The sequence below is a fragment of the Phycodurus eques genome, chromosome 1 (assembly GCF_024500275.1).
Source record: "Phycodurus eques isolate BA_2022a chromosome 1, UOR_Pequ_1.1, whole genome shotgun sequence".
NCBI lineage: Eukaryota > Metazoa > Chordata > Actinopteri > Syngnathiformes > Syngnathidae > Phycodurus > Phycodurus eques.
The window spans coordinates 29237980-29382158 of NC_084525.1; the positions used below are offsets into that span (position 1 = coordinate 29237980).

General features: G+C 42.5%; 3 protein-coding genes across 12 annotated transcripts in view; all 3 read left to right on the forward strand.

The window, feature by feature from the left end:
• Window positions 1–18920: 18920 nt before the first annotated feature.
• oprl1 (opiate receptor-like 1) lies at window positions 18921–85528 on the forward strand. Its single transcript, XM_061686348.1, has 7 exons — window positions 18921–18955; window positions 19081–19148; window positions 34513–34773; window positions 61159–61246; window positions 65036–65218; window positions 67202–67292; window positions 84228–85528. The coding sequence occupies exons 3-7, from the start codon at window positions 34565–34567 to the stop codon at window positions 84770–84772; spliced, it is 1116 nt and encodes a 371-aa protein (XP_061542332.1). The 5' UTR covers window positions 18921–18955; window positions 19081–19148; window positions 34513–34564; the 3' UTR covers window positions 84773–85528.
• A 16858-nt stretch (window positions 85529–102386) lies between these two features.
• Window positions 102387–118619, forward strand: LOC133413976 (Ig-like V-type domain-containing protein FAM187A). 3 transcript variants are annotated; one of them, XM_061699083.1, is made up of 6 exons: window positions 102426–102476; window positions 103308–103515; window positions 103912–104189; window positions 105388–105750; window positions 117720–117961; window positions 118324–118619. In XM_061699083.1, exons 2-6 carry the CDS (start codon window positions 103345–103347, stop codon window positions 118548–118550), a joined length of 1281 nt encoding a protein of 426 aa, XP_061555067.1. In that variant the 5' UTR covers window positions 102426–102476; window positions 103308–103344; the 3' UTR covers window positions 118551–118619. The 3 variants fall into 3 exon arrangements, with proteins under 3 accessions (XP_061554973.1, XP_061555067.1, XP_061555155.1); XM_061699171.1 differs by having other exon boundaries at window positions 102453–102476; window positions 103301–103515; XM_061698989.1 differs by having other exon boundaries at window positions 102387–103515.
• A 21663-nt stretch (window positions 118620–140282) lies between these two features.
• Window positions 140283–144179, forward strand: part of rgs19 (regulator of G protein signaling 19) — a 69177-nt gene continuing 65280 nt past the window's right edge. For 6 of the 8 annotated variants that reach the window (XM_061686374.1, XM_061686382.1, XM_061686391.1 and 3 more), the window contains exon 1: window positions 140283–140515. In XM_061686374.1, the coding sequence (XP_061542358.1) occupies window positions 140459–140515 (57 nt within the window). In that variant the 5' untranslated portion in view covers window positions 140283–140458. The remainder of the gene's footprint in view (window positions 140516–144179) is intronic. The other 2 variants (XM_061686411.1, XM_061686419.1) reach the window with 2 other exon arrangements.

Consider the following 144179-nt stretch of genomic DNA (forward strand, 5'->3'; position numbering starts at 1 on the left):
TAAAATTCTCCATAAAATTTAAATTCAGGAAAAAAACCTATTCATTTCTAAAGTACCGGCACGGTGGACGACTGGTTAGAGCGTCAGCCTCACACTTTTGAGGACCCGGGTTCAATCCCCGGCCCCGACTGTGTGGAGTTTGCATGTTCTCCCCGTGCCTGCGTGGGTTTTCTCCGGGCACTCCGGTTTCCTCCCACATCCCAAAAACATGCATAAATTGGAGACTCTAAATTGCCCGTAGGTGTGACTGTGAGTGTGAATGGTTGTCTGTTTGTATGTGCCCTGCGATTGGCTGGCAACCAGTTGAGGGTGTACCCCGCCTCCTGCCCGATGACAGCTGGGATAGGCTCCAGCACGTCCGCGACCCTAGTGAGGAGAAGCGGCTCAGAAAATGGATGGATGGATGGATGGATGGATGGATTTCTAAAGTACACTACCTATTCTATTGCCCACACTGCTCTAATCCCAAGTAATGTTCCATTTGAACCATTTAAATTGCATTTTTAGGGGAAGTGACTTTGTTTGAAACAGGAGTGTCATTAGGTTTTATATAGGGGGGGTGTTTGTATATTTATAGCCTATCTATATATTTATAAGCTATTCTGTTGGCATATTCACTTATTTAGATGTATTGTTGTGCAATTAAGGAAGTCTGTCTTGTGTAAAAAAAAAAAAAAAAAAAAAAAAAAAAGAGACAAGAATAAATGTAACGGTGGTTATTCATCCATCAGTAGAAACCTCAACGTATATAACATATTTACGTGGAATATATATAAAGTCAATTCAAACAATGAAATATATTAATAACCATTTACAATAAACATTTATTATATATACAGTACTTTAGTATCATATACATAGTATTAAACTATATTCTTAAGAAATAAAACATCTGTACATTCGGTAGAAATCAATAAAAATCTTCGGTCACTGTTATCATTACCGTATGGTAGCACTTCCTCATTTGCTTCCTGACTTTGCTGTGATTGGTCAATATGTTGATATCGAACAAAACATCTCCACAGTCGGTCGGCCTAATGTATTGGAGGGGAATAATTTGCCAAGTCACTCAGCTGTAAATAGTGAAGAGTTGGCGCGCCTGGTACATGTTGGAAATGTTGGGGAAATATTTAGTGGGAGCTTAAGAATATTTTAGGCTCAAACACAGGCCTAATGATGCCACTGGTTTGAAACGTCACGGTAATTTTGACGCACAGACCTAGAGAACCCCTCAGAATTTGGCCCTGTATGAGCTTATTGTTAGATTTTTTTTTAACTGAAACTTGTCAGCCAATAGGAGAAGGGGTTTCTGGAGTAACAAAGAAAACGAAAGGGTCGAGGATATAGTCTTTGTTGAGAAATAATTAAATTATACTCTTTTACTCTAATTTGAAGGTGTTTTTGACCAGATTTTTCGATTGGCATTATCATAGAATAACATACACTAAAAATGGACAAAAAAAAACGCAATTCTTCCGAACCCATGTGCTAATTTTTAAAATTCTTGATAAGTTATATCAGGCATGGTGGGAAAATTGGTTAGCACATCTGCTTCCCTGTTCTGAGGACCCGGGTTCAAATCCGGCCTCGCCTGTATGGAGTTTGCATGTTCTACCCGTACCTGTGTGGGTTTTCTTCAGGTACTCCATTTTAACTCCCACATCCAGAAAACATGTATGTTAGGTTGACTGAGGACTCTAAATTGCCCGTAGGTCTGAATGTGACTGTGAATGGTTGTTTCTTTCTTTTTTCTTTTTTTTGTCCTGTTCGGCTGTTAGGTCAAGCAGAATGGAAAATCTGTATCCCTTTCATGCCGGAACAGTTTTATTGTGTCACAGTGGAGTTTTTACTGTACCGCTGTGGTATTATAATTGAGGTTTAATGAGAATCAGACTTGATCAGTCGAACAGAACAAAGTTTCTAGAAGGGAGAGAAAAACAAAGACAAAAGACAAATCACTATTTGTAAACAGGAGAGAAATAAATCATTACATTATCTACAACAATGAAACATTAAATATGAGTGTTGCATGGGGCTGTAGTGCTACACCCTGTGAGGGAAGGACAGGACAAGTTAGAACAGGACAAGCACAGGAGAAGAAGCATGCAGGACTAGGGTCATGAACCCGACTGTGCAACTGAAGTGTGGTGGCATTATGTGAATTATAAAAGTCCATGGGACGAGAGTATAAGTGAGAGGATACACATGCGATTTGCATATTCATGAGTTATTTGTCGCAGTAAGTGCGTTACCCCACACCCAGTGAAAGAGTCCTAGGGGTGTGTGTCTGCGGATACATGCAAGTGAATTGATAGCGTTTTACATGCACAAAGACTGACAGAAGTGTCCTGTAATTGCTGTGGCCGCACCGCGGGGGCTGAGGACCCCACCCAATCAATCGAGGGGCGGGATCAGGCCCAGCGGTCCACCCGAGAGCAGCCCGGCGGACGGGACACGTCCCACACCGAGGGACCCAGGGCGGTCCGCCGGCCCCACTGAGGCGCTCCGACAACTGGCCACCCGGTGGGGACCGCAGGGACCCAATGCTACCCCCACCCCAGCATACCCCCACACCCAACCCACCACCACACACGCACCGCCAAAAAATATATACAGTGAATGGTGTGAGTGTGTGCTAAGCGAGTGATTGAGAGGCATGGCTCCTGCAGGTCGGGCCCATTAGGCCGGACAACCACTGACGAAGAGGGCCATCCCTCCCAGACCCGTATGGTTGTTTCTATGTGCCCTGCGATTGGCTGGCGACCAGTTCAGGGTGTACACTGCCTCTCGCCCGAAGATAGCTGGGATAGGCTGCAGCACCCCCACGAGCCTAGTGAGGATAAGTGGTACAGGAAATGAATTGATGGATGGAAGTTCTAACAATATTTTGACAGACTGTCAGTTTGGTGAAATTTTGTCACGTTGCTACTAACAATTCCACACAGAGCAGATTTCTTCATTGATGAATTTTAGCATGTTTAATCAGTTAGAATTGAAGAATTTCAAATGTGGCCCTTGCATCTCTTGATTTTTCTGTATGTGGCCCTCAGAGGAAACAGTTTGATACATCACTAAATTGTTGTGAACTCACCCTTATTGATAATGAGTGACAAACAAGCAGAGTTATGGACCCTTCTCATAGATACAGCTGACTCTTCCACCTACATTGCATTCTTCTTCTTCTAATTGTTCACATATTGCCACTCTAACCATGTTGTAGTGAGCAGCCAGCACCCTTTCTTTCCTTTCCCTTTCTGTTGCAGTCATTAGCAACGTATGTTACCAGTCTCCTCGGGCAAATTTACACTTCCCCTTCCCAAAAATGGCCAGACGAAAGATGAAAAACCGCTAACTTCCAAGACAGGTGGCAGCCAGATTATCTGTTCACGAAAGTCAAAGACAGACCTGTTTGTCGTGTGCGGAGCAACGTGGGTGCCACGAAGAATATGACATAATTCAATTAATGTATTTTTTAATGCCCTTTATCAACTGCTAGGCAGGGACTTAATAGTTTGAGGTTTGGATTTTTATTGAAGGAAATTCTTATTTTTTGGGTTGTTCTGTTGTTGGCCTTTGAAAAAAGATTTACATCAAAAAAGAAAGGTAGTTGGAGATAGATAAATAGAAGATGGAGAGACAGAAGAATACATGTTATCTATTTAAATACAAAACAACAAACAAATACCACTGATGTCTTTTATCGCAAATTTTATTTCTCATGTGTTTACAATATTAAAGTTTATTTATTCCAGATTTAGTGTTTAAGCAACATTTAAGTTTGTTGTCATATGATAAACTTTAACGCTACATTTGTGGAGAGAAGGGAAACATGCCCATTCGCAGTGATTTTTCATTAAATATTGAGTTTGGCCCACGACGTTGTCCCAATTTTTTATTTTGGCCCACCGTGAATTTGAGTTTGACACCCCTGCTGTAGAGGAAGAAATACAACATGGAAGTTCACTGAGATGCAAGTGAGTTGTAAAAAGACATACATTTTAATGGCCTGGGAAAGAAACACTACATGGCGTTATATGTTTTTATTGCACTAGTAAGTGTTCAACTACATTGCCACATTTTGAAGACTTAAATGACAAGCAGAAATGTGCAATAATGTGATTTAAAGTCACACTGGGATTGAATGAATCGTTTGGATGAAAGGACCTCAAACAGCTGAGCTCTTCGTGCTCATTTGCGTCTTTGTGTTGAAACGGAGTGCATGGATTATCTTTTTTTTAAAAGATGTGTAATTTTGCGTGATTATGATGTCTGAAAAAGCACTTTGTCACTTCACACTACAACACCGCCTCCAAATGTGGCTGGCAAACAGGTGGTGGTGTCTCACTTTGGAGGCTTCATGCTCATTTAAGGATGTGTCCCGAGCTGGAGTGGCACTCATTTTCATCCCTGGAGTTTCATAACTAAGACCAGCCCACTTCTACGTTCGCCAGTGCACTGGAGAACCTGTCCAAAGTATCATAGTCTTGCACTGAGTGTATCCTGATTTAAAAAAGAATAACCTAAGCAAACTATATGGGGATTCCAACTATATATATATATATGTGTGTGTGTGTGTGTGTGGCGGCACGGTGGCCATGTTCTCCCCGTGCTTGTGTGGGTTTTCTCCGGGCACTCCGGTTTACTCCCACATCCCAAAAACATGCATGAATTGGAGACTCTAAATTGCCCGTAGGTGTGAATGTGAGTGCGGATGGTTGTTTGTTTGTATGTGCCCTGCAATTGGCTGGCAACCAGTTCAGGGTGTACCCCGCCTCCTGCACAATGATAGCTGGGATAGGCTCCAGCACGCCCGCGACCCTAGTGAGGAGAAGCGGCTCAGAAAATGGATGGATGGCTATACAGAGAGAGAGAGATCTCCATCTTTTATTTTAATACATGTAAACTTTACATAATAATGCTATTGACACGGCTTCAAATATAAAGATATGTGGTTACATCATGTGTCTAGCAAGCTCTCTGCTCCTTAAAAAAAAATTATGTTTCTTGTTTTGGGTTAATGGCGATGAGCTAAGGAGACAATTTACATCAGTGTGTCTCTGGCACAGCTTTATGGTGCATATTTCTCTCTCATGAATTATTCATACACACTAGCCAACATAAGTCACTGCAGTGGGATGCGTTGACTCGGGCGTCTCGGCTGGGAGGGCTCTGGCAACTGCGGTGGTCTTATTATAAGCTTTCCATGCTCACAAAATGGTCCTCCATTGGCCAAAATGGAATGCCCCATGAAATGGTGTCTCTTGTTATAGCTTCTTTACGTTCATCAAGTTTGCTTTAATATTTAATAAGTCCCTGTAAAGCGAAAATAAAAATGTCTTATAATTTGACACACCTTATAGAAGAGTGTTGTTAACAAGTCTGCCAAATTTTAATTCATAAAAAATTGCCAAGTAATACAGTATATAATGAGGGGCGGCACGGTGTTCACGTGGTTAGCAGATCCGCCTCACAGTTCTGAGGACACGGGTTCAAATCCGGCCTCGCCTGTGCGGAGTTTGCATGTTCTCCTCGTGCCTGTGTGGGTTTTCTCCGGGTAATTCCGGGTTCCTCCCACATCCCAAAAACATGCGTGGTAGGTTAATTGAAGACTCTAAATTGCCCGTAGGTGTGAATGTGAGTGCTAATGGTTGTTTGTTTATAATGTGCCCTGTGATTGGCTGGCGACAAGGTGAAGGGTGTACCCTGCCTCTCGCCCAAAGTCAGCTGAGATGGGCACCCGCACACCCATGACCCTAATGAGGAAAATAAGTTTTGGATCATGAATTTTGACTCTTTAGCCTTATAAAAAATAAAATGGTGGTAGCCTGGCAGGTGCGTGTGGACTCCCTTTTACCATGAGTTTGAATGTGATTGGTTACTCCTGAACACAGGCACATGCCAGTTATAAGAGGGAGTGCGCCCTTGTGCAACCAGATTTATTTGATTACTATTATTATTATTTTATATAAATTGTATTTAACAAAGTAAAAGACCAGTCGAGACAGAGCATTTTTTTTGCAGTGGTGACCTGAACAAGATTATTTCAGATTATTTTCACCTCCCCTCTCAAAAAGATTTGGAGGGAAAAAAAATCAAAAATCAAAAATCTATTTGGAGGAATATTTACTTTTACTTGAGTCATATTATTCTAAAGTAGCAGTGCTCCTACTTGAATACAATATTTGGCAACTCTACCCACCTCTGGTTACTCATTGCAAGGATAGAGGGTAAGGAACCTCACTGCGTTCTTTGATCTGACTTTCGCATTTGATTTACATATAAAAGAGGTAACACGTACGTGCTTTTTCCATCCATCCAAATTGCGAAGATCAGACCAATCCACTCAGTGAAAGATGCAGAGACCCAAATTCATGTTTTAATATAGTAAAGAGCAAATAAATGGGAAAATTGGGGGGGGGGGGGACAACAACCAAAAAGAAAATAATTCCAGCTCAAACAGTGATGTCCCTGTTGAATAAGATGATGTATCAAAGAGAACTCCGAGGATAAGTCCAACAGGAAACACAGATCTGTCCGTAAGTGACTCTGTCATTGTCTATTTTTCAACTAAACACAGGACTGTTCGTTACTTGGCATGGCTGAGAAAGTTGATGCTGATCATATAAGCATGCAATTTCTCAGAAAAATATGGGGAAAACGCAAAAGCGTGGAAGAAACCCATGTTTGTAAGGATTCCAATTCGGAACTGATTTAAAACTGCCTGAAATTATATGACGATGATGTCTGAGAACTGCTGTGTTTTTGTTAAAGTAAAAAGGTATTCTGCCATGGTCTGGGCCATCCAAGCATCTTAGCACTTTCACTGGCTCTAGGACTCTGTGTCTATGAACATTCATCATTACAAGTCCTGACAGGCTCTAATTGCCCATGGATAATATTTTAAGGTTTTCAAGCTCATTCACGCTGGAAAGGACCGTTCACTTGAAGATCAGATTGGAATCATCTTTATTGGCCAATTATGTCAAAAAAAAAAAAAAAAAAAAAAAAAAACACACTCACAAGGAATTGGTCTCCGGTAGTTGGAGCCACTATGGCAAAATATACAATCAGTACTTAAAAACACAAGTACGGCATGTCATTGAGCAATGAAATGGTAGCAATAATGTGGTAATGCTGATACAATGACAACTGTGCTAATGATGCAGTCATCAACCAATTTAAAGCAATTCAACATGACTAATAGTGCGATAATCTGGTACAGTGACAATTGTGCAAATGGTGCAGAGAGATCTCAAATACGTAAGTGGCCAGTGGTAATCAACAACAGATATGCAAATAATGCAGTGACAAAGCTACAACAGTGAGTACAGTATTAATTGTGGTAGTGTCCCGACAAATGTGCAAAATTGGCAGCATCTTACAACGAAACTGTAAGTCAACTGTTTAGGAGGTTAATGGAAAGAGGGAAGAAGCTGTTGGAATGTCTGCTGGTTAGTGTGCATTGTTCCATAGTACCTACCTGAGGGAAAGCGCTGGAAAAGGTGGAAGGTGGATGAACAGGTGGTCACTGGGAGTGTCATGTAGATCGACAGAATACGGTGGCTGTTTGGCTAATACTTCTTGTCTCGTCCAGCTAGTGCTTTTCTAGTAAGGATTCCAGCTCTTCTTGAGCTTGGTTCTTGACTTTGCATCTCTGAACTATAGTCGATTTGTTTTGTTCTTTCTCAACCTCTGACGGTCCCTTTGATGATTGAATTGATCTGAGCACAATATTGTATTTTTTTTTAACATCACTGTGTTTGATAATCCTACCTTACTTGGTCTTCTCATTCGCCATTCTTTTCTTTTCTGCCCCTCCTGTCCTCTTTCTGCCTTACTATTTTCCCAAATGATGTCTGAAAAAAGCAACTACACAACAACTCAGTTAATTAGTAGCATTATCAGCGGTGGGTAATGTTGTATTAGTGGCCTGGCCTCTGTTAGGATTAAAACTAGGTTGAGAGTTCCAGAAGAAAATGTTCTCCTGCTGGAGTTTTGATTTTTAAAACTATGTTAATGCATATAATTTCTAAAGGCTATTTAAATGTGTCTAGTAAGATGAGATAACCTAAGCAATTTGCAAGTAGGTACAGTAATAACAGTAGCATCAGCAGTAGGCTAATAGATGCAGTCCAAGAATAGCCTAACTTCACAAAAATGAGGAAACATTGATTGTAAATTAGCTAGCTAACATCAGTCAACAATTCATCATATCTCTGCTTTCAATGTCCTGCGTTCAATTGAGACAAGATAATTCACTTTGCAACTCATGGTGATGAATAGAAAGAAGGTAGTTACTGCCGACAAATAATTTTACTTTGTGCAGAAACGACTACGCTCCGACTTATTTATTTATTTTTCCATCCAGGAAAAAATACTGCAGTCATGACCTTGGTGTCCTCAATGGTAATTGCGGCCATGATTGTGAAGAAACATCCTGAATTACAGGTACTCCGATTTCCTCCCACATCCAAAAAAACCCCTTTAAATTGTGACTGGTTAGCACATCTGCCTCACAGTTCTGAGGACCGGGGTTCAAATCCCGGTCCCGCCAGTGTGGAGTTTGCATGTTCTCCCCGTACCTGCGTGGGTTTTCTCCGGGTACTCCGGTTTCCTCCCACGTCTCTAAAACAAGTGTGGTAGGTTAATTGAAGACTCTAAATTGCCCATAGGTGTGAATGTGAGTGCGAATGGTTGTTGGTTTTTATGTGCCCTGCGATTGGCTGGCGACCAGTTCAGGGTGTACCCTGCTTCTCACCGAGAATCAGCTGGGATAGGCTCCAGCACACCCACGACCCTGGTGAGGATAAGCGGTATGGAAATGGATGGAGGCATGGCTGGTGACCAGTCCAAGGGTTAAATAAGTGTCTCCAATGACAAAACTAGACTTGATTAAACATTATTACTATACACTCACCACACATGCAAGTGCCGAAGGAGCCGAAAACACATTGGACTCACCGAGGTCGGAGAAAATGAACGTCTCTTTCACGCTAATTGGACTCCTTCATTCTGCCTGTGGGCTTCCATGGATCATCACAGTGTGTTTCACATACGATACAAGCAGAAGATTACAATACACTAAATGCTGGCCTTTTGGTATTTTCAATAATGCCAAAAATGAGAAACCAAATGGGAATGGGGAAAGTTTGGCTCTCATACAAATGCATGGACTCATAACTGAAGCAGCCTAAAGCTGGTGCCTGGTGAGGCGGGCAAATAGCGGCCTGATTGCGGTGCTCAGCTTCAATCAGCAGTGAGGCATAGGATGCAGCTGGATTCTGAATCACGAAGAGCACAACTCCAACGGCTGTTTGACAAGCTACGACACCATCTCTCTGATATTTGTAGCTCTTTTTAACCATTTCAACTCATGTGTGGCTGCCCAGACTCAACTGACTTCGCTGTTTACAAAAGCGCTTTAATATACAGTGCGTGGGAGACTAAATTGTTTCTGATATTCACAAGAACACCTTTGTTAGGTTTTCCTAGTTGTAAAGGTAACGGTACTTTATTCTTTCGTGTATTTAAACCTGGTTGCACACATACCAATAATTTCGGCCCAATGGCGCCCTTCTGATCTAAGTCAGCAAAGGCCCGATTATCAAATGTCTCTGAAGATATGCTGCGTAATTATCCTGTGGTGTGGAATGCGTTAAAAGTGACGTTTCCGCCATGATTTGCTCAGAAACAATGGTAAATATTGAATTTTGGTCTATATTTGCGATGGAAAATCCTTATGTGTGGTCAACACAGAGGACGGCCAAGCCATGGAGTCATCATCATTGAGGAAGAATCACTCTTAACACATCACACACCACAGGATAATTTGTCACGATAATCTTTAGATACATCTGATTTTCAGGCCCTCACCGCTTTTAATCAGAAGAGGGGAATCAGGCTCAAAATTGGCCCAGTTATCGTTTTGTGTGCAACGGGCTTAAGTTGCCTCAAATGTTTACAAAACACCTATGTTAGGTTGGGTGAAGGCAAAAGATTCCTTAGTTTACATAAATATAGGTTTATTGAAGAATAAATTGTTACGAAACCAAAAAGGCAAGATTTGTTCAAGACTCTTATTGAATGCCTGTTTGCTAACATAGCAGCAGACAGCCTACAACCACACACATTATTCACATTAAAACAGTACTGGACACATTTATATTCGTTTGTCTCACTCGTGCCTTTCCTCCCACCCGAGGGCATCACTTACCACTTGGCTCCAACTCACGGCAGGCACTCTACACGCAGAATGACTGACTTGAGCCAACATTTAAGCTTAAATGTCCTTTTGCTCTTTCATCTAAAATGTTCCAATGTTCGTTCATCATTGCTGACGTCACAATCGCCAATCACCAGGCCCACACTCAGATTTAGAGAAATTACAATATGTATTAGTCTCACATGACCTAACATAGCCACTTAAAGCTGGCCTATCAATAAATATAGCAAACATGTTTTGTCACTTTATCAAATTGTTTTCTCAAGTCGTCAAGGAATGGGGACTCGTGCCCCAGCTGGGAAGGTGTTTTAGCCACGCCCCAAAAATGTGAAACACAGAAGCAGTGGAAAACAATTCAATAATATATCTCCACATTTCAGTACTACAAAGTTCTATATTTTCAGGTTTTCACCTATGTATTTAGTAACAAATCTATAAATTGACTTTACAGGGTCTTCAATGTGATCTATAGCCTGTTAAACGTGCAAATAAAAATAACTGAAATAATGCTGTTACACACCCTCTCATCACTCTTGTTGTACATGTTGTTTGAAGCTGTTAGTAGATGAGAGAGAGAAGCAAGGTTGAAGCCTCCATCGACCAGTAGGAGGGCGCTGGCATCATTGATGTCGCTATCACAGAGTGCATGCAACTGTAGTTTTCTCACAGTCAATATTTCGACCGTTGGCGAGTAACACATACATCTCTCATTTCACTTTACTTCATTTAAGTGCAAACTCTAATCCCTCTCCATATCTCGTCTGGCACTCATTCGGCTCCACATTGGGACAAAGCTCTTCTCGGTCACCGCTCCTTGCAGTCATGGCATCGTAGACAAGCGGTGAAAGTCTAAGAATGCCAACAATTTCTACTCAATAAAAAAATGGGGCTGTTATAAACATGTTGCTGGTGAAAGCGAGACACAACAACACCAATAGTCTCCGCAAAAGAATATCATGGCCGCAAACGCTGAAAAAAGCCCACAATGGGTTGATACAATGCAAAATCAACATTAAATGACAAAAAATGGTGGGAAAAAATAATTAATGAGAAAATTAGCTGAGCTGTTGCAACAGGTAATTGCTCTTTAAAAAATATATTTAATCCGAATACTTGATTATTTGATAGAATTCTCAGAAGAATACGATTACTAAAATATTTTATCGCCGCAGACCTAATTGCAGCATGACTGAATGCATTTCTCATTTCTGACAGGTCTGTTTAATGTCACTTCCAAATAAAGTGAGAGAAAATAAACATAGCATATTGCATAATTTTTCATAGAATAACTGTAAACGGTGGCACGGTGGGCGACTGGTTAGAGCATCTGCCTCACAGTTCTGAGGACCGTGGTTCAATCCCCGGCCCCGCCTGTGTGGAGTTTGCATGTTCTCCCCGTGCCTGCGTGGGTTTTCTCCGGGCACTCCGGTTTCCTCCCACATCCCAAAAACATGTATTAATTTAAGACTCTAAATTGTCCGTAGGTGTGAATGTGAGTGCGAATGGTTGTTTGTTTGATTGTGCCCTGCGATTGGCTGGCAACCAGTTCAGGGTGTACCCCGCTTCCTGCCCGATGGTAGCTGGGATAGGCTCCAGCACGCCCGCGACCCTAGTGAGGAGAAGCGGCTCAGAAAATGGATGGATGGATGGATAACGGAAAATGTACTCTTTGGTGGTATATTGTTATCGTGATAGAAAATGGCCCATATCTTCATAGATTTTTTTCCATGGAAAACACGAGATCGGCCCTCGTCTGTCATTGCCTTTCATCGCCGATCACAAAAAACGATCACCTGAAGAGAATATGTGCAGGCTGGGCAATTAATCCAAATTTGAACGTTCTTTAAGATGTTTATTGATATTCCAGTTAGAGTTTACTGTAAAACCAAGCGCACAACAAAAATAATGACTCTCATTTTACATTAAAATAAAATACATTGTTTTAGAAATCGCCAGTTTATGCTAATAGTTACTGGAAAACCCTATTGACGGACTAGCTAATATTAGCATTTAATCACGGGAGGGATTTACCTTCAAATATTGAATATTCACACACCAACGACACATACAGACAGTTAATATAACAATAATATATCGAAGACGCGGTCATATTTTCTTCCTAATCTGTGATAAATGAATTTATTTAAATTGGAGTACAACTTTCTTCTTTGGCTCTTTTTTTGTTTGTTTTTTTGGGTTTTTTTGCCCCGCTTACAGTAAACAAGACGCTCCATGCATGCACTGCACCACATTGCCCCTAAGAGGTCAAGGCACACACAGCAGATAGTCATTGACTGAATAAATAGACACTTTTGTCCTGACTGTGACATGAAATCAGACTAAACGTTTCTTGTTTTAGATCAATTGGGATTTAAAAAAAATAATACAAAATATTCAACACCGCTCATCCCTGTTAGGGTCATGGGGCACTGGACCCTATCTCAGCTGACTTCGGGTGAAAGGCGGACGAGACCCTTAACTGGTGACCAGTCAATCACAGGGCACATAGAGACACTGACAACCATCTGCACTCACATTCACACTGTCACTGAGTGGGAACTGAACCCATGCTGCCCACACCAAAGTCAGGCAAGTGTACCACTACACTATCAATGACCCTCCTTAAAGCCAAATGTATTTATTATCTATTTATTAGTATTTTTGAAATCGAATTAGGACAAAGTTCTATATTTCATTATTCTTGCTCTTGATTTCCTTTGTTTGTAGATGTAGTATTTTTCTTACTCAACGGTGTTTTTTCATCATCACATCATCCATCCATTCATTTTCAACACCGCTTATCCTGGTTAGGGTCGCGGGGCGCTGGAGCCTATCCCAGCTGACTTCGGGCGAAAGGCGGACTACACCCTGAACTGGTCGCCAGTCAGTCGCAGGGCACATATAGACATGGACAACCATTCGCACTTACATTCACAACGTCACTGAGTGGGAACTGAATCCACGCTGCCTGCACCAAAGTCAGGCGAGCGTACCACTACACCATCAGTGACCATCATCACATCATGTGTGCGTTTATTTGTTTTGTGTGTGTGTGTGTGTGTGTGTGTGTGTGTGTGTGTCTGTGGACCCTGCTTTTACTGTGGATAGTATTTTGTTATGCAATGTTTGTATGAAAAATGTCATATCAACAGATTGCTTTCAGAACCATTCTCATCATGGTAACTTGAACATTTGCATCTTTTAAATTGCTTTGCGTGCAAATAAAGGAAAGACGTCATATGTGGTTTTATCGAACTGTGAAAATTGTGACCTTCCCTTTGGGCTCACTTTGTGCCCAGCTTCCAACCTGCTTCAGTGTTACCATGGTGATGGACTGCAGGTTGATGAGCACTGAGGACAAACCAGAGAATGTGAACATGCTTTTTAATTTTCTTTAACCTCGACAGTGCTTGATCATACACGTTTGGACAGTTTTTTTCAGTGTGTATCTTATGTAAGATGCCTTTGAGCTTTTCTCTTATAAATTGCTTTTTTAAGCATAATTGTATGGGTTTATGGAACATAGTCTTTATGTTTCTCACATTTTACTGATACAAACTGTGAACACCACAGATTGTGGTTTGCATTGTGTGTTGTTAAAAAAATGATACAAATTAAATACAATTATATTGAATTGGATTAATGAGTACTGCTCTTGCTGGTTGTGGCAGTCATTATGTTATAGTACCATAAGTGCAGCGCGTAATACTGGTTCTAAGGTTCCTTTTTCATAACGTACAGTGAAACCACTCATGAGACATGCTGTACTATGTATGATAAATGATAAAATGCATCCCACTTATATCGCACTTTTCCAGGAATTAAAAGACACTTTATAATTTTATTTTATTTTTTTATTTTGCCCTGTTTGGCTCTTAGGAGAAGTAGAAAGGATGATCCTTATCCCTTTTATGCTGGAACAGTTTTACTGTGCCACAGTGGAGTTTTTAAGCTGCCACTGTGGTACTTTGTATTCTGATAGATTTTTCTAGAAAATGTAGTCAGACAGCAGACATTTTTAAATGGGAGCGACAGAAAAGACAAAAGAGAGAGTGACAAGATAACTAAATAATACTGTATAGGAAGACAACAAAAGATAGGACATCAGCTGGAAGAAAGATGAGTAAAGTAAATCATTATATGGCTAACGCAATGACACATAAGATTTTAGTGTTGTATGGGGCAGTAGTGCTACACCCTGTGAAGAAAAGACAGGACGCTATACAACAGGACTGGAAATAATAAGGACCCGGCAGTACGGCGGAAGTGTGGTGGGAGTGGGAGTTTAAATTCTAAACATTTATAGAAACAGAGTGCAAGTGAGGGGATACCCAGGAAGTTTGCATAGTTATGAGTTATTTATCGCAATGAGTCAGTGGCACCGCACCAAGCGAATAAGTCCCCGAGGTGAGTATCTGCGGACACATGCAAGTGAAGTGACACCGTCTCACATGCACACTAAGTTTCAGAAGTGACCAGTATTTGCTGCTGAGGACCCAATCCCACCCACCTGGCCCAGGAGCCCACCCGAGAGCAGCCCAATAGACGGGACACCACCCACACTGAGGGACCCAGGGCGGTCCACCGGGCCCACCGAGGCACCTCAAAACCAGTCGCAGGGGCCCAGAGCCAGCCCAGCCAACCACCCCTCCACCCGCCACCCCTGGCCACCCGGCGGGGAAACCACAGGGAGAGAGGACCGTCACACGCGGCCCTGCAGTAATGTACCCCGGAACCCCCTTACCCCACCTCATCCCATCACCCACCAGCAGCTGAAACGGGGAACCAAAACACACGGCAGTTGGCATCACCCCCAGCATCCATGGAACAAGAGCGAATCCATCACCAGCGTACGCCGGGAGTCCCGTCCAGTTATTAGTGAAGTGTGTTCTATGGAGCACTTCATATTGTATAAGCTGTAAATTTGCATCCTAAAGGTATTGTTACATATCTGCAGCCAGTAATTACAGTCAGCAGACATAGAAAGGTCTTCTTCCCATTTAGTTATTGGTAACTGCGTTGATTTTAACATGAGATTAATTTATAAACTTTTTTTTTCCTTTGTGGGAGAAGCTTCAGTATTTGCTTAACAAACTCGAGCGGTTAAAGCGTGCTGTGAAGTGTTGGGATTCTTTTTGTTATTGCTGTTTTTAATTTATTGTATGGACGGAAGTTTGCGCTTCTTATTGGAAATTCTTGGAACAATTCATCACGTGTCATAAATATATTATTGTTAAGTAGTTGTTGTAGGTGGTCAATTCCACATTGTTCCCATGTGTTAAAATAAAGGGATATGTTGTTAATTTCAAATTCTGGATTGTGCCAGATTGGGGAGAGCATACTGGAAGCTAATTAAGATTGCGTAGCTTCTAAACCTTTCCACCAAACCGTTAAGGTGGATGCGATTATTGGGTTCTTGAAACAGTTATGGCATTTGAGACTAATAAATAATAATAAATAAATAATAATAAATAAATGGGACTTTTGAGAGTTTGATGTTATTGCAGTCTGTCTGTTCCACTTCTAGCCAAGAATGATGCTCCTCATTGTGGTGCATCCATTTGATGAGGTATTGTAATTGGCTAGCAAAATAATAGTGTTTAAAGTTGGGAGCATTGAGGCCTCCCTCCTGTTTACTTTTCTGAAGAGTGGGTAAACTAATTCTGTTTTTCTTATTCTTTGAATAATATTTATGATGGCAGAATCTAAGGTAATGTGGTCTTAAATTGAATCATCAGATAAATAATTTATTTGTGGTAAGGTTTTCATTTTTACTGTAGCTATTCTACTCAGGAATGATATAGGAAAATTAGTCCAGCGTTTTAAGTCAGCTGAGCTTTTTTTTTCCAGAAGTGGTTTGTAATTTAGATTGGTTAGCTCTGTGAGTTTTGGTGAAATATTCGTAGTGACATACTTAATGTTTCCTATCGGAATGGAGTAATATGGGATTTTATCTGCAGTACTCCACGAGTTAGCTGTTATTGGGAGTCGATTTTATCCAAATGATAGAGTAAAAGACGCTTTATAATTGATAATTGCACTTTAGTCATTATTTTAGAGTCACACCCTAGTGGTGGTAAGCTGCTTGTTTAACCACAGCTGCCATGGGGCAGTCTGACAGAAACGTAGTTGCCATTTTGTGCCTATGGCCCCTCCAACTGAGGCAATGTGGGTTAAGTATCTTGCCCTCCGGTTGCAGAGCGTACACTTCCCCTCTGCACCACGCCGTATCCCTTAATAAATAAAATCACCATTTAAAAACTGTATTTCATGTTTCCTTGGGTTATCTTTGTCTGATATTTATATTTATTTGATGATCTTAATCATTAAGGAGGCGGGGGGGAGAATTTAAGAAGGCGGCAAATACTTTTTCATAGCACGTTATATCCATCCATCCATTCAGCCATCACATTTCTATACTGCTTATCCTGTTCAGCATCACCGGTGAGCTGGAGCCTATCCCAGATGAAAGACAATTCACTTTCACAGTCACACTGTCACTGAGTGAAAACTGAAAGTACAGTGAACCCCACTAAGGCTTTGTGATTATTTAATCTCAATTAATCATATTGTAATCGTATTTGTCCTAAAGAGCAACATGGTTTAATTTAAATCGATTTTAGTGGATGACGGAATCAAATAAGTGACACAGACCTTAGAAAAATGCATTCAATTGCATTTCAATACAAAACAGTCTTTGCCTTGAAATGGTTTCTGCGTGGCAGTTGAAAACTCGGATAATGTGACAGAGGGTTAAAGTGCATCAGTGGTATGAGAGCTCCTTTTCGCACAATTTTCACAAAATTATATATCAAGGCTTCCATCTTTTTTTAATTAAATGTGCCTCCCATCAGTTGTAGCAATGGTGTTTCATCCAATTCCTCCATTAGACCGCTGTCATTGTTGTCGTTTTTGTTGTTATCAATGTACCAGAAAATCATGCAATGACAAAGGCTCTGCATTGTTTGGAACACAACATGTGATTAATTAGGCATTCAATTGTTAAATTAAATTAATGTAATTAATTTGTTTGTAATTAATTAATCACAATTTTTTTTTAATTAATTAAAATCCAGCTATATCCATATACTGTATATCCAGAGAGAGATAGAGAGAGCAATAGAGAGATGATGATGATGATGAACCGCGATACACACTGTAAAAAAACAACCTATAAAATTTACCCCAAAAAATTTAGGGTAACAATTTGCAGCCATTTTAATTGGGTCAATTTAAACCACATATTTTTGGGTGAAGAATACATTAATTCAATAGCGATAAAATACCTACAAAACTTGGATAAAGTTAACCACACATTTCTGACTACATTTCAACCACAACACCTGAGTTGAGGTGGGGGCTTGTATACTTTGTGTTCCTCAACATCCATGTTCTCTCTTAGTATATTTATTCCATTATATATATATTTTTTTACAATGCAGCGGGGTTCATTGTCCTTTGTAATATAAAAATTGTATTCTTGTTTTATGAACACTTTGTGCTCACATCTTTTGTTGTCTTCCTATACAGTATTATTTAGTACTACATTTTGATTCTTGTAAAGTTAAATGATATTACAATGACTTTTTTTCCCTACTAAAATTATTACATTATGCTGGTTCCAGTAGTTTCACGAGTTTAATCTAGAAGTGTTATTACTTTTTTCTTTTCAGTACCTACACACAGGACTCTTTGGTACACTTCTGCTATACAGTTGTGCCATTCAGCTTAAGTGCATTTTTACAGTACTTTAACTGAAAATGTTGGTTTCTAGCTAAAATCTGTTCCATTCAATTTGACTGACAGAAAATTTCACTCCCCTTAAAACAGAATCAAGAATAATAGTCTTACATAGCATTTTCGCTGTGTGAGATGATGCGATGTCACACCAGGTTGACTTTGGATCCCTTTCTGCCATTTTTTTTTTTTTTTTTTTTTTCAGGTGGGTACTGGTAAATGTATTTTCTAGCTCTTATACAATAATTACTGATAGGATGGACAACTACTTTACAGGCTGCTTCTATATTTTGGAAGGAAACAGCAGAGAAGAAAAAAAAGCAGCAAAGATGGACAGAAGAAAGCAATGCGCAAGGAAGAGGACAATATGGTAGGCCGAAGAAAAAAAAAAGCAATCAATCAAAAAGGCACAAATGAGGAAAAGTATAGCAGCGACAGCGTTACAGTGGTTCGCACATCCGTCTCACAATCAAGGGTTGTGGGTTTGAATCCCGGCTTGGGACGCAAGAAAGCCAGTAATGAGGAAGAAATGAAAGAAAAAGGACAAAAGGGAAGACATTGATGAAGGAAAGAAAAAACTGAGAATGTAAATGAAAGTGGAAACGGGCAAAGACAAACGTCTGTGGTCTTTACAGTAAATCGTGTATTTACTTTGTGATTGTAAATTGTTTACTCAGTAAAACTTTTGATTGGGTCAAAGCACAATTGAAGGTTTGAATTCAAATCCTAGATCTCATTTGAGACCTACTAATGCATTGAGCTGCAGCCAATTATTTTTCGAATAGGGTCCAAAGCTTCATGTGTTTTTCAGTGTTTGTGAGCAGTCAGTCGAAATGGAGATGTTGAGCTTCCATCGATCTGTCAGAGAGGCGGGTGCATCTCTATCTCCTCCCTCGGTCTGACAAACCAAGCCCCCTCATCCCCGCCCCACCGGCCCACCGACCTCCTCCTCCCCCCTGCGGGTTTGCCACCCAGCCGACGCACCGCATCAGCGAGGTAAAGCCGTTCGTCCCTCCCCTTCCCACCTCCCTCTTCTTCATCCGCACCGGACCGACTGCTTTTGGACCAACTAGTCATTGCCCTTCTTCATCATCTTCTTGTTCTTCTGTTCTCCTGCGCAGGAGCGAGACGTTCGCAGCAGGACGCCGCAGTCAGGCGACAACTACTTGCGGTGGTCCGCAAAGCAAAGGTAGGACCGCGACCAGAACCGGGACCTAGACTAGAGTGGGCTTCACTCGATCCAGCCCGCCGCAGTGGAACGTGAGGATGCGCAGGTCATCGCGGGGAGGTGTTTAAGACATCTGCAGTACGTCGGCTTGTGTCGACGCGCCGTGCAGATGACGCGTCCGGTGTGCAAAAATGCGGCTGCAGTTTCCGCGGTGCAGAAGTGAGAGGGAGAGGGCTGCGATGTGTTGCTTACGTATGTAGACGTACTTATCAACACCTGTCTGGCTGGCTAGTTGGGCTGAGGTGACTTCTTCCACGCGTGTGCGTGATGCATTGTGGGGCTTTTGCTGTGATTTATTGACTCGAGCTGACCGCTTGCTCCTCGTTTGCATATGGCAACGACACGAAAGACGTTTCTAACGCGATGGGCTCACCTGCACACAAAATAACTAGAGGGGAAATGTGCAAAACACTCTACATTGTAAATGTTTTGCATTTAAAACATATATCAATCGTGTATTGTGTATTGCCAGGCCAGTCGTTGGCAATATCACTTTGTAAAGAAACACTGCACGCACACACCAAGTTAAAGTCCCTGTAAAGTGAACATGAAAATGACACAAAGCTGAAAAAAAGTCTCATGACTAAATGTGCCAAATTTGAATAAAAAAATCGCCTTGTCAAAGAATCGTGGAAAATAGAGCCCTCTCTCAGCTCTCGGATGTTGTGGGCGTGTCCACTGAAGGTGCTGATAGCACGCCCTGCTGGACTCGTACCTGTCACTCAAATACTGTACATAACTTCAATAAGTCACCTACTCACTCAGTTTTGTATAGTGTGTGTGTCCACATAATATAGTGGTCTAGTGGACTAGGAGGCTAGCTATCAAGCGGACCAGCAGCTGGGTTGTCTGGAATGACGGAGCTCATTACTTATATAGTTTGGAAGTGCCAGAAAGTCCAAGTGGGCTCTTGGGCTTGGTTTTAGCCATGCCTCAAAAATGTATACAATTAAAATGATGAAAAACAGTTTAATGCCTTGGGCTCGATTTTCTTGACCGGCATGAATCCAGCGCTGCAGGCGGCGTAAATCTGCGTGAAGGCGTGCTAGACCGGGTAATTTTGCAGACGGGCATTAGGCGGCGTATTTAAAGAAGGGTGGTCTGCGCCACCGTGGGCATGAAGATAGCTGACTTCAATCATGTCCAGTCAAATTAAAAGTAGTACATTCAGAGTCTCACATCTTTGTGCGGAAGAGGAGGATCCGTAATTGCAGCCATGCGTGCAATGTCACTGCTCTGAGCCGTTGTGGTAACAGACAAAGTGAGTGGGTACCCTTATTAAATACAGTATGAGCTGGTGATAACCGCTGGTGACTTGCATATGCCCGTGGCCCTCTTGTATCTCTCTCCACACCAGATCGTTCAAGTCCCCCCCCTCCATAGCTGCGCCAGCCGTGTGGGGGATATGATTGATGAGGAGGTTCAATGAATTGGTGTTTGATGCTCACATACAGTATGTATCTGAGTATGCAATATGTCTGTTATCCACCACACATGTCCATGGAGCTCACATATCTGTCTGCCTGCACCCTGATCAAATTCACCAAACCCCTTGGCAGAAACCCTGCCACCAAATTGTCACTCTGCCGACCACGTCAAAGGCACACCCACAATCAGGATACTCCAGTTTTTGTGCTCTGCTGCAGATGCGCCGTCTGTGCCGTCTACGATAGTAGAGCCCTATATCTCAACAATTCAGTCCTAAATTGTTCCTTTGCACGTTTTCAGCGCTTATCTTCAAGCTTATCTAATGTATTTAGAAAATAAATTCTGAAATCATTTTACAGTGTCTTTAAATGTAAACAAAAATGTAAAGTAGGCTGAATATAGGCTCTAAATCGGAATTGGGCTCCCCATCTTGTATTCACTGTCTTCACTCCTTGTTCTGAGCTTGTATTAGTAACAGTTTATTGTGAGCTACAACAAGCTACTGTGAGGTAGCAGTGGAAACAGAGGCTTTGTATGTGCGTGGGCGCATTTGTGTGTGTGTTCTTTATCATCAGTGTCATCGCACCCGGATAGTAACTATTTACCGTATTTTCACGACCATAAGGCGCACTTAAAAGTCTTCAATTTTCTCCAAAATGGACGGGGCGCCTTATAATGCGGCGTGCCTTATGTGTGCACCAAGTTCCGACATCTATAAATGTTGTTGTGTGATGAGCGCTCCGCTTGACTTTTTTATTTCTTCCCCATTGCCTGCCGACACGCTGCTTACACAGAGGAAAAGCGGACGTGGCTGAGGACAGGGGAGGGTGCGTGAAGTAGAACGCTAAAGCCACGCCCCCAGTAGGTATATAGCGCCGGGGTGTTTTTTTTGTTTTTTTGTTTTTATCTATTTATTTATTTTTTTACCGCTATACCGACTAGGAGCATTTTCGGGGTGTGCATTGTGCAAAACAACGTCGGTTTGGCTAAGGACCCGCGAAAATGTCACCTACGAAGAGACACGCTTACGAAGCACAGTTTAAACTGCAAGCTATCAGTTACGCGGAGGAACATGGGAATTGAGCAGCCGCGAGAGAATTCAAGATCGACGAATCCATGGTGCGCAAGTGGAGGAAGTAGGAAAACGACATTTGCCATGTCAAGAAGACGAAGCTGAGTTTCCGTGGATAAAAAAGATAAACAAAACGCGGAAACAAAGCGAGGTCGCCCGAGTTGGAAGACCAACTCGAGCAATGGATTAATGAGCAATGAACAGCCGGGAGAAGTGTCTCTACAGTAACCATTCGACTGAGGGCAATAACTCGGGGCTTGCCATCATTCCGGGAGGCTAAACGAACCGCTGGACTTCCGTGTAAACAGGGCGTTCTAAGTGAAGTGAGCGGTGTGGGAGCCATGGATGACAGATGGCGAACACAGCTGTACTAAGACGAGGAGGCCGTGCCGGGCGAGTTACTCCACAATTTGTGAATGGATTGTGGATGCTTGGGCTCAGTGTCTGCTTGCACTGTTGTTCGAGCTTTCGTAAAAGCCGCCATCATTTCTGAGGAGCCGCATGGCAACGCGACTGACTCGAACCTGGCGCGCTTGATTGAGAACTTGCCTAGCTGTTCATTTCGGATACAGAAGATGAGGACTTTGATGGATTTGTGGATGAGGATTGATAAAAAAAATAACGTGAGTACATTGTTAAATACTTCAAAAAAGTACAACCAAACTCAGTTTTACACCCGCTGCCTTTTTAAAAACATTGTTTTAGCGTGCATGCATGCTACTGTATGTTTTAAGTTAGCGTATCTTTTAGCATGCCTGCACCTAATACCCTGATACGGTGCACCTTATGTATGTGTTAAATACAGAAATAGACCCCGTAACTGAGACTGCGCCTTTTAATACAGTGCGCCCTATGGTCGTGAAAATACGGTATGTAACCAAAACCAAAGAAGACTAAACAGCTCGATGTTAATAATGCAATAAATGCACCTGATAGTGAAGAAAAAGAGTGGCTTTGTCCTCCTATTAGATGTCATAGAAGAGAAGGAAGCCTTAAATGGACACACACTTTGGAATGACTTGAATGTATATTCATCAACGCTCAGACACACACGCGTGCACACACACACACACATACACCCAGAGATTGAATCTGGAAAACAAAACACACTCAGACAGATTTATTGACGCACAGAGCATGTGCTGTATTCATCAGACAGATGCAGTCAGCCCCTCTTGGGCGCATATTCATTTAGGGAAGGTCGATTGCTTTGATTACATATTTTTTAGGCTGCTAGCTGAAAATTCTCCTTTTTAAAATTGTGCGTGGTAAAAAAGAGAAAATGGGATCAGTTTCGTAGAAGTATGTATATAGATATGTAAATGAAAAGTAAAGAAAAAGTGGAGCTGCATGGTGATGCACCATTTTTCAACTTTACGGTGCAAAACGATAGCACAAGTCAAAACAGGTACTGTAGGTAAATGTTTTTGTTTCAAAATATTTTAAAGCAAATCCAGTCCGCTCTAGTGTGTATTTCATTAGTGTGTGTGCCTGTGTGAGTGTGTGTGTGTGTGTGTGTGTATGTCAGTGAGTGTAGTTGGTGGTGGGGTGTTGCGCGCCAAAGGGGTGTCGCTCAGGGCGCCATTCAAACTAGGACCGCCACTGCATGTAATGTAGGTTGTGTAGTGGAACCTCCAGGGCCAGTGACAATATCTACCAGGAAGCTGGACAATCTCAAATTAAAGACAATATTTACCTAAAATAATGAAAAAATTGGGGTTGCGGCTGAGTTGGAGTTTATCTGCCACTCCCACTGTCATTGCTGTTTTCTACCAGCCACCAAGGATTTTTTTAACTGACTTTGCTGCCTACCTGTCTGTCTTCACTATCTCCTAACTTTATACTGCTGGGGGATTTTTATATTCACCTTGACATCTCCAATAACACAATTTCCAGCGAGTTCTCATCTGGTCTAAATCACTTTGCTCACTGCTTTTCCACTCATTGCAAAGGACACATCCTGGATCTAGTATGCTGTTCTGGTGTCACCTCAACCAACTTCAATTCCGACCCAATCCCCTTTTCAGACCACATACTAATATATTTTTCTACTAACTTAACCTTTTCCAAAATCAACCTCCCGCCTTGTCATCTCTTTTCACCAAATCAAGAACATCAGCCCGGAAACTCTCTCCACTTTTATCGACAGCTTTCCCAACACGGACTATTTCTCCACCCCTGATGAACTGGTTACTCACTACAATAATAATCTCCATTATCTCCTCAACACACTTGCTCCATTAACAAACAGATCTGTACCTTTCACCACCTTTGCACCCTGGTTCACTCCTGCACTGCAACAATTAAAATCCAAAGGTCGTCAACTCAAATGCCTCCATATGAAAACCGGCCTCCCTACACACAAGGACACTTACAGTCATCATTTTATCCAATGCAAAGACTGTTTAATTCAAGCCAACTCTACGTACTACACAACCCTAATCCATAAAATCCACGGCACTGTTTTCCCTGCGTGGCAATATTTCACACCCACTAGACTCCATTCCCTTTCACTTGTACTCATCTGTTTTCTGTAATTCCCTTATGCCATTTTACGATGCAAAAATCAAACAGATTCACCAGCAACTTCCTCCTCGTTTGCCTTTGTCCATGCTCACTGCTTCTCCCTGTCCCACCTGTCTACTCACTTTCAAGCTTTACTCTGTCTTCTGCCATGGACAGAAAAAACAAAAAACTTTCCTTCCATCTCTGGTGCTCCCATCACTAACATCATCCACTCATCTCCCTCTACTGGTATTTTCCCCACAGCATTCAAAACTGCAGCCATAACACCAATACAGAAAAAAAACAGGATGATATCCAAATATCTTCAATAACCTTCATCCCATCTCCAACCTCCCATTTCTCTCCAAAATGTTGGAAAAGACAGTCGCTTCCCACCTTCACTCCCATCTTACTATGACCAATACCGGTGTGGTTTCCACCCCCTCCATAGCACTGAAACAGCACTCATCAAGATCACCAACGACCTACTCCTGGCAGCTGACTCTGGCCTACTCACCATCCTCCTCCTCCTTGATCTTACTGCAGCTTTTGATATAATCTTTCACACGATCCTGCTGAACAGACTCCTCCACCTTGGCATTACACACACACCCCTCCCATCATTCAGTTCTTGACTGTCCGACTGCACCCAGTTTGTTCAAATGAAATCATTCAAATCCCATCTCTCGCTCGTTTCTTCTGGTGTCCCTCAGGTCTGTCTTGGGCCCGCTCCTCTTTATCACCTACATCCTACCTCTTGACTATATTTTCTGTAAATTCAACTTCCACTTTCACTGTTATGTACTATAGATGAAACTCAGCTCTACCTCAACACCAAACTCAACGCCACTCTTCCCCCGTCCTCCCATACTGACTGCTTCTTTCCAACCTTTTCCAACTCAACAGTGATAAAAACCAAAATCCTATTCAGAGGTGCCAAGTCCATACTAGCTAAAATTGACAGTTTTTACATTAGACTTGATAATTCCTCTGTTTTCCCCTGCCCTCAGGTTAAGCGTCTGGGTGTCATCCTGAACAGCAGACTCTTCTTTTCTTCCAAGCACACATAAACAACCTCACCCGGTCTGCATACTTTCACTTACAAAACATCAATCGCCTCCGTCCATCCCTCAGCCCCCACACTGCTGCTGTCCTTGTTCATAGCATCGTCACTTCCCGCCTGGATTATTGCAATTTATTTCTCTTTGGTCTCCCTCACAAGTCACTGCAAAAACTACAGCTTCTCCAGAACTCTGCTGCCTGTATTAAAAGGACCCCCGCACACACCACACCACTCCAGCCCTGCAACAACTCTACTTGCGTATCCAATATAAAATATTGATCTGCACCTTCAAGGCCATAGATAACCTCATCTCACCATGTCTTGCTGACCTCCTTCACATTGCCATACCCTCCCACTCTCTAAGTCTTTGTCCTCCATCCTTTTTCAAATCCAAACTCAAGACAGACCTGTTCCAGACTTCCTATTAACTATTAATTTGCCACAGTATTTTTACTTTATTTTAATTGATGTTTTATGTTCTGTTATTTTTATTGTATTCCTTGATTTCTTTTAACTATGTTTGTATTGTGACCTTGAGTACCCTGAAAGGTGCCTATAAATACAATTAATTATTATTATTATCTCAGCTGACTTTGGGCGAGAATCCATCCAAACTTGCATTCACACCTTTGGACAACTTCAATGAACCCAACATGAATGTTTTTAGAATGCGGTAGGTAATTTAAGACACATACAGGAAGTCTGGAGCCAATATTTTAATCTGGGACCTCTCAACTGAGAGGCAGATGAGCTAACCATTTGGTCAAATTCCAAATTGTTAAAACACTTGTCTGTTTGAATTTTGCGTTAAAACACTGCATATAGAAAACACAAAATAAAGAAAGACACCCCAAGCACTCAGGTTGCTATTACTCGACTGTGTGGCCACAGTAACGCAAATATTGTGACGAGTTGGAACATCACCATGGTTGCTTCAAATGCTTTAGACTGTCCTTGCCAGCCAAGCAGCATTTTGACTAAAAGGAACTCCTACAGCACCCACAGAGCAGTGGAACATTTCCAAACAAGAGCATTGGTTGAGCTAACAAAAGGACAGAGGCTTCTTAATTCCCTCCACTGATTAACTAAATTTTAGTCTCCCGGCACCGACTAAAATTTAAATATACAGGACAACCATCCTTTTTTCAACAGCGCTTGTCCTCATTAGCGTTGTGGCTGAGCTGGAGCCTAGTATGCTGACTTTTGGCGAGAGACAGGTACACCCTGACCTGGATTGGCTGCCAGCTAATTGCTGGGCACATACAGTATTGTATATCAGAAAAGTGAATATACCCCTTATAGTAATATTTTTATAGGACAACACTGAAAAAATGGCACTTTGCTACAAAGTAAAGTAGTCATTGTACAACCCCCCCCCCCCCCCCCCCCCCCCACACACACACCTCACCCCAGTGTTATGTGAATCATTAATGTTACAATGTCTCAGCTGTGAAGGTAGAGCAGTGTTGCATTTGGTATTATCGCTCTCACACTCTTATACTGGTCACTGGAAGTTCAATATGGCACCTCGTGGAAAAGAACTCTCTGACGATCAGAAAAATAAAATGCTGCTCTACATAAAAAAGGCTATAAGATTGCCAATATCCTGAAACTGAGCTGGAGTGGTCAAGACCATACAGTTTAACAGGACAAGTTCCGCTCAGAACAGCCCTTCCCACGGTCAACCAAATATGTTCAGTACATGTGCTAAGTGTTCTATCCAAAAGTCATCTTTGGAAAATACAAATGCCAGCTGCCAGCATTGCAGCTTGAAGGGGTGGGGGATCAACACCAATCACCGTGCAATGCATCAAATTAGTCTATATGGTTATCATCCCAAAAGGAAAAAAAATTATGCACAAGAAAACCACAAACATATTTTCTGAAGACAAGCAAACTATAGACATGGATAATGGGTACTATATCCTGATGTCTGATGAGACCAAGATAAACTTATTTGGTTCAAATGGTCTGTAGCATGTGTGGCAGCAACTGGGTGAGGAGTGCAAAGAAAAGTGTACCTTGCCCACAGTCAAACATAGTGATGGGAGTGTCACAGGCTGGGGCTGAATGAGGGTTGCCGGCACTAGGGTGCTACTGTTCTTCGAGGGAACCATTAATTGGGACATCCTCAAACCGAAGGTGGAGGGGCACAAAGTCTCTACACCCACCATCTCCATCATGTCGTTATTGAGGAGTGGAAGAAGATTCCAGTGGCAGCCTGTGAAGCCCTGGTGAACTATAGACCCTAGAGGGTTAAATTAGTGCTGGAAAATAATGGTAGCCACACAAAATATTGACACTTTGGGCACAATTTGGACGGTTTTGACACTAGTGGCTTTGTGTTGACTCATTTTAAGGGGACAGTAAATTTGCAAAGTCATATAAGCTGAACACTTACTATTTTAAATTGTAGCAAAGTGCCATTTCTTCAGTGTTGTCCCATGGAAGATATAATAAAATATTTACAAAAATGAGAGGGGTGTACTCACTTTTGTGACTTCAGTCAACCCAGCTCACATTCACACATGAGGACTTTAGAGTCAACAATTGACCCAACATGTTTGTTTTTGGAGTATGGGAAGAAACCAGAGTACCTTTAGAAAACCTAAGCAAGCACGGCAAGAACATGCAAATTCCACACAAGGGAGCCTAAGCCAAGATTCAATGCCGGGACCTCTCGACTGCGAGGCAGATGTGCTAACCACGATATCACCCTGCTGCCTAGGTACAGGAAATGCAGAAAATACTTCGTAGAACTTAAAAGGTATAAGCAAATCAGGCAACGTTGAGATTGTTATACAGTAGGTTTGTCATACAAATCAAAATCCAATCTTTTCTCAAAAAGAGGGTTCTCTTACAGTTGAAGGATGTGTCTTTTAGTGGATTACATTTGGATAGATACAACATGTTGGCATCTTCTGCATAATACAACACCAATTCCAATGAAGTTGGGACGTTGTGTTAAACATAAATAAACACAAAATACAATGATTTGCAAATCATGTTCAACCTGTATTTCATTAAATACACTACAAATACAAGCTATTTAATGTTCAAACTGATAAACTTGATTGTTTTTAGCAAATGATCATTAATTTCGAATTTTATGGCTGCAACACGTTCCAAAAAAAGCTGGGACAGGGTCATATTTACCACTGTGTTACATCATCTTTTCTTTTAACAACATTCAATAAACATTTGGGAAATGAGGATACTAATTGTTGAAGCTTTGTAGGTGGAATTCTTTCCCATTCTTGCTCAATGTACAGCTTCAGCTGTTCAACAGTCTGGGGTCTTTTTCATGGACGCCCCTGCTTATTTCAGCAAGACAATGCCTAACCACATTCTGCATGTTACAACAGCGTGGCTTCGTAGTAAAAGAGTGCGGGTACTAGACTGGCCTGCCTGCAGTCCAGAGCTGTCTCCCATTGAAAATGTGTGGCGCATTATGAAGCGTAAAATACGACAATGGAGACCCGGGACTGTTGAACAGCTGAAGCTGTACATCAAGCAAGAATGGGAAATAATTCTACCTACAAAGCTTCAACAATTAGTTACCTCAGTTCCCAAATGTTTATTGAATGTTGTTAAAAGAAAAGGTGATGTAACACAGTGGTAAACATGACCCTGTCCCAGCTTTTTGGAACGTGTTGCAGCCATAAATTCTAATTTAATGATTATTCCTAAAAACAATCAAGTTTATCAGTTTGAACATTAAATAGCTTGTCTTCGTAGTGTATTCAATTAAATATAGGTTGAACATGATTTGCAAATCATTGTATTCTGTTTTTATTTATGTTTAACACAACGTCCCAACTTCATTGGAATTGGGGTTGTATTAGGGATGGGCATTTGAGTGAACTTCCTTCCTCCAAATTTTGGATATATATCCGGTATATCCAGAACCTACTTCCAATCCATCCATCCATTTTCCGTATCGCTCATCCTCACTAGGGTCATGGGTGTACTGGAGCCTATCCCAGCTATCTTCGGGCGAGAGGCGGGGTACACCCTGAACTGGCAATTGCAGGTCACATATAAACAAACAACCATTCGCACTCACATTCACACCTACGGGCAATTTAGAGTCTTCAATTAACCTACCATGGGAGGAAATTGGAGTACCTGGGGAAAACCCACGCAGGCACGGGAAGAACATGCAAACTCCACACAGGCGAGGCCGGATTTGAACCCGTGTCCTCAGAACTGTGAGGCATATGTGCTAACCAGTATTCAATGTTCCGCCACCTACTTCCCTATTCGGCAAAATGGGTAAAAGCACTTCGTCCTCGCTTGGGTGAATGTTTTTATAACACAAGTCACCACCAACCAAAGATGACAATAGCCGATTTGTTCCTGTTCATATTGTACAGTATATCCATCCATCCATTTTCTGAGCCGCTTCTCCTCACTAGGGTCGCAGGGGTGCTGGAGCCTATCCCAGCTATCATCAGGCAGGAGGCGGGGTACACCCTGAACTGGTTGCTAGCCAATCGCAGGGCACATACAAACAAACAACCATTCGCATTCATATTCACACCTACGGGCAATTTAGAGTCTCCAATTCATACATGTTTTTGGGATGTGGGAGGAAACCGGAGTGCCCGGAGAAAACACACGCCGGCACGGGGAGAACATGCAAACTCCACGCAGACGGGGACGGGGATTGAACCCCGGTCCTCAGAACTGTGAGGCTGACGCTCCAACCAGTCGCCCACCGTGCCGCCCTGTACAGTATATCATACCATATTTGTATAAATAAATGACATAAATGTATCTAACTTTTGTCTGAAGATACCAGCCATAAAGATTTGTTTATCTGTTTTTTTTAATGAAAATCATGTCATCAATCCTAGTTATGCTCTTTAGCGTCACATACACAGGAAGTCAGCTATTCTGTTTTCTGAGTTTGGTCATCTGACGTTCCGCATATAGCGGATTAATCGACCAGTTGTTGTTTTTAATGCAATGAGAGACTCTCTCTCTGAACGTTCTGACCTCCTGTTTGAATGCCAGTATCGCTGTGAGCAAAATAATGCTTCCTGGACGGTTTGCGTCAGCATAGATGTGTATTTCCAATCACAGACATATTCTTCTTGCATGTATTGTTTTTTTTTTTGTTTTTGTTTTTTTACTAGCAATTAAAAAAATAAATAAAAAAATCATATAATAAGATAGTGTTGTAGCTTAAGGGTTTACGTGAAAGTATTTTCTGTGCATCTGCACATAAAGATGACAACTTTGTCAAAAGGAAACACATTAAAAACACTAATATACTTGTCAGGCCAGTATATGGAAACAGTACACACCTGCACACTATCCTTTTGACTACACTTCAACAATGAACATGTATTAGTTTAAAGTGTGACACCTTCTGCACAAGAGGGGAATGACTGTAATGAACACCTGTCATCATAAAAGGAACACATTGGGTTGCAGTAATGCACCCTAGTTTTCCACCTGCAGTGTCTGGATGTGGATTGAGTAGCAGTTTGGCGGGATGCAGAAAAGAAGGGTAGGTGAATTTGCGCATATATAGCTCCCATGTATTGAGGCTGGCAGTAACCGCGGGGATGCTGCAGCCGCAGTTACTGTTTTTGATGAATATTCATGCTCGAAGAGCGGGAGAGTGCAGGAGTCGGTTTTGTGGCGCCAATTTGAGGTATTGATGCAGCAGCTGATCCCGGAGAGCAAGCGCTATACAGTATAACCCCCAAATTTTCACGTTTCTTCATAACCAACCACTGCTGGTCCTGGTTTGAATGGCGCCTTGTGTGAGACTCCTCGATGGCGCCCCCCTAACCCCCATATCTTCCTCGACGGATGGCACAACCATAGTACTCCCTGTTTATGCCAAAGAAATACTGCTAGATTAGGTTGAACTTTATTTGAAATACAAATTAGCAACAAATAACAGCAAATTTTCCTCATTTTCCTCACATTGATGTACAGGTATCTAAACAACAGAGGGTATGAAATAATATACCATGTGTCTAAATCAGTTATTCTCAAAGTGTGGTATGAGAACCACAAGTGGTATGCGGGGTTGGTCTAGACTCTAAGTATCCGAAAGAATAACTAAATTCAATACCAATACAATTTACAACACTGAAAACATGAACTCAAACATATTACAATGAAGCTTATAACGATGCATCGAGCCTGTTTCAACTTTTTTAACCAAAACATAACTTTTTTTTCACTTTTAATGTACCGTACACTCCATTTTTTAAGTACAATTCAATTGTATAATACATTTAATCTTTAACAGTTTTTAAACATTTAAGTAGAATTTTATTTAACATTTATGTGCAAAACATTTTAATGGACTCATGAATCAAGTGCAGTTATTTGTTCTTAGTCAGTACTTCGTTACTTAGTAGTTAGTTATTTTCCTATCATTCAAATAAAATAATTAAAATCCATCCATCCATCCATCCATTTTCTACCGCTGATCGGAGGTCGGGTCGCGGGGGCAGTAGCTTTAGCAGGGAGGCCCAGACTTCCCTCTTCCCAGTCCCTTCATCCATCTCTTCCGGGGGGATCCCGCGGCGTTCCCAGGCCAGCCGAAAGACCGAGTCTCTCCAACGTGTCTCCTCCCGGTGGGATGTGCCTGGAATACCTTACCGGGGAGGCATCCGGGAGGCATCCGAATCAGATGCCCCACCCACCTCATCTGGCTCCTCTCGATGCGGAGTAGCAGCGGCTCTACTCTAAGATGACCGAGCTTCTCACGCTATCTCTAAGGGAGAGCCCGGACACCCGCGGAGGAAACTCGTTTCGGCCGCTTGTATCCGGGATCTTCTTCTTTCGGTCACGACCCACAGCTCGTGATCATAGGTGAGGGTAGGAACGTAGATCGACCGGTAAATCGAGAGCTTCGCCTTTCGGCTTAGTTCCTTCTTTACCACAACAACGGACCGATACAAAGTCTGCATCACTGCAGGCGCTGCACCGATCTGCCTGTCAATCTCCCGTTCCATTCTTCCCTCACTCGTGAACAAGACCCCAAGATACTTGAACTCCTCCAATTGGGGGAGGATCTCATCCCCAACCTGGAGAGGGCACGCCACCCTTTTCCGACAGAGGACCATGGTCTCAGATTTGGAGGTGCTGATTCTCATTCCAGTAGCTTCACACTCGGGTGCAAACTGCTCAAGTGAGAGTTGGAGATCACGGCTGATGAAGCCAACAGAACCACATCATCTTCAAAAAGCAGAGATGCAATACTCAGGCCACCAAACTGGACCCCCTCTACACCTGGGCTGCGCCTTGAAATTCTGTCCATAAAAGTTATGAACAGAATCGGTGACAAAGGGCAGCCTTGGTGGAGTCCAACCCTCACCGGAAACGAGTCCGACTTAGTGCCGGATATGCGGACCAAACTCTGACTCCGGTCGTACAGGGACGAACAGCCCGTATCAGAAGGTTCGGTACCCCATACTCCCGAAGCACCCCCAAGGGACACGGTCGAATGCCTGGTCCAAGTCCACATAACACATGTAGACTGGTTGGACGAACTCCCATGCACCGTCGAGGACCCTGCCGAGGGTGTAGAGCTGGTCCACTGTTCCACGGCCTGGACACAAACTACACTGCTCCTCCTGGATCTGAGATTCGACTTCCCGATGGACCCTCCTCTCCAGCACCCCTAAATAGACCTTACCAGGGAGGCTGAGGAGTGTGATCCCCCTGTAGTTGGAACACCCTCCGATCCCCCTTCTTAAAAAGGGGGACCACCACCCCAGTCTGCCAATCCAGAGGCACTGTCCCTGATGTTCACGCGATGTTGCAGAGGCGTGTCAACCAGGATAGCAACACAACATCCAGAGCCTTTAGGAACTCCGGGCGAATCTCATCCACCCCCGGGGCCTTGCCACCGAGGAGATTTTTAACAACCTCGGTGACCTCAACCCCAGAGATAGGAGAGCCCGCCTCAAAGAACCCAGACTCTGCTTCCTCATGGGAAGTGGAATCGGTGGAATTGAGGAGGTCTTCGAAGTATTCTCCCCACCGATTCACAAGGTCCCGAGTCAAAGTCAGCAGCGCCCCATCCCCACTATACACAGTGTTGATGGTGCACTGCTTGCCCCTCCTGAGGCGCCGGATGATGGACCAGAATTTCCTCGAAGCCGTCCAGAATTCTTTCTTCATGGCCTCACCGAACTCCTCCCTTACTCGGGTTTTTGCTTCAGCGACCACCAAAGCTGCATTCCGCTTGGCCAGCCGGCACCCATCAGCTGCCTCAGGAGTCCCACAGGCCAAAAAGACCCGATAGGACTCCTTCTTCAGCTTGACGGCATCCCTCACCGTTGGTATCCACCAACTGGTTTGGGGATTGCCGCCACGACAGGCACCGACCACCTTACGGCCACAGCTCCGGTCGGCCGCCTCAGCAATGGAGGCACGGAAGATGGTCCACTCGGACTCGATGTCCCCCGCCTCCCCCAGAACTTGAGCAAAGTTCTGTTGAAGGTGAGATGAGACTCCTTCTGACAGGGGATTCTGCAAGACGTTCCCAGCGGACCCTCACAATACGTTTGGGCCTGCCAAGTCGGACCGGCATCTTCCCCCACCATCGGATCCAACTCACAACCAGGTGGTGATCAGTAGACAGCTCCGCCCCTCTCTTCACCCGAGTGTCCAAGAAATGTGGCCACAAGTCCGATGACACGACCACAAAGTCGATCATCGAACTGCGACCTAGGGCGTCCTGGTGCCAAGTGCACGTGTGGACACCCTTCAGCCACAGCCCAGCTCACACTGCACCCGACCCCTATGGCCCCTCCCACAAGTTATGAGCTCATGGGAAGGGGGACCCACGTTACTCTTTCGGGCTGTGCCCGCCTTGGCCCCATTGGTGCAGGCCCGGCTACCAGGCGCTCGCCTTCGAGCCCCACCTCCAGGCCTGGCTTCAGAGGGGGGCCCCGGTGACCCGCGTCCGGGCAAGGGAAAACTGAGTCCATTGTTTGTCATCATCATAAGGTAGTCTTTGAGCCGTGCTTTGTCTGGTCCCTCACCTAGGACCTGTTTGCCAAGGGTGACCCTGCCTGGGGAATAAAGCCCCAGACAACTTAGCTCCTAGGATCATTGGGACACACAAACCCCTCCACCACAATAAGGTGATGGCTTCGAGTAGGGGAATAATTAAAATAATATTGATTATTTTATTATTTAATCATTAAAATAATCAATAATAAATAATAATAATAAAAAAAGCAAATAGGAATTCAAAGTCTTCTTTGTGTCCTCAGGTCAAATTGATGAATTAGTGGGCATTTCCTCACCCTGTGACCTCGCCCGGACATGGACTTCCCCGACCAGCTCCTGCTGGCCGAGCTGAGTCACTTGCAGCTCTACAACGACTCGCTTTTCCAGCACAATTTCAGCAGCGCCTACAACGAGACCGACGCCCTGCTGCCGACCGGAGTGAGGGTCACCATTGTAGTGGTTTACATGATCGTTTGTGTCATCGGCCTGGTGGGGAACTTCCTGGTCATGTATGTCATCATACGGTAAGAAAAACATTTTGTTGAACTGACTTTGTCAGTGTCAAAAGTTGTATAACTGAGAAACATCTGCTGTGGAGCAACACTATAAATATATAAAAATATAAAAATAAACACTTTCTGTAATGGTGAGATCACTGTTGCTATAGCAATGGTGAGTGGCCTGTTTTAAACAATATATTGGTCTCATGCGATCCAAACCTACGTACAAGCGATTTGATTACGTTTTATGCAGCAGATACACCGCAGCTGGGTGCTGGCGCTCCGGCCTCATATCAAACTGTCATTATTGTTACTTTCTCATTCCACAGCTCAAATTGAGGAACACATGGTTTTATTTTGGCGGCACATTGGCCGACTGGTTAGAGCGTCAGCCTCACAGTTCTGAGGACCCGGGTTCAATCCCCGGCCCCACCTGTGTGGAGTTTGCATGTTCTCCCCGTGCCTGCGTGGGTTTTCTCCGGGCACTCCGGTTTCCTATATATAGACAATATGCAAATAAATTTAGCATATGATTGCCAGCACTTGCTGAAAATCATCCAATTATTTTGAGTTCGTAACTACGACGGTCGCCGCTGTTTGTAATGCACTCCGTGTGCTCAAAGGTAGTTAACTAAGCTAGCTAGCTTTAAATAACAAACTATGGCGACGTGCGCTTGAGCCATCTCATTTTCCGGGTCACACTGAGAGCAAGCGAATCATCAGATTTACTTCACAGAAACAAGAATAATAAGAATGAATCACAGCCATAGTTTTCTATTGTGTCCAAATTATATAAACGTGTGATTTTTCAACACTGAAAACACTTTTTGCAGTCAAATTTGCACTGTAATAACCAAAAAGAACATTTTCATATTTGTCAAAACTTAAAATGTAACGTAGATAACGTTAATGAAAACTCACCCCCAGAAGAAACTGAAAAGTATTCCTGCAGACATCATTGCCTCCGATCAAATAAGACACAAGTGTCAAACTCAAGGCCCGGGGGCCAGATCCGGCCTGTGACATCACTTGATGTGGCCTGCGAAAGCAAATCATTTGTGAACTTCCATGATTGTAACTGATTGGCCGACTGTCGTATCACCACGCCCAGGCGCTGTGGCGAAGATTTCCCTCGCAAGCGTCCCAAAATCTAACACAAAGTTAAAGATTTTATGGCCCAAATTATTGTTAATTGAAACTTGGAGTGGCTTCTTCATGACTTCGACTTACACACTCTGCAAAAAAATTAAATCACAAATTTAAAAAAAAAAAAAGTTTTTTTTCTTTTTATGCGACTCGGGGACACATTTGTATGAGAAAGAAGAATTTTAGAAAAAGAAATGCATGAAGCACATGAGTGACATGAATCACCTTCACAGTAGTTATGTTTTTTTCACATTTCAATATTAACAATGGTTAATATACTATATTTCTGCACTTGCCTGACAGTGAAGAACCTTGTGCATTTTTTTCCACGTTTTCAAACATTTCCAAGGTGTCTTTTGTGGTTCATTTAGACAAAGGCTAAGGGATTACCGCGTATTTGACATCTGCTTGTAACACTCCACATGAAATTACTGTTTTGTGCTCTGCGGGGCCAATTGGCTTTTCTTATCATGATGAGAAGGGGTGGAGCTTGTGCATTGCAACGAGGCCAGAGTCTGAAGAGAAAAGGTGAGCAGAAAAAGAGAAGAGTAAGCCTTGCAGCCATTTTCACTAGTGGAGGCAGCACTTCAACACCAACTTCCAAATTACACTTGTCAATTAGCATGCGGGGCGGCACGGTGGACGACTGGTTAGAGCGTCAGCCTCACAGTTCTGAGGACCTGGGTTCAATCCCCGGCCCCGCCTGTGTGGAGTTTGCATGTTTTCCCCGTGCCTGCGTGGGTTTTCTCCGGGCACTCCGGTTTCCTCCCACATCCCAAAAACATGCATTAATTGGAGACTCTAAATTGCCCGTAGGTGTGAATGTGAGTGCGGATGGTTGTTCGTTTCTATGTGCCCTGCGATTGGCTGGCAAACAGTTCAGGGTGTACCCCGCCTCCTGCCCGATGACAGCTGGGATAGGCTCCAGCACGCCCGCGACCCTAGTGAGGAGAAGCGGTTCAGAAAATGTATGGAATTAGCATGCGGACCTGCGCATTTTGCTGCAGCAGACGCCCTGCCAAACAAGAAAAACAAAACAAAACATGGCTTTTGTGCTGTTGTTGGCTTCACCAAAATTTTCAGTGATAGGTTTATTTATTCCCTTCTTTTCAATTTCCATTAACACTTCCAATTCTGTCAATTCACTGCAAAAAAAAAAAAAACCACAAAAAAAAAAAAACGCAAAATCTTACCGAGTGAATTTATCTTATTTCTCGGGAAAACATCTTCCTGTGCTTATTCGAAGATAGTTTTGACTTTTTTCTCAATTTTCGGCGAGAACAAAATACTTGTTCCAAAGTACAGTATTTTATTTTACGAATCTTATCAAATCAATTCATATCTGTTCCACTGGCAGATTTGTGTCACTTACTTTAGGGACAAAATGTCTTCTCTGACAATCTCCCTATAGAACTAGTATGAATTGACTTGTTAAGATTCTAAAAATAAGAACGTGTATTTTAAAACAAGTCTTTTGGTCTTGCTGGAAATTTTGAAAAAAGTCAAAACTGTCTTAAAATAAGTACAGTAAGATGTTTTCACAAGTAATAAGTTAAATTCACTATTTTGCATTTTTGCAGTGTTCAGACTTAATTTTGCGCTTGCAGTCCTCTCCCAAATGTTCCATGGTGAAACCCTTTTACCACCACTTTTGCACCTGTTGCTAACAGAGTGTCCAATCTGAAATTTAGAGCCAACTATTTGTTATAATAGTAAATCAGGCCCAAAATGAGCTGTTGTCATGACAACAGTTATAGAAGAAACTGCAAAGGAATAGTCTGGTGATATGCTTAAAAATAGCCCTTTCGAGTTGACTGTTTTTATTTTGTAGTGAGCTCTGTCAAGTGCTAAAACCACTGTTAAGCCTCAAGTCTTCTTGTGTGCTGTTTCTCTAATTAGAGGACATGAGCAAAGAAAGCTGTGAAGTTCTAGGCAGAGGGTGCTCAATCATGATCTGAAACTTTAAGAATTATTATTTTTTTTACTCCAAATCAAAAGTTTAATAATGTCTGGTCTTACTCATGACCTTAGAAGGTCTCTTGTTTTAGCAGCATGAGATGTAGGAGATGGCAACCATAGACACTCGGAGGCGTGTCACGATGACTCAGCTGTGATAGAGGGAGGCGGCAACAGAGGGAGGCAGGAAAAAGTGAAAGGGTGATTCACTTTCATAGAAGCACCCAGAGAGGGGGCGGAATGCCAATAGAGATGATGTCATGCCTTGATAAATCCAAGAAATTTGGGATATTTTGTAAGGGAAGCAATCACACACCATAATGAGAAATTTCAAAATGGTTCTTTTCTTTCCTCTACTCCTCAGATCGGTCAACAGTTCCGTCCTTCCTTGTAATCCTAGTCACATGGCATATCCATCAGGGTGATTTGATTGCTAGGAGAAGGGTCCGGATTGTGCATTAAGTTACATCCAGTTGGGCATGATGTAAATCCATCACTCTTGTCGATCGCATAGAACTGGATCGATCAGATGTTCTTATCAGCGATTTTATGTCTCGAATCAAAGTTGAAACAAATAATTTTGCTAAATGGCAGCAAACAGCACAGGCAGAAATATTAAGCAGCCAAAATATGCCAAGCCCTGCGGCGAAAAGCGAAAATCTACGACTGATTGACGCCCCCCATAAAGATGTTTAGATGTTTGCCTATATTAATGCAGTAGATTAAACCGTAAATATATTGCAAACTACAATTCCAAAACCCTTTGATATCATTTAAATCTGATCTGACAGTATTACCCTTAAAAATAAATGCTTTACAGATTGTTTGATTGTAGAATAAAATGCCCATAATATACCAATTGCTTCTTTCCTATTAGCCGTTTTATTAACTTTTTGAATTTGTGATACATACTCTAATTTTTTAAAGTAGATATACACAAAAACAAATCTTTATCTTCAATATGGTGGGCACCTTACATTGAGCAGCAAATCGTTACCAGCCGTTAACTTCCACCACTGTCAGTAGCGATCTGGAACTTTCTTTATGTCATCTTGAGAATTTTAACACCCTGCTTTCTCCGGCATTAACCCCACAAGGAGCCTCGCCTGCCAGTTGGACCTCTTCTGGAACCTTTCGTAACGGTGGCCAATGTTAGCTACCCCTCCACTAACATGGCGCCTTAGGCCTGGATAAGACTCCAGGATTTTAGCCCCATTACTGGCCCAATTTGCTATTGTGGGCGATTTCCCAGATCGGGCCCGAGATATTTATTCGGGAATTATCAAAACTCCTTGACCCTACGACGGCAAAATTAAAAGGGTAACGTTTGATTTATATATATATATCCATCCATCCATTTCCTGTACCGCTTTATCCTCACAATGGTTGCGGGCGTGCTGGAGCCTATCCCAACTGTCTTTGGGTGAGAGGCGGGGTACACCCTTAACTGGTCGCCAGCCAATCGCAGGGCACATAGAAACAAACAACCATTCGTGCACACATCCACATCTAAGGGCAATTTAGAGTTTCCAATCAACCTACCATGCATGTTTTTGGGATGTGGGAGGAAACCGGAGTGCCCGGAGAAAACCCACGCAGGCACAGGGAGAACAAAATCCACGCGGGTGGGGCCGGGATTTGAACCCCGGTCTTCAGAACTGTGAGGCAGATGTGCTAACCAGTCGTTCACCGTGCCGCGATTTAGATATAAAGCTTCTGAGAATTCATCAACATCTTTGTCTTTTTGTATTTTTGTAATACCAGCGATGAACTGATATTAGAAAGAAAAAGTGTGATGATAACCCTAGAACAGGAAATTGAACTACAGTGTTCCCTCGCTATATCGGGGTTCACCTATTGCAGATTCAGTGCATTGCAGATTATTTTTCATCTTCATATTGCGCATAATTCACCATATAGTGGGATTTTGTGTGAATGCTGAAGTGTTTGTGGTAAAATAAATGCTTCATAGCCGAAAACATTAAAACTGTAAAAAACAAAGGGAAAAAAAATCATTAAAACGTATATTACAGGGAATTAAATACAGTTTATATTAATTTTATTTTAAATATAGTACTGTACAGTACTATGGTGCATTACTGTATGTTTAAGAGTTCAATAGGTGTTTAAGAGTATTGATCGTGTTTTTAAGAGTATGGTAGAGGTTTATAGGAGTCTGGGGGAGATTAATTAAAAGTCTGGAGATGTTCATAGAGCTTTAAAATTTGTATAAATAATAATTAAAAAAAAAACAAAAAAAACATGGTCACTTCTTCATGGATTTCACCTATCGCGGGGGTGTTCCGGACTGGGATTGCTGTAATCACAAGGTAGGAACGGGACACAGACATTTCTGTCCTGGCTGCTCATTACCAAAGCGACAATAAGCCAACATTATAATAAAAATAATAATAGAAGAGCATATTTTCTACATTTTTATGACAGCTAAGAATGTTAAAAAGCATGATGCATAAACATGAGTGCCTTCAGAAAGCCTCTCTTTCTACATCGACTACTCTCAGACTGATTAGACATCCACTGAGTCCACATTAAGCTTGAATCTTGAGTCGAAATCGCTATGTACAGTTGTGTTCAAAATAATAAGAGTATGATGGAAAAACATCAGTAAAGCTCAAAATTCATAAAATATTTTTTATTTCAATGTACTGGGAACATCCACACATTTTATACCCAATCAAATTTCAAATTACTTGAAATGAATGAATGAATTTTTTTTTTTTACAAACTCAAAAATTTAGTGAATGTACTGTAACATCTTTAGGATTTAGCATGTGCATCACGAAACTAGTACTGTATTTATTTGTCTAACGAGTGTTTCTGAGGACTGCTTCCCAATCTGTGTTGCATGGAATTGAACAAATTCTTGCCCTTCTGAGCGGGTATTCCAGGCCAGGATCATTTGACAGCATTTCACAATTCCTCTGCATTTCTATGTTTTTCTTCAGAAACAGAATTTCTGATGTCACCTCACAGTTTTTCTATCAGATTAAGGTTTTGGGATTGTGCTGGCCCCTCCATACCTCTGATTTTGTTAGTCTGGAACCAAAGATGCTGTTTGCTTACTGGTCTGTTTGGGGTCGTTGTCTTGATGAAAACCCACTTTAATGGCATTTCCTCTTTAGCCTAAGGCAACATGACCTCGTAAAGCATATTGATAAATGCAAAATGATCCATGATCCCTGTTATGACATAAATAGGCTCGACACCACAGCAAGAGAAACATCCCCAAATCGTAATGCTTGCATGACCATGCTTCACTTTTCTCAGACTGTCTTGTGGCTTGAATTCAGTGTTTGGGGTCATCTAAAAAAATTCTGTGGCCCATGTACCCAAAACAGAACAATCTTACTTCCATCAGTCCAAAAAAATGTAAGTTTTTCCATTTCGATTTAGGCCCTTAGATTTTTTCTTTGGTGAATTGTAATCTCTTCAGCACATCTATTTTAACAGAGGGACTTAAAAGGCACTTCTTGCTAATAGATTAGCTTTACACAGGTGTCTTAACTGTCACAGTAACTTCAGACCGTCTTCGATCACCCTGGAACTGATAGGCACAAGGTACAGAGACAACATTTTTGACAATGTGTTTGATACAATTCCGCTGTGTGATTTAGTAGCAAAAACTTCTTGGCTATTGGTCAAAATACATGGCATTAACAATTACTTTTTCATGAAGACATTGAAGCTGACCAGTTTTTCCTAGTGTTTGCTATAAATGTAACCATTGATTCTAATGAGGGCAGTGTAAAGCTCATTGATGACTACCTAACTATCACATGAGCAGAAAAAAAAATACCACAATGTCCTGAAGGTAGCCGAAGCCAACCACCGAGAGTATATTCTGTTGAACAATATACATTGGATACGTTTATAAACTCATATATTATTCGTTAATCGGTCAATTTTTAATTGCTATGTGGTGAAAATGTTATTACATACCTTTTGGGGTAGAATAAAACATTACAGGGCCATCTAAAAACAAATATCTGTTTTCAGTTCTGTTTTATTGTTTTTTGGCAATAAAGAAAAGAGGATCGCTGTTAGTAAATACCTAGAGTCATTCTCTTTAAAAAAACAAAGGCCAAGTCCAAAACCTTGGTGTTCTGATAGATTCCGACATAACTTTCAACAGTCATATCAAGTCAATTACTAAAACTGCCGTCTACCATCTGAAGAATGGGCATCCAGAGTGAAGGCTTGCATGTGTCAAGCAGACCAGGAGAAGCACATCCATGGTTATATCTCAAGTGGACTTGACTATTGTAATGGTCTTCTTACTGGACTAACTAAAAATAACTTATTCAGAATGCTGAAGCTCAGGTTCTGACCAGAACAAAAAGGTCAGAGCATATTACTCCAATTCTAAAATCTCTACACTGGCTCCCAGTCAGCTTTAGCATAGATTGTAAAGTTCTGCTTCTGGTCTACAAATCACTAAATGATTTAGGTCCTGAATACATGAATGAAACGCTAATGGAATATAAACCCAGTAGGGCTCTGACATCGACAGACTCAGGTCAAATAGTGGAGCACAGAGTCCAAAGCAAACATGTTGAAGCAGCTATTATGTTGCACACAAATGGAATAAGTTGCCAACAGAAGTGACGTCAGCCCCAAGTGTGCATGTTTTTAAGTCCAGGTTAAAAACTCTTCTTTTTTCCCATGCTTTTTAGAGCATTTCCACTTTTAAATGATATTTCTTGCACTGTATGCTGTTTTAATTGTATTTGTATTTGTTTCTCTTTGTTTTAAATGTTTATAAGCTGTTTTTTTCTTTGTTTTTAAATGTTTTTAATCATGTAAAGCACATTGAGTTACCTTGTGTATGAAATGCGCCATATAAATAAATTTGCTTTGCTTTGCTTAATTTTTATGGGGCAATTGATGCAGTTCGAGCCTGTAACAGATTGTTTCTATTTACATTTTTTCCAATAGGAATAATTGTTTTGAACAAATCAGTAATCAAGCAGTGTCTCAAAACAAACAAGATTCTCCAGGCTGGTGAAGTTTATAACCTTTCAAAATTATTGTTTTTGCAAATTCTTTTTTAGTGTTCCCCTCTACAGTCATGCTAACAGGTATGTTAGGCTGTAAAGCAAAGCAACTGGAGTTCTTATTTATAATGAGTCTAGATCAGCGCAGCATAAAGTGCAATTTCTCAGGAAGTGAGATAAAGTTGAAAAAAAAACGCTTATCCTCACTAGGGTCAAAATAAACCTGCCATGATCAATCTAAACCAAGTTGACTTTATCGGTGCTTGTTTCTTGCACATTGCAACCACTGCAAGCTGTGTCTCTCAGCTGGTATGTAGGGGGGAAAACAATTTGATCCCTCGTGTTTTGAAGCTCACGACAAAAAAATAAGGGCTATGAGGAAGGACTTGTAGAAGCATCTGTTTTCTCTTGCACCCTTCACAAAAGAAGGTGCAGCTCAGACAGGAATATAATCATAGTGAAGTGCGCAGCCGAAGGCCGAAGCTCATGCTGAAGCCTCTCTTTGAGTGGCCTTCAAGGCCTCCTGCCTGTTTCTATAACAATCCACACATACAATATCCGCAAGATACATCTTAAGACTTTAGCAGACCTCAATATCAGTTTGGGGATGCTCTCCAAATTAAAAAACATACTGTATGAAAAGAAAATTGTATAGGAGAGCGAAATCCAAAATATTTTTTTGCAAGAATACATTTAATGTGCCAGCACTAATCAAAACACAGTACTCTGATTAACACTGCGTTCATGGAAAAGGAAAAAAACAGAAAAAAAAATCATTTTTTTTGTTATATTATGGCAATATACGATACATCATAACACCAACTTGAATGACCCGAGAAATGCCATCAGCTAGGATCACGGCGTTAGCCGGCTAGATAAGTGGATCTGTCCGATGTGTAACTTGTCGGTGCTGAATACTTACTAACGCTGTCTGTTCTTGTAGTAAATAAAGTGGGCAGGAATGGCTGATATTGGTCCTATTCTCGCAAAGACTCTTCTTCCTTGAATAGTTGTCATTTTTGTTGTGGTGGGGGTTTCCCCCGACAGTGACGATATAAACAATATGAGTGAATACTGCCACTTAATGGTATAGTACATTCCTTGGTCCACACCGTACATGCAGCAAATATTGGTCTCTAGTTCTGTCGCTGACATCACACCAATACATGGCAGCGTATAGGTTTTGGTGATTTAAAAGGTGTGTTCTGTCAGAGTTAATCTGTAAATCTACAGATATTCTCAATTTAGCATGCACCGTGAAGAGACAAAAGAGACAAAAGAGACAAAACACAACCTGATCCAGGACTTTTCTCTTGCGGGAAGAGGAGAAGCAGTCGATCTCTCAGCGAGCTGGAATCTTCTAACATTTTCCTCCCCTCTGCCCTTTTTATTAAACTTGAGTAGGTGGTATCACATTTTATGACCTTCTGGAATGTGCATTGTAGAACTTTTCCACTGCTCTTGTTCCCAGTAAACAAGGGTGCTATCATCTTAATGCAGTTACAGCAACACTGTATTTCTATGCAATAATCTATAAAATGTTTCCATCATTTCCCTCCATCCATCCATCCATCTTCTGAGCTTCTTCTCCTCACTAGGGTCGCGGGCGTGCTGGAGCCTATCCCAGCTATCATCGGGCAGGAGGCGGGGTACACCCTGAACTGGTTGCCAGCCAATCGCAGGGCACATAGAAACAAACAACCATTCGCACTCACATTCACACCTACTGGGCAATTTAGAGTTGTCAATTAACCTACTATGCATGTTTTTGGGATGTGGGATTTGGGATGTGGGAGGAAACCGGAGTGCCTGGAGAAAACCCACCCAGGCACGGGGAGAACATGCAAACTCCACACAGGCGGGGCCGGGGATTGAACCCCGATCCTCATAACTGTGAGGCAGATGCTCCATGTCCCTCCTGTTTATCAAATAAAAATACATTACTCATCATACTGTCACATTTCACAATGATTTTCATCAGAATAATCATAACATGTATTTCATCATTGTTTATACTTTAACCTCCTGTCTCACAATCATATTGTTCTTCTTTCAACAAAGTCATATTCATCACTCAACATCAATCCGGTGACAGTGCCATGTACCATTTTGGACATCATTCTCTTAAGCACATTTTGTAGTTGGTCTGCAAGTTGTTGACTGTCAGCAGGCAACGGTGCAGGAGGGTTACCTCCCATTGGATTAAAATTGCCTCGTACTCTGCCCCAATCTATTGTGAGGGCAGTTTGCAATGATTGCTGTATTTCTTATACATTTAAGTCATATGTGCTAACCAGCTCTTGCATGTCACGGCACCACTCTTCTACATCTCGTTTGTAAGGTGTTAAGCTTTCCACCGCTTTTACACACTCTTCTTTTGACCAAGGTCTGTAAACAAGAATTGTTCTGCCTTCTCTGCCTCCTTCACCTTCATATGCAGGATTTGCCACTTCGATCATGGTGTACAGGTCCCCTTCAGTTAAATTTTGCAATTTGGAAGAGGAGTCTGGACTTAATACTCCACCCATCATTCTGCTCCAATTGCCCGCACCACCAGTTTTACTTCTTGTTTGTGTTAGTGTGGCTGGATGAGGCGGATACAGGCTTCTTGTTCACATTCTTGTTTACAGAAGGTGGAGGAGAGCCAGTATATGCTGGAGGCTTATCCTCCCCCGCAGGGTCAGATAAGAGAGGAGCAGAGGCCTCAGGTGCCCCTCCCTGTTGTCTGTGCCCCTGCAGCGTCTCATTGTCTTCATTTCTTCTCAACAATCTTTGTTTAGCGTCTAACTGAACTTTTTTCCGTTTTTGCACTTCTACTTCCCATCTAATAGCTGCTGCTATTTCTGTATCTAACTCCTCTTCAAAGTATTGATTTATTATTATTTTTTTCAATTCAGTGGTTTTTGGTATTGTAGATTTTCCATTAAAATTATATTTCATTTTTTTTTTTATATTTCACGTACTCAGGTTGAGCTTTCATACTTTTGTTTCATATACTTTTCATCTCCTGTGATCTCATCGTCACTCTGATTCTAACAACAACAATTGCCCATTTTCTAGTAACTATGACAATACTTGCAGCAAACAGAGTGAAAATCTCTCAATGGAGCAAGCTCAACCTTATCACGGGTTTCACTTGTTTTAGATTCACCTTTTGACTGCCAAAATATCAACGACTTGTCACCATTCACTTACTTCAACTGATCAGACAGCTTTAAGTTAACACCGTTCGGTTTCCAGCTGTCCCGCTGCTTCAGTGTTTGGTGACTCATTGCAGCCACTCACACAATCACTCAACCTCACACACATTATCGTACGTACCTAAAACGGGACTTTAACCCTGTTTTTGTATTGAGTGCTAGACTAAATCTCCACTCTTCTAGGCAGGGACTGGAACCCCTGTTCTAGGCACCTGAACAATACAACTCCACTCACGGCTTGCGTTTTCTACATGTCTCAATGGGCACTGTTAGTTCTGGATGCCGTCAATCCACGACCCTGGGGATGAAGCTGACGCAACCGGCCACGGAAAGTGGACTTCTTTTGCTGATTTCGTCTGGCTGTGCACCGTCTTCAGTCGCCGTCAGCAACACCCCCACGATCGCAGATACAATGATTGGCATCCGGCTCGGACCAAGGACCAAGTTTTATGTCAGAGTTAATCTGTAAATCTACAGATATTCTCAATTTAGCATGTACCGGAAAGAGACAAACGAGACAAAACACAACCTGAGCCAGGACCTTTTCTCCTGCGGCAAGAGGAGAAGCAGTCGATCTCTCAGCGAGCTGGAATCTTCTTACATTTGCCTCCCCTCTGCCCTTTTTATTAAACTTGAGTAGGTGGTATCACATTTTATGACCTTTTCAGGATCTGGTCTCTGAATGGAGGTGTGGGGGTTTATTTCCTTCTGGAATGTGCATTGTAGTACTTTTCCAAACTGCTCTTGTTCCCAGTGTACAATGGTGCTATCATAAGTTGCAGTTACAGCAACACTGTATTTTTATGCAACAATCTCCACAATCTTTCCATCATTTTCCCAGGGCAATTAGTTATTTACTGATTGCCCCAAAAACTATTATTAAATTATTGAAAATTTTCTTTTCTTGAGCAAAAAATACATAGAGAACTTGTTAGTGAAATATACAGTAGACCATCTAAATGCTATAGGCAAAAATGCAAATAAGGTAAACAAGGATCATGGAAGCAAACACAAAATTAATAAAGTCCAAAAATAAAAATTCAATGTAACAACAAAACACATGGAAACAAAACACTCAACACTAAGAAACATGACAGGACTAAGGAAACGTAACAGCTGACGAAAATGCACCAACCCAGTCCGAAAGCAGGGAACTAAACACAAGCAAACGGACGAGACAACGAGAAGCCCCTGGATAAGACGCGGGTAGCTGGAGGTAGCTGATTGGTCGACACCAGGGACAGGGCTGACGAGGGACATTGACAAGGGACCCCAGGAAAAACATGACATGATATAAAAACTAAATGTAATCCAAAAAAATGTCAACAAAAACACTGACCATGACAGATTCAGCTCCAGCCTTCCTTTGTGGCGTTAGAGTTCTCCCCGTGCCAGTGTAGGTTTTGTTGTGGCTCCTCCCACTTTCCCAAAACATCCATGTTAGGTTAATTGAAGAGTCTAAATTGTCCGTATGTGAGAATGTGAGAGTGAGTGGTTGTTTTGTCTGCTCTTCATAGTATGTGCCGAGCGTTTGACTATTGACCAGTCCGATGTGTTGCTCCTTGCCCAAAGTCACCCGGAATAGGCTCCAGCTCACCCAACGACTCTAATGAGGGCAAGCGCTTTAGAACATGGGAGGATAGATGCTCAAAGTAACATTTTAACATTCTTAGTGTAACTGTCATTCAATTGGTCCACAGTGCACCACCCATGCCCCTTTTCAACTGCTTCATACTTGCTTGCTTGGCACAGTTCTACTCACAATTTAGATAATATCAGTACTATGACAGTCACTGATGGTGTAGTGGTACACTCGCCTGACTTTGGCTGCAGGCAGCGTGCGTTCAGTTCCCACTCAGTGACGGTGTGAATGTGAGTGCGAATGGTTGTCCGTGTCTATATATGCCCTGTGACTGACTGGCGACCAGTTCAGGATGTAGTCCTGCCTTTCGCCCGAAGTCAGCTAGGATAGGCTCCAGCGTCCCGCGACCCTAACCAGGATAAGCGGTGTTGAAAAATGAAAAAATGAAGTACTATGACATACTATTTCTAGTACCTGACTAGCTGGGTTTCCAAGTTTTGCGTGATGAAAACCATTGCATTCAGTCATTGGTGTTTCATTGCAATATCAGAAATTACATTTTATTTCAAATGTAGCTATTTTACTTGTTGCATTGTTTGGCATAAATTGTGAATTTCTATGCAGTTTTCAGGCGTTCGTTGAAGCACTAAAAGGAAAGAAAGGATAACTTGAATGGAGAGGAGAAACCTTTCTTCTTGTTATTCTCCCATCCCTTATTATCTGATTTTTCTCTTTCATCATTGTGGCCCTGCTCATCTCCTAGTAGCCGGGAGCGTCAGCTAATGATCGCGATCAACACGCAGCACAAAGCTGCATTCAGTTGCATTAGGAAACTGATCAGCCATGCGCAACTCATTTGCATGTTTCATAATGGTGATGAAAACAAAGTGCGACAAATTAGATTTGATATTGTCAACTGGCTCCGACTGCACTGAAAATGGTAGCCTTTATCAGTGACGTCTGATTCCCCCCCCCCCCCCTCTGAAATATTGTTAACCTTTCAGGTAGTTGTTTACATTATGTGTGTATGTGAATGGAAAGACAGTTGCAATGCGACAAAGAACTAGAAATGAAAGAGCCTGTATCAATGTGAACATGACACAATTTAACTTGTTCAATTGAACTTTACAACTTCTTCTTCTTTTTTTTCTTCTTCGTCTTCATCATCTGCTTTTCCCATTAGGTGTCGCCAGAGCATGTCTTCCTTTTCCATCTTCCTGCATCCTCCTCTCTAACTTCAACTGGCCTATCTATCAACCTTCCCATTGGTCTTCCTCTCGATCTCTTACCTGGCAGCTCCATCCTTATCACCCTTCTACCAATATACTCACTATCTCTCCTCTGGACATGTTCAAACCATCCAAGTCTGCTCTCGCTAACTTTGTCTCCAAAATATCTAACCTCGGCTGTCCCTCCGATGAGGTCATTTCTAATCCTATCCAACCTGCCCACTCCCAGAGAGAATCTCAACATCTTAATGCCAATGTGTCTAAGCCACACATCGTGGCCTGCCCTCACCACTGTCTATGAACCTTCCCCTTTGTCTGAGCAGAGAATCTTCTATCACATAACACTTTCCTCCACTCGTTCCAACCTGCTTGGATCCCTCACCATTGTTTTATTGCATCTTTAATGCGATAATATGGCAACGTTGCGATGGGCTGGGCTACCCTACCTCTCGCCCAAAGTCAACTGGGATCGGCTCCAGCTTACCTGTGACCCCAAAAGGACAAGCATTATGGGAACTGGATGGCTGGATATGATGACATTTCGTCAGGTTTGACCCTGAGCATTTTAATAGTGACAAAACTACAGGAAGCATGGAATCAGATGAGACAGATGAACAACATCTTCTTTCCAATGTGTAAAAGAGAATAGTTTTTCTTACTGTAAAGTTTGCTGGTGTAGTGTGGACTGCCAGATCATTTAAGTTACCAAAAAAGGACAATTTAGCTCCAATTTTTCTTTATTAGCGTGTTCACAAACCCCTTACTTATTTGTCCCAGTGACAGGTGTGACACCACCTCCACAGTCTAAAAGAGCAAGTCAATAAAATATTATAACAAAAACACTTACAGAAATCACCAGTGAGCATCCGTACAGTAATTTTAATCAGGAAAACGAAAAGTCTAATCTTTCTGTCATTGCTTTCAATATCTTTTAGCAATCAGGGAGGCGCCGTCGGTGTGTGGGAGACATATCCACATTAGTCCCCTCCAAAAAGATGCGTTTGTTGTGTATGAGGCACCTTGTTTGTTCTCACTGGCAGGAGAGATTGGACCTGGTTGGGCACTCTCACATACACGCAAAGGGTGATGTTAACAATGTATGCAGTCCAGCCTTTTCTGGGGTTTTGAGCGCTATTTCCCTTAATAAAAGACTCAGGTGGTAAAACCAAGTCTGAAGGTTTTTCTATCGATTTTGTCGTGAAAGCGGTAGGAGCTCGGTGCCACTTCTTTTCAAACTAAATGTGCTGACTTCCCCGACCTCCATATTTGACTGAAGACCATCAAAAATGTTTGTTCAACCATCAATATCTGTTTAAAGAAGTAGTTTGGGTGACTGCATGTCTGATACCTCTGTATATATTTACCTTTTGAGACCCCACCTCAAATGATTTGAAAAACAAATCGGATTATACTGTACAGTAGAATGAATAACTAGAAATACATGCAGTCAAGCACAGATCTCTGTGGTCTGCATATCAACACAATTAATTACTGGAAAATGACTTGGAGTTTGTTCGATCACCAACCAGAATTCATTCATTGATTATCTAGCGCATATTCTGTTTAGGATCACGGGTGAGCTAGAGCGTATCCTAGCTGAGTCGGGACGAGAGGTGGGGTACTCCCTTGACAGGTTTCCAGTCAATCCAAGACCAACCAGAATTTTTTTAACAATATTTAAAATTACCTGATCGATATAATGTAAGTATCTATGAAGAGGCATAATCGTGTTGGCTTCACAATGTTGTGTTTAGATTTGTGTCGGAATTTCTACATTCACTCAAAATAAAAAAATATTACTGTAATGTACTATTTTCTTCTCGGTGTGCGCCAAGTACTAAAATTCAAAGTAGTCATAATTAATGTTGACTTCCATTTGTTTATTTATGTGGCTCTCAGCCACATTTTTGTTTGACATACGACTTCCTTTGCCCAGAACACCTTCAGGTTTGGCCTTGTAAGCTTCCAAGTTTGATGTACGTGCCACAGCTGGCCAAGGGCAACTTCACTCCTGTCATTTTGTTTTGGCTCATTTACTATCTGTGTTTATGTCCTGGCTCTACTCCTGTGTCCTCGCTCCTCCAGCGTCAAATCTTGTTCTTTGTTGAAATTCCGTAATAAATCTACTGCTTGGTGTTGACTTTGTCTGCCTTCGGGTCATCCTCCCTTCAACGAAACGCCAATTGTTATTAAGGTTGTAGTTCAGAGCTAAAATCACCTGCTTATCCAGTAATAAGGGATTATTTATCGATGTTATATGAAACCTTTGTACATTTTCATTTGCGTCATCAAAAGGCCTTATCGGACCTGTGCGGCTGCATCGAAAATGTCAGCAAGGTCAAATGAAGGGTGTCACACTGCAGACGTACCTGCAGCCGTCTTAATGGAGGGGCTTCAATAAATAAAAGGTGGTCACCCCCAGCTCCAGATAAAAGTTTCTAAAATAAATGGTCTACTCTTTCTTCTCTCTGGATACCAGCCTCAGTGAACAAAGCTTTTATAACATGCAACCAATTGTTAAATTGTTAAACGTTCAAAAGTCTGGTTGTTTTGTCTGTCTGAAAGGCACAGCCATAAATCTAGACATCATGCTTCTGATGTGCCAATTTGTTGGGAAGGCAGTGTGAGACCACTGTCGTGAAGAGTAAGAAAAATAAATAAAAAGAATAAAGATTAAATGGGCGGCCTCACAGTTCTGAGGGCCCGGGTTCAAATCTGCCCCCGCCTGTGTGGAGTTTGCATGTTCTCCCCGTGCCTTGCGTGGGTTTTCTCCGGGTACTCCGGTTTCCTCCCACATCCCAAAAACATGCATGATAGGTTATGCAGACTCTAAATTGCCCATGGGTGTGAATGTGAATGGTTGTTTGTTTCTATGTGCCCTTTGATTGGCTGGGGACAAGTTCAGGGTGTACTCCGCCTCTTGACCAGAGTCAGCAGGGATAGGCTCCAGCATGCCTGTGACCCTAGTGAGATGAAGTGGTATTGAAAATGAATGAATGATTAAATAAAATGATTTTAAATTTGAGTTCTCTGGTATGTACTTTATATTGATTTTCTTTTTTAATACAATAATGGCAACAAATTCCTAGTCAAAACTGCTGAATTCTCTTATTTCCTGTACAAATACAAAACTGCGGCAACAGTTTGAGGAAGGCACTTTCTTTTCCAGTATGACTGTGTCACGGCGCATAAAGCAAGGCTTATAAAGGTATGCTTGGGTGAGTTGGTTGTAGAAGAACAAGCCCCTCAAGCGCACTTGGGATGTAATGGAAATTGAGCAGATGGGCAAATATTCCCACACACACTGTAACATCTTGTCGAAACCCTTCCAAGAAGAGTCAAAGCAGTTACAGTTGTACAAGGGGGAGAATAACTTTTCACTTCCTGTCCAAATATTATTTTTTTTGTGTGTAGACTAGGTTGTTCACAGACACACAAAAGTACTCATATCCAATAGCAGTGTATATGTTAATCGACAATCTGGGCAATGTAACAAACAGCAAACTTACACTGGCCTTCAAGTCAAGTGTCCCTTGGCAAAATGTGGAAAAACAGTCGTCAAAGTGGGCTGAACAAGAACCATGTTGGAGGCGAGCTGAGAGACAAACACATTTTACCAGAGAAGGATGCTTTGATGGCCACTATCCTGTGACACAAAGGTCACATGTTCAATCACATCAACCCCTTTCCCCCTCGATGAGTCAATACCCCACGCCCCCCCACCCACCCACCCACCCACCCACACACACACACACTCACAAGGACACTTCCCCTTGGGGCACTCCATCTCTTCGCTAACTTGACGTAGACAGGGGCTCCTCTACCTCCTGGCAGGTGACAAGCGTCTCTGTGCTTGCCTCCGCAGGAGCTGATAGCTATTATGATTACAGTATGTGTGACATTATAGCCAGAAGACAGCCATCGAGTGTCATCAGGCCACTATCGCTGTCACCGCTTTCTTCCATTTGCTGGAGCTTTGAGTATTGCTGAAAAGTCTATCAAATGTTGTCATGTCAGCACCTACACACATGGATTTATATTGAAGTCATTAATGATTTACATGTGGCAGTGAGGACAGCTGCTGTATGGGAGCGAGGAAGAGACGTGACTAGGGGAGACAACATATTGTACAGTAGCAGCAAAACTATATTACTCGCTCATCTATGTTTTTTTTAATTCCAATTTGTCTTTCAATGACAATGTCATCATTCACAGAGACCTAACCAATTATTTGTACATCCATTCACTAGTCCTCAGTAGAGCTGCGGGTGAGCTCTAACCTATCTGAGCTGACTTTGGATTGGGTACACCCAGGACTGGTCACCAGCCAATCGCAGGGCATATTTGTCTTATGTTATAAACAAAAAAAATAAATAAAAAAAACTTTTAACACAGCAAAATCATTTTCAGTTTCCTGGTTACATCACACATTTGCATAGTCACTTTTTGCAAGACATACTTTATAGGGCGTCAACTGCCCGTAGACCAGTGAAATAATTGTCATACAACAGTCATAATGCAATTAATGTATATATCAGATAAATTACCTTTGTGTAGCTGCTACATGAATATCAGAGGTGTAATCGATTTACCCATATAGCAGGAATTGGTAAAGGGTGCATTAATCTTGGGCACAACTAGTGAATTGCCGAAAAGGCTGTTAACAAAATCAAAAGGGGGAAGAAAACTAGAAGAGAGCCAGGTTGAACTGAAGTGTGGAACAAAAACAGCAAAGTTCATTCTAAATATGTTGAATACTGTTAATATGTACAATACTACAACACAGAGTGGTGGAACGTGAATGGAGTCAGGTTGATGAAGGTCTGATGAATTTAGCACTTTAACAATTTGGACTGACTGTCATAGACCGCTTTCACATGTTCACATGCTTACGTTTCTCCACAATAATCTTTATTTTCTTACAGTTAATGTCAATGTGACAATGTTAAGCTCAGAGCCTCAGACTGCTGAATTTATTTTTGCTGTTCTATGTCTTGTACAAGTACTTTTTTCTTTTGTTCAAACAAGTAATTTCTTTTATTTGTTTTGTTTTACAAGTCATTTCTTTTTTGTTTGTTTGTTTTTAGGACTATTCTGTTTTTCCAGAAAAAAATATACAAAAGTAGATGAAGATGCTTTCTTTAATATTTTCTGCCATCTATAAATAATCGTGGAGGTTTTGATATGATCATTAGGAACCTTTCTAATGATGCTCATCCCGAACCTGGAGACAAATTTGAAGTAAGAGTCTACTGTCGGTGAGGGCCATAAACAAGACGACTGGCATTAGGCCATGTTCCTTGTTGCCGTTCGACCAGTCACGATATTCAACTGATTTGTGTCAATATTTTGCAATTCTAAATTATGTTTGTGCTGCGCAGCATTAAATGAAATTGCTGCAATTGGTGAGGAATGTGCTTTTTCTGTTCATGAAACGCTTCTAATGTGTGTGTGTCTGTGTGCGTGCGTGTGGGCCCGCCACTAATGATTCACACTAATACACTGAAGGCAGCCATGAGAGGTGCCAGCCATCTCATCAGAGATTTGGGTCTCAGTTTCATGTTCAAGGACACTTTGGAATGCCGACTGGAGGAACACTCAACACCAATTTTTATTTCTCTGTCTGTTGAGAAAATACAGGGGGTGAATAACCATTCAGTCATTTTTTTTCCTTTAGAAGGAATTCTTTCAGGTTACCCAGCAACAGCATTTCTAACAAGTTCAACAAGCTCAAACCTTCACCTGGGAAAAAGAAGATCACTAACATTATGAGAATGCATTTGACGCGAACAATTCAATCAAGTTTAAAAATTAGTGGATTCGAGTTGGGTGGCACGGTGGCCGACTGGTTAGAGCGTCAGCCTCACAGTTCTGAGGACCCGGGTTGAATCCCCGGTCCCGCCTGTGTGGAGTTTGCATGTTCTCCCCGTGCCTGCGTGGGTTTTCTCCGGGCACTCCGGTTTCCTCCCACATCCCAAAAACATGCATTGATTGGAGACTCTAAAGATTACCCGTAGGTGTGACTGTGAGTGCGAATGGTTGTTTGTTTGTATGTGCCCTGCGATTGGCTGGCAACCAGTTCAGGGTGTACCCCGCCTCCTGTCCGATGACAGCTGGGATAGGCTCCAGCATGCCCGCGACCCTAGTGAGGAGAAGCGGCTCAGAAAATGGATGGATGGATGGATGGATGGATGGATTCGAGTTGCTCGAAGTATGAGCAGACCAATCAGCATCCTTTGGAGAGATGGAGGCAGTAGTTACAGGGTGTGGCTGACATTTAGTCAATGCTAGAACTGTAACCAATGGCAACCCCCAAAGAAGAGATTAACGTGCATGCTTTCATCGCAACAGTTTAATCAAACACTGACAACAATTTATTTTTGTCTGTCAGCCAGTCAATTCGAACTCTGTCCTCAGAGGTTTTCATCTATGCATTTCCTTCTACTTAGCCAGGGTCAGGTCACTGGGGCAGTAACCTAAGCAGGGAATACCAGAATCCCATCTCTCAGCCACTTCGTCCGCTCTTGGGGGATCCCAAGGAATTCTTAGGCGTAGTGTCATGTACGAGTTTTGGTACTCATTTAGTTTCTTTTTTTTCAGTGCCTAGCCCTGGTGACACTTAGTATTCAGTCCTTGGGCTTGGTGGATGAGCGGAGCCTGCAGTGCACACCTGCTTGGCATTATGATGAGTTATGTTCTTAAGCGCCGCATAGATGGGAGCTAGCCGCCGGAATATTGTTGTTTGATGCCATTTGCCTGTTCGTTCATGTGTTTTTGCTTCCACCTTTTGCCTTGCACTTGTTTTCCCCCCCCTAAGTATTTCTGGCTTTTCTCGTTACTAGGATGATCTTTTCTTGTGTAGATTAGAAGTAGTTATTTTTTCTCTGTACAGTTCTCTGGACTCGTGTAATCCAGGAACTGCTTCCTTAGTTTGTTTATCTCTCCCTTGGTTTCCTGTTAATGTAGATCCCAAACCGTAACTCAACAATTTTCATCCAAAACCTTCATTTTTTCCCCTTGCACCGGTTGTGGTTGTGTTGATGTGAGACATGGGGAAGTACATGGCTCAGTTCGTTCGAGAAGCTGTCCTTGGTAATTGCCTACTATATTTTGCTCATTGAAATTCTGCAACTTCAAGCATTCAATTTTCATTATTGTCACCAGATAATCTGTACTGTAGAATGCACCTTTGCAGTGTTTTGATTAGCAATTATAATTGTTACATTGGAGAATTTGTTGTGTTAAAGAAAATAAAACAATCTTTAATTCCTCTTTTGCAGCGGTGTGTTTAAAATAAAAAAAAAAAAGAAGAAAAAAAAAAAAAAAAGAAAAGTTTATAACTCCTCTGACTATATTTTCCGTTCATGCTGTGACAAGCCAACACAGTGCTGGCTGTGGTATGTGAATAATTCAAAGTGATGATTAATATTTGAAAGCGAACAGCACGCCGGATGAAAGAGTCATCAGCTTGCATATTCCTTTCATCCTGGTTCCTCCCTCCATCTTTCATGGAGAAAAGATCGACTTGTGCAACTGAGGAACTTGTGATTGAGGAAGGTTTATACACCAATTGGACGACGGAATTGTGCCATGAACTTAAAAACACATCATCTGCAAAGAAAGTAAATTTATGGAGATGAAGGCAAAGTTATTCACTTGTAGCGCTGGTTTATTTGTACTGCACAGCATTCAGTTCACTGATGAATGTGAAGAAACAAAAACTTCTCTGCACATGTCACTGCATTAAAGAGCCTGTCACTAATTGTTGGGCTTAAAGTGCCATTTTTTTAGGGCCAAAAACACAGGCATGTTCTCATGGTTCAAGAGCACAATCTTTCATGATAACACTCCAGTGACGAGACAATATACTCTACAAAATATAATACTTAAGGACAGTCCGCTCCTGTTTTACTTGGTTTGACTTTGGCACCGCGGCACGGTGGCCGACTGGTTAGAGCGTCAGCCTCACAGTTCTGAGGACCTGGGTTCAATCCCCGGCCCCGACTGTGTGGAGTTTGCATGTTCTCCCCGTGCCTGCGTGGGTTTTCTCCGGGCACTCCGGTTTCCTCCCACATCCCAAAAACATGCATTAATTGGAGACTCTAAATTGCCCGTAGGCATGACTGTGAGTGCGGATGGTTGTTTGTTTCTATGTGCCCTGCGATTGGCTGGCAACCAGTTCAGGGTGTACCCCGCCTCCTGCCCGATGACAGCTGGGATAGGCTCCAGCACGCCCGCGACCCTAGTGAGGATAAGCGGCTAAGAAAATGGATGGATGGATGGACTTTGGCACCATTCTTATGAAAACCTGTTAAATGGTTCCAATAGCCAAACAAGTTAAATAAGTTAAAACCGTGTTTCTCAATTGGTGGGTGTGTCGCGGACAGGTAGTATAAAATTACAGAGGGTCCTCAGTTCACAATGGTATCGACAGACTATGTTTCGAGGTTATGGATGCCTTGCGATAAACTAGCTTGTGCAGTGGTGTAAAAAGACATGGTCACCACCGCAAGAAGGCATTCTCAATAAGCACCATTCTTGATGTTTTTTACTGGATCCTTTTGTACAGTATTCAGTATTAAGTGTTTTTCATTCAAATAATTACTATAATTTTGATTTTATGACTGTGTTAGTGTAGATTAGTGATAGACTACGGCACGTTCCAATTTACTGTATGTATAAATTTGTGTTACATCGCTGCCGGTTTATATATGGAAGAAAAAAAATTTGACAGGTATGCATGATACATTTTTTATTTTCGGTAAAGCACTTTCCTAAAAACAAGAGATCAGTGCCAAGATTTAAGTGAAATTCTACAGCTGAATTTGTGCAATTTTATTTAATTTTATTATATTCGTTGTACATTCAGTTGTCATGTTTCGCTTTAGTTTCTTGTACTCTGAAAGACACTTTAAATATGTAAGCATAGGTAGTTATGTTTTTAAATGTTTAAATTACAAAGGTAATGTCATAACAATGACTTTTTAAAATGTTTCTTAACTTCTCGAAAGTGTGTCGTGAGTCCTAGTGAAAATGTGGTTCCGAGCGTGACAAAAGTTAAGAACCACTGCGTTAAAATGCTATCACATATCATGTACCGATGAAACCAGAAGCTTACATACACTCTACAAAAAGAGACATGCTTTTTCTTTCTCGCTGACATGAAACCAGACTAAACTCGTCTTTTTTTTTAAAATTAGGATTACCCAAGTTATTTCTATTTTTTATTTCTTCTCTTTGATAAATGCCAGAATAATGAGATAATTATAAAATAATTTGGACAATATTTCATTATTTTCTTCAAAGACAGAAGTTTGTATAAAGTAAGTTTGCTATGCCTTTAAACAATTTGAGAAAACCCAGATGATGATGTAATTTCTTTGGAAGCTTCTGATAGGTTTACTGACATTTGAGATAATTAGAGACACACCTGTGGATGTATTAAAAGGCACACCGGGAACACACTGCTTCTTTGTGTAACATCATGGAAATAACTTAAAAATAAATCATCTAAGATATCAGAAAGAGAATTGTGGAATTTGACAATTCTGGTTCATACTTGGGTACAATTTCTAGATGTGTGAAGGAGCCACGTTCATGTTCAAACATTTAGACGCAAGTATAAACACCATGGGAATGTCCAGTCTTCCTATGGAAACGGTTTCTGTGTCCCAGAGATGAAAGTGCTATGGTCCGAAATGTGCATATCAATCCAGGAACAAAAGCAATAGCCCATGTGAAGATGGGAGCTTCGAAGATTGTATCACTATCCACAGTGACAGGAAGAAGCCATTACTCCAAAATAAACGTTTGCAAATGCACACAGGGACAAAGACCTTAATTTTTAGAGCTGTCCTGTGGTCTGACAAAACTTAAATTGCAATTTCTGACCATAATGAGTATGGTTACATTTGGGGGAAAAAGAGCGAAGTTTGCAAGGTTGAGAGAACACCATCCCAACTGTGAAATAAAGGGGTGGTAGCTTTATATTGTGGGGTTGTGTTTCTGCAGGAGGGAATGGTGCACTTGACCAAATAGAAGGCATCATGAGGAAAGAACATTATGTGAAAATAATGATGTACCGTATTTTCACGACCATAATGCACACCGTATTAAAAGGCGCAGTCTGAGTTACGGGGTCTATTTCTGTATTTAACACAGATAAGGTGCACCGTATTATTGGGTGCAGGCATGGTAAAACATACGGTAGCATGCATGCACGCTAAAACAATGTTTTTAAAAAGGCAGCAGGAGCAAAACTGAGTTCGGTTGTACTTTATTGAAGTATTTAACAATGTACTCACATTATTTTTTGATCAATCTTACACACAAATCCATCAAAGTCCTGATCTTCTGTATCCGAAATGAACAATGAACAACACACCCTTCCCCCTTTACGTCCGCATGCTGTCCTCAGTCACGTCCGCCTTCTTCTATATAAGCAGCGTGTCGGCACGAAATGCTCCCAGTCAGTCAAGCGGAGCACTCATTAAAGTCACACAACATTTACAGATTTTGGAACTCGGTGCACACATAGGGCGCACCGCATTATAAGGCGCCCCGTCCATTTGGGAGACAATTTAAGACTTTTAAGTGCGCCTTATGTGAAAATATGGTAACATATCAAGACATCAACCAGGAAGTTAAAGCTTGGACATAAATGGGTCTTCCAAATGAACAATAACCTGAAGCATACTGCCAAACTGGTAACAAAGCAGCTTAAAGATAACAAAGTCAATATTTTGGAGTGGCCATCACAAACCCCTGATCTCAATCCTATTGAAAATTTATGGGCAGACCTCAAAGGCATGTGCGAGCAGTTTTACAGTTTAAAGGGAATGGTACTAAATACTGTTGAAATTTACAGTATGTAAACTTTGACTTTGAAGAAAGTAATGAAAAAATGTAAACAAAAAAAATATTCTCTCATTACTCTTGCATTTAGCACAGAGAAATAATTTTGGTCATCCTAAATGACCTAAAACAGGAAATGTTTCGTCTTATTTCATGTGAAAAAAAGGGTATGTCTTTTTATATTGTATATGTTATCATCTGGTTTCAACTGTATAGGCAGAAGGGTGTATGAACCCTCCACATCTCTAATTCAGACAGTTAAAATGTGGCTATCCAGATTGCTGATGGCTTTTGCCAACTACAAATAGGGAGTTGGTTCACGATCAAATTTGTTTGTTGGTTGATTCCTTAGTCTGCAAGATTATGCAATCAGTCACAGAACTACCGGTATATAATCCATTTATCCATTTAAGTCATAAGTTCGCCCTTGGTGAAGTTCTTCATGAGGCTTTGAATGAGATCCATTCAACCTTCATAATTTCCTTTGCATATTCTGCTTCTCGTCTAATTTTTTTTAACAGGACTTGTTGAGGCAGCTGCTTCTTATGGAATAACTGACGCATAAAAGACTCAAAAAGCCCCTCAAAAAGTCAAACACAAGCAGATTCGACTGCACAGAATTGTGGAAAACAAAAGGCTATTTCGTTGTTTAGCTGTGGTAGTGTTTTTGTTTCTTTTTTGTGTTCGGGTGTGTTGGATCAGCATCATTAAATCAACTTTACCTATTTCCGGGTTTCATTTTTACGGTCTTGAATATTGGAAGGTTAATTTTCAATCTTCAACATTCGATCTTCTGGTCTACCAGCAGTGTACCACACAGCTTTGTGGCTTGTATCAGTCCATATGTCTGACTTGTGGATACATTTACAATCATGACTTATTTTTCTGCCAAACTTCCCACCCTGACCCTAACCCCAACCATCTGACAGCAATGATAGCAACAATGAAGTTTATTCGCTTAAATTATGCACCATGCATGAGTGAATGAGAAATGTTTCTGCTGCAAAGATCAGATGTGGGGGGTTATGTCTACTTTTTTACACGCTTAAAAATGGTGTTAAGTGTTAAATTCCTGCATAGAAAAAGGTAAAAATCTGCCATCTCACAGCAGCCAAGCCGTCCATGCCAATTTTAATGCCAAACCTGAGTTTGTGGACGTGAACAAAACGTTTTAATTCATGTGCAGCTTGTTCCATCACTCACATTAATAACACCTGAAAAAGTCCAAGTCGGTCCAGTGATACCTTGCCAGCCTATTTAGAGTGATACTTCAAACGAATTTTGATGCTGCAAGGTCTGATTAAAGTGCCCCATACTCCTGCTTCTAATATAAACATCAGACATCAGAGTGCCTTTGTGCATTTTAATACAACACCTTCTTCTATTTGTCATGCAGACCAACTGAAACTCTGTGCATGTGTTGATAGATACACTAAGATGAAGACGGCCACCAACATCTACATCTTCAACCTGGCTCTGGCTGACTCTTTATTCCTCGCCACTTTACCATTCCAGGTGAGCTCTTGATCAATTCAGATTTTTTTTGGGCCCAGAGCAACAATTTATTACAGAGAAATTTCCAAGGTTGTAGTTTCACAATCCTCCCCAGATCAATGGGCAACCTCTGATAATTGTTTATTCCGAAACAATTTTTACCATTGGAGATAACCTGTTCCAGGATCAAACTATCGGCATCGTAAAACCTTTATTAACTGTACAGGCAATGTTTTAAGGAACATTTTAACATTCTTGTCAAAAAAGAACAACACATTAAAAACAATAAAACTCAAAAATTAGACTACAATTCACACATCTGCCTCACAGTTCTAAGGACCAAGGTTCAAATCCGGGCCCCGCCTATATGGAGTTTGCATGTTCTCCCCCTTCCTGCGTGGGTTTTCTCCAGGTACCCCGGTTTCCTCCCACATCCCAGAAACATGCGTGGTAAGTTGATTGAAGACTCTAAATTGCCCATAGGTGTCAATGTGATTGCGAATGGTTGTTTGTTGATATGTGCCCTGCGATTGGGTGGCGACCAGTTCAGGGTGTACCCCGCCTCTCGCCCGAAGATAGCTGGGATAGGCTCCAGCACACCCATGACCCTAGTGAGGATAAGCGACACTGAAAATGGATGGATGGGTGGATGCTGGTAATTCATCACATTTGATCATAGCAAATGAAGCGGACATGAAAATATGCCTCGTCATGGCTGTAAGCAGAATTTTCTTCGGTCTGGAGCATGACATCATTGCTTTTCTGTCAAAATGAAGTACACAGGTGTCTTAAAATATGAGTAACTCAACTAAGGAGTTTTTCAAAATATGAGCCATTTTTTTGCTTTGACTGAAATTTGAGATACGAACGCTGTATGGTGGCAGTGAACTCACCTACTCACTCTACAACAAGCAGCAGTTTACCAGATAGTGAACAATTCTTCAAAATAAGAGGCTTCAACTTGTTTATTACCTCTCTAGTTGAAGTTTGCTGAAAAAAAATAAAAGATTACACATTTAAAACAACCGCATAGCTTTGCTTTAGGAAGGCCCGCTGAATTAAGGCTAACAAACAATGGAAAATGCTGCTGAATAGCATGTACGTGGCGGTGTTATAACACATTAAGCAACGGAAATTTGAACACAAACGATGGAGCAACTAATATAGACATCCATATTCACAGGTATACATTCTTTTGTTCTTCTCAAAAACATGACTAATATTTCAATGACTCACTGAGGACTGACCTTCTCTTCATGTATATCAATATGTCTATATTATGCTGAGCCCAGGTGGCCACGACATACACAACAGAAGAAGCGGCGCAATATCCATTGAATTGAAGCAAAAAAATGCGGCAATAACTGTTTATTTTTTTTACATTTTATATGATTGTGTCATTACTGTATGTTTCTATAAAGTACAATAGAGTGCTACTTATTGCAAAACACATTACTTTTTTTTATTGTGTTTTGGGGGAGCCTGGAATTGCTTATTGGCATTTCCATTCAATTCATTGGGGAAAGATAATTTGAGAAACAAATGTTTAGAGTTATGGAAAATTTGGCACGGTCAATAACCGTAAGATATTGGACTGGACCCAAAAGCAGCCTTAGGAGGAGGAAGTAGATAGAAATAGTTTATTAAGGGATATCTCGGAGGCAGGATATTCGAAGTGTGAGGGTGGTTGGCCGGAGCAGGGAACATGCAGGACGCAGGCAAGAGAAGGAGCTTGGCGGCGTGGCTGGAACAGACGGCGAGGCAGGTGACACGGAAGGAGCACTGAAGGCGGAGATGAACACAATGGGATAAGCACAATCGCTGGAAGACGAGTAACTTACGAGTGTAAGTGAGAGTTGGCCGGTGTACCACGGGTGTATGTCAATACTCTGGCGTCAGATTAAACAGAAGTGGGATTGATCATTTTCGTGATCGGAAAGGGACCAATAAATTGTGGCGTGAGCTTACGTGATTCGGTCTGGAGGGGAAGGTCGCGGGAGGAGAGACAAAACGATTGACCCACCTTGTAAACAGCTGTAGGAGAGCAATGCAGGTCCGCCAACCGCCTGTTCTTTTCAGCTGTCCGACCCAAGACAGCCCTGACGTCCTTCCAAATGGATTGCACCCATTGTAGGTGCTCCCTCGCCGAAGGAACCGCCAATCTGCTCTTGTTCGTTAAACAGGGGTGGTTGGAAACCATAACAAGCCATGAATGGAGACATACCTGTGGCGGAGCTGGTGAGGGAATTATGGGCATATTCCACCCACGGGAGAGAGGTGCTCCAGGAGGCAGGGGGCCGTGCAGCCACACAACGTACAGCGGACTCCAGATTCCGATTCACCCGCTCCATCTGGCTGTTAGATTGTGGATGGTAACCAGAGGACAGACCGCCTTACAGAATTCCTTCCAAACCTGGGAGGAGAACTGAGGACCTCTGTCCGAGACTATGTCAATGGGCATGCTGTGGCGCTTAAACACATCCAAGACTAGGAGGTTAGCAGTCTCAAAGCCAGAGGGCAACTTGGGAAGGGGTATGTAATGGACACACTTGGAGAAACGATCGATTATGGTAAGAATGATGGTATTACCTTTAGAGGGGGGAAGCCCGGTAACGAAGTCCAAGGAGATGTGGGACCAAGGGCAGCTCGGGATGGGTAAGGGGTGCAGCAGACAAGCTCGGATAGATGTGAGTTTTTTCCTCTGGCACAGACGGAGCAGGTAAGGATGAACTCCCAAGTGTCTTTAACCAGGCTGGGCCACCAGAAGTGTTGTTGAATGATCTGGATGGTGCGGGTGATTCCGGGGTGACAGGTAAGCTTGAACTTTTGGTCCCACTGAAGGACGTCAGAACGCACGGAGTTGGGCACAAACAGCCGGTTATTCGGTTGCTTCTTCTGAGCCTCCTTAACCACCTGTTCAATCTGTCACGTGGCCGCCCCAATGAAGAAGGAGGTAGGAAGGATGGGCTCTGGTTCACTTGGGGTGGAAGGGGGGAAATGGAGGCGATATTTTTTTATCAACAAAGAAGAATCCGGCCCCCAGGGGGGAAGAGGTTCATGAGAGTTGTCCGGTGTACCACGGGTGTATGTCAATACTCTGGCGTTGGATTCCTGGATCTGGCAGGCTTAAATGCAAGCGGTGATGATGGCTGATAGGGAACAGGTGTGCAGGTGAGTGGGTGGTGGTGACTGGGGAGAGAGAGAGAGGGAGGGGAAGGCAAGGTACAAAGCGCCATCCAAGTTCCAAAAAAGGAATAGCATGTGGCAGACTATGACACAATTAAACTTGTATCTCAAGGCGGCACTGTATATTATTTCGGAACAGCTGAAGGAGAGAATTTATAATCAGCCCATCTTTCCCTGCTCATTTTATTCTATACTGAGTTTCAATTAGTTGAAAAAATGGCATGTGTAAAACTACCATGAAAAGTAATCAATCATGGTAATCTAATATATTTCCAACACTTTACTTTGTTGATGTGTAATAAATACATTTTTAGGCCCTCTCCTTGACTCATACTACATTCATCCACCAAGTTGTTTGTGTAATCTCAGTAACAAAGGCAAACAATCAGTGACCTCAACCTATCAACCAGTATTTTCTCAAAAGTCATCAAGGCCAAATGATTATTTAAATGTTTAATTAATGTGCAAATGAAGCCTAATCTGCATAAGGATTAATTAATGGCGTGAGAGAAAGATGAAGTGGTTTCACGCTCCACTCAACGAAACCATGAACTCTGCATGGAAGCGCTTGAGTGGACATGGCAGCTCCACATCCTTATTGTTTTAATTTGTGAATGTTTCCAGGGCACTGATGTGTTCCTGGGCTTCTGGCCATTTGGAAACGCCCTGTGCAAGGCTGTAGTGTCCATCGACTACTACAACATGTTCACCAGCACCTTCACGCTGACAGTGATGAGCATGGACAGGTATGTGGCTGTCTGCCACCCCGTCAAAGCTCTGGACATGAGGACACCTCACAAGGCCAAGGTACAATGCGCTTTTAGCATACTGACAGAACAGAATATGAACAAAACACTGTGAGTGATGAAGTACCAGGCTTGACTTACACTGCAATTCCGATTATTTTTTTATTTTATTTGTTTTCCTCCCATGTGTTCCAGTTTAGATATACATGAGCAGTAAAAAAAAAAAAAAAAAAAAATCTAATATCCTCAGATCCGAATCATATGTGGATTAAAATTAATGGAGTATTTGTCAACGTACCCGTGGTGTGCACAGGCAGATCATATACAAGCCTACCTTATCATTACAGTCATCCACCCATCTACTGTATTTTCTACCATTTATCCTCTTCTGGGTGACTGGTGAACTGGAGCCAATCTCAAACAATATTTAATGTTTCTGTTGACACCGTGTCGATTAAAAAAAATGGACAACTGGTTAGCACATCTGCCTCACAGTTCTAAGGACTCGAGTTCAAATCCGGCCTCGCCTGTGTGGAGTTTGCATGTTCTCCCCGTCTGTGTGGGTTTTCCCCGGATACTCTGGTTTCCTCCCACATCCCAAAAAAAAAACATGCATGGTAGGTTAATTGAAGACTCTAGATTTTCCATAGGTGTGAATGTGAGTGCAAATGGTAGTTTGTTTATATGCACATCTGCCTCACAGTTCTGAGGACGCGGGTTCAATCCCCGGCCCCGCCTGTGTGGAGTTTGCATGTTCTCCCCGTGCCTGCGTGGGTTTTCTCCGGGCACTCCGGTTTCCTCCCACATCCCAAAAACATGCATGAATTGGAGACTCTAAAAAATTGCCCGTAGGTGTGACTGAGAGTGCGAATGGTGGTTTGTTTATATGTGCCCTGCGATTGGGTGGCGACCAGTTCAAGGTGTACCCGGCCTCTCGGCCGGAGTCACCTGGGATGAGTTCCAGCGCCCCTGTGACCCTAGTGAGGATAAGCGGTACTGCAAAATGGATGGATAGATATATAAGAATAGATCAGATGAAATATTTTGTTAATATAGTCAGACAGAGCTGCAAGGAATGCAAAGTTATCAATGTCCTTTCACAATGGTTCCTGCCATACTGTGGTGCATGTTTTTGTTTACACATTAGGGACAAAAGTCCTGTTTATGTTTTAATTCCTCATTTAAAAAAAGACCATTCAAGCAACAATATGTTCTTCACCTTTTAGAAATTGTAGGGTGAAAGCTGCAGCTGGCTACCAGTGTAGACTGAATGGGTGCCTACATGGGGGAAAGGAAATGCTAGTATTTTGAGGGTAATAACCGGTCAACAACATATTGAGAAAAAGAAAAAATAACTATGAACTCGTTCATTTTTGGAATGGTGACCTTTCCCAACACTGATGTTACTTACATACAGGGTGCTTAAAAGTTTTACTCAGTGTAGCCACTGTGTGACATATGGCCAGTATACTACCATCTGAGTCATTCATTCATTCATTTTCCATACTGCTTATCTGCTAGGTGAAAAACATGGAGAATGGGTCAGAGAGAAATAACGGGTAAAATGGCTCATGCACCCAAACAGAAGAGGGTTTCGAAGGATACTCGAGTACTAAAATATTCGATAACTGCAGCCGTACATTTAATCCCCCCATTATATTGTCATATTTACCTTGTTTAATAAAACCCCTGCCCTGTGCGATAAACCTGTAAAAAAAAAATTGCTCCTCAAAATTAAAAAGTTGCTCCTCAAAGGAAGAAATAATTAGCAAAACTGCTCCTCAAAGGAAAAAATATATATAATTCGAGCCTCGGTTTAAAATATAGTTGTTGTTTGTTTTTATTGAATACAGAGCAATAATTCAATCGGGTACTATCTCATAGTGTTTTTGTAATTTCCTGAGTGTGTGACGTTCCTGGCTCTCACAATGCCATCAGCCCCATTCAGACAACCTATTGGGGGTGGCTTTCATTGGCCCATTGGGCAACTAGAATTGAGCCCTCTGCTTGGCTTGCAAAGTAATTACTTGTCATTTTTGTTTAGGTGGTGAATATCTGTGTGTGGGTGTTGGCCTCAGCCTTTGGAGTTCCGGCCATGGTGATGGGGAACGTCGAAGAGGAGCAAGAGCATAACAGTGAGTAATGAGTGCATTGTGTTTACATGCATACTCGATTTTCCATATGCACTATACATGTGAGCTGGTATATATTCCTCTCTGATTAATATGCAAAATAATACGCAGTGACAAAACAGTGCCACACAGCATTTATTTTTCATTACGCATTACTGAAGAAGGTTTATGGGAAGAAAAGGGCTCAAATCTATCTTTCAGGGGGGCCCTACGGGGCTGCAGTATGCATGAACTTGTTTCCAAATGTGCTTTCTCTTGGTTTTTATTGCTTTTATGGCACAGCATCTCACTAATGGGATCGACACATGCGATTTATGTCCAATCAAGTTATTCGCCAGCAAAGTGACTCATCATGGTTGATGTTATGAATTCTCACACTGTGGCTTTTACACAACATCTGGCACGATGGGACATTTGTATCATTACAAAACTGAGTAACACTTCATATTTCAGTTTGGGGTGTGCAATTAAGCGTTGGATGGAATTTATTTACTAAACTTCAATGAGTACAAGGTGTTAATATGAAGCAAGGTATTTATTTGAGGTGAAGCCTTTTTTTTTTTAAAGAGGCTTTAAGCAGATATCGGTGTTTTGTTTCTTAATACATCAAATGTTTGAAGATAAGCGCTGAAAACGTATGCAAAGACTTATAACAATATAGTGCTGAATTGTTGAGATATAGCTTAAGGGTCTTTTTCACCGTTTGAATTATTCTGATTTTGTAGGCGGGGCTACAACACAGCCTGTGACATCACATGGTAGGGGCGTATACTTCGTCGCGAGAGTTCCCTCCCCCACTATATAAGTACAAAGTGACGTCATTTCGTTTGGCTATGCTGCTCAGTTCTGAGTTAGCTATGCTTAGCTTCCATAACAAGGCCCATTTACCACTCCAACTTGCAGTTAGCAAGCTAACGATGGCCACACCCAGAAAATGCGTCTTCACATGATACTTGAATTTTCACAACAGCTCGGTTACGATTTTTTAAACTCCCCAAAAATGAGGAAATAAAACAGCGATGGATTGACTTTTTAAAGACCCATGCAGATGGCGAGCTGAACATCAACACCAGCAGCCGACTCTGAAGTGCACATTTTACAATGGATAGTTTTGTAAACTTTCACCAGAGAAAACATGGCATCGTGGGTAACTTGTTACTAGCGAATGCGGCAATGCTAACTGTCAAACTACCTGAGCTTCCTCCTACCGTCCCGCTGTCGTCAGGTGCCGTGTTCGGCTGTGACTTTATGTCACCAACAACGAGGGTAAGTTGACTTTTTTAGGATTGTAGTCCATAATAACCATTCAATTTTGAAGTTGAGCCTCCTAACGTATAGGCTATCTCCTCAGTATGTTTGATTCTTTTTGGCACATCCATTCGACACGCCCACAGAGTCTGAGACCTGAGAGGTGGACCTTATTATTTTGAAGATTTGAAACCTGATTTTATATACTATATGCAATTCCGTTTTTTATTCATTCAAATATGGTAGGCTTGTTAACATTACTCTTCTCTGTGGTGTGTCGCATTTACATGCCAATTTTTGGGCCTGCTGAGTGCCACTTTAACAAGCTATTTGGGTAAAGGTGGAGCTAGAAGCACTGATGTTCATTGGTGGGTCCACAGAGAAGTTAATGTATAACTACCTCACATTGGCAATTGCCTTTTAGTCTTGGTTAAATAATGCAGTGCAAGTGGAGGTGAAAAGTTTTCACATTGTAACATATGATAAATGCACCTGCCTAAAAAGAGTGTTGTCAAAGTAGACAAGTAAGAGAGAATAATTTGATTTGAGTAAGGGTAAAAAGTAGTATTCGGTGAAAAAAAAAAGTACTGAGTAACTGGTGCGTAACTATTGATTTATTTATTTTTGAAACAGCACATGAATGTAAATGGACAAGAATATAAAATAGGAATATGCTAATTAAAATATTGTCCAACATGTTTACCAATGTGAAACAGCAGTTGTGCCAATTTACAGCTTTATCTTCAGTGGATACATTGGAGATTGCTTTTCTCCCTGCTCCTTTTGAATGCGCACAACTTTTTTTTTTTTTTAAGACAGAAGAACAGAGAGCTCAAGCGGGTCCAAGTGGGTTGGACGAACTGTAGTTTGAATTCACGTGCTGTGGTTGACCTGCTGTTTTTTTCCCACACACCACACAACGAGATAGCCTCTTGTACAGTTTATGTAGGCTGAAATGCCAACATTTTAGGCCGACATAACTGACAATGCATGACGTAGCTGTTCTTTTTGTAGTCCATGCATCCATTTTATATATAGTGCTTCTCAATCGGGCCGTGGGGGACCTGGAGCCTTTAGGTATTTTTTTTTTTTTTTTTACTTCTACCATGTTTTACGTAAATAAGTCATTTTGAGCGGCACGGTGACCGACTGGTTAGAGCGTCAACCTCACAGTTCTGCGGACCCGGGCTCAATCCCCTGCCCCGCCTGTGTGGAGTTTGCATGTTCTCCCCGTGCCTGCGTGGGTTTTCTCCGGGAACTCCGGTTTCCTCCCCAAAATTGCACGTAGGTGTGACTGTGAGTGCGAATGGTTGTTTGATTGTATGTGCCCTGCGATTGGCTGGCTACCAGTTCAGGGTGTACCCTGCCTCCTGCCCGATGGCAGCTGGGATAGGCTCCAGAACGCCCGCAACCCTCCCTAGTGAGGAGAAGCGGCTCAGAAAATGGATGGATGAAAGTCATTTTGAACACTGCTTCTGTGCTTGTGCATTCATGTGACTGCATGGCTCCGTTTGATTTGTCAAATGGAGTCAAATGTCACTAGTAGATAGATTGGATTGGAATCATGTGACAGTTTTTCTGATGAATCAAAATAGATCGGCAAGCAATAATATAATACTGTACCTCATGATGAAAATACAAGGAGTGGAATGTAGCTCCATGTAGCGAAGTAAACAAAGCTTTTCTTCTAAACAGAAATGACTAAAGAAAAAGTAAATACGATGTTGCATTAAAACTACTCTGACATACAATCTATCCAAAAAGGTTACTTTTATAAATGTGACAGAAAATGTTTTAGCTCTTTAATACCCACCTCTGACTTAATGGTATATAAAAAAAATAAAAATAAATAAAAAACCAATCATCTAACATAAGATGGACTTTTGATTCAGCCTGAGAACCCAGAGATACTCGACACTGGTTTGAAAGGGCTGGATTTTCCTCACAACTGGATTAATGCGATGAGACTAAGGCTGTGTTCACACTTGCCAGGTTGGGTTGGATTAAAACGTACCCCAGGGCAATTGCTTCAAAAGTGTGGTTCGTTTTGTCAAGTGTGCAAGTAATCATCTGCGATGTGGGTTGGTTGCAGGTCTTTGGTAAATGTAAGCACAGCAATATTGGATATGTATCACTAAAAAAATCAGACATGGGCACTACACTTGCAATGTAAATGTGGCCTAAGACTACTCAGTAGTAAGTAAGCAAGCAACATTATTAAAAAAAACAAGCAAAAAAACAGATGAGCGCAATTGATGAGTCATAATTTTGCCTTGTAAACACTCGTCTAATAAGTTTCCACACGTGACACTTTAATCTACAGTCAGTTTATCTGCTCTTTGATTGCCTCTAAAAGCAGTTTTACAGTTCAATCATCTCACCCCGAAACGGTTTTAGTGCCGCCGCCCCCCTCCTTGATGCTCCGGTGAACTCCATTTCATTTAATGAGATGTCTATTAGCCCAACACACAATCGCTCCATTCCAGTTAAACTTTACTGCTGCTGCCAGTCCTCTACCACGACACAGTGAGTCACTCAAGGGATAATCAGTGTGAACTTTGTGCTTGCTTTCTGCAAATATTTAATGTTTGCCTTTTGTCACTTCTTGGATGTTCTTCTTCACTTCTGACTTGGCTTTCAACCTTTCCAAGCCATAAGAAAGCCTTTTTGCACCTTCTAAAAAGTACAAGTGCCAAATTACTTTATACTACAATATTTGGGGAATGTCAGTTGAGAGAGGAGGCTTGTTTGGTGGTAGGACTTAAACTCATTTCGAAATTGAGTCTTAGCCACTTGCTTTATAAATTGTGTAGGAAGTGTGTGCATGTGTCTTGTCATCCTCGTTCTGCCGCCCTAGGATGTTTGCCATTGGCTGGGTTCAGCAGTCGTGCACAACCAACATGAAATGATGTTTGTGATTGGGTGGCCTTAACTTTGCACTTAAGGGCAGGCGTAAAAGTGAGCTTTACATGCAACTTCAAGCTGGGGAGAATATATATCTTTATCGTTGATTTTGAGATACAGTGGACCCCTGCAAACTCGCGGTCCGGCACACCCAAATTCAACGATTTATGAATTTAAAAAAACTTTTTTTTTTCTTTTTTGGGGGGAACCAATTCTGAAAACACTTATTTCTGGCTTATTCCTGCTTATTCATGCATTTGGGGGGTTTAAGAAGAAAAAATGTCAATGCAATTGCAATGGGTGTCATTTATCTGCGGATTTTCACTATTTGCTGTCCGGCATGGTCCCGATCCTCCACAAGTAGTGGGGTTCCACTGTACTAATTTGTTGAAAGTCACTGGGAGCGGTTCCACTCCCGTCCAGCCACTCCCGGTGATTTTGTTGTCTTACTTCCTGCTCCCACCCGAAAATTTAATTTGCTTCCATCAGAGCCCCTTGGGTCCCGCAGGATTCCCGTGAGACCCAAAGGATCCATTGGGAATCCCGAAAGAATGGCAGCCACCGGCGCTGGCAAGAGGCTAGATAGCTAGTTAGCAGCTAGCTGGGTGGAGAGGCTGAGGAGGAAGTTAGTTTCTGGATGCTCTTGTTTTTGTAACACACCACCAGAAGTACGGAAGTGGAGTGTATGAGGCAGCAACTTGACCACACAGGTCGCCATGAAGACTAAAAGTGCATGCTTCACCAGTGGTTTTTGTACTGTCTCTTTTGTTTCTCCAATGCAACCAAGCTCTTCTTTAAATATTAAATCAAAGATTTTATTTATTTTTTTGCAAAAATATTGTATAAATTTTTTAGTATATTGTAGATTTTTTTTCATGTTGTGCTTGCAAACACTGTTGATGGCCGTCAAATGTAACAGAAAATTAAAATTAAAGCGAGAATACTGTTTAACTGTTCAAACTCGTCATGGTTCTTAAAACATATATATTATTATGGTCTTGGTCTTGTCTCAGTCTTGACTTGTCTCAGTCTTGGTCTTGACTCTGTCTTGAATCCCAAAAGTCTTGATCTTGTCTCGGTCTTCGTGAGTTCTGGTCCAGGGCTAGTCTTGATCTTGGATAGTGCGATCTTGACCACAACACTACTAGTAGTATTAGTAGTAGTAGTAGTAGTAGTAGTAGTAGTAGTATTAGTAGTGCAGATCGAGAAACCTATTTTCACTTTTGGTTGTGACAGTGCTCTTTACAATTCTGGTGAGAAGAAACATTTTTTACAATGTGGCAACTGACTATACAGGGTCTCTTGTACACACGCAGCCAGCACGATTATTTCCACCCTGTCTATTTACAAGCAACATGATAGCATTCAGTTCACTCTAGCCATACGTACCAAAAAGTTCGCTAAACAATGTGAGACGTATCAATAAAGCAAATTTATTATCATCAGCTGCGATGAAGGGCAAAGACTATAAGATGGACATGTCTAATTATATTATATATTATTCTCACTTTGGTCATGGGTGTGCAATGATTATATTCGATGTACACGGTATCAGTCAGAGCAGAAACGCAAATTTATGTTGCATGTGTTCAGTTTTTTACTTTAAATTAACATTAGATGGACTCTTTTAATGCACGTTATTCATGTTAATTTAACTTGTCTTACCTGGTGAAGAACTATAAACTATCTTTATCTGAGAACCCAAAATGATGAATTCCAAACCTTTGCAACAATGTCAGGATTTCCTTTCAGAGATATTCGTTTTCTGCTAGTGTCAACATCTGCTGGATCAGGACCCATTCCTCATCTGTGGGAATTGTATAAATACTAAGAATCCTGTTGTACTTCCTACAAACCAGATGTTAAGCCACACTGCAATGCTAGGCAGTAATGCCTCGTGTTTGCTTAAATTTTAACTTGTTCAATTTCATTTTGGAGCCTTGCATTGATGAGCAAATAGCGTTTCGAAAAAAGATGACAACTGGAAATAGTTGGGCTGGCTGAGTTTTAAAATGGAAGAGCCACAGTTGGGTGTTGGCATAGTGAGATGGCACCCACTTTGTAATGCACATTACCGCCACCCACAGGACTGGAGAAGAACAGCAGTGCAGGGCATGTCACATTTCGGATTTTTCAGAATTGCCATTGCTATGTCATTTATAGAATTAAATTGTATTTATGATTGCAGCTTGGTCTGGGAGTGCCTTTTCCACTTAAGGAAATTGAACCTGTGGTCCAACAGTCACAGGCCATATTCCCAATCACATGGCCGCCCACGACTTCCTCAATGCTGTATTAAAGTGTATTAAAAAGGTGTAGGCCTGTGTTTGTGTGCGCGCGTGCAAATGTTGCGTGCGTGTGTTGTTGGTAGCTCTGCATGAGGTCCAATAACGTCACCAAAGGAGGTCAGGTTTTGCCAGCTGGCCTGCTGACAGAATGGCGAGCCGCCTGTAATCCTGTGGTCACACCACCTGCCAAGATAGCTTGTCTTTTTGGAAGAAGCATTTAACATTAATCCACAAAATTGGCTTGTTTTTTTTATGTGATTATGTATTTTAGAAAATACTTTTTGTTGGTGAAGCTTTGCACTGTCTGGGTGTTTGCTCCTATGCGTTAATTGATTTCCCCCTTTGAGCCTAATTAAAACTGGTGATTCAGTGGCAGGTTTCACACTCATGTCCTCACACAGCAAATAAAAGCACTTTTGAGAATTTAAACAAAGTTTTGTAGCATCTAAATTAGCGTCAGCAAACAATATTTTGTTATTGTTTTCAAATCAGAATCTGAACCATCTTTATTTGCCAAGTATTTCCAAAAACACACAAGGAATCTGTCTCCAGTAGTTGAAGCCACTCTAGTACGACACTTTTGAGACATAAAGACATTGACAAAAAAACAGTCACTGAGCAATAAAGGATTGCTAGTTGTCTGGTAATGCCGGTACATTTTTTGTTTTTGTTTTTTTGACAATTGTGCAAAAGATGCAGAGTCCTAGCACTTAAAGCAGTTCGAATGACGAATATTGCCATAGTCTGGTGCAATGACCATTGTGCAAAGGGCGCCAAGACTTCAAGGAGTGTATGCAGTTTAAAGTGACAAGTAGTGTGATCATCTGGGACAATGTTGATTGTGCAAATGTTGCAGATACTCCTCAGTCAGTGTGCAAATGGAGCAGATGCTACTCTGGCATGAGTGGCCCATATTGGTCAACTACAGATATGCAAATAGTGCAGCGTGGCGAGACTACTACAGTGAGTGCGCGAGTAATATATAATTGGCCCGTCAGAAATGTGACAATTAACTCAGACAAAAAAATTGGCAGCATGTTGCAATGGAATTATAGGTTAGCTGTTTAAGAAGTTGATTGCAAGAGGGAAGAAGCTGTTAGAATGTCTGCTAGTTCTAGTTTGCATTGATCGGTCGCGCCAACCTGAGGGAAGGAGCTGGAAGAGCCGGTGACCGGGATGTGGAGGGTCCGAGAGGATTTTGCACGCTCTTGTCTTAGTTCTGGCAGCGTGCAAGTCCTCAAGGGTGGGTAGGGGGGCACCAACAATCCTTTCAGCAGTTTTGATTGTCCGTTGGTGCAATGCAATGTTTAGAGACAACAATTCAAGCGAGTAATGTCCACACCATGGTCGGGATTCTGTAGCTTCATCATGCAGTGGCTGTTACCATGGCAACAACAGCTCAGCTAACTGAAAGGCATACTGCTTGTTGTACTCCAGTTTTAGCAGTAAATGTAGCTTATTTATATTTCATTCAATAACAAAAATGTTTTAAAACAACAAGTGCTGTTATTGACACGGGACATCCTATCTAGTCTTCATATCAATCAAGTTTATTACCTTTGGCAAAGGCATGGAATGGATCATATTTCATGAGTGTTAGTCTTTTTAAATTTGTTAGTGTGCATGTGAATTCCCAGTTTTTTAGTCTGCAGGATTATGCAAAAGAGCTAGTTCACCAAAATGGGTTGTAGCATAATTCATGTTTTTTTTGTTTTGTTTTTTAATTCTTATTCTTATTGTGATTCAAAAGTCACATCCACAGAATATTATAGACACAGCCTATTCTGTTTCAGTTGTGTGGAAGCTTTCAACCACTTTGTAGTGCGCACTACCAACACTTACAAGACTGGAGTGGAACGGTAACATACTAAACCAGGAATTCCCTTACTGTGGTGCGCACCGGTTCATACATAATCTTCTGTGAAGTCAAATCACCATATTCTCTTTTTCTTTTCCTGTGGTTCTTCATTTCCTTTGATTTTCACTGTTCGTAGTATGGCCCGGTCCCTATCACCTGCGAATAGCAGGAGACCATTGGATGCACACATAAAATAAGCGCAAGCGTTGACCAGTAATTTCTTGTCAACTGATTAAAACCCACTTGTACCTTTTAAAGTATTTGTTTGATGTAATTTTAACTTTTTGATTCAGTGGAACTAATTAGAAATTGAAATTGAAGAAGAATCACCATTTATTGTCATGAACATGCATGCATGCATGCACATGAAATGTGTTCTCTGCATTTAACCCATCACAGTGAACATGTACACATGTTAGTGGAACACACTGGAGCAGGGGGTAGCTGAAGCGCCCGGGGAGCATTTTGGGGTATCAGTGTCTTGCTCAAGGACACCACAGCCGTGAGTCCGGGGGATGTTGGCAGATGGTCCAGTGGGGGTCTTGAACCTTTGACACGGTGGCAGGCGATTATCTTAGCCATTGGGCCACGGCTGCCCGTGTAGACACATGAAGACACAGTTTGCGACCAAAAGAACAACACTTCAGAGTGTTCCCTTGTAAGACAGTAGGGCATCTTATTGCTGACATAACAGCAAATGATATGCAGTACTTGAACAGCCCGCCCCAAGGGCACATTGGCAGGAAAGAGGTGATGCAGGTTTCGCTAGTAAATGCTTGCACCAATCCATTAAAAACAAGTTTGTTGAGAGGGACATCTGCTTGTTTGCTTTGAGTCCACACTCAGTTACATGTACATGTAGGCTGAACTGAAACATCACCATAATGGATTTATTATTGAAACCCCCCGCACACCAAAAAAAAAAGCTTACACACCTATACACATGATATACAGTACAGTTCGGTATTTTGACAATGACAGCATTTTCTGATTTGCCTCTATAAACCACCACAATAGATCCATCATGCCATCTTCCATTTATCTGAGGTCGGGTTGCGGGGGCAGGAGCTTCAGCAGGGAAAAACAAAAACCCCTGTGACTTGAATTAATGAAGGCCATTTCAGGACACAAATGCATCACTGCAAAAATGGCAACGCACGGAACACAGCGATTGGAGGAGGAGAGGAAGTGGAAGGGGACAATTAACATTTGGGAAGGTGAGACATTCTGAAAGAATGATTGCCACTAAAAGCTATTGATTGATTGACCTTTTCCTCTGCTGGTATTCTGCATCCTGCATCGGAGTTCCTGCCATCGGGCTCAAAGCTGACGCAGCTCTTGACTAAAAGATAAATAACCAAATAAAATAATAAAACTGTAACATGGGCATACTCATTGTGTGCAGGGAGCATGTGTGGAAAAGATCACATGGAAATAGAAGTAATCTGTTCCAGGGTCAAGCTGTTGTCATCACAAACCCTTTATCAACTGATGTGTATCTGCAGCATTTGAATATGAGTCACCAGCCAATCGATGGGCACATATAAACCAACCATTTACTCTCACATTCACACCTAGGGAAAAGTTTGTCTTCAGTGATCTAACATGAATGTTTTTTTAAATGTGGGAGGAGGCTGGGGGAAAAAATCTGAGCAGGCAAGGGGAAAATAACTCCAGATAAAAAGGCACAAACTGAGATTTGGACCCAAAACCTCAGAACTGTGAAGCAGACATACAAACCATTAGCCCATCATCGTGCCTGTTCCATATCCAAATTTCTTAATGTACTAGATTATTGATGAACATGTTGAAATGAGTAATCCAATAATCAATAGAAATCGTATTTATCGTTATCAGCTTGAGCATGTGCTTGTAGTTGCACATTATTGAAGTCATTGCATCAATGAGCTGTCAGACAGTGAAAGTAATGAGATTACATTGAAATCCCACATGATAGATCAAAGTATTGATAAAATGTCTACATTGTAAGAAAAAAACAAAAATGAGACAGAGCGGAATCATATTAGGGAGACGTGACACATGGTGGAAAGAAGCAAAAGGCTGAAGTATCCAAGAAAACTTTGTTAGAACAAACATGTTTACGGACCATCAACCTCTGCCAAGTTTCAATGTTTTGTTAAATAAATACATCAATAATGCATAAAAATAACAAACTTTTCAGCTCATTTGTTGTGCTTAAATAGGAGTGGTTCTGGATAGGATGGGAGTTTGATGTTATCGTTTGACATGCCGTGTGATCTTATCTAAATCCCAATTCCAATGAAGTTGGGATGTTGTGTAAAATGTAAATAAAAAAAGAATCCAGTGGTTTGAAAATCATTTTCAACCTATATTCAATTGAATACACTACAAAGACTAATGTACAAACTGATAAGCTTGATTGTTTTGTTTTTCAAATATTCACGCATGTTGTTTTAGATGCCTGCAATTGGAAAGCTGGTATAGGGGAAACAAAAGACTAGGACAGTTGAGTAATACTGGAAGAAAAATAAATAAATAAATAAATAAACTTTTTGGGAACATTCTACAGCTCAACAGGTTAATTGGAAAAAGGAAAGTGTCATGATTGCGTATGAAAGGAGCATCCCGAAAGGCTTAGTTGTTTACAAGCAAGGATAGGGCAAGGTTCACCACTTTTTGAACAATTGTGTGAGCAAATAGTCCAACAGTTTCAGAACGTTTCTCAACATCCAGTTGCAAGGAGTTTAGTGACTTCATCATCTACTGTACGTTCCATAGTGTCATCAAAAGATTCAGAGAATTTGGAGAAATCTCTGCACGTAATTGGCAAGGCCTACCGGCCTTCTGTGGTCATGAAATCCTTCGAACGCCTTGTGCTGGAGAACCTTAAGAGCGTCACAGGACCCCTGCTGGACCCATTGCAGTTTGCCCACCGGGCGAACAGGTCTGTGGATTACTCAGTTAACAAGGGACTGCACTTCATCCTAGAACACCTCGACGGCGCGGGGACCTACGCGAGGATCCTATTCGTGGACTTCAGTTCTGCGTTCAACACCATAATCTTGAACTCCTCTCCTCCAAGCTTCTCCAGCTCAACGTCTCGACTGCCATCTGCCAGTGGATTTACAGCTTCCTGACTGGCAGGACACAGCAGGTATGGCTAGGGGACACCACCTCATCCACACGCACCATCAGCACTGGATCCCACACTGGATGTGTCCTCTCTTCAGCTGCTCTTCTCTCTCTACCTGAACGCACCCGGCTGTCAAAATCCTGAAGTTTGCAGACGACACCACAGTCATCGGCCTCATTAAAGACTGTGACGAGTCTGCATATCGACAGGAAGTGGAGCTGCTGGAGCTTTGGTGCAGCCAACACAACTTGGAGCTGAACACGCTCAAGACTGTAGACATGTTCATGAACTTCAGGTAGCATCCTTTGCCACAACTGCCCCTCACGCTGTCCAACTGCCCTGTGTGAACTGTCGTGACCTTCAAGTTCCTGGGAATTACAGTCTCTGAGGACCTGTAGTGGGAGACCAACATCTGGGCCTTTTTGAGGACGGACCCACCCTTGAGGACTTGCACGCTGCCAGAACTAAGGCAATCCTCTTGGACCCTCCACATCCTGGTCACCACCTCTTCCAGCTTCTTCCCTCAGGTAGGCGCTATCAATGCAAACTAAAATGAGCAGTTATTCCAACAGCGTCTTCCCTCTTGCCATTAAATTGCAAGAGGACTTTGCTGCATCATTTGCACAACTGTAATTGTATCAGCATTACCACATTACCGGTAACCTTTCATTGCTCAGTGACTCTTCGTAGTGTGTTTTTATGTCTCAAGAGTATTTTTTGTCAAAATGGCTGTCTATTGTCGTACTCGAGCGGGTCCCAGTACTGGAGACAAATTCCTTGTGTGTTTTTGACATACTTGGCAAATAAAGAGGATTCTGAATCTAAATGCCTGTGACAGGTAGCACTGCATTAAAAACCGGTATCATTGTGTAAAGGATTGCCATTTGGGCTCAGAAACACTTCAGAAAACTATTGTCAGGTAACACTGGTCATCGTTACATCTACAAATGCAAGTTAAAACTCTACCATACAAAGCAAAGGCCATATACATATTTTTTTTGTCCTGTTCGGCTGTTAGGTCAAGCAGAATGGAAAATCTGTATCCCTTTCATGCCGGAACAGTTTTATTGTGTCACAGTGGAGTTTTTACTGTTCCGCTGTGGTATTATAATTGAGGTTTACTGAGAATCAGACAGTCGAACAGAACAAAGTTTCTAGAAGGAAGAAGAGAAACAAAGACAAAAGACAAAGAACTAATTGTAAACAGTATGAGAGAAGTAAATCATTACATTATCTACAACAATGAAATTAAATATGAGTGTTGCATGGGGCTGTAGTGCTACACCTTGTGAGGGAAGGACAGGACAAGATAGAACAGGACAAGGACAGGAGAAGAAGCATGCAGGACAAGGGTCCTGAACCCGACTGTACAACTGAAGTGTGGTGACATTTAATTATATGAATTATAAAAGCCTACAGGACGAGAGTATAAGTGAGGGGATACACAAGCGATTTGCATATTCATGAGTTATTTGTTTCAGTAAGTGGGTAACCCCACACCTAGTGAAAGAGTCCTAGGGGTGTGTGCCTGCGGATACATGCAAGTGAATTGATACCGTTTTACATGCACAAAGACTGCCAGAAGTGTCCTGTAATTGCTGTGGCCGCACCGCGGCAGCTGAGGGCCCCACCCAAACAATCGAGGGGCTGGATCAGGAGCAGCCGTGGGCCATGAGAGGTCAGCCTCAACACCAAGCAGTCATCCAGCCCGGGGGGCCCGGCATCAGGAGCACCGCCATGCAAGTAAGTGAGACCCACCTCACTTACTATGACTGCCAGGTCCCCGACTGGCAGTCATTGGCCCTACCCCGTGTTTCAGTGCTGACCTCTCCAGATTAAAATCTGGAGAGGTCAGTGAGCCGAGGGGGAGGGTGCAGGGCTGCCAGTCGCTAGTGCTTAACAGCCAAACCCGTCCCTGAGCGTGGGAGGTGGACCCCCCGCACCCCCTCAAAACCAGGCAGGGAAAAGAACCCCACAGCAGGCCCAACAGCCTGCAGAGGACCGCCACGGGAAGAGGAAGAGGCGACCGCAGTGGGACACAAGGAACAGCGAGAAAAGGAGGAAGCAGGCACGAGGAGCGACAGGGGGCCCCCACCGCCCCCACTAGCAGCCAAAGCGGGGGACCCAAGCGGGTGCCAGCTGGCACCGCCCCAGCACCTATGGAACATGGGCGAGTCACCATCACACCTCCACTACTCCCCAGGTGGTCGCCCCAGTGGTTTCTCCCCACGCCCCACCCTCAAGATCAAGAAGGAGTGAAAAAAAGTCCCGCCCCCAGAGATTCCAGAACCACAAACACAGGTACAAGAGAAGATCCCCACAGCATGCATGTGTCTTTACACCATGCAAACCGATCTAAAATGTGTGAAAATAAGAGAGAAAAAAGAAAAATAAATGAATAGAATAATAATAAAAGAACAACAACAACCTCGACAACAAAGAATATAGTATTACATTGTTTACTTTCACACTTATGAAAATAGTCTTGCTATTGTCAAATGGCACTCTACTCAGGCAAAGGAATCAAGAGTCTAGATTTAGTATGTTGAGGAAAGGTGACCAGCTATGTACGTATATGTGTAATTGATTTTTTTCGTTCTGCTAATATTTTTTCTAACACAATATATTCTATGATGAGATTTAGCCACTGATAGAGGCTAGAGTCTTTGTTTTTCCAGTTTAATAGAATTGTTTTCTTTGCTCTAGCTAACGTGACAAATAAAGATGGTGAATATTTATTAGAGAGGTCAATTATGCCTAAGTCGCCAAGTATGCACAATCTTGGGGAAAGTGGAATCCTGCAGTTTAAAATATCCATCCATCCATCCATTTTCCGAGCCGCTTCTCCTCACTAGGGTCACGGGCGTGCTGGAGCCTATCCCAGCTATCATCGGGCAGGAGGCGGGGTACACCCTGAACCAGTCGCCAGCCAATCGCAGGGCACATATAAACAAACAACCATTTGCGCACACATTCACACCTGAGGGCAATTTAGAGTTGTCAATTAACCTACTATGCATGTTTTTGAGACGTGGGAGGAAACCGGAGTGCCCGGAGAAAACCCACACAAGCACGGGGAAAACATGCAAACTCAACACGGCGGGGCCGGGGATTGAACCCCGGTCCTCAGAACTGTGAGGCAGATGTGCTAACCAGTCGGTCACCGTGCCGCCTGCCGCCATCTAAGCAATGTCTTTTTCAGGGACGTTCCTGCTTATTTCAGCAAGCCATATTCTGCACGTGTTACAACACTGTGGCTTCCTAGTAAAAGAGTATGAGTACAAGACTGGCCTGCTGCTCTCTCTCATTGAAAATGTATATGAAAATTGAGACCCCGGACCGTTGAGCAACTAAATTGTACATCAAGCAAGAATGGAAAATAATTCCACCTACAAAGCTTCAACAATTAGTGTCCTCAATTCCCAAACGCTTATTGAGTGTTGTTAAAAGGAAAGGTGATGTCACACAATGGTAAACATGCCCTGTCCCAGCTTTTTTAGAATGTGTTGCAGGCATCAAATTCAAAATGAGTGAATATTTGCAAAAAAACAAAACAAAGTCTATCAGTTTGAACATTAAATATCTTGTCTTTGTAGTGTATTCAATTGAATATAGGTTGAAAAGGATTGACAAAACATTGTATTTTTTTAAATTTACATTTTACACAATGTCCCAACTTAATTGAAATCGGGGTATGCACAATTGGTACATTTGCATTAAAACTTTAATCCAGAGGAAGTCTTGATTTGGATGACCTCCTTTTAGCTTTTAAGATCTTAGATAATAGTTATGCAGTCATTGATTTGACAGGTGAGTCAAGTGAAGGTCTCCTGTGTTTGTGCGTGTCACTCCCGATTTCTCCTTATCAGTCCGTACCCTCAGACACATTAATCTCAGACTGCATCTAATTAAAAGCAATTAAGCGGCCGTCTCATCTTCTGTCATGGTCCCTCGAAGCATACGTCATCTTTTTGTCTGTCCGCGATCATGTCCTATTACACATGCAAATATTCCCCTCCTTCTGTTTGCCCATCTTCTAACATTCACATTGCTGCCTAATCACATTCATTATTTGCATTTTTCATGTGCTCCTAATGTGCTCCCACATTGTCTGTATTGCAAAGGTTTTCATTGCATTTATGAGGCAATATTTGACTCACGATCAATTCTGTCAAAACGCACACATGGTATGTTTCCTTTTCCATAAACCTGCTCAAACGTGTCACAGGGTCTGACTCCATTCTAGAGTCATAGACACCTTAAAGCATTTGGGGACTTGTTTGGCATGGCAATGTCATTCGAGCAGAACTACATACATCATCACTTCCCATAAGGTACATGCTAATTACAGTGCAGTATTACCTGGAGGTACGCGTTTAATTAATTCCCTGACCAAGCTCCTAAGTATATTTACTCATGTATCGAATCAATATTCTCTGTTGACATTTTTTGTTGCGTGTTTTTAATAAAGATAAACAGCACACTATCAGTAATAAAAAAAAAAAAAAACACACAAAGAGAAAGTAGGGGCGTCACAGACCGGTTAGAACATCTCTCTCACAGTTCTGAGGACCCGGGTTCAAATCCGGCCTCACCTCTGTGGAGTTTGCATGTTCTCCCGGTGCCTGCGTGCTTTCTCTGGGTACTCTGGTTTCCTCCAACATCCCCAAAACATGCATGGTAGGTTAATTGAAGACTCTAAATTGCCTGTAGTTGTGAATGTGAGTGTAAATGGTTGTTTGTCTATGTGTGCCCTGTGATTGGCTGGTGACCAGTCCAGGGTGTACCCCGCCTCTCGTCCAGAGTCAAATGGGATAGGCCCAGCATGCCCGCGACCCGATGGATGGAATAAAAGAGAAAGTAAAGAAACAAAACTGGTTTTATGAAGTGTAATTACTGTATGCTGGGTCAAGCCGAGTCAAAACAACAACTACCGGTATATGTGTGTTAAGGGATGTGGCTTAGAGCGTGACGCCAGAAACATACTGTAGCATGTCTGGATGTGAACCTTGGCCTACTATAGCTGAAAGTGAGTGTCTTCATTTCGTATTTGTGTGTTTGACTCTTTGTACGGTTCAAAAAATGGCTGAAAGTCTATGGGCAACTGTTGTGCTCCTTTTTTTATTCACTTCAGTCAAACGGCAAATACTTGCTCATGACTCAAATTTTGGCTTGCAACACAATGCAAAAAAAAGACCAAGTGATGGTCCATAACTCAAATGTTGGTGATCTCAATGTACCTCTTTCGCATTTCTAACTGAGCAACAACATTAAAGAGTCTTCAAATAAGAGACTTGTGGATTTTTCGTATTACTCATCACAAGATGTTTTAGGTAGACGAGGTAAGAGGTCATTTGTGATATTGTTTTGTGTGCGCAAAAACCCTTTTGATTTTTAGTGACATCCAAAGGCCCATGAATACACATTGTCACTCAACTCATTAACAGTTCCAACAGACTGTTGATTTGATCATTTTTCATAAATATTAATCATTTATGTCTCTCTTCATTCTTCCCTGGGTCTAGGCGTTGAATGCATCGTTGTCCTACCGGAGCCACGTAGTCACTGGGATCCAGTTTTCGGCACTTGTGTCTTCCTCTTCTCCTTCCTTATCCCCGTGGCAATCATCAGTGTCTGCTACAGCCTGATGGTCAAGCGCCTACGCAGCGTTCGCATCCTGTCAGGCTCAAAGGAGAAGGACCGCAACCTGCGGCGCATCACCAGGATGGTTCTGGTGGTGGTGGCGGTGTTTGTGGTGTGCTGGACCCCCATCCAGATCATGGTCTTGGCCCAGTCGCTGGGCTTCAACCTGAGCAGCTTGTCCACGTTGGTCCTGATGCATTTCTGCATTGCTCTGGGCTACGTTAACAGTAGTCTCAACCCCGTGCTCTACGCCTTCCTTGATGAGAACTTCAAGCGCTGCTTCCGGGAGTTCTGCCAACCTTCGCCATTCCGTCTTGACACCCAGCAGTCGGGCCGGATGAGGAGCATCGCCCGGGAGGTGGCGGCCGCCTACAGCTGTAAGGCCGATGGGGGTGGGCCCGGTGGAGGGACTCCCAATCCTGCGTGACTAGGCGTGGAGCTGCCTTTGGTGGGGGTAGACCACCCAAAGAGGGGAGAGACACCAGGGACAGGGAACTCCAACACAGAACTGACTCAGATTACAGCTCTCTAGCGGCACGAGCCCCCCCGCCCCCCAACTATACGATTGGCCTGGGGTGGAGGGGAGTCTGATGAGGATGATGGTCCAGAAGGGAAAAGAATCTGAGAACACATCAAGTTGGACAGATTGTCTGACTGGGAAAAAGGGTTAGGGTTGATTAAAAACAAGAATCAAATCAACTGTATGGCAGACAATTGGATGGTATATGGTGCTACATTTGAGAGTGGTTACATCCTGGTTCTTGGAATGCTCCATAACTTTAGGAAGATGACCTTTACGTGTCTGGGGATAAACCCCATTGAGGGTTTATTTTTAAAACCAATTCCCTTGCTCACAAGACTCACTGATTGCATATCAGTTAGAGAGACAAAGACTGGACCTGTATGGAGATGATGTTCAAACCACTAATTTGGTGCTTTTAAGGAGATTCTATATCAACAGTGGTGGTGAAAGGACCACACACAGAATCATTTTGGGCTTGTGAAAGGAAGGATAAACAGCCCGATAGGGTACATAGATCCCCTTTCTTAAATCACTAATGGGTCCACCAGAGTCATGTGACCAAGCGTTGAATGAAGATTTTAAGTTGGTCGTAACGTGTACTATGTGTATATATACGACACAAGATTTGTTGTCTCAAAACCTGTAAAGGGTCTTATGAATGTGACTGAATATGTTCTTAGAATCACTTAAGAATTTGTTAAATTGAAGAAATTATTATGCTGCATTCCAGAAAACTGGGAATGTCCAAGGTTTCAGACCTCCCAGTGCAATGAATTGCCAATCAAAAGCCAAAGTAGGGGAATTTTTTTAAATGCAGTGCTTTGCCATAACACATGCTGCAAAGGTAAAAAGCTATATAAACTGTCTTTATTTGTATCAATTGCTTCGACTTGATATCGTCCTTAATAGAAACCTGTTCTGCACGGAATTTGGTGATTTGGCAAAGATATGCTGCTAAATTCTTTCTGCATGCAGTCATATGGCAAAATATCCATCCATCCATTTTCTGAGCCGCTTCTACTTACTACCGTTGCGGGCATGCTGGAGCCTATCCCAGCTATCATCGGGCAGGAGGCTGGGTACACCCTGTCCTGGTTGCCAGCCAATCGCAGGGCACACATAAACAAACAACCATTCGCACTCACAGGCACACCAACGGGCAATTTAGAGTTGTCAATTAACCTACCATGGATGTTTTTGGGATGTGGGAGGAAACCGGAGTGCCCGGAGAAAACTCACGCAGGCACGGGGAGAACATGCAAACTCCACACAGGCGGGGCCGGGGATTGAACCCTGTTGGGATCCTCGGATCCTGCTTTCTTGTTTTCTGGAATGCAACATCAGCCAATACAAACACTGGGCTGCTTTGAACAATTAAATTGTTCCTAATCTGTCTTTTTCTGCGTAAGAGGCATGAATAATACAAGCCCAGTATCTTTGCAGGTGCTTTATGAATGCTGCACGGAGGTGCTGTGTTGCAGTACACCGGCTCAATGGTAACTAGTAAGGCTTGGGTTGGGGGTTTCATTTGAGTGCAACGCAGTAGAAGGGGGTCACCGAACTGTGACCCAACTCTAAGGGACGAAGGCTCATTCTCACCCTCTTCTTAGTGTCGTAAAGGTGACATTAACGCTGGAACAGAAACCACATGGTGTCGTCATGATGCTGTACATACAGTATTTAGAAGGAAAAAAATTTAAAGAACATTTTCTGTTGTGTTTTATCAATGTATTGTCAAATCCCCTGGGCCGGGATTCACACTGCGTGCTCAATTGGCCAATTCTGATTAAATGCCCTCCAACTTTTCCGACCTGTCTATTTACACATAGATTTTAAGTGACACATATCCAATATGTCTGTGTACATTTATGGAACACATGAAACAACCCGCATGCTCAGAGACCAAACTGAATGTAAATAGCTCCATATGTGCCAACACTGGGCAGCAACAACATGGAAGTAAACAAAAATTAATAATTATGATTCTGTAGCTAATCTTAAATTGGCTTGGGCTGATTCCTTCCCACTGATTAAATGATGGTAAATGATGATGGTACTGCCTGCCAGTTGCGATTATTTTGCTTATTTAATGATGGACACACCTCTAATGTTGTATATTTACATTATACTTAATAGTCCATGCTTTCATAAAAGACGTAATTATTTTATTGTTCTTATTTGTGTTGTTTGGGCAGCTGCTGGTGTGTGTACATTGTCAGTGATCTGATCCATCAGTTTATGTTGCACATATCCAATCCCTATCAGACTTGTATCCACATTTGTAAAAGTCCTGGTTCCAATTTGAGCATATCATATTCCATGCATTTATTTCTTGTTGTGCTGCTTGTAACGCATATCCGAATGCTGTCACTTGGAAGCAAAAAAAATTTTATTGTGTCACCTGTAGTGTAAATCCAGCCTAACACATCGACCAGCGCTAACTGTTTAACATTGGGTTAAGATGACATAACTGGACAAAATCTAACAATTGAAGCAGAGTTCAATTTCTTGTAGCATTGTTTTTAGAATTTGCATTCCAAATCAACAAAAAAACTGAACCCTTGTTAATAGAAAATGTATCTTTTTTTCAGGAGCTAAAATAGGGCACAGTTTAATTCAAACGCTTTCCTGCACAGGCAGTAAAAATCATTATGAGTTTAGCTTCCACTTTAATCTACATTTGTGTTGCTAGTTGTTCCTCCAGTGGTGTTTGGTGGATGTCTTTTCATTGGACTCAGTTTGGATAGAAACGAACACTTGCCTTAAGTATTGGAATACTGAAAATGTTGTTTTAACAGTAGTTAGTTCAAATGTTTCTGTCGGCGAAAGAATCAGAGGGATAGCAGTGGGGGGAAAAAAGTGTTTTTCAGGTTTATTTCTAATACCCACTTCCTGGAGTCAAAGTTTAATGATCGGCCGCAAACAGGATTTTTTGCATATTCCCGAATGATAAGTTCAGAAAACTGCGATTGTTTAGTTTACGGCCACTAGAGGGAGGGATCTTTGACTGATGGCAACACACAGGCCCGTGGAAGAATCCCACGAGGTTGAATTGCCAGGACACAGTGGACACAATAGTGTGCTCGGCTTTCAGAAAAAAAGAAATCGAAAAACAAATAAAAATGATAGACATAAACATCATTGAGTTAAAGCTGGTGTGTTGTTTGGTTGACTCATCCTTCTGTATGAAAGTACAGGTAACCCTGGCAACAATGCGATTCTTCGAACAGGGGATGAAAATGAGTACTAAAACAAACATCAACCATTCACCTATACATTTGAAGGCGATCATGTAACGCAAACATTATCGAGGTTATAGTCTGAGAATAATGCTGTAGCAATTTTACTCAATTCAAAGGCATCGCTGCACTTACTAAAAATGCTCTTTTTGATTTCAGGTGTCTTTTTGTAACATTTAGTGTTCTTTTTGTTGTTGTTGTTTTTGCACAAAAAGACCTAAAGAGGACATTGATGCCAAGAGGGTGCACAAGCTGCCTTGTCTCTGCAGAGTGAGCGCTCATTTACAGCCTGTTAAATCCCTGTAGATATTTCGTACCAGCTGTGTAAAGATATTAACACGGCTAGAACCATCATTTATCGCTGACCTCTTGTTTCTGGGTGTTCTTGGTGTATAGATTGAAAAAAATAACCTATCTGTATGATGCCTCGCCGAGCAGGAAAAGGCATCTAAGTGCACCTGATTCCTCTCATCCGTTTACATTTTGCAGACCACATGAATGTCAAGCCAATAACTGTTGAAAATCCAAATGTAGAACAAAAAACGTATATTGTTGTTGTCGCTATTTGATAATTGCTATGACAATGTTGTGTTGCTTCTCTGTTTTTGCTTTGAAGGAGACACTGCTGTACCTTTCTAGCTCAGCCGATTGGAATCGTGACACAAAAACAGTTCTCAGGGCTCGAGCTTTGAAAGCTTTCCATGCTATTGGGGTCACATGATACTACATTTTGAACAAGTACAAAATGACTTGGCTATCTGTGGTCAATGTGGTCATGTGTTGGAGCTGTTTGTGTCACTTGACTTCAGCTAAAGCTAAGTGCTCCTCCATACTAGCTTTCTCGTTGTTATAACACAGAGAATGTTTTACTGAAGATTACATTTAACTGTATGTTTACTGTATTTATTTTTTGCACATGAAATTAATAAAGAGATTGATGTACATTAATGTAAGTTTATGAGAGAATGTTTCCCTACACTGTGAAAGAAATACACATCAATACATACATATATATGTGTATATATATATATATATATATATATATATATATATATATATATATATATATATATATACATACAGTATATCATTGCTGCTGTGAGAAATCCTCGCATCTCCAAAATCATTACTTTTCAAGAAATAAAAGAAATTAATTTGGTAGAAAAGTTGGTATTATAACATACCACACCACCCCCTTAGCCCTCGTTTCACCCCTTAGCTTTTGGTTTTGCGCATTCACGAAAAGAAAGGGGTGTCCTAATTCTCTGGAAGGTGAAGTGCTATATAGGCCTACCCCTTGAAACCAAGTCTGGTCCGGGACCTCACTTGAAAGCAAATGTTATGGGACTCCGCCCCAGCTGACTGACAAAGAGATTGCTTACAAGACGCCGGAATGGACAAAAAAGGAAGTGCATAAATGTATGTAAGCATAATTGTGGATATTTATACCAATGATAGTTAGCAAAATGATTTGAATTGTGGATAAACAACTCATTGTGTCACTGTTTAAGTCACTGAATACCAACATACAGGCTCAAAGTTACATGGCTCGGTTGTCACTGCAAGCCTTCCCACAACAACAACTTGATAAACTGCATTCTCCCTGCAGCCCTGGTGTGCGAGATGACCACTAAGGGACGCCTGGTGGACCTTAAACTAGTTAGCAGCTTCCCATCAAATCTGGATTCCAGTCTTCAAAGGCTCCTCTCCTTTTTTTTTTAAAGATCGCGACCAAAAGGTTGGGAGATCCTCTCTCCAATAAGACCAAGCTGCCTGTTCTGTCCACTGCCTGCCACCTGTTCACGCCGCCGCCTGCCAATACATCCAGGACCACCTCCATAAACTTTCCTCAATAAACTGTTCATTATTTTACATCGGCCTCCGCCTTCTCTTGGGTCCAGCTACTCCCCACGTGACAGTCTTGCTTTTCAGGTACAGGCTGTGGACCATTTGTGAACGGGCTTAGACTAAGACTAATAAAATGTAAAACATATGAAAAGACCTAAAAGGGGGCGGCGGGGAACAGGTACAAGGTTGTTTAAAAAAAAAAAAAAATGTTATTCCTTTACATGTTCAGAAAATATGTGGATAACAAATAGGTAGACATATGTCTACAAACAGACATAAATTTATCCAGTGTGGTTGGTGAGTCATGAAAAAAAATGATTGCCAAGCAATAACGTCTGGTGTTTATTTTGATAAGACCAAAATTGTTATGTGCACCCCTGGTTAGAACTCTGAAGCTCAACACAAAAGACTTCTTTGTGATCACAACACTGTTGTACTTACTATAGGAGGCGGCTTTTTAAATTATTTCTAATATTGCAGTACCTTTTTGGAATGCAGAGCAGGAAATTCACCACCTGGAGTGTTAGTAGCCTTTTTAAGTGAAAACAGATCAACTGCACCAGCCCTACAAACCAATGAGTAACTTATCCCAGGTCTTCAGCTGACTTTGAGAAGTCACCACCAGATTGGTCACCACCTCAGTTCCTGATGCAATGAGCAGACTGGGACAGCCAAGTTGACCTTGCTGTAAGCTACAAGTGACTGGTCTGGATTGCGAAAGGAGAATAACAAAATGGTCAGCGGGCGTTCTCCTGAATAGCACTTTTCCTCAAAGCACTTTAACATGATCTCATCTTTCACCTACTGATGACGCAGCATCGAGAGCAACTAGGGATTCAGTATCTAGGTCATTGACACTTTGGGATGGTCACAGTGGCTCAGGATCAAACCCACAACGGGGTTTTAGGGGATGACCACTCAACCACTTGAGCCATGCCACCCATCCATCCATCCATCCATTTTCAACACTTATTCTGATGTGGATCGCGGGGCGCTGGAGCCTATCCCAGCTGACTTTGGGCGAAAAATGCAGAGGGTTGCGTCAGGAAGGGCATCCGGCTTAAAACTTTGCCAAACAAATATGAGCATTCATCCAAAGAATTCCATACCTGATCGGTCGTGGCCCGGGTAATCAGCGTCCACCACGGCGCCGTCAACCTGCAGGGCACCAGTGGAAATTCAGCTACTGTGGGTCAAAGTCGAACAAGAAGAGCGGGTTCTTCGGCAGAAAGAGAAGAGGAATGCACAGAGCCTATAACTGAATGTGGGGACTTTGAATGTTGGGACTATGACAGGATCTGATGAGGATCGCGGGGCGCTGGAGCCTATCCCAGCTGACTTTGGGCGAAAGGCGGACTACACCCTGAACTGGTCACCAGTCAGTCGCAGAGCACATATAGACACGGACAGCCATTCGCACTCACATTCACGCCATCACTGAGTGGGAACTGAACCCACGCTGCCCGCACCAGAGTCAGGCAAGTGTACCACTACACCATCAGTGACCGCCATACCACCCCTAAAGAACAAATTAATAAATGGGGTGCAAGAAATAATAAGGGGAGAGCCGCAGATCATGTCATCCGCCCGGCTTAGTTTTGCGTTTTTCACCTTAATGATGTGAATACGGCGATCCCTCGTATTTTTGCGGTTAATGGGGACCAGAACCCCCCGCGAAAGGTGAAAAACTGTGAATTAGGATTTGCATGTATGTGGGTACCAGAATGTTTAAAATATGTAAACAGTAGTTATACTTTACATATTTGAGACAATGATTAGTACAGTACATGTATTTACTTAAGTCTTTACTTATAAAACCTTATACAGTAATTAACATTCATCAACATTGCCTGCTGAGAGAGGCGAAGAGGCTCATGTTGGTGACGGAGAAGAGGCTCTCACTTGACTCGTAGAGGCTTTAGGTTCACTCGGAGACTCTTCTGCTGGAGGCGGTGATGGTGTAGCTGGGGTTTTACACTGGAGAAAAACATGGTGATGGGTAAGTTGTTGTCTTTGTTTTTTCTTTTGCTTCAAAATTCCACTGTACAAGGACATAACCCTGTCTCTTATTACGCAGAGTTACCACACATTTCGCTTCCTTATTGAAGCAGTTTTGGGGATGTTTGCTTCCTCTTTCTTGATGTACCGCACTGTAGGTTAATTCACGCCATAATGATATGCCACAGATGCATAACTTCTGCCCTCTTTGATCATATCTAAAAGTTTCACTTTTTCGCTGATGGTCATTATTTTCTTCTTCCTCTTGGGTGCCCCGGAGGAAGCTTTTGCAGGGGCACAGCGTTTAGGCGCCATTGTAAGGGCTTGCTTAACTAATCAAAAAAATTATCGCTAAAACAACAAAGTTATCACGAACACAACACTAAGATACAGTATGTGAGACAGTCAACAGCGTGGACGAGACTGGCGAGACACAACAAGGGAAGATGCTGGGTGAGGCTGCGATGATGCGCAACCATTCAGCTCACGGGATAAATCCACTCGTGCTCTCATTGGTCGGTGTCGCGCCGGGAACCAATCACGCACATTGTATGAGTGCCCGTGGCATGTACAGTACAGGCATGTACAAAGCCTTTGAGTCAACGCATCTCTTTGTTTGGCATGCAGGGAAACCTTCTCTTGCGTGCATCAACATGAAGCAACGCGTCTTTCTGCAATATGGCTGCTGATGTGGCTGTATTTTTAGAATTTGTTTTGGGATTAATTTTATTTTATTTTTTTGATTAATTTTTTGGGAAAACCCGCGAAGCACTGAAGCCGCAAAATCTGAAGCGCAAAGTGGCGAGGGAACACTGTAATTGTCCCCCACCGCCTTTGACAATCGGTGCGCATTCACACTTTGACAGAGAAACAAGTAATTTAATACAGAATGTGTGCTAGGTTATTGCTGGGCGTGGAGGGTGTCAGTGATATGCCACTCTGGCTTATTACTAAATCCATTGGAGTCTGACTCTGTTCAATTGAATATGTGAAATATACGTTTGTAGATGCAAATATAGAATGGTTCTTTGTGACGTCGACTCCCAAGTGGACACCACAAATTAATTACACAAATAAGATTACTGTATACTGGAATCGTTTGCAGGTAGCCAGACTGAGGGGATCGTATAGATCAGGGTCACTAATTCAAGACAGAATAAATACATGTCATTGTCATCATCATCATCATCACCCTCACAATCATCACTGAGTCATACTTAGCTCGTTATTACCTGTAATCAGCCGGAATTAGAAGCCGAGATGGAAATTCAAGGAAAGTGGAAATAAACAAGCAGACCACCAGATGTTTTGGACCTTTTGGCCCTGCTCAATGAGTTAATGGACAATAATTGGACAATTGTATGTTTGTTATTATTGTGCAAACAAGTTCCATAAATGTATGTTTGGATGTGTTTAGATGTTGAAGGACAAGCCTGTCAAACACCTTTGGGATGAACTAGTACAGCAGAGCCTGCAAATAATTTTTCAGGTCCCACAGACATACTACGACACCTTGGAAAACGTCTTCCTCGGAGAGTGGAAATTGTTGTAACTGTAAAGCACTATATACAGTATTTACTTTACTTGTCACGATATGTACTTTTGTCATGACAATAAGTGGCGTTTCATCATTTGTCATGTTGTGGGCACAAAATGTTAGACACGATCCTCTCAAATGTGATTAAGTGTATTATTTGCAAGAGTGACAAACTAGTAAATAGACAAATAGCAATGTAATATTCTCAGAAGGATAGATTACTAGAACAGTCTTTGTTTCCATGGAAACGTCTTACTGATTGCTATATTTGTGTGCAACTTCCTCTACACATTTGTTGATATTCACAAACTGTCCATAACATTAGGTACACATACAAAATCTTACCAATCCAACACAAGACAGGAAAATCTCAGGAGTTGATTGACATGATGATTAGGAGAAAGGTTGATATATTGTGTGTCCAGGAAACCAGCTGGAAAGGCAGTAAGGCTAGAAGTTTAGGGGCAGGGTTTAAATTATTTTACCATGGTGTAGCTGAGAAGAGAAATGCAATTGGGGTTATTTTAAAGGAATAGTTAGCTAAGAATGTCTTGGAGGTGAAAAGAGTATCAGATCAAGTGATGAGGCTGAAACTTGAAATTGAGGGTGTTATGTATAATATGATTAGTGGCTATGCCCCACAGGTAGGATGTGACCTAGAGGTGAAAGAGAAATTCTGGAAGGAGCTAGACGAAGTCGTTCTGAGCATCCCAGACAGAGTGAGAGTTGTGATTGGTGCAGATTGTAATGGACATGTTGGTGAAGGAAATAGGGGTGATGAAGAAGTGATGGGTAAGTACAGCATCCAGGAAAGGAACTTGGAGGGACAGATGGTGGTAGACTTTGCAAAAAGGATTCAAATGGCTGTAGTGAACACTTTTTTCCAGAAGAGGCAGGAACATAGGGTGACCTACAAGAGCGGAGGTAGAAGCACGCTGGTGGATTACATCTTGTGCAGACGATGTAATCTGAAGGAGGTTACCGACTGTAAGGTAGTGATAGGGGAGAGTGTGGCAAGACAGCATAGGATGGTGGTGTGTAAGATGACTCTGGTGGTGGGGAGGAAGATTAGGAAGACAAAGGCAGAGCAGAGAACCATGTGGTGGAAGCTGAGACAGGACGAGTGTTGTGGAGCTTTTCGGGAAGAGGTGAGACAGGCTCTCGGTGGATCGGAGGAGGTTCCAGAAGACAAGGTGATCAGAGATGCAGGAAGGAGAGTGCTTGGTGTATCTTCTGGCAGGAAAGAAGAGAAGGAGACTTGGTGGTGGAACCGTACAGTACAGGAAATCATACAAGGAAAAAGGTTAGCTAAGAAGAAGTGTGACACTGAGAGGACCGAGGAGAGATGAAAGGAATACACTGAGATGCGACATTGGGCAAAGGTAGAGGTGGCAAAGACCAAACAAGAGGCATATGATGACATGTATGCCAGGTTGGACACTAAAGAAGGAGAAAAAGATCTATACAGGTTGGCCAGACAGAGGGATAGAGATGAGAAGGTTGTGTAGCAGGTTAGGGTGATTACGGATAGAGATGGAAATATGTTGACTGGTGCCAGCAGTGTGCTAGCTAGATGGAAAGAATACTTTGAGGAGTTGATGAATGAGGAAAATGAGAGCGAAGGGAGAGTAGAAGAGGCAAGTGTGGTGGACCAGGAAGTGGCAATAATTAGTAAGGGGGAAGTTAGAAAGGCATTAAAGACGATGAAAAATGGAAAGGCAGTTAGTCCTGATGACATTCCTGTGGCGGTATGGAAGCATCTAGGAGAGGTGGCTGTGGAGTTTTTGACCAGCTTGTTCAATAGAATTCTAGCGCGTGAGAAGATGCCTGAGGAATGGAGGAAAAGTGTGCTGGTGCCCATTTTTAGGAACAAGGGTGATGTGCAGACCGGTGGGAACTATAGAGGAATAAAATTGATGAGCCACACAATGAAGTTATGGGAAAGAGTAGTGGAGGCTAGACTGTGGAGAGAAGTGAGTATTTGCGAGCAACAGTATGGTTTCATGCCCAGAAAGAGTACCACAGATGCTTTATTTGCCTTGAGGATGTTGATTGAAAAGTACAGAAAAGGTCAGAAGGAGCTACATTGTGTCTTTGTAGATCTAGAGAAAGCCTATGACAGAGTACCCAGAAAGGAACTGTGGTAGTGCATGTGGAAGTCTAGAGCGGCAGAGAAGTATGTTAGAATAATACAGGACATGTACGAGGGCAGCAGAACAGCGGTGAGGTGTGCTGTCGGTGTGACGGACGAATTTAAGGTGGACGTGGGACTGCACCAGGGATCAGCCCTGAGCCCCTTCCCTTTTGCAGTGGTGATGGATAGGCTGACAAATGAGGTGAGACTGGAAACCCCGTGGACCATGATGTTTGCAAATGACATTGTGATCTGCAGTGAAAGCAGGGAGCAGCTGGAGGAACAGTTAGAAAGATGGAGGCATGCACTGGAAAGAAGAGGAATGTAGATTAGCCGAAGTAAAACAGAATATATGTGCATGAATGAGAGGGGTGGTGGGGGAAGAGTGAGGCTACAGGGAGAAGAGATAGCAAGGGTGGAGAAAGTTAAATACTTGGGGTCAACCGTACAGAGCAATGGTGAGTGTGGTCAGGAAGTGAAGAAACGGGTCCAAGCAGTTTGGAACGGGTGGAGGAAGGTGTCAGGTGTGTTATGTGACAGAAGAGTCTCTGCTCGGATGAAGGGTAAAGTTTCAAGTTTCCGGGCGATGCTAGTCAAGGCCAATTTAACACAAACAAAGCAAATACAATGAAATTAAAGCAAAACAAAAAAAGAAAAGAAAAAAGAGCAAAACAAAGCAAATCAAATGTAATAAAGCAAAACAAAGCAGCAGTGTCTCTGTATGGGAGCACGCACGAAATGTCAGTGATGTAATTTTGGTGCATGTGCATTAACATTGGTTGGTAGAAGTCCCATTCACCTCCAGATAATATTGGCTAAGAAACCTTGTTTTCGTGGCTTTTGATCGCAGTATGCAAGTTTGGGCCAGCTGATGCCAAGCAAAGCTATGCATCCAGCAAAGCTTTTGTACAACAGCGGCAACCAGATTTTGCCTGAAATACAAAGTTACGCACAAATGTGTCCCAAATCCGTCCCCCTGGCCTGACTGAGGGGATATATTTGATCGACAACTTTTAATTTCGGCCTACACAAAAGATTTAATGAAAGTCTACAACTCTCTTGACGCATAGAAGTAAGTGTCAATCATTCAATTGTTGACTGGAGAATGTTCAGATGGCAAACGTGACATGTATTTGCATATTGTTAAGGTCATATCCATTTGTAATTTGTATACAATAGTAGGCCTACTTAAGAGATGAAATATCACCAAAAGTAACAGAGGCATCAAATATTTAAGAGTGAGATTGAGCTAATGTGAGATTTATCTTTTGTTTGTTTGTGACAAATAATAAAATATGAACAATATAACTGATAGCATAATATTCATTTTATTATTATTATTATTGCTGTTTTTCATACACTATAATACTTTTGAGTGCAATTTTCCAAGTGAAAACCTAACTCTACATTTAAAGATGTTATTTTGTTAAAATATATTTTATTATGTCATTGCTGTTTTTTATACGGTATAATACTGTTGAATGGAATAGTTCTCAGTGAAAAACTAACTCTTTACATTTAAAGATGGTATATTATTTACATTATATTGTTTACATTGTGCCGTCACGGTGACCGACTGGCCTCACAGTTCTGGGGACCGGAGTTCAAATCCCGCCCCTGCCTGTGTAGAGTTTGCATGTTCTCCCCGTGCCTGGGTAGGTTTTCTCCAGGCACTCCGGTTTCCTCCCACATCCCAAAAACATGCGTGGTAGGTTGATTGGAGACTCTAAATTGCCCATAGGTGTGAGTGCGAATGATTGTTTGTTTCTAAGTGCCCTGCGATTGGCTGGCGACCGGTTCGGGGTGTATCCCTCCTCCCGCCCGAAGATAGCTGGGCTAGGCTGCAGCAGCCCGCGACACTAGTGAGGATAAGCGGTAAAGAAAATGGATGGATGTTTTGTTATGTTATTATGTTGTCACTGCGTTTTTATATAGTACAATACTGTTGTGTGCGATTTTTACAAGTGAAGACCTTTTTAATTCTTTACATTTAAAAGTCGCTGGTAGGGTCTTTCCGTCTCACGTTTAAGCTTGTTTCCTGGTTACAGTGTTAATAAAGGGCTTGGTGCATCTCCATCCTTAGGATCTAATACCACTGGTTCCAGGCTGGGTCCCAGGAATGAATAACGTGATAATGGACCCTGTCTCCACTGGAGCCTTGCACTGTCTTCCATCAATGTTGCCGTTGAGGTACAGTCCATATTTTGAACCTAGGCGGCCCAGTCGCACCTGTGATTCAGTGTGGTAGGTGGGCTTCATCACCGGTGACACTGCAGCTGTGGCTCAGTTAGTCGTCCAGTGTCGAAGGGTCGACGGTTTGAATCCCAGCTCCGACTGTCCACTGTTGAAGACACTGAATCCCAAATTGCTCCCATTGGGCCTGGCAGCACCTTGCATGTCAGCCGCCGCGCATTGGTGTATGCACGTGTGCGTGAATGTGTGAGCATCGGTAAATTGCTTTGGGCACCGTGATGCTGACGTTTATGCAATCCATTTATCACTTTGTGATCCCGCTTTAGTTTAACGACCGCTAAGAAGCCGGACTTTCTATCCCAAATGACTTTGGTTGAGAGGGCAGTTGCAGCGTGTACTCTTCGGCAGTCAATTGCAGGGCACACGCAGTACAGTACAGACAAACAATCATTAACACTCACACTTATGGACAATTTAGAGTCTTCAGTAAATAAAATGCATGTTTTTGGAATGTAGGGAGAAGCTGAAGTACCCAGAGAATACTCACGCAAACACAGGGCGAACATGCTAACTCTACACAAGGCCTGAGCCGAGACTTGTACCTGAGACATCATGACCGTTAGGCTGACATGCTAACCACTTATACATCATGCAACGTTGGAGCTCTTTAACTAATTAACAAATTAAGTGCAACCAAATTCAGTGACATACTGTATATAGAACACACTAACACAAATCCTGTTATAAAGTAAAAACAAGATGACGCCTGACAGGCCAAAGGGGCTGCTGTGTGTCTACCCTTTTTGTGACCAAAGATAGTTGTAGTGCAAAAAACTGGCACTGGCTCCTCTGTTCTGCGATGGCGCTTGTTGAAATCATTGCTACCCCTGAAGGTCACCACAATTACCTCCAAACTCAATTAAGAAACCATTTGTGTGCTCAACATGTGAGCAGAGCCACATACCCACGTGGCAAGACTAACAACAATGTGATTATACAAAATGTTTTGACCACATTTGGCCTCAGACTCGCGGATGCTATTACCAAGGCTGAATAAACATTCTTGTTTATTCTAATAGGGGATGATGGCGAGGCTTTTATGCGATATTGGCCCCAACAGTAGGTACACAAATTAAAAATCCACTGTTAAAGAGATGATACAAGCCCACAAAGAATTTGGGACGTTGTGAAAACATAAATAAAAACAGAATAGAATGATTTGCAAATCCTTGTCAACCTACGTTACACTGAATACACTACAATGAAAAAAAAGTGATAAACCTTATTGTTTTTATTTATTTATTTTTTTGCAAAAATTCATCCGTCCATCAATTTTCTGAGCCGCTTATCCTCACAAGGGTTACGGGTGTGCTGCAGCCTATCCCAGCTATCATTGGGCAGGAGGCGGGGTTCACACTGAACTGGTTGCCAGCCAATCGCAGGGCACAGTTTTTTCCCCGAGTTACTCACCGGAGCGGTGTCCGCGGTTTTCGGCGCATGGAGGCGGAAGCGACGCCACAGAGGGAAACGAGCCGGCATTCAGGTGAAACTCCGCAAGAGAGGACACAGATTGGCGTTCCCGTCGATCCACCTCGCGAATGTACGCTCCCTACCCAACAAAATGGACGAGCTTCATCAATCAAAACTGCTGAAAGGATTGTCGGTACCCCCCTACCCACCATTGAGGACTTGCACGCTGCCAGAACTAAGACAAGGGCGTGCAAAATCCTCTCGGACCGTCTGCACCCCGGTCACCGGCTCTTCCAGCTCCTTCCCTCAGGTAGGCGCTACCGATCAACGCAAACTACAACTAGTAGACATTCCAACAGCTTCTTCCCTCTTGCGATCAACTTCTTAAACACCTAACCTATAATTCCATTACAACAAGCTGGCAATTTTTTGACTTGAGTTCGTTGTCACATTTCTGTGGGGGCCAATTATGTATTACTCGTGCACTCACTGTAGTTGTCTCGCCATGCTGCACTATTTGCATATACTGGCCACTCGTGCCAGAGTAGCATCTGCTCCATTTGCACACTGATTGAGGAGTATCTGTAACATTTGCACAACCAACATTGTCCCAGATGATCGCACTACTCGTCACTTTAAACCGCATACACTCCTTGAAGACTCGGCGCCCTTTGCACAATGGTCATTGCATCGGACTATTGCAATATTAGTCGTTCGAACTGCTCTAAGTGCTAGAGGACTCTGCATCTTTTTGCACAATTGTTTTTTGTCAATGTCTTTATGTCTCCAAAGTGTCCTGTAAATTGATTGTCTGTTGTACTAGAGCGGCTCCAACTACCGGAGACAAATTCCTTGTGTGTTTTGGACATACTTGGCAAATAAAGATGATTCTGATTCTGATATAAACAAACAACCACTCGCACTCACAGTCACACCTACGTGTAATTTAGACTCGTCAATTAACCTACCAAGCATGTTTTTGCCCGGAGAAAACCCACGCAGGCACGGGAGAACATGCAAACTCCACACAGGCGGGGCCTGGGATTGAACCCCTGTCCTCAGAACTGTGAGGCAGACACTCTAACCAGTCGCCCCCACCGTGCCGCCATTGCAAAAATTCACTCATTGTGAATTTGATGCCTGCAACATGTTCCAAAAAACAGTGGTATAGAGGCAGTTTACCACCGTTTTCATCACCTTTCCTTTTAACTCAATAACACTCAATAAGTGTTTGGGAAGTGAGGACACTAATTGTTGAAGCTTTGTAGGTGGAATTCTTACCCATTCTTGTTTGATGTTCAACTTCATTTGCTCAACAGGCCAGTGTCTCCGTTGTCGTACTTTGCTCTATCATGTGCCACACTTTTTCAATGGTCTGGTCTGATTTACTACAAAGCCACGCTGTTGTAACATGTGCAGAATGTGACTTGGCATTGTCCTGCTGAAATAAGCAGGAACATCCCTGAAAAAAAAAACGATGCTTGGATGGTAGCATATGTTGCTCCAAAACCTGCATGTACTTTTCAGCATTAATGGTGCCTTCGCAGTTATGCAAGTCACCCATGGGGCATGGGCACGAACACACTCCCACACCATCACAGACACTTTTCCACTTTGCTTCAGTCCATCTCAGATGAGCTGAGGCCCAGAGAAGCCGGGAGAGTTTCAGGATGTTGTTGATACAGTATATGGTTTTTGCTTTGCACGGTAGAGCTTTAACTTGCATTTGTAGGTGTAGCGATGAACTGTTTGATCTAACAATGGTTTTCTGAAGTGTTCCTGAGCCCATGTGGCAATATCCTTTTCAGAGTGATGCTGGTGTTCAAGGCGCTGATTTCTTTTGACGATATTATGGACCGTTGATTATGAAATCCGTAAATTCCTTGAAATTGGATGTTGAGAAATGTTGGGACTATTTTGTCATGCAGTTGTTCACAAAGTGGTTAATCTTGCCTCACGCTTGCTTGTGAACAAAATGAGCCTTTCGGGGATGCTCCTCTTATACTCAATCATGACACTCACCTGTTTCCAATTAACCTGTTCACCTGTGGAACGTTCCACACAGGTGTTTATATTGTTTTAGCATTCCTCATGTTTCCCAGGGTTCTCCCCGTGGCTGCATGGGTTTTCTCCGGAAACTCCGGTTTCCTCCCACATCCCAAAAACGTGCATGGTAGCTTTACTGAAGACTCTAAATTGTCCGTAGGTGTGAATGTGAGTGTGAACGGTTGTTTGTTTGTATGTGCCCAGTGATTGGCTGGCAACCAGTTCAGGGTGTACCCCGCCTCTCTCCCAGACTCAGCTGGGATAGGCTACAGCTCACCCGTGACTCTAGTGAGGATAAGCGGTACGGGAAATGGATGGATGGATGGATGGATAAAAAAACAATAATGTATAGTTTAAAACGATTTTTGGGGGGGGATCCCTCAAATTTGAGCGGTGCTGGGATTCATTTTAAGGGTGCTTAATGACCCCTCAAAATGGGCTAGAAACGCCATGTACATAAATAACATCAGATGTCAGTGAAATCAAGAAGTACCTTTACAAAATCATCCATGCATATTTTTAAAATCAAGGCTCGCGATTTCTGAAGTAATTTAAATTCAACTCAGAAGTGGGAAAAGGCTGGTTAGGAATCTGAAGAATCTGAATTCCCCAACTAAAATAAGAGAATGCGCCATGTACTGAAGACACTCGTTCTTATTTCCATAACAAGAAGGAAAAACAATGATATGAGAGGGGTGCGTTATAAGAATTCCCACACAGTTTCTAGGCGGGACACGTCCTGCTCCAATATTACTGGCTCCAGCACACGCGCCGCTGCACTATGATTGGATGTTGAATCCCTGTAGAGCACGCCCTACTGCTTCCAGACGGCAAAAGAAGTATGCGACTGAAGTGTGGCCCTAACCCACCCTAATCCTAACCTTAACATATCCTAAACCGCCTTAGCCCCAACCCTGTCCCTAAACCTAACCATAACAAACGTCTTTGTTTTATTTCGAGCAAACTTGCGTAACCTGCCCTTCCCGCGACGCAGGAGCCAATCGTGTTGGAGTAGGGCGTGTCCTGCCTGGAAACTACGTGGGAACCCAATAACCCCAGGCGTACTTCTGCGCTTCACTTCTGACGTGAAATGTTAAATATGTGACGTCAGGACGCAGCGCAAACCTACGTCACGACAAAGTGGTATGTGTTAGCAACTAACTTAAGAGAGCTTGTACAATAGTTGAGTATATTGAGTATATGAGTATTTCTTTTGAACCTATTAGTTCATGGAGACTTACGTCAGTTCGGAGCATCAATGAAAGGACGCGGGGTGCCTAACTTCAATGAGATGACCAATTCAAATCACGCTCTTCCACTATTTGACTTTGTGACCGCTTTTAAAGCAAATAGACGGCCAACGGGTATGTTGTAACGTTTAGTGTTGTCCTAAACGCGGAGGAGGGGAGTGCGTAGTCTCCGGCCGCAAACCCACTTGCTTGTGTCATTATCATGCCGCGTAAAAATGGGAAATATACCACTTTGATCATACGAGCTCTAAACGTTATAGCTCGTGACTATGATGTGTTTCTGTGTAGATAATTTGAACGTTATCAATTCTGACAACAACCCTAATCTTCTTGGACTACTAATTAAATTATGTTACCCAACAATTTGATCCAAACTAATTGCCACGCAGAACATCTTGTATCAGCTATAAAAACAGCTGGACAGTTTCTATAGTCTTGGAGTGCATCTCTGAAGGTTGCGGTGAACAAGTTCATGAGTAGTGTTCCAGTCAATTTTCCCAGTAGGTCAGAAATATATGGCTCCCTAGAGTTCTGCAATGTAGAAATAGGTACAGTAAAACACGTGACCATCTTATTCAAATAAGTATGTGTTCAAATGTTTGAAGCTACTATTGGAAGCAACACGGTCTCAACAACAAATAGTGCGGCAAATGATGAATCCTTGATGTTTCTGTCAAGACTATGTTGTTACATTTGAGACCCCACTCACACTCAAAGGTCTTAGGACCTAAAGCCTGACCCTCTCCAAGAGAGGCCTGTGCATGTTTCCCCTCTTCATTCTCCTCCTCGCCAAGGCGTGGAGCTACGAGGCCCCCAAGGAAAAGCAGGATGTGTTTGCAAAAAAAGCCTGCCCGGCTTTCCTGCTCTTCTTCAACACCGCCTACCAGGCAGGGGCCACAGTGGAGCTGCCGTGCCACTGTAAGCCCGAAGAGGTGAGTCCAGTCACAGTGACCACACACATCATTAGCTTTCATGAACAATCATTTACTTCTCAGTGAATAATGTTGGTCAAGGTGGAACATCAAGGTTGAATACAATCAACTGCTTAACCTCTGCTTCGTCGGAATTTGAATCAGAACCATCTCTGTTGGCCAAGTATGCTAAAAACACACAAGGAATTTGTCTCCGGTAATTGTAAGATAGCAAACAACCCACTATAGCAAAAACAGGAAGGAAATAATGTTCAAATTAGTTAGATTTTTCTCACAGCAAATAACCAAATTAAAAGCAATCAGTCATCATATTTTTTAAAAAAACTACATGAATGATATATGCAACATTTTAACTTTCCTAACTGTCATACAATTGGACCATTGCTTGTGTTTCAGATCCAGTCAGTCGTTTGGTTCTTCAGGAAGCACCAGTCCAAATCAGAAGAGACCAGAGCCCTGACCGATTACCATGGGAACAAGTTGCTGGACTCCAGTCGAATTCCCCACAGTGCCGACCTGCGGAGTCGCTTCTCAATTCGTCTCTTCAGCCTTTTGATCTTTCGAACAGCTGTGGACGACTCTGGTGTTTATATCTGCGGATCGGCTCAGGGCGACTACTTCTACGCCTATGATCTGGACATCCAGGAGGTGCAGAAGCTCAGCTTCACATCAAGGTTAGGGTTCACGTTGGAGATTGTCATTGTCAGTGTACTGATGAAGTCAGTTTGTTGTTATGCTCATAGCAAATAGTCTTCTTGATCATCCTGCTTCCCATGGCGAAGGGAAGACATGCTACCATCATTTGAATGCCGTGTCGAGTAACGAATAATGATTTCAGCACACAAATTGGCTCGCTATAGAAAGTAATTTGACAGCTGGATTGGATTGAGGTTGGGTTGGAGTTTGGTTGGATTCACACCTGATCTTGATGACAGTTTTTAGCTGACCAAATTAACCACACCAAAGAGGAAAAAAGTATTACGCTTTCCAACACGCTTTCACATCTCTGATTACTACAGCAAATGGTCATTGAACGAAAACCCCAGCAAAGGCAGATATGCTCGTTTACCTATATAATCTCAAGGGAAATCAGAAGCTCATTATGGCATGAGATAGCAGCACAACTGGAGAATGTCACCCATCCAGAAGGAGAACAACCTGCCAAATAATAATACACCAGAAGAACCTCACAATACAAAAAAAATAAATCATCAGTTCTACTGAGGCTATGATTTTATTGCTAGTTTATCCACGTGTACCAAACCTGCTCTGTTTAATAAGTGGCAACAATCTCGAAGGACCGGCTCCCACTAATGACAACAACTACATTCAGCGTAATGGTGACTTGTACAGTATATTTAATAATTTGTTTGTTTTTTTTGTTTACGAAGCCGATCCTTCAAAAATGTCTATGTGAAACTGGTCCGTGGCACAAAAAAGGTTTAAAACCGCTGCCCTATACCACCTGGCATCCATGGAGCCATCTCCAGTCATAAGGCACATAGCAACCAGAAAAGAGAGAAACAAAAAACTGATGAAAGACAGCCCGGGCACAGGAAAAGTTTTATTAACATCTTTCACACATGCATAGAACAGGGGGCCCAATCAGTTGACACAGTTGAAAACCTAGCTGTCACACCACCATGCGAAGCCTTCTAACATGCTCGCTCAACAGAACATGTATAGGTGTGGCGATGCAAATGACCCAAAATGCCAGTGGGGAGAAATAGAGGCCATAGGAAACATGCAACACCAATGTCTTCTTGGTCCACATCGCACTGAGATTTGTATCTGTTTCCATATGCATTATGACCAGTTTCGTCTTCCGAATAATTGCACGCTCACACTCAGGTTCTTGTTTGATGATTCCAGACTCACTCCTGAAAGTAAGAGCAACTCGATGGAAAACGTAAAGGGACAAAGATCTGGTCAGCTGCTCTACCAAGTCTTCACCACTTTCCGTCCATGGTCACGGTGCGATCGCTGTGGCATGCAGGGCGAGCAGGTCAGAGTGGGGCTCTGCTACGTCCGCTCCCGGTTCCTGCACGTGCGCTACAGGCGGGTCAACCACACCGTGTCGTCCTGCGGCTCAGGGGCGGTGCCTCAGGCATTCAGCCACCTGAAGCAAAGCAGAGCTGGAGCCAGGCTGGAGGTGAGAAGCTGCCATGTGACTTGTCCAACAGAAGCGCCACCCCCTTCCAAACTGGATAAAATTATGGCATTTGTGGGGCACAGGTAAGAACAACTGACTATTTTAATGCACTAGCATTCTGATCTGTCTAGTCAGGATTTTGTTGTTCAAGTTGTTCTATAGAGGTACTGTGCTATGCTATAGTGACTCTGGGTGAAATTACTAGCTACATCTTTGTAATGCTTTTCACCCAGTTCCACCCCCAAATCATAAAAAGTTTATATCATGGCTGTAATGTGACATTCAATGTACATTACAAGACAGTATACTGTACTATTAGGGAAACTCACTTAAAAGTTAGACGTTTAGTCCAGGAAAATGGATTGTTAGTTCCAAATAGTCAATGTACCTTGACCTCGCTTCTTTGGATTTCACGTCACCTCTTGCGTGCCTCACAAACACCCACTTGCTCTACTCACAAATCTGCTCTGAATAAACGTTTTGATTTATGAAAGGTCCCATGCAATTCCAATTCTTTTTTTCCCCCACAGTTCTATCCATAAGGTCAAAACGGGTCTGTGACATGGTTTACATTTGACATCTATGCGGTTTCTCGATGTTATGCAATCGCTAATGAAATGCAAAGGGCAGGAAAACGAGCCGATCAGAATCACGCATTGTTGTGACGTAGTTATGCTACTCATTATTCTAGTACCTGCCACTTCGTGGTTGGTCCCCACCCACTCAACTAAAAATTCATGTGACTCTGTGTTGCGACATCCAATCGGTGTTGAAAATAGACACAACATCTTGGAGTATAAAATATATATATATCGTTGCTGTTTGTGGGCATACGCAACTTTCTGATAACGCCAGCTGGCAATACCGGGACTGTACACGAAAAAGGGAAGACATGCAGAATAGTGAGCGAGGAACTTTGCCATTTGGCGAGATTAGCGCATGCTAAGAGTGTCGCAGCCTCAAGGGGTCGCCAAATAATTGAAAATTCATCTTTAAGTATCCACCATCCATTTTCTGAACAGCTCATCCTCACTAGGGTCGCGGCCGTGCTAGAGCCTATCCCAGCTAACTCCGGACGAGAGGCGGGGTACACCCTGAACTGCTCGCCAGCCAATCGCAGGGCACATATAAGCAAACAACCATTCACACTCACATTCACACCTACGGGCAATTTAGAGTCTTAATTAACCTACCATTGGATGTTTTTGGAATGTGGGAGGAAACCGGAGTACCCACGCAGGCACAGCGAGAACATGCAAACTCCACATAGGCGAGGCTGGATTTGAACCCGGGTCCTCAGAACTGTGAGGCAGATGTGCTAACCAGTCGCCCACCATGCCGCCCATTTTAAAATAGTCCACAAATAAACTGATGCATCAACATCTATTACTCCTTTCATGCAAACTCCACACAGGCGAGGCTGGATTTGAACCCGGGAGGCTGGATTTGATCCCCTTAAATATAATTACATCAAAATGAATTATTACTTTTAATTTCAAGTTAAAATGTTTCTACTAGAAGGCAAGGAAAGAGGGGTAAATTGAAATTGATATAAACAAAATCATACCAGCAAGGTGAACGGTGTACTTTGAAATCAGTGTTCCTGCATGGATCATAAAAAGTGATGCTGGTTTTGCTCCGAGTGGGACAGAGATGATTTCTTAAGGTACTGCAACTGAACACATTGTGCAGGAGTTAATAATCTACACAAGACACTAAGATGCAGGCAGAGCAGCGCTTCCCATATTGTGTGTCACTTGCTTTGAATTACCTCTTAGAGTGCCTGGGGTTAGTTGCTCTGTACTGTATTTCTGCAATTATGATGGTAGTAGTTGCCCTTTAAAAGGTATATGAAAATAAAATGATTCCATGATAGAGTAATACATTTGAAATAATTAATTATCAAAAAATATTTCATATTAAAAAGCAATAAGAACATGTAAGTTAGCTATTTAATGTTAAACTGAAAAGGTAAAACAACAGTGACAGTCTCATTTTTTGTGGAGAAACGTTGGCTAGGCCTGAGTCGGCGTGCAGCATTTCTGTTAAAGGGAACCCCGATAGTAAGGACAAATACGTCTTAAAATACAACCACTGACCTCTACCCGTGAAATATGGTGTTAGGCCCTACATATTTATAAATTATTCTTTTAAGTAATAAAAATCATTTTTCATTTGATACACGGTGGCTGCCATGTTTTGCATGCAATGCATTCTGGGATTGATGACCGATCAGTATGCCACTGGTTTTGTGAATAAACATTTGAAACAATACACACATCGTTGTGGCTTACAGCCAATCTTAATGAACACAAGCTTTCACTCAAGCGGAAAATGCATTTCCAGGCGAGTGTAACGTTCCGGGTTTTGCCTATGCGTTGTGTACTGGGTTACATAATGAAAGTGACACTGCTGTGCTGTCGCTCATATCAGGGTTCTAGGCCACACTGCCAGTGTGAATATATTGGGAGGGGTGTGTGCTGACCATTGAGTTATAAACAACCTGGGCTGCTGACAGTGGCCAGCACTCTCTTTTAAGGATCAAGGAGTGAGATTGTTCACATACAGCCACGCAGCCTAGTTGGCTCCCGTTAGATGCCGCGCAACCCCAATCCATATAAATAGTATGTAAAGCATCAAATATTGTGTTTTACATAAATACTGATGAAAATGAAAAAGCGAAGCTTGTGACCAAAATCTACCTAACGGGCTACGTTCAAATGAATGGAGTCAGCGTGATGACTTAAATCCACACTCTCACTTTTATTCTCGCCCATATCCTCTCTCTTTATCAACCAGCTTCTTCTTAGCTATTAATTTATCTTTTGAAGGTTTAATAAATGTGATAAAGAACTAAGTGTACAATGTTCACCACTTATGTTCGTCATGTATCCACTCAGAGCTGCATGTCCAACAGTGGGAAGCTGATGTACACTCTCCAATCATGGACCACAACTACTTGGTTAAACGTGACATTGTCTTTGATGGAGATAGTGAGGGTATCTCAGGATATGTTAAATGTACCTGATGACTCCAGTGAACACAGTCTGCGTGAAAATGAAACTGAACTCTTTACAGCAGATGTCCTCTTCTTCAGTTGGCTTTGACAGGCACCAGCCAGAAAGACGCTGTTGAAAATGACCAACTCGAGCTTCTGAAACCCCTGTGATCCTCATTCTCATATCCATTTTCATTGCTGGTTTATTATCTCTCCTCATGTCTTTGATCACACACTGGCTCGAACTGAAAAGGCAGAACAACGTTCATCGCTGCTACTTTGTCGACTGTTAAAAACACAGATGAAACCTTTTATGTCATTACCCAGAATGTACTGTGACACAAATAACAACGGCGGCCTATAATGGAATAATGTTTCGTAAAAATATGTAAATCTGGAAATTATTTTCGAACTTTGTATGTTATTGTTTTGTTACTTGAATCAAAATAGATTATATAAGCCAAACGTCATTACAATCGTGGTTCCCTTTAAGTACTTTTCTGAGAAACAACCTGGGAATAGCATTAGCCAACATGATACACAATCACTCTGTCTCCCTCTCTCTCACACATATGCGCATACACACACACACACACACACACACATACTCTCTCTCTCTCTCTCTCTCCCTCTCGCTCTCTAATAAGAAAGAGAATCGATGATTGATGAATAGATATAACCTACTACAAATCAGAGCAAAGCTGATTTCCACATTCAAATGAAGGAGAACAGCGATCCAATCTGAGCAAAGCTTATTTACATATTGAATAATGTAGTTCAGTAATGATGGTGGCGCCCGGCAGTGCAGCGGCTTCTCTCCCAAAACTATACCCCTTGACAATGACCTTGAAGCGGATTTTAGTGCCATCCTAACGCGGAAAATGCGTGTGAAGTACAGCTCTGATGAACTACAAACTATACCAATTTAGAGGGAGTTTAAGGACAACTATTCCACCTACCCTAAATTGAAAAGTACTCTCAGGAGACTGCAGCTCTTGAGTACAAAAGAAAATCCCTACACAAGGCGCGGAGATGCAAGAAGAAACGATGCTCACAGAAGCAGAAGCAAGGCAAACGTGCCGGCTGGCTAGCTCACCCAAAGGCTAACAAACTGCCAATACCATCAAATCTGCCTCGCCAACGTTCGCTTGCAGGACAATAGAATGGACTTTGTCTGAGGATTGGTGGCTCAAGCGAGATGCAGATTTGTTCCGTGCTATGCCTCACTGAAACGTGGGTTAACAACAACAGGCCCAACTCAGCCTTCGAGATGGATGGACTGCAGCTGTTCTGACCTGATCGAGGGAAAAAATGCGGTGATTGACTCTATTTACGTCAACAAAGGTTGGTGCACAAACAAAAGGTTGGTGTCACGATGCTAATTGTATCAGCTTTGATTGGACCCAAAAAGCACACTGAAGCGGAGGGAATAGATTTAAAATGGTTTATTTGGGGTTGGCTCAAGGTAGGGCTATCCAAGGTATGATGGTGTGTAGTCAGGACGAGGAGCGTGCAGGAAGCGGGAGCGTGAGCAGGTCGGATATATTGACGCCGTGGCTGGAGCGGACAGAGAGGCAGTGGGCACGGAAGGAGCATTGAACAAAAAAGAGAACACAAGGAGGTAAGTATGATTTCGGGAAGTCAAGTAACTTACGTACGAGAGTGTGAGAGTCGGCCTGTGTACCACAATAACGTGTTAATACTCTGGCGAAGGTTTCCTGGATCCGGCAGGCTTTTATGCAGGCAGTGATGAGTGCTGATAGAGGACAGGTGCGCGGCCACGGTGGTGCTGATTGCTGGGGGGGAGAGGGAGAGAGAAAGAGAGGGAGGCGAGGCACCAAACTCCACCCAAGCGCCAAAAAGGGGGACTGCAGGAAACAAGCATGACAGTATCCTCCCCCCTCAACGGACGCCTCCTGGCGTCCTCCCAGGCTTGTCAGGGTGTGCCTCATAAAAGTCCCTAATAAGAGAATTGTCCAAAATAAACTGTGAGATCAGGGGTATGGTCCCAGGGGCGGGGAGAGGTATCTTCTCGCTGAAGAAGAATCCAGACCCTAGTGGGGAAGAGGAGGGCCGGATGAGTCCGCAGGCAAGGGAGTTGCGGATGTAACTCTCAATGGCTTCCGTTTCAGGATGGGACAGGTTAAGTAGGCGGCGAGAAGGGAGAGGATCACCAGTCAAGAGGCCAATGGCGCAGTCATAAGGGCTTTGGGGTGGGAGAGAGAGGGCAAGATCCTTATGGAACACCGGGGAGAGGTTGTGATATTCTTCTGGTACCTGGGAGGGATCGATAGGGATTACTGGTGGCTGAGATTTGTTGGAGGTCAGGACAGCTGAGAAAAGACAGTGAGTGTGGCAGAATGGACTCCAACCAGTGATGGACAGTGAGTCCAATTGATGTCAGGGTTGTGTTTCTGGAGCCAGGGGATACCAAGGACTAATGGAGTCTCCGGGGAGAGAACGACAAACAGCTGTATGTTTTCACGGTGATTTCCGGAAATGAGCAGAGTGAACGGTGCGGTTTGGTGGGTGACAGGGGAGATGAGACTCCCGTCCAAGGCAGTAACCTTCATAGGGAACGAGAGGCGCTCGAGGGGAAGCTGAAGCTGACATGACAGGCCCTCATGAATAAAATTGTCATCAGCGCCGGAGTCAATGAGGGTTGTAATAGGGGTATTGCGACCTGGACCAAAAATACACGAAGGAACGGTTATCCGGGAGGGAGAGCTGGGAGAGGTGTTGGTTTGGTGTATCACGACGCTCTCAGGTCGTGGTGAGCCCGGTCTTTTGGTTTGAGGGTGCAAGTGGCAATGAAGTGACCTGGCTGTCGGGAATAAATGCATAATCGTTGAGTAAGGCGGCACTGATGTTCCAGGGGTCTAAATGGGTTTTGCCTAGTTGCATGGGCTCCTCCAATCCAGTGGAGGGGCAATGGGAGGCAACAGTTCTAATTCCTCTCTCTCTAGGTCTTTCGCGAAGACGGTTGTCCAATATTATGGCAACTGAAATGAGAGAGAGGTGGGTTCGTCCCTGGCTGTGAGCTCAACTTTGAGCTGTTCTGATAATCGTTTAAACAAAAAAAAAAACTCTTAAATTGGCGTCATCCCAACCACATTCACTTACAAGTATTCTAAAATCTATGGCGTACGACGCCACATAACTTGAACCTTGGGTGAGGACTAGGAGGCGGTGAGTGGCTTCCCTTCCCATGACAGGGTGATCGAAAACGTTTTTAAGCTCGTCCGTGAATTAATTAAAGGAGGAGAGAAATTCTGCCAAAGCGCAGTAGCCCATTTGGCAGCTCTTCCGCACACGAAGTTAATGATAAATGTGATCTTAGATTTGTCCGTGGGGTAACTCAGCGATTGTAGGTCAAATACTAATGAGCAGTTTCATAGGAATTGGCTTCATGAAACTAGGTCCCCTGAGTACGGTTAGGAGGAGGAATATGAGGCTCTTTGTGGGGGAGGCGGGGATTGTCGCAGGGTGCGGGCTCAGGAGGGATACTCATGGGATGATTGCTGAGGTGGCTCTGGGAGGACAGGAGGGATACTTGCTGTGTGAGTGTATTCAATGCGTCCATGATCTCGCGGTGGGCTTTGCCGTCTGCAAGCCCTTCCCTCAATGCTTCCGGTGTTGCTGGGTCCATGCTGGCCAGAGTATTCTGTCACCATGCTGGCCAGAGTATTCTGTCATGATACTAATTGTCTCAGCTTCGACTGGAGCGCAAAAGCAGACTGAAGTAGAGGGAGTAGATTGAGAATGGTTTATTTGCAGTTTGCTCAAGGTAGGGCTATCCAAGGTGAGATGGTTGGTAGTCGGGACGAAGAGCGTGCAGGAAGCTGGTGCATGAACAGGTGTGATATCTTGCAGGTGACTTTAACCACGTAAAATTGACGGGCACTCTTCTCAGATTTCACCAGCTTGTCACCATACCAACATGTGGGAATGATACACTGGGCTCTGTGTACACTGTGTACAAACATTTGTGGACCTCAAGTCTTCTTTGGTATGGCTCTATGAGTTTGGCACACCTGTTTTGGGTCATTTTCTCCCATTCTTCTCTGCAGATCCTCTCAATCTCAGTCAGGTTTGATGGGCAGCGTCGGTGGACAGCCATTTTTAGGTCTTTCCAGAGATGTTCGATTGGATTCATGTCCAGGCTCTGGCTGGGCCACTCAAGGACATTCACAGGCTGCTCCTAAAGCCACTCCTTTATCTTGGCTGTGTGCTTTGGGTCATTGTCATTTTGGAAGGTGAATCAACACCCTAGTCTTAATGTCAGAGCACTCTGGAACAAGTTCTCTCAGAGAATTTCTCTATATTTGGCAGCTGTCACCTTACCCTCTATGCGGACTAGTCTCCCAGTTCTTCCAGCAGAAAAACAGCCCCACAGCATGATGCTGCCACCACCATGGGATGGTGTTAGTCAGGTGATGAGCAGTGCTTCTTCTTCTCCAGATATGGCTCTTGCAATTCATGCCAAAAAGTTATATTTTGGTTTCATTAGACCAGATATTTTTGTTTCTTCAGGTATGAAAATATTTAAGGTTCCTTTTGGCAAATTCCAAGCGGGCTCCCATTTGCCTTTTATTGAGAAGTGGCTTCCGTCTGGGGCCCGATTGGTGGAGTACGTTAGCAATGGTTGACCTCCTGGATGGTTCTCCTATCTCTGCAAGGGAACACTGGAGCTCCACCTTAATGACCATAGGGTTCTTGTTCACCTCTTTGACTAAGGCCCTTCTTCCCCAGTTACTCAGCTTGGTCAGACGGCTGGATCTAGGAAGGGTCCTGGTGGTTCCACAATTCTTTCATTTCCAAATAATCGAGACCACAGAGCTTTTCGGGACCATCGATGCTGCTGAAATTCTTTTGTATCCTTCCCCAGATTTGTACCTTGACACTATGTCTGCAGACAATACCTTAGACTTCATTGCTTCGTTTCTGCTCTGATATGCACTGCCAGCTCTGAGACCTTATATAGACAGGTGTGTGCCATTCCAAATGATGTTCAATCAACAGAATTTACCACAGGTGTACTCCATTCAAGTTGTAGAAGCATCTCAAGGATGATCAGTGGAAATCAGATGCACCTGAGCTTCAGTTTGAGTGTCATAGCAAAGGGTGTGAATACTTATTATGTTTGAATGTTTCAATTTTATATAAATTTACATAAATGTCTGAAAATGTTTTTACTTTGTCATTATGGGATATTTTATGTGGAGAATTTCTTTAAAAAAATAACTATATTCAAATCAGCTTTACAATAAGTCAGCAAAATGTCGAAAATGTGAAGGGGTGTGAATACTTTCTGATGGTACTGTAGACCGTGTGTGTATATATATATATTATATATCTAAGCTGTCAACTGATCACCACCTGGTGGTGAGTTGGTGTAGTATATTTCAATAGTACCACAATCAGAGTTCCTTTGCGAGGGCCAAATGTTTGGAGATCTGTATTCAAGCCAACCATCTTTTATTTGAAGTTCTACATCAAAGGACTGACTGCCTTCAACCATTTGTACATTTATGAGGGTTTTCATTCTCCGCCCAGACAGTAACATGTCTTGGGTGCACAAAAGGTGTCCCGGTCTGCAAAGAGGCGTGTTTTGCATCTTATAAGATAAGGGTACCGGGTGTGAGCATAGCTAGAATGTGAGGCACCAGCAGGCGTGTGTGATTCCAAATATGGTCATGAGGAACGGCCATCTGCCGGGTGCACCCAGGGAGGGGCTAATTCCACGCCCAGAGAATTAAACCTTGATAAACTGAGATCCAGGGCTTTTTCGGGGGCTTTTTCGTTGTTCTGGCAATGTAAGAAGCTGTTATGACACTAAGGCTTGTTCAGTAAATCAAATTAGCCCAAACGCCAAGTGTCTCGAAGTCTTCATTCATACCTGCCCAACGGAAAGCCGCAGGTCTCCCGGGTGACCTCCGACTCGGAACCACAGGCGAAAAAATCCACTTCATTGGCTCCGATGATGGGGGAAGATGTCGGTCCGACGTGGCAGGCCCAAACGTATTGTGTGGGTCTGCTGGGAATGTGTGGCAGAATCCCCTGTCAGAAGGAGTTTAAACTCCCACCTCCGACAGAACTTTGGCCATGTTCCGGAGGAGGCGGTGACATCGAGTCCAAGTGGACCATGTTACCGGAGACAAATTCCTTGTGTGTTTTGGACATACTTGGCAAATAAAGATGATTCTGATTCTGATTGTTGAGGCGGCCGACCAGAGCTGTGGCCGTAAGGTGGTCTGTGCCTGTCGTGGCGGCAATCCCCGAAACCGTTGGTGGACACCAACGGTGAGGGATGCCGTCAAGCTGAAGAAGGATTCCTATTGGGCCTTTTTGGCCCGTGGGATTCCTGAGGCAGCTGATGGATGCCGGCTGGCCAAGCGGAATGCAGCTTTGGTGGTCACTGAAGCAAACACTCGGGCATGGGAGAAGTTCGGTGAGGCCATGGTGAAAGACTTCCGGACGGCTCCGAGGAAATTCTGGTCCACCATCCAGGGGGAAGCAGTGCACCATCAACACTGTGTATAGTGGGGATGGGGCACTGCTGACCTCGACTCGGGACGTAGTGAGTCGGTGGGGAGAATACGTCGAAGACCTCCTCAATTCCACCAACATGCCTTCCCATGAGAAAGCAGAGTCTGGGGTCTCTGAGGCGAGCTATCCTATCTCTTCGGTGCAAGGCCCCTGGGGTAAATGAGACTCGCCCGGAGTTCCTAAAGGCTCTGGATGTTGTGTGGCTGTCCTGGTTGACACGCCTCTGCAACATTGCGTCGACATCGGGGACACTGCCTCTGGATTGGCAGACTGGGGTGGTGGAGGGTGTGTTCCAACTACATGGGGATCACATTCCTCAGCCTCCCTGGTAAGGCCTATTGTGGGTTGCTGGAGAGGAGGGTCCGTTGGGAAGTCAAATCTCAGATTCAGGAGGAGCAGTGTGGTTTTCGTCATGACCGTGGAACAGCTCTACACCCTCGGCAGGGTCCTCGAGGGTGCATGGGAGTTCGCACAACCAGTCTACATGTGTGTTGTGGACTTGGAGAAGGCGTACGACTGTGTCCCTCGGGCAGCCCTGTGTGGGTTAAAGTTTGGTCCGCATTACCGGCAGTAAGTCGGGCTCGTTTCCGGTGAGGGTTGGACTCCGCCAAGGCTGCCCTTTGTCACCGATTCTGTTCATAACTTTTATTGATAGAATTTCTAGGCGCAGTCGAGGCGTAGAGGGGGTCCGGTTTGGTGGCCTCGGTATTGCATCTATGCTTTTTGCAGATGATGTGGTTCTGTTGACTTCATCTCCAACTCTCACTGGAGCGGTTCGCAGTCGAGTGTGAAGCGGGTGGGTTGAGAATCAGCACCTCCAAATCTGAGACCGTGGTCCTCAGTCAGAAAAGGGTGGCGTGCCCTCTCCAGGTCGGGGATGAGATCCTGCCCCAAGTGGAGGAGTTCAAGTATCTTGGGGTCTTGTTCACGAGTGAGGGAAGAATGAAATGGGAGATTGACGGGCGGATCGGTACAGCGTCTGCAGTGATGCGAACTTTGTATCGGTCCGTTGTTGTAAAGAAGGAGCTAAGCCAAAAGGCGAAGCTTTCAATTTACCGGTCGTTCTACATTCTTACCCTCACCTAGGGTCACGAGCTGTGGGTCATGACCGAAACAACAAGATCCCGGATACAAGCGGCCGAAATGAGTTTTGTACGCAGGGTGTCTCCCTTAAAGATAGGGTGAGAAGCTCGGTCATCCGGGAGGATCTCAAAGTAGAGCTGCTGCTCCTCCACATTGAAAGGAGTCAGATGAGGTGCCTGGGGCATCTGATTCGGTGTAAGTTACCCATGCCATTGGCACTAACACAGCCCCATACCATCACAGATGCTGGCTTTTGAACTTTGCGTCCATAACAATCCGGATGGTTCTTTTCCTCTTTGGCCCGGAGGACACAACGTCCGTAATTTCAAAAAACTATTTGAAATGTGGACTCATCGGCCCACAGAACACTTTTCCACTTTGCATCAGTCCATCTAAGATGAGCTTGTTTCTGGTTGTTGTTGATAAATGGCTTTTGCTTTGCATAGTAGAGTTTCGAGTTGCACTTACGGATGTAGCGCCAAACTGTATTTACTGACATTGGTTTTCTGAAGTGTTCCTGAGCCCATGTGGTGATATCCTTTACACATTGATATCGTTTTTTGACGCAGTGCTGCCTGAGGGATCGAAGGTCACGGGCATTCAATGTTGGTTTTTGCCTTGCCACTCCAGAAAGAGTAAAATGAGGGGGGAGTCACAGTTTCAAAAACCACCACATTCAGACGCATCCGGGAGATCTACCAGAAGGCTTTAGAGGACTTCATGATTCCTTCTGCTGAGGATCTCTATGGAGATGCAGATTTCTTCCAGCAGGACCTGGCCCCTGCCCATACCGCCAGAAGCACCAAAACCTGGTTTGATGCCCATGCCATCACAGTGCTTGACCAACTTACCGTCCAGCCAACTCACCAGATCTAAACCCCATTGAGAATCTATTGGCTATTATCAAGAGGAAAATGAGGGGCACCAGGCCCAAAAACAAAGATGAACTTGACAGCAAGCATCAAGGAAATATGGGCTCCCATAACTCCCAGGCAATGCCACAGGCTGATTGCCTCAATGCCACGGCACATCGAGGCAGTGATTAAAGCAACGGGATTCCCAACCAAGTATTGAAGATTAACATACCGTATTAAAAGTACCATGTTTCGATTGATTTCATGTGACCTTAATTTCTTTCTTTTTTTCTACAAAAACTGAGAAGTAAATGGTGATTTCTTCACAGTATTCTAATTTTTTGAATTCTTGGTTTCGTGGGTTTTATGAGCTGGAAGCCCAAATTATGTACAAATAAACAAATAAATACTTGAAATTGTTGAAATTGTGGGCCTTGAATCTATAATCTATGAAAGTTTAACTTTTTGGATGGAATTATGGAAATAAACAAAACTTTTCCATGATGGTAAATTTTTTTGGAAAGGGTGTATACATACATTATTGCAGTTAATCCTCTCTCTGGTGCAGTTCTGATTCCATGAAGACACAGGAGATACAGGTTTCCTACCTGAACCACCCAGCGGACCAAATCCTTATCCTCGGCTGCCCAGGGGCACAGCCATACATGGCAGTGGCGTGGGACAGAGGATCTGTGCCCATTTATCGATCACACAGTTTGGTAGGACAGGATGCAAGCATCACGTCTCCAAGGCTTCAAATTGATGCTGGACATCATCTGGTCTTCACTCCTGCTCAGCTTCAGGACTCTGGTATGGAATAATTTTCGAAGATCTATGACTTGGCTTTTTAATGTTACATTTTTATTTGCACAACATGGTTTACTATGGGCCCGGTGTTCGCTTGGGTTTTCTCCAGGTACTTTGGCTTCAGCCCAGATCCCAATCACATGCATGTTAGGTTAATTGAAGACTAATTTGTCCATAGGTATGAGTGTGAATGCTTGGTTGTCTGTATGTGTCCTGTGATTGGAATGGTGACCAGTCTAGGGTGTACTCGCACCGCTTTCCTAAAGTCAGCTGGGATAGGCTGAAAATGGATAGGTGGATTTTTGTTTGCTTTTTGAGATGCTTTCACTGCCTTTTACTTTATTTTTATTGTTTTTCCTTCTCAGGTGTCTACTACTGCTGGCTGAAGGGGCGCCGTGTGGCTGAGATACACCTGCTGGTCTACCCCCATTTCAGGCCGGGCATGTTCTTCACATCTCATCCAGACTTGCCCTTAGCCTTGGCGATAGTTTTAAAATCATATGCTGCCATGACAGGAGTGTTCTGCCTGTTGCTCCTCCTTCGAGTCTGCATTAGACAGCTGCGGAGGGACACACATGTCGACCGAACTTAATCAAGGTGAAACTTTTTAGTTTGAATTTTATTTGTATTGAATAAAATCATCAAGTTTTGAAAGACATTACTTGAAGAGTAGGTCATATCTCATTCGTGCCAAAGCAAGACCAAAGTAAGTGAATGAACCTTTTCAGCTCTTATAAAGCAGAACAGCATCCTGTCGTCTCACCCAAAGAATCATTTGCAAGTAGAGCACGAATGCATTTCTTATATTTATGACGTTTCAGATATTGTAACAGCCTGGTGCTAGTTAGAACAAGAAACATTGTCTTAGATGACAGATAGTGTTTAACAAATTTATTAGACCCCCAGCCACTGTAAGGTGTATGCTACGGCTCCCCGAAATTAACAGTATTTCTAATTACTAAAATGGCCTGATGAGATGGAATCCTGATCAACAGAGCAAGTGGCTGCTTTCCTGGAAAACCAGAATCCTCTTTATTTGCCAAGTATGTCAAAAACACGCAAGGAATTTGTCTCCGGTAGTTGGAGCCGGGGGACGGTGGCCGACTGGTTAGCGTGTCTGCCTCACAGTTGTGAGGAGTGGGGTTCAATCCCCGGCCCCGCCTAATGTGGAGTTTGCATGTTCTCCCCGTGCCTGCGTGGGTTTTCTCCAGGCACTCCGGTTTCCTCCCACATCCCAAAAGCATGCATGGTAGGTTAATTGACAACTCTAAATTTCCCGTAGGTGTGTATGTGAGTGTGAATGGTTATTTGTTTCTATGTGCCCTGCGATTGGCGGGCAACCAGTTCAGGGTGTACCCCACCTCCTGCCCGATGATAGCTGGGATAGGCTCCAGCACGCCCGCGACCCTAGTGAGGAGAAGTGGCTCAGAAAATGGATGGCTGGATGGATAGTTGGAGCCACTCTAGTATGACAATACACAGCCATTTTGACAAAAAATACTTTTGAAGCACTTCAGGCCCTGAGAGACTGTAATTCCCAGGAACTTGAAGGTCTCGACAGTTGACATAAGGCAGTTGGACAGCGTGAGGGGCAGCTGTGGCGAAGGATGCTTCCTGAAATCCACGATCATCTCTACAGTCTTGCGCATGTTCAGCTCCAGGTTGTGTCGGGCGCACCAAAGCTCCAGCTGCTCCACTTCCTGTCGATACGCAGACTCGTCACCGTCTGTGTTGTCGTCCGCAACCTTCAGGAGCAGTGCAGACGTTCGGAGTCCAGCAGGACTGCAATAATATCAAGGCATGTCACATTCTGCCCAGGTAAAGCGCCACCAACAAACCAACAATCAGTTTATGGTTTGTTAATTCAAAGAACAAAGTTGCCCTATTGAACGAAGGGAGAAAATCATCTATCCATCCATTTTCTGTACTCCTTATCCTCACTCGGGTCGTGGGCGTGCTGGAAAATCAAAAGGAACAAATCTCTCTATGAACAATTAGCTCACTAAGTGCAATACTGCGATAGCCAAAAAAGCACACATTTTTTCAGAAAGCAGGGGAAAATAATGATCACATGGACTACCAACTTCAAAATATTCATAAAACGGGCCACAAGTGAAAGTTCTGGTTGTCAGGAGGATGGAGGGACTTGAAACCTCCCAATGAACAACGGCAACTGGACTATGAGGTAAAAACCATCGACACACAGCAATGAACTTCACTCATCTTCATCTGAAAACAATATGAGGGGAACTGATCATGAGCATAAGGAAATTAGAACTTTAGTTTTAGGGTTAGGGTTTTTACTGAACAAAATCCACAGGAATTACACCAGGAAATAGACCCGGAAAATAACTTTTTCCACAGCATTAACAATCAGCGCATTTACTACAGTGATGAACCATTCAACCAGAACATTTAATCTGAGAACAAACTAAATTATCCACTTCAACTGTTGAAGCCTTTATGCCAACTTCAGTAGCATCAAGGAATATTTACAGACATTACTGAACAAAATCCACAGGAATTACAACAGGAAATAGACCCGGAAAATAACTTTTTCCACAGCATTAACAATGAGTGCATTTACCACAGTGATGAACAGTTCAACCAGAACATTTCATCTAAGAACAAACTAAATTTTCCATTTCAACAGTTGAAGCCTTTATGCCAGCTTCAATAACGTCAAGGAATATTTACGGACATTCACATGCCCTTTCAACATTGTAATATCAGAAACCTGGGTCTGTGCTGATAAAGGAATGGACTTTGAGCTGGAAAGTTATGAACTGAAGAATATTAACAGGAAGAACAGAGGTGGAGGAGGAATGGCTATATATAGAGAGAGAAAACTGAAGCTATTAGAAGCTATGACAACTATAATTGACAACCTACTAAAACGCATAACCATTGAAATGTATATATATTATACCTTCACAGGCCCACAGTTGGCAATGATTAATGACATCCCCTAATCTAACCCACCAACCCCCCCACCCCCAATCGGCAAGGAAATACTTAAAACCCCATTTTCGGGGCGAAACCTTGAGAAGGGACTGCAGATGATGACCAGGATGACATGGATGTCAAGTGGGTAACATTTATCACATAGTTTGGTTTTTGGAATGTGTTGCAGCCATAAAATTCTAAGTTCATGATTATTTTCTAAAAGCAATCAAGTTTATCAGTTTGAATATTAAATATCCTTTCTGTAGTGTATTCAATTCAATATAGGTTGAACATGATTTGCAAATCATCTCCAGATTCTCTGAACCTTTTGATGATATTATGGACCGTAGATGATGAAATCCCTAAATTCCTTGCAATTGTACGTTGAGGAACATTGTCCTTAAACTGTTCGACTATTTTCTCCCGCACTTGTTCACAAAGAGGTGAAGCTCGCCCCATCTTTGCTTGTGAATGACTGAGCAATTCAGGGAAGCTCCTTTTATACCCAATCATGGCACCCACCTGTTCCCAATTAGCCTGTTCACCTGTGGGATGTTCCAAACAGGTGTTTGATGAGCATTCTTCAACTTTCTCAGTCTTTTTTGCCACCTGTGCCAGCTTTTTTGGAATGTGTTGCAGCCATAAAATTCTAAGTTAATTATTATTTGCTAAAAACAATAAAGTTAATCAGTTTGAACATTAAATATATTGTCTTTGTAGTGTATTCAATTAAATATCGGTCGAAGATGATTTGCAAATCATTGTATTCTGTTTTTATTTATGTTTAACACAAATTCCCAACTTCATTGGAATTGGGGTTGTACAAAGATTCTTCTAGTTCAATACAAATTGATGATGAAAGAATGCAAATACGTCTCGGAAAAGGTGTCAGGCAAGGTGCAACACTGTCTCCAAAGTTATTTACAGCTCGCCTTGAAGAAATATTTAAAAAGCTCAATTGGAGAAAAGAAGGAGTAAAAATTAACGGTGCTTATTTGAGCCATCTTCGTCAAACATTTTATTCTCCTACAATGCTGAACAACTACAAGGTCATATTCAGGAATTACCTCAGGTCTCAAAATGAATAAAAACAAAATGAAGGTCATGTTCAATCTTTACTGTCCACAAAAAGATTACGCCTACATCTACTTAGGCCAACTTCTAACAATGGATGGAAAATCCAAGCACTGAAGTTGAATGCCACATTAAGCTTGCCTGGCAGGCTTTTGGAAGGCTTGGTGTTATATTGAAGAAAAATCTTCCGACTTGCTTGAGGGAAGAGTTTTCGATCAAGGTATTTTACCAGTCGTCCCTTATGGTAGTGAAACTTGGACTACGAATGCCAAAGTTATACAAAGGCTCCGTGTAACCCAGCTCTCCTCTCCTGAGCACCGGTGACCACCAACACACGTTTTCCCCCATTTTGTCCTTATAATACAGTCGGAGTGATCCACTCTTGTTGTCGTCGCCACGGTAACGAGTGTATCGCATTTGAATTGACAAGATAAAGCCCAATGATTGTAAAAAGCGGGATGCGTTGGTATCGGAATACAAGATTTTATTGTAGTAGTCTTACATAGTGAAATCGTGAAAGAGCAAATTTGTCTTGTAGTCTGATCCGGCCGGGCATTACGTGTTTTCTGTCTCAGACGTGTTGTCTCTTCCATACCGCTGACATGTATTTTTTTTTTTAATAACTTTATTGGCCGTCAGTTATTTCCCATACTACGTCAAAAGACATGCAACAAGGCTAAAAATAAACTCGCTTGTACATTCAAATATACTGGGCACGATGGCGATGCGGCGTAAAGGTAATCGATCGGATCGGCGAATTATGACATTATAGCCAATCAGCCGATCAGTATAAAATGCTAATTATCGGCTGATACCGATCAGGCCGATGAAATCGGTGTAAAGTCTAAAAATAAGCATTCGTGACAAGATGTAGTTGGATAAGACGTCATTCAAAAAAATAAAAAGCCTTTAATGGAAATGGACTGGCCACGTTGCCCGAAGAGCTGACAAAAGGTGGACCACAGAAATTATCAACTGGATACCACTGGGCACAAAGTGGCCACGGCGAAGACCTAAAAGTAGATGGATAGATGAAATTATTAAACACACCAGAATACACTGGCAACAAATTGCAAACTGCCGTAGTAGTTGGAAATGTGATGAAGAGGCCTTCATCCTGCAGTGGGTAGAAAATGGCTGCTGCTGATGATGATGATGATGTTGACTATATTTAAGTGAATAATGATAGTCCATCCTTCACTTTCTTTTCCTCACCCTGCTTTTAATATACCCTGTGTGCTCCCCAGGTACACACCAAATGTACACACTAATACAGGCAAGTACTAGTACAAGAAAGGTCGCAGGTAAAACGTGTTGACTGTCAACAACACTGTCACCTGGTTCCCGACCTATCTAGTATGGAATTCAAGTTTGTTTCCCTTCCCGTTTACGCAGGCTTGGGCTCTGGCACTAGAAATAAACTTACTTGCGACCCCAAGTGGCTCGTTTAACTTGACCACTGTTAATAATAAAACATAAAAAATCACTGTCTGTACTTTAATAACAGGCCGAAGCAAAACCGGAGGGGATTCACATCAGAGATGCATCTCACCCCTCTCATTTTTCATTCTTGTTAATTATCAGACAGGTGTAAAAAGAATTTACCCGTCATAAATTTTCATTAATTCATTCAATTTCCGTACCGCTTATCCTCACTAGGGTCGCGGGCGTGCTGGAGCCTATCCCAGCTGACTCTCGGCGGAAGCGGGGTACACCCTGAACTGGTTGCCAGCTAATCGCAGAGCACCATCATTAATAGTAAAACAAAAATATGCTAAAAGACTCTACCTTAACCTTGAGCACAAAGGTTTTCCCTCCCCTGCATTTGTCTGTCGGTTCCAGTGCGAGGAGTACACGTGGAGGTGATTCGTTCCACTGAAGAACCAGGTGTACCTGATGAACTGGCCACTAGGTGAGTGTGTTTGGGCTCCTGCCCCAAGTAACATCTTTTCAGCAACTCAATGTGACGGGCGTCATGAGCACTCCTGATGGACTCATGTTGTCGATTTAGAGGCAACAAGATGAAGACCGGGTGAAGAGTATGCCAACTGTGGAGGAACAAGAGTCCTACTCCTACTTTCCCAACAACTTAAGGAGTATACATCAGAAATTCCAATCCTTTTTTCCTCTTTGGAGTATTGATCTTCTCTGCTGCTGCTCTTCCCTAACAGTACCCAAATTCTCCAGTCTCTAAAACACCTGCAGGTCCTAAATGAAGCCCTATGAGGCTCTAGCTGTTTAGAGTCATTAAAAGATCACATACAACAATTTTACATTCATAACTTCCACTCAGTTGCTAAAGGAAAGTGGTAATAGTTACATAACACAGTTAAAGTGACCGGCAACAGCTAGCATAGTACTGAGCACATTGAGAGGTTCTGGGTTTGAATCTTGGCTGCAGCCTTCCTGTGTTGAGTTTGCATGTTCTCCACATCAGGGGTTGAGTGACTTAAGATTTTGTAGTCAAGTTGAGTTTGCATGTTCTCAACGTTAGAGGTTGAATGACTTAAGATTTTGCAGTCAACCATAACATGATAAAAGTCGAGTTAAATTCGATTAATCGATGGCATCATTGATGTCTTTTCAAAACAGTACAGTGGTTCCCAACATTTTTTGCACCACAGACAGATCTAACGTGAAGACATTTTGGTGGACCGACATGGAAACAAAAAAAGAAATTATTAAAAATGAAACTCACCATTATGCTGAATGATGATGTAATACAGTAAAGGGGAGCCCTTGTCGTAGGTTTGAAAATGCCTAATCCAAAGTTTCATTTAAAACAGACACCCCTTTGATTTCTTTGGTATGATTTACCAATGTTTTCATTATTATGAGTTTATAGACTACCAAACCAGCACTGTAATTCTGTGAATTATTTATTTTTTTTTGTATATATGTGATATTTGAGTTATTCAGAAGTACAGGCTGTGGCTGACTTATAAACGTGTCCTCTTGTTTGTCCACAGTCTGTCCACAGTAGTCTATTGGCTACACAGGGAGGATTACCAGTGTGCCATTTGTGCCGCTCAGCTCCCCCTGGGGCTGGTGCCGGTAACACCCTGCGCATGTTTTCTCCTCAACGAGGTGGCCAGTCTCAACCTGTGTCCAATAGCAGAGCTTGTTGTAAAACAGGACATTGTTGCCAGGCAAATTGGCATTTCTCTGTTTCAGTGTTTCTATTTCACTTTATGCTTTTATTGTGTTTGAGGATAAACTTGCATATTTTGCAAGTGCCCATTCTACCGAACTCATTTTTGATTTTCAAATGTGAGAAGTAGAAAATGGATGGATGGATGGATGAAATGTGAGCACACTCACCGAATTAACCATGTGGCCATCCGCAGGGAACTATCGCAACTTGGCCTAAGAAAGCAATTACAGAAGTTTCCCTGCGGAGCCATCAGACAGAATTAAGACAACCGGCCTTGATGGACTTTCTAGGAAAGATCTCTACAAGCCTAATTTCACCAAGAGTTTGGTTCAGGTTACTTTGGCTTACGTTTCACATTCATCTGCATAAGGCATATGTGTCAAATGCCCAACGGCCAGTTCTGGCCTACCACATAAATTTTCATCAAGTTTCAGCCTGGCTCTGGGCTCTTGTCAGGAGCAGTTGGTCAGCTGACCTGAGAAAGTGGCTGGGAACATAGGGATGGAGCACCTCAGAGAGGTACAATGGAGCAAGGCCATTCACGGCTTTCAAAGCAAATAAAAGAATTATAAAATTAATCCTAAAACGAACAGCCATGCTGTCCCAGCGTGGTAGGGGTGGTGTCGGCGGTGGGCGGCGGGCTTGGTGGTCCGGTCCTCTTGGAGCGCTTTGGTTGGGCTGGGGGACCGCCCTAGGTCCTTGGGATTGGGTGGCGGCCCCCTGACTAATTCCCACATGGGAGCGGCACACTGGCCTTTGCTCTGCCTTGCGAGTGGAGGCGGCCGGGCCCACCCTTCCTCAGTGTGCCAGCACAGCAACTCCATACACCAGTTAACTAACATGCATGTGATATGGCGTTTGTTAACTACTAAGTTCCATAGACATGCTATAGCCTTGAATTGCTTATGCTGGGACAACTAACAATAACTCAGGTTGTATTAAGATATCAACTCATAGGTTCTTACAGGTGTTTAGACACAATCAAAGCATTCCACCACACCACTCATCAGTAGCACTGCCTTGCTCATCTCCCACATCCTGTCCTCTCTCATCTTGTCCTATTGGTTAGCTGTCCTCACCGGGTGTCCCCCGTCCACATATAAGAACACGATTTGACTTTGTAATGATACAACCCCAATTCCAATGAAGTAGGGACATTGTGTTAAACATAAATAAAAAGAGAATACAATGATTTGCAAATCATGTTCAACCTATGGGACGGGGTCATGTTTTCCACTGTGTTACACCACCTTTTAAAAGGATTCAAGAAATGTTTCGGAACTGAGGATACTAATTGTTGAAGCTTTGTAGGTGGAATTATTTCCCATTCTTGCTTGATGTACAGCTTCAGCTGTTCAACAGTCCGGGGTCTCCGTTGTTGTATTTTACGCTTCGTAATGCGCCACAGGTGGCACGGTGAACAACTGGTTAGAGCGTCTGCCTCACAGTCCTGAGGACCGGGGTTCAATCCCCACCCCCGCCTGTGTGGAGTTTGCATGTTCTCCCCGTGCCTGTGTGGGTTTTCACCGGGCAATCCGGTTTCCTCCCACATCCTAAAAACATGCATGGTAGGTTAATTGACAACTCTATATTGCCCGTAGGTGTGAATGTGAGTGCGAATGGTTGTTTGTTTATGTGTGCCCTGCAATTGGCTGGCAACCAGTTCAGGGTGTACCCCGCCTCCTGCCCAATGATAGCTGGGATAGGCTCCAGCACTCCCGCAACCCTTGTGAGGATAAGCGGCTCAGAAAATGGATGGATGGATAATGCGCCACACATTTTCAATGGGAGACAGGTCTGGACTCCAGGCAGGCCAGTCTAGTCCCCACACTCATTTATTACGAAGCCACGCTGTTGTAACGTGGAGAATTTGGTTTGGCATTGTCTTGCTGAAATAAGCAGGGGCGTCCATGAAAAAGACGTTGCTTGGATGGCAACATATGTTTCTCCTCCCTTTGGCCTAGGAGGACACAACGTCCACAATTTCCAAAAACAATTTGAAATGTGGACTCGTCGAACCACACAACACTCCGAGAGACATGTGACAACAGACTCAAGACAAAAAAAATTGCCAGCATGTTGCAATGGAATTGTAGGTTAGGTGTTTAAGAAGTTGATTGCAAGAGGGAAGAAGCTGTTGGAATGTCTGCTCGTGCGTGAGAAAAAAGACAAACAGTTTAAGGACAATGTTCCTCAACGTAGAATTGCAAGGAATTTAGGGATTTCATCATCTACGGTCCATATCATCATCAAAAGGTTCAGAGAATCTGGAGAAATCACTGCATGTAAGCGGCAAGGCCGAAAACCAACATTGAATGCCCGTGACCTTCGATCCCTCAGGCGGCACTGCATCAAAAACCGACATCAATGTGTGAAGGATATCACCACATGGGCTCAGGAACACTTCAGAAAACCAATGTCAGTTAATACAGTTCGGTGCTACATCTGTAAGTGCAACGTCAAACTCTACTATGCAAAGCAAAAGCCATTTATCAACAACACCCAGAAACGCCGCCGGCTTCTCTGGGTGAGCTCATCTAAGATGGACTGATGCAAAGTGGAAAAGTGTTCTTTGGGCCGACGAAATTTAAAATGTTTTTGGAAATTGTGGACGTCGTGTCTTCCGGGCCAAAGCGGAAAAGAACCATCTGGACTGTTATGGGCGCAAAGTTCAAAAGCCAGCATCTGTGATGGTACGGGGCTGTGTTAGTGCCAATGGCATGGGTAACTTAGAGATCTGTGAAGGCACCATTAAATCTGAAAGGTACATACAGGTTTTGGAGAAATATATGCTGCCATCCAAGCAACGTCTTTTTCATGGACGCCCCTGCTTATTTCAGAAAGACAATGCCAAACCACATTCTGCACGTGTTACAACAGCGTGGCTTCGTAGTAAAAGAGTGCGGGTACGAGACTGGCCTTCCTGCAGTCCAGACCTGTCTCCCATTGAAAATGTGTGGCGCATTATGAAGCGTAAAATACGACAACGGAGACCCCGGACTGTTGAACAGCTGAAGCTGTACATCAAGCAAGAATGGGAAAGAATTCCACCTACAAAGCTTCAACAATTAGTGTCCTGAGTTCCCAAACGTTTATTGAATGTTGTTAAAAGAAAAGGTGATGTAACAGTGGTAAACATGACCCTGTCCCAGCTTTTTTGGAACGTGTTGCAGCCACAAAATTCAAAGTTTGCTAAAAACAATAAAGTTGATCAGTTTGAACATTAAATATCTTGTCTTTGTAGTATATTCAGTTAAATATAGGTTGAACATGATTTGCAAATCATTGTATTGTGTTTTTATTTATATTTAACACAACGTCCCAACTTCATTGGAATTGGGGTTGTATATACCTGTATATACAGTTGTAGAATCCAGAGGCAAAACCAACATGAAATGAATCATGAGTCACTGTTTCTAGAGCACGTCCTCAGCTGCTACAAAAGGGCTCTTGGATTTGGATGATACAGGTGGACAGTGATGCCGGTAACGCCTAAACGAAGTCATTGCTTTGCAAGTGACAAGTAAGTCTTTCCTTCAAATCCTGAGTCAAGTCCCAAGTCGAGACAGGCATGTCCAGAGCCAAGTCTCAGTTAACTGCTAAAAGATAATAAGGACTAACTTTACATTAGCAATAATGGTGTGAGACACTTGAACCTCATAAATAGTCATTATGTAGTCATCATATTTTCCTGGAGTAAAACAGAAAGCGTCATATATAGCTATAGCAAGAAAAGCTACAAAGTGTTGGTTTCTCAGTGCCTTGGTCAAAAAAGCAAGTCTTTTCAAGTCAATGGGTTCAAGTCCAAGTGAAATCATGAGTTATTGCTGTTCAAGTCCGAGTCGAATTGCATGTCTTTTATCATATTGTCGAGTATAAGTCATCAAATTCATGACTCTAGTTTGACTCGAGTCCAAGTCATGTCACTCGAGTCCACACCTCTGTAAGTCACACATTTATGTCCGAACTTAATAATGACTGGTTAAACTGTTTAGTGTGTTTGTGGTTGGGTCCATAGGTCCTTCGTGTTCAATTAAATCAGAAGAAACGAAGTCAGACAAGCCCATGTTCCAAAAAAAGACAGCAATGTCTCTTAACCTGTGTTGAGCCAAGGCATATATTTTGCATTAGAAATATCTCACAGCATAGACGGCAAACAAAAATGTCCCCAAAAGCATAATAAGGGACATAATGACGATCTCTTCTCAATTTACTCACATATTGGGCCTGTTTAATTGAACACTTCTATTATTCTGTTGTATGAATGGCAATAGCTGAATACACGTTAATAGTACCTTCTGCCATCTTATAGAAGAGCATTTAATTGTTTTGCCTGTCACTATATGAGGCTGACTTAAAAAGATTAACAAACATACATTATTTATAGTAAAGAATATTCATTTTCGGACCCATTAAGTGACGTTCCCATGGTACACCTGATACACCTGATGGTTGGTAAACGCTGCTTTTGGATGCCTTTTTTTCCCCTCCATTTAATTGTAACAATCTCCAACTTTTAACCGTTGAAGAAAGGCAAGGTTTCATGGTTAAATGTCTTCAGAAGACTGGAAACTGTTAAAACCACAAAGGGGTAAATGACTCCTTTTCTTCATTTCTGTCCATCTAAGTGTCAGTAAGAAAGTAGTAGAAAATAGCCAAAGAGAGAGAGGGCCTGCTGGCTTTCTGATCTCTGTTGTAGTTCATCCCAATGATTTTCGACGGGCTTGTTTTTTTCACATTAAACCCACCCGTGCATGACTTCATGAACCTTGCTTTGTGTATTAGGGTACACTCTCTCTATCCATCCATCCACTACTACATGTCTGATTGCTCATCCTTTGTCCAACACTATGCTGTGTTTATTATTTCCCAGAGTTGACAACCTGTTTGGCCTTGCTTACGTACACCCACATGTCACACAGACTTGAAATACCTGTGTTAATGACCAAACCCTACTAAGCCAATGGCACTCGACTATTGTGTGTCTAGCGAGGCAGTGTCACAGCTTTGGTACTGTGGTAAAGCGTGTTGCTGCGGCGGCAGGCTAATGTCACGGTCATGTTTAAATTCAGCCTGCGTCACGCTCCACCAAGGTCATTCGCACCAAAGTTGCCAGACACCACGTCTCATTCTTTGCAAAGAGCAGTACAGTAAATCTATAAAACTCAATGCTATACACGCAGAGCTCACTTCATTAGGCACACTCGTTCTCATTATTGTTTGTGTTGTTTTTTAGTTTGAGATGACACTAAAAATTAGTAGCATCAAAGGCACTGATCTGCTTGACATATTAATTTTCACAAAAAGCTTGTTTTCTCCATTTGCAGGTCAGATACAGATGTTTTTGGTCAAACCAACCTAAAGTATCTTCTACTGCTTGCAACTACAGAATGGAAAAGGGAAGAAACAATCTTTTTTGGTGCAAGAAGTCAGTCTACTATTTCGTTTGGTAGTTTTGGTGATGAAATAATTATAGGACACAGTATTCTGTGGGTCTTCAAAGATCAGTCAAAATGCCGTAAAGCTGCTGGCAGTATGGGGTTCTCTCCTCTAAAAACGGTGGCAAGGAGTACTACTTATACTACAGTACGTATAGAAATTAGGCATGATAAAATAGGTGTATTTCTTTACATTCCATTTTATTATGCTTTATTATTTTTATAGTTTTGTGGGGCTGGAATAGATTAATTCCATTTCAATGTTTGTATCTGATTTGATCAGTGAGTAAACTGAGTTACGATCTTGGTCATGGAATGGATTAAACTCAAGGCTCCACTACGATACTCAACTCATCATACTGAAAACTCTGATGTTTGGATAACCTTATTTAGCTACATGCACCAACCCTGACCAAGTCCAAACATCCATCCATCCATTTTCTGTACCACTTATCTTCACTAGGGTCGCCGGCGTGTTGGAGCCTCTCCCAGCTAACAGCGGGCAGGAGGCGGGGTACACCCTGAACTGGTTGCCAGCCAATCGCAGGGCATATATAGACAAACAACCATTCGCACTCACATTCACACCTACGGGCAATTTAGTCTTCGATCAACCTACCACGCATGTTTTTGGGTTGTGGGAGGACACCGCAGTACCTGGCGAAAACCCACACAGGCACGGGGAGAACATACAAACTCCACACAGGCGAGGCCGGGATTTGAACCCTGGTCATCAGAACTGTGAGGCAGATATGCTAACCATTCGTCCACCGTGCCCCCCCAGTCCAAACAGTCAACACAAATGAGTTTTTGTTCATGTCCCAGAATAATCTCCCCCGCAAAACTTTGAAGAGGTGTGCAACATGGACCTGTTAATGATCCATCACATTTCGTGGCAGGAGTGCCAAAACTTGTTTTTTAACAGTTTGGCCTTTTCTCAAGCTATAAATGTCAAATCCTTCAGAGGTAATGTTGTCGAGAGAAGACGTCACTAAGGCTAAATGTCAAGGAAATTAGTTGAGGACTAATGTGTGATAATAAATCACAGCCTTTTCTAGCATCCCCAAGGACGCTGAAAATATGCACCCCGGTGGTCGTTAGCAAAGTAACAATTACTTAAGAAAGAAGAATGGTTGGACTGTACACTGGAAAACATGCCGTATTTGTGAAGCGACTCCCCTCCGAAATACAGTCGTGCCTTGAGATACGGGTTGAATTCATTCCATGATCATGTTCTTATCTCAAACACATATTTCCCCATTAAAATGAATGGACATGCAATTAATCTGTTCCAGTCGTTTTCCATGCACTGCACACATCGTATGTCCTGTGTCACGTTTGAGCGGGGCCAAGAATATCCATCCAACCATCCATCCATTTTCTTCCGCTTGTCTGGGGGTTGGGTCGCGGGATCAGCAACTTTATCAGTGAAGCCCAGACTTCCCTCTCACTTCGTCTAGCTCGACCCGCTGCCTGGCCATCCAGGAGACATAGTCTCTCCATGGTGCCCTGGGTTGTCCCTGGGGCGTCCTCCCAGTGGACATGCCTGGAACACCTCACCAGAGAGGCATCCATAATAAACAACAAAAATAACCACTTACTATCTAAAACTAATCAAATATGATGCTTCCATTTCCACCTTATCAAAAACACAACATAGGAATTAGTTGTTTTTTTTTTTGGCAATAGCAGATACATGAGGTGGCAAGGACATCTTAAGCAGATGCCCTAGCCACCTCATCTGGCTTCTCTCAGCGCGGAGGGGCAGCAGCTCCACTCTGAGCCACTCCCGGATGACAGAGATTATTATCTCCCTTTGAGAGAGCCCGGACATTCGCTTGTATCCGTGATCTTGTTCTTTCGGTCACGAGCTGCGGGTTGTGACCATAGGTGAGAGTGGGAACATAGATGTAAATTGAGTAGTAAATTGAAAACTTGCCTTTCGGTGTAGCTCCTCCTTCACTACGACAGACCAATACAGCATCCGCATCACTGCAGATGCTGCACAGATCCGCCTGTCCATCTCCCGCTTCATTATTTTCTCACTTGTGAACAAGACCCAGAGAAATTTGAACTCCTCCACTTGGGGCAGGATCTCTTCCTTGACCCGGAGAGGGAACTCCACCCTTTTTTGGCTGATGACCTTGGCCTCAGATTTAAAGGTGCTGCTTACTGCCGGCAATGTGGACCAAACTCAGATGCTGAACAGCCCATATTAAAGGGTCCGGTACCCCATACTCCTAGAGCATCCTCCACTGGACTCGCCAAGGGATACGGTCGAATGCCTTCCCTTAGTCCACAAAGCACGTGTAGACTGGTCAATCAAGCTCCCGTGCACCCTCAAAATCACTCTCAAATTTGACCCAGACAGTATGTCATTAATCCACTTTTACACTTGTATGACAGTTAAGAATGTTAAAATGTTGCTTTATACATTGCCTGTACATTTTAAGGTGACAATTTGAACATGGAACAGATTACTTCCATTTCCAGCCATCCACCCATTTTCAATAGCCCTTCTCCTCATTAGGGTCGCAGGCGTGCTGGAGCCTATCCCAGCTGACTCCGGGCGTACTTCCCTTTCCAATGTGTTATTTTGTAAACACAATGCTTCACTCAACATTCACACAATCCGTATTCCGTACGAATGGCAAGGGAAACCATGACATAGCACCCATTGCAACTTCAAACCTCTACAATGTCTATTTCTTAACACCAGATGTCACCACATCAAAACAACCCAACAGCTAAACAAAAGGTTTAACCTTCAGCAAATGTCTTTTTTGGCCATTATTATGGCAATTGTATGCCACTTAGAAGTTACAGTCATTACATTGAAGAATTGAAGAACATTTTTCAAGTAACCTTTTGGAGCGCATGTGCAGTCAATAAGCCACTCGTGGCGGAAGATGTGTGTACTGTATGACGTGGAGCTTTGTACTTATGTTTTGGTCATGTGCGCATGTGTGATGTTTCAGGTCTTCACTAACACAATAAACTCAGATATGGATTACTTCAAGGTCTGTGTAAAAAAAGATACTGTAAATTGAAAAAGGTAATGTAAATTGATCAAACACAGTATGGGCTTTCACTTGTGTAGTGCTTTTCTTCCTCCAAGGTACTTAAAGTGCTTTAACGCTGTGTCTTCATTCACCTACTGATGATGCAGCATCAGGAGCAACTGGAGGTTCAGTACATTCCTCATGGATTACAACATATTAGAGCTAAATCAGCCACTCATCAGATTGCTCAGGTTGTCTGAATTTAGCGCTCACGCAGACTTTGCCAGGTCTGTCGTGCTCTCGTCACGTAGCAGAGCATGATAACAAGAGATGGCCTGCTGAGCAACAGATATTCCATGTTGATATATGGGACACCATCATTGGTGAGATGAATGCCACACTGACACGACCTGGCTCTCAGCCTTGTGCTCAGCCCGGCATCCTATGATATCACCCATTTAGACACTGCAGGTGGCCATCAGCTTTCTTTTGTCTGCACACAAATACATATGCTGTTTGTTCGTGGATGTCTCCTTTCACCCACAGGATATGCAGGCGTCGCGTGTTTCCTCCTTCGCCATCAATGGATACTTGATGTGGAGGGTTCAAGAAAAAATCCAAACAGGACAAAGAAAAGCAAAACACACTTTTGGAGTAAATCCTTTTTTAAATTCAGGTGTGTCAAATTCATTATGGTCGTGCGACACGTATTTATGGATTCCCCCAGAGAGTCTTTATGACTGTGAAACTATATACATGTATAATTGCCACTAGTTTTTAAATCAGAAGTCAGGGAAATATTTTCAACTATTGTTCCATTCATCTTGAAAAGGAGCTTGGTAACAGAAAATGCTTGCAATATCTTAACTTTAAGAGAAGACCATTTTCAATTTTGGCACAGATTTTAGCAAGACATATGAAGTAGACCAGGGGTCGGCAACCCGCGGCTCTCGAGCCGCATGCGGCTCCCTAGAGCTTTTTCAAAAATGTATGAAAATGGCAAAAGATGGGGGAGAAAAATATATTATGGTTTCTGTAGGACAAACATGACAACAAACATTATTAACGTTTTCCAATGCTGTAAAAATATGTGTTATAAATATTACCCGAGAAACGTGTGTTTGAAACATGGAATGCTAACTGACAGTTATAGGAACATGAAGAAATATGCATTTGGAGTATTATCCATCTTTGGATCAACATACCTGTGCGAGCAGATATTCTCAAACATGAACTACATTACATCCAAATATCACAGATGAGAGTTTGCAGTCATGTGCCAAGATTAAAGATTGTAAAATTACATTTTACATGCCCTATGTTGAGAAGCTTTCAAGTGAGGTCCGAAAACAGAAGTCACATTAAACGGGTAAGAACATATTTGGCAACAAAGTGTCTGTTTTTATAAAGTGGTTTCTAATTTTTGTCAGTATATATTTGGAATGACACATAGGGATATTATTGTGTTTTGTTGCTCAGGTCCGAGGATGGCTGCGTTGTACTGTGCGTGTCAAAAGAGAAGAGGATGCTGCTTTTTACCTTGCACTGACTTACTTACTACTTGTAGAAAACTAAAGAGGATAATGCACAGACATCGAACTTAAACTGTATTATTTTCATTTTATATGCTTTATCTTTTCAAAAGGCTGCTGTTTCATTATTTAAGCAGGCTGTGATTTATCACACTGATGTGCAATTGTAGCCTATTCATTTGTGTCCGTTGCCGCCATTAGGGGGGAAAGAGAAGAGGATTGTGCATTATTTTATTTTATTAACAGGAATTAAACTGGATTATTTTCGTAGTACTCACCTTTTCCAAAGGCTGCTGTCTTATTTTTACAATTGCAGGCTGCGTTTTATTACACTCTGTCTGTTGCCCAAATAAGGGGGAAAAGAGAAGAGGATTGTTTGTATTATTGAGGATTGACGAGGACTGCATTTTATTTCCATGGGGAGGTCTGAAATTACAGGAGGCATGTTCCATTTTGTTTTTTTGAATCCTCAAACTAAAAACGACATTAAAAAAAATCGTTTTTCTTTATTATATTTCTATAATTTCATCAATGCAACGAAACTTAAAACACCACCGTACAGCAGAGTAGTCATTCTCTCCAGGACGCGCTGGATGAAAAAAAATAAACATTTAATCATGAATGCTCATTATGTCATTTGGATAGTAGGCTAATATTGACACTTACAGCATGCGTTGCCTTCATTGTAAGGCTTATATAAGGCTTTAAATTTTTTGCAGCTCCAGACAGATTTTTATTTATTTAATATTTTTTTTTATTTTGGTCCAATATGGCTCTTTCAACATTTTGGGTTGCCGAGACAAGACGCATATGATTTGCTTTAGCCAGCCACATGAAATAATGTGGAGGGCCAGATCTGGCTCCCAGGCCTTGGGTTTGACACCTGTGCTTGAGATGCTCTCCGAGATGAATTTTTACAAGATTTCTTTTTGTGAAGGAGGAGTTTTGATACATATTTTTGACAAAGATTTTGAGCTTTCACTGTATTCACTTTAATTTACCTCACTTGTGTAAAGGAATACACGAGACAACCCTTAAAATATGTGGTGCATGCGTTTGTTGGCCATTTTGTTTTAAGGTCGATTTGCATCACCTCACATCACAGATGTCCACATTACTGCACCTCCAAATACGTGACTTAACCTGCAGCAGCATCATTTGCTGTGTCATCATAAACTCCATTCAGAGCGGATTTGCGTCTGTGAGGGACTTCTGGTCATTTAATTTCCTCAGCTGTAACGTTAATCCTTTGGGGATCAGCCATTTCCACTTTCAGCTTCTGCAAGACACTTCAGCCCCAAACACTTCCTATCCACGCATAAACTGAGGGTGTCCACATGGAAAAGACAGACAGCCAAACAGAACTAAATAGATTTTTTTGTGTGTTTTTTTTTTAATCCTTACCTCTCAGCCAAAGTCAGCCTGGATAGGCTTCAGCACACCCGCAACCATAGTGAAGATAAGCAGTATAGAAGATGGATGGATCCAAGGATGATTCTGAAGTACCAGAACATGTGGAATGTGTCTTTAGGTTGCAAAATGGAATGTTTTGTTTTTTCCAAATATTAAAAAAGACATAGTATGGAAAATTTACTTTTTATTGTTTGTATATGGGTCATTGTCATAAAAAAAAATCAATAACAGTAAACACATACCACACTGAATGTATTTATTTTTCCAATTAATTCTACTGATATGATTACTTAATTTTTTGGCATGTATTATTATTCAAGAGGTAATAATTGTTGCTAAGATTTTTTTTATAAAGTCATATTTTCACGCTTTCATTGCCAAAATGTCTTTACCGTTATGTGTCCCAGATGAAACTTCATTATTTGTGTTTTCTGAAGGGCGGCATGGTGAGCGACTGGTTAGCACATCTGCCTCACAGTTCTGAGGACCCGGGTTCAAATCCGGTGTGTGGAGTTTGCATGTTCTCCCCGGGCCTGCGTGGGTTTTCTCCGGGCACTCCGGTTTCCTCCCACATCCCAAAAACATGCATGCATTGGAGACTCTAAATTGCCCGTAAATCTGAATATGAGTATGAATGGTTGTTTGTTTATATGTCCCCTGCGATTGGCTGGCGACCAGATCAGGGTATACCCTGCAACTCGCCCAAAGACAGCTGGGATAGGCTCCAGTAAACCCGTGACCCTAGTGAGGATAAGCGGTACAGAAAATGGATGGATGGATGGGTGTTTTCTGAAGATCCTAATTAAATTTTGGGATGCATAGGATTTTTCTCCTCCCTTTCTGAGATGTCACCTTACCGTGGTGGAGGAGACTGTGTGTCCCAATCATAATAGGAACTAAGTTGTCTGTAAGACCATAGTAATGAATGCTCAAAAAAAATGAAAAAAAAAAATCCTAGAGTTGGCTAAAAACTTACTCTCTGGCACAGGCTAACATCTCTGTTGACAAATCAACAATAAGTAAAACAACAAACATTGTTACAGGTTTTAAGTTTGCAAAGGTGTGCCTGGATGTTCCACAGTGCCACGCGCAAACTATTCTGTGGAGAGATGAAACCAAAATTGAGTTGTTTGGAAGGTACGCATCACCATCACAATCTCATCCCAGCTGTAAAGTATGGTTGAGCCTGCATCATGATTTGGGACCGCTTTAAGCCATTTTGGCAGGAAAAATAAAGGTCATCTAATTGCTAATTGAACCCCAAAGACAGAATGGCTTCAATCGGGGAAAAAAATGCAACTTCTGGAATGGCCCAGTCAGAGTTCTGACCTCAACCTGACTGGAGATCCTGTGGCATGGCTCCAAGAGAACGATTCGTGACAGGCATCCCAAGAGTATTCCTGAACTGAAACACTTTTCTATATGGAATGGTTAAAAATTCCACCTGACAGTTGGGCAGGTGTGATCTGCAACTACTGAAAATGTTTGGGGTTATTGCTGCCAAAAGAGGCTCAAAAAATCCAAAGGTTCACATACTTTTTACACGCGTCACCCTGCACTGTGCCGTTACATGGTGTGCTCAATAAAAATACGGAAACAAATAATTGTTTATGTATTTAGGAGAGCTGGGATTGTCTGTTGCTGTGATTCCTTTTCATCACCAATTTATACAGAAATCCAGGTAATTTCAAAGGGTTCACATACTCTTGTATGTGGTGTACTTACGTATGTGTGAACTTGTCTCTCAATCCTCATGGAGCCATCTTGCATGACATCACGCGAGATGTCAGCAAACATGAAGAGTGCTACTGTAAGTTTATTCATATTATTGTTGTTGTTATTGTTATTATTATTTATTTTTTTCAGCAAGCATCAAACGATTACTGTATGTTTACTGTGACTTATTTTGCTTTATTGCGACACTTACATCAAAAGAACAGCCTCAAGAAGGGGTGTCAAGAGAAAGTGTGAGAAGGGAACAGGAAGTAAACACATTCTCAGGAAGACGTCAGTGTCACCAGGCGAGATGTTACTTGCAATCAAAGTAAAGTCAGATTATGTTATTGTTTTCACCATTTTCTAATGAAGTGGTTAATGTTGCTTTGCATTTGTTTGTAAAGCAGTATCAAACAGATTACTGGACATTTAACAGCACTCTTGTGATAAAAAAACAACAACTAATAAAACTGCTTTAATACCTACTGTTACATCTTAACAGTCAGTAACAACCTTATGTACCTTTTGTGCCCCCATGTGGCGATATGTAGAATTGCATAGCCCAATTCAACAGGTGCCCGCCTGGAAAACTTACACGTTTTATGAAGTGGGGTAACACACACTGCAATTTTTAACATCTTAATCTATTTTTTAATTGTGAGAAACGCCACACGCGGTAAGGACAAAATAACTGGCAAGTGTGTTATTACAACTGTATACTTTGAGATGAAGAAGAGAGCACACCACACGCATTTAAAAGATATATCCGCCGACAATCGTCTGTCCCTTCCCACAAATCAGATGTCTGTCGTCGTGCCAAAACTGGGGTTCAATTGTCAGTCTGTGCGAAACCTGTAAAATCTTTATCACAGCTTTGTTTCCAATTTCATGAAAAAAAAAAGAGAAATCGTGTTCACGTTACAGTAATGATTTTTAGGTATTCGTCGTGGAAATGAGTCATATTTGTGTGTGTGTGCGCGCGCGTGTCCGTGTGCAAGAAAAAAAAGAAGGTTCAATAAATGAATAAATAAAATAAAATGAATAATAGCGAAATAAACAAATAAATAAACTGTGACGTGATCCTGCGCTGATTGAGTTCCGTTTTCCAACAGGGGGCGCCAGAGTGAAATGGGGAGAGAGCGAGAGAGAGAGAGAGAGAGAGAGAGAGAGAGAAAATTGTGTTTCGCGGTAGTAATCCTATATAGTATGCGAAACGAATCTTTTGGGCTTTCTTGTTACGTCCCCACTCTCCATGTGTGTCATGCCATGTTAAGTGTCCAAGGCTTGGAAACAAGGGAATCATTTGTTTCTAACCTTTATTACCTTATTTATGACTCGTGTGTCACCCCCCCCCCCACCCCCACCAATTTTCTGGTGTCCATGCTGTGTGCAAGAGAAAGAGAGATCTGAATGGTTTTATGTTATTTGTCATCATTTGTTCGCATTACTCTTTCAGTGCCAATTTGTTAAGTTGGCCTTCACAATGTCTCACCACTGGTGCATATTTGGAAACAGGAAAACACGTGACTAAATAGTTGGGAAAAAAAATTTACACCCACTGTAAAATTTCTATTTGCAATATTCTGGTGGCGAAGAACACATGGAGTAAATACTTTCTATTTTATGCAGACGAGATGAAGTGAATTTTTATAGCAGTTATTCAAAAGGTCAACGTGCATGTCACTCATAGGAATGAGTCATGTAAAACAAATATTAAAAATGTGAATACAAATTGAACACTAAGATATGGCTTTTCTTATGTTGTTTTTTCATGTTAATTCCTTGTCTCTTACAGATAGATAGATAGATAGATAGATAGTAAATTTCTTTATTAATATTATTGTTGTTGTTGTTATTGTTATTATTATTATAATTTTTTAAAATAATTACATTAGCAAATGAATGAATGAAAAGTCTGACATAAACATACGTGTTTTAAATACCACACGTAAGAAGTTTAACTTGTACTTGGGGCCTTTATGCTTGAATAGACGAGACGGGACTTTCTGCGCATGCGCACTGATCCTTCTCCAGTGTGTGTGTGTCTCTCTCTCTCCCGGGTTGGGAAAACCCCGAGCAAGAGGAGAGCCGGTAGCGAGGAAGAGGACTCATTCCTCTGGTTCCGACAAGGCAGCTGAGACATTTTATGAAAAAAAAATCTGGAAATGGTAAAGGAATAAAAAAAAGTCGACTCTCGCCGCGGAAGAGAAGAAGGATAAAGGCGGATGTGCCTCCGACTGCGCCGCGAATGTCGCCCCCCGGACCTCCTTAATGCCAAGATTGTAAGTACTGTACTGTATGTGATCGGCTGTGAGGCGAGCGAACGGTGCGAGGAGGGCAGCGTGCGAGCGGTGGGGGCTGGAACCGGCTCTCGGCCGGGGAGGGGAGGCGGTGGTTTGATATTGTAATGCTGAGGTGTGCGTCGCGAGGACGAAAAGGTCGCGTTCAAGTGATTCCTCGCTCGCTTTTGCTTCCATGATTCCTTCCGAGGAAGGCGTGAGCAATGGCGACCAAGGGAAGCCTTTGTGGACTTTCTGTGCCCTTCTCCAGGTGTTGTCGTTGCTTGAACATGTTCATGTCACAAGGGCAGACAACACAAATAGTGAGACGAGAATCGCTTACGTTGTCACGCTAGTTAAGTGACTATTTTGGTCACGTTTATGCAGATGTTCCGGTCAAACTAGCATGAAGGATTTCTCAATGTTGTGCCAAACTTCACTTGGAATCTGTGACGTCTTTGATGTTCATTGTGACACCTGATTCTGCGGCACCCAAGTTGTACATTGCAGGTACACTACACAAGTGCAGTAGTTCTCAGACTTTTTACACCAAGTATCACGTCAAAAAAACAACAACAGAAAAACTTAGCTTTTCAAGTACCACCATTTTGATATTAAAATACAGTAGTATAGTAGGCCTGAATGTAAAAAAAAAAATACACTTTATTCCAAAATAATATATTTAATATTGTTGTAAGCCACTTTAACAATGTGCACAGTTTGAACATTGCCACTGCGCTTTATAGGAAAATACAAAAACTGTACTTAAATAATGATTCAATTAAAATGTATTGCGCACAAATTAAGTACAATATTTTTTTGGCAAACAAACATTTCTAAAAGATTAAGTGTAACTGTATTGTGCTTAAAAATTAATAAGATTGAACTGAACTTACTAAATGTATTGGATTTTAAAAAGGCCACTGAAACATAATGCACAGTTTGAACATTTAATTCAGCTATTCTCCGCATACCACTCAAGGGAGCCCACTTTGAGAATCACTGCAACAGGTGATTATGTAATCAGGTTATTATGTAGCATTTGAACCCCTATTCAATGGGCATTGACAGACCTGGGTTCTTACGCTATAATGAAAACTGGAAAGTTGGCAAACAAAGGGAAATGTACAGAAAAAAGATGACCACCAATCAGAACAAGCTAGCCATTACATTTGTAAAAATACACTTTGGTTGTCAGCAGTCCTGACAACAGACAAACCCACTTTTACTAAATAACCTAATTTAAAGATTATATAATAATATGTATACTAATACCGGGCAATATGGCCCTAAAAAAAAGTAAATAAAAAAAATTCATATATTTTTCCCCCCCACAAAAACACAAATTCTGATTTTGATATATATATATATATATATATATATATATATATATATATATATATTCCCCCCTTCGCTTATAGAAAAAACGAAAGACAAGTACATTGATTAAAACAGATATGGCTTTTTTCTCCGTCCTCGGATTAGCTATATTTTTCCTGATACCAAACATGATTTTTTTTTCTCCAGAATGAACTTCCGTCAACATCTGCAGAAGAGAAATATTTTATATAAAATATAAATTTTTATTGTCCAACGATTTAACAAAATAAAAGGAGCCCTCAAACTGCATGGCTCAGCTGGTCCATAGGTTGTCGAAGAGTAATCGGTTCATTCACCGGCAATCAAAGCGGCTCCTCTCATTCCCTTTAAATGTGGATGCTAGTCACACACTAGTCAGTCTTGACATGGCGGAACACAGACAGCCACATTTTTCTCAAATTTATGTTTTTTTATTTGCTTCAGCCAGGGTGGTCGAAGCGAGCAAATTACGTTTACAAGGAACTGCGAGCAGATCTCCGCGGGCGGTTGATGTAAAGTTGTCTTGAGAGGAGATCATGCCGTGAAGTGAGCACTTGGAGACCACCCCGTACCCCGATCGTTTGTGTGCTCCCCCCCATAGCTGTGTTTGCCAATGGGATGTAATAATAATAATAAAAATAATAATAATAATTGACGGCACGGTGATGACTGGTTAGCACATTTGCCTCACGGTTCTGAGGACGCAGGTTTAAATCCGGGCTCCTGTGTGGTGTTTGCATGTTCTCCCTAGACCTGTGTGGGTTTTCTCTGGGTACTCCGATTTCTTCCCACATCCCCAAAAACATGCAAGGCACATATTTTACAATTTGAAAAATCTCACGGCACACCAACAGACAAAAATGTCACAAAAAGTGGTTACATTAATAACTGTATGTACTTCCAGCCATCTAATAGAAGACCATTAATTTGTTCTGTCTGTCACTAAGCCTCACTGGGATAAATAGATGAACAAAGATACATTATTTATTGTAAATATAATTTTTTGAGCAATTAAGTACACAAGTAGGCGGCACGGTGATCGACTGGTTAGAGCTTCAGCCTCACAGTTCTGAGGACCTGGGTTCAATTCCCGGCCCCGCCTGTGTGGAGTTAGCATGTTCTCCCCGTGCCTGCGTGGGTTTTCTCCGGGCACTCCGGTTTCCTCCCACATCCCAAAAACATGCATTAATTGGAGACTCTAAATTGGCCGTAGGCATGACTGTGAGTGCGAATGGTTGTTTGTTTGTATGTGCCCTGCGATTGGCTGGCAACCAGTTCAGGGTGTACCCCGCCTCCTGCTCGATGACAGCTGGTATAGGCTCCAGCATGCCCGCGACCCTAGTGAGGAGAAGCGGCTCAAAAAATGGATGGATGGAAGTACACAAGTATATACAGTAAATGAAAAAGTCATTTGAATAGACAGGTTGGCTCCATCTTGTGATCGGATCGGTGATCGGTTATTGGTTATCGTTTTTTTAAACTCGGTCATCGGCCCCAAAAATCCTGCTCGTGTAAAGCCTACTAAATAGATTGTGCAACAGAATCTTACAGATGACTATAGATGTGATTTATCAGCTGGACAATGCAATAGGGGCGGCACGGTGGACGACTGGTTAGAGCATCAGCCTCACAGTTCTGAGGACTCGGGTTTAATCCCCGGCCCCGCCTGTGTGGAGTTTGCATGTTCTCCCGTGCCTGCGTGGGTTTTCTCCGGGCACTCCGGTTTCCTCCCACATCCCAAAAACATGCATGAAATGGAGAGTCTAAATTGCCTATAGGTGTGGATGTGAGTGCGAATGGTTGTTTGTTTGTATGTGCCCTGCGATTGTCTGGCAACCAGTTCAGAGGGTACCCCGCCTCCTGCCCGATGATAGCTGGGATAGGCTCCAGCACGCCCACGACCCTAGTGAGGAAAAGCGGCTCAGAAAATGGATGGATGGATGTATATATACACCCCACTTTTCACGCAAAACAGTCTTGTGAGGAGAAGCGGCTCAGAAAATGGATGGATGGATGGATGGATGGATGGATGGACAATGCAATAGGAACATGAGCCTGAATCCTTGCACACTTTTTAAACAAATTTGAGGACAATAAATCACATCTATAGTCATCTACAGGCTTCTACATTTATTTATATATGTAGTCATTCAAAAATACAAGTTTTTGTAATGTCTTGGCATTCAGGCGATTACATTTTCTTCATCAAGTTCTCCAGCTTTAGAGAATATCCGCTCACATACATGCCTTTTATGGACCTTTTATTCCCCGTGTGCTATGATGTAATATAATATTTAACTTGTTACTA

Bases quoted from the DNA above. Each gene is read 5' to 3' on its own strand.
- oprl1 (XM_061686348.1), top strand. From the start codon at position 34,565: ATGGACTTCCCCGACCAGCTCCTGCTGGCCGAGCTGAGTCACTTGCAG. The intron at 34,774-61,158 runs GTAAGAAAAACA...ATGTGTTGATAG, and splicing joins GTCATGTATGTCATCATACG to ATACACTAAGATGAAGACGG. The intron at 61,247-65,035 runs GTGAGCTCTTGA...GAATGTTTCCAG, and splicing joins TCGCCACTTTACCATTCCAG to GGCACTGATGTGTTCCTGGG.
- LOC133413976 (XM_061698989.1), top strand. From the start codon at position 103,345: ATGTTTCCCCTCTTCATTCTCCTCCTCGCCAAGGCGTGGAGCTACGAG. The intron at 103,516-103,911 runs GTGAGTCCAGTC...CTTGTGTTTCAG, and splicing joins GCCACTGTAAGCCCGAAGAG to ATCCAGTCAGTCGTTTGGTT. The intron at 117,962-118,323 runs GTATGGAATAAT...TTTCCTTCTCAG, and splicing joins TGCTCAGCTTCAGGACTCTG to GTGTCTACTACTGCTGGCTG.